Source organism: Mesoplodon densirostris, chromosome 8 (genome assembly GCF_025265405.1).
Source record: "Mesoplodon densirostris isolate mMesDen1 chromosome 8, mMesDen1 primary haplotype, whole genome shotgun sequence".
Lineage (NCBI taxonomy): Eukaryota > Metazoa > Chordata > Mammalia > Artiodactyla > Ziphiidae > Mesoplodon > Mesoplodon densirostris.
Genome location: NC_082668.1, coordinates 92,090,506 through 92,234,684, shown reverse-complemented (window position 1 = coordinate 92,234,684; position 144,179 = coordinate 92,090,506). Strand labels below are relative to the sequence as shown.

Genomic DNA, 144,179 nt, shown 5'->3' with positions numbered 1-144,179 from the left:
GCTTTCTCAAAGATTTTAGAAGCTCTCTAATGAGCTGGAATTAAAGTGTCCCTTTACTAATTTGGTTTTACAGGTCACTGGATAAAACCTACTTAGAGTGGTTTGGAAGAGGATTAGGACATTTGCATCTCTTCCAAGTTGACTTTCCAGGCAGGGTCAGTCAGCAGCTGGAGACTCCCTTGGCTAGGGGCCAGAGCTCTTTTGTAAGCTGCAAGTTTGCAAGGGCTTGTTGAGCACACTATAACTCTATTATCCAAGGAACAGAAAGTTTGCAAGGAAATAAAAATGTAAAAATGTAAACGTATAAAAGCACGACCTACGTTCCCAAGTTTGCCAGCCTAGAGAGAACGCCAGAAAGCCCAGCGCTGCAGTTACCCAGGGCAAAGGAAACAGCCAAGGCCCTTGAGTTACTCTTGTTCAACCCCTGTTGGGGCAGAGTGGACCTCAGTAGTTAGAGAATTGCCTTGAGCTCAGGAAGTCTCCTTAGACCAGCGCTGTAGCCACTAGCCATGTGTGGCCCTTAGAATTAAATAAAATTTAAAATTGTTTTTCACTCGCACCAGCCGCATTTCAAGGGCTCTGTAGCCACATGCAGCTTAGTAATTACAGTAAGGATAAAATGAACACTCACTCATTTACTCAACAAATATTTTCTTCACAGCAGTGAAGGAAGCATACAAAATCTCTGCCCTCGTGGAGTTTCTTTTCTGAAGGGCAGGATAAACAATAGACAATAAACATATCAGTTGTGGTCTCAGCAGGAAACAGATGATGCATTCAATTGAGTAACTGAGAAGAGTTTAATAAAGGGAGGACTTACCAAGATGTGGGCTGACTTCAAGGAAACCAGCAAGGAATGGTGCAGGACCCCAGAATTACCCACTGTGGGGAAGCACACCCACACCTAGCCTGGACGGGCCGAGAGGAGAGGCGATCACCAGAACCCAGTGAGAGCTGTGGGGAGGGGCTGTGACCTGGCCCAGAGAGGGCACAGGCGGGGAGTCCCCTGGGGCACAGAGCAGGGCGGAAAAGGGTGGAGAGGGAATCTGAAGGGGCAAACAGAGTATCTAGTAAAGGCAACAGGTGCAAGAGGAAGAGGAGCAGGTAAGAGGGATGAATTATGGGTCAGGGCAGCCACTAACACAGATCGCCTGAAGCACAGGGTGTCCTTCATTTGCTCTCCCACCAGCCCTCCATTTCCTGTTTTCTTATGACTAATTGTGTCCCCTCCTCCACGTCCATCTATCCTCTCTGTGATTCTTCTGCCACTTGTCCCATCCTCTCTGTGGCACCGTCACAAGTCCTTGGAGCCAAACCAGGGCAGCTCTGCTGAACCTTCGGTGAATCTCCATGCTCTGTTTATCTTAGGAGCACAGACAGGGCAATTTTTAAGTTTTCATTTTAAATAGGCTCTATTTTTTGAGAATAGTTTTCATTGTCCAGAAAAATTGAGAAAATAGCACAGAGAGTTCCCATATTATCCTCACCCGCCCCCCCAACAACTACCCCTATTATTACTCTCTTCTGTTAGCATGGCAATTTGTTACAATTAATGAACCAATAATGATTTTTTTTTTTTTTTTTTTTTGCGGTACGCGGGCCTCTCACTGTTGTGGCCTCTCCCGTTGCGGAGCACAGGCTCCGGACGCGCAGGCTCAGCGGCCCTGGCTCACGGGCCCAGCCGCTCCGCGGCACGTGGGATCCTCCCGGACCGGGGCACGAACCCGTGTCCCCTGCATCGGCAGGCGGACTCTCAACCCCTGTGCCACCAGGGAAGCCCATGATATATTATTAATTAAAGTCCATACTGTATTCTGATTTTCTTAGTTTTTGCCATCAACCCAAGATGTCTCCATGCCCACTCTGTACTCCCTAATCTGGCTACCTGTTTCCACACGTCTTCCTCCAAGTTTTCAAAAGCTAATAGAGAAAATCCTGAAACTGGGTGAGTTGTTCCAGTCTGAGGAGAGAACATCTGGAAGCACTAACAGTCACAAAGCAACCTACAGGTACAAGGGATTATCGACAGCCTCGACCCAGTCCTCAACCTCTGGGCACTCCCCTCCCTGAAGCCATCACATAGGGGTCCCTTCAGCCCTTCATCCAACTTCCCCTACTGTTAATAACTTACCTATCATGATACACTTATCAAAACTGAGAACCTAGCATTGACAGGGGACTATTAACTAGACTTTGTTCAGATTCCACCAGTTTTCCTGCTAATATAAGACTTTTTCTGTTCTAGAATCCAATCCAGGATACCACGTAGGATTTACTTGTCCTGTCTCCTTAATTTTCTCCAATCTGTGACAGCTTCTCAGGCTTCCCTTGTCTTTCACGACCTTGACACTTTGGAAGAGCATTGGTCAGGAGTTTTGTAGACTGTCTTTCAATTTGGGCTTGGGTTTGATGTTTTCTCATGACTAGACTGGGGTTATGAATATTTGGGAAGAAGACCCCAAAGGGGAAGTGCCTTTCTCATGACGTCGTATCAGGGGGCTCATGATATGAGCATGACATATTACAGACGATATGATCCTTGGTCACTTGGTTAAGGTGGTATCTGCCAGATTTTGCCACTATAAAGTTACTAATTTTCTTTTCCATAACCTTGTTACCAGTATGTCACTATATCCAGCCCACACTCAAGGGGAAAGAAATTAAGCTCCTTCTCTGGAGGAAGGAGTAGCAAACCTTTGTGGGTATATGTTAAACACACCACAGTAATTAATTAATATCTTTGGGTGCATGCGTTGAGGCTATACAAAGATCCTGTCTCTCCTTAAAGTTTCAACCACTACTTTTCACATTCCTCAGTGGATCCTGCCTACAGCAGTTACTACTATGGGGCTTTAAAGGTAATTTCTGATTTCCCTCGTTCCTTCCACAATTATAATTTGGAATCCTTCTGTAAGGACAGTTCGTCTCTTCTACTCATTTATTAATGAATTCAATCATTTATACCACTATGGACTCATGGGTCTTTATTTTTTCTTTGAGTTATAATCTAATAATATTATTATTAATTTTGTTGCTCAAATTGTTCCACTTTTGGACGTTAGGAGCTCTTTCAGATTTGCTCTTGTGTCCTTTTGGCATGCCCTCATCCTTTTTTGTGTTTTGCTTTGTTTTAAGTGGTACTTTACTTTCTGTGCCCCACAGTCTCTTTGTATTTTCAGCCCCAGCTACTCCAGCCATAGAATCTTCCATTTTTCCAGAGGGTGTTCCAGGGCATTTTAAATTTCCCTGCTGATATGCTAGTGGCTTTATTTAGGGCCTGCTGCTTTGCCGGGATCAGAATCCTTTCCTTACAGGCAACTCTCACAATGGTAAAGAGTCTGACAGAGTCATTGTCCCTACCCTGGCACGTAGTAGTTGGGCACACAGCTACGTAATCCTCAGTGTTCTCTTCCATAAAATGGGGAATAATCGCACTTCCTTATGGGGTTTGGGTGAGAATTAAACGAGAGGATGCATGTGAAGCTGTTCACTTGCCCGTCATAAGTATTCAATAAATATTTTTTATGATAATGAAGATGCTGCTGCTTCTGGTAGGGGCAGTCGGTTTTAAGGACGTGGACTCATGGCAGATGCCCAGCTATGTAACCTTAATAAAATTCTCTGTGCCTCAGTTTCTCATCTGTAAAATGGGGATAACAATAACCATCTCATAGAGTCTTTGTTGGATTAAATAATACACACAAAGCACTCAGAACTGGGCCTAGCCTATAGTAAGTACTTGTTAACTGTTAGCTATTATTGTTTTTGTAATTAGTATTATTAGAGAGTAAATCTCTGGCTCCTTTGGTGTTATCTTACCCATAGGTGGTAGGCCAAGAATTATGGTAGAAAAATTAAACTATGTACAAACTATGAAATGTAAAGGTAATAGGTGGTTAACATCATGCAGTTATAATCCTTAGAAGGAGTATAGCTGAATTCGAATTCATAACTATTTCAATCACAGTCATGCGCTGTTGACATTTTCTCCTCTGAGGTGTTCACAAATGGCTGAGACGGAATTACTCAATTCACACTCATCTCGCGATGATGCATTTGGCCCACATGGCCGGCGGCTTTGGGGAAACTCTTTGTGAATCCATCAGGGTTGAACATTAAAAAATGATAACTATGATCAGCCAATGCTGAGGGACCCATTTTGTGGAAAAAAGGAATGGAACCAACACAGTTAGTGACACAGTAATTAGGGCACACGGGAGACTGCTGACAATTTGGAGATATTTTCTTGGAGAAAATATCGAGTGACTTTTTTTTTGGGGGGGGAGGTCTTATTGATAAATAGGTTACAGTGAAATAGAGTGATAGTTTTTAGGGGACATTAGTAGATAATTAATTGGGCAATTTATTACTGCAGAGTGACAGGTGTGGCCCTCTCCTCTGAGCACATGAAGTCAAATATCCAAAGTTAATTCCTGCTCTGTCTGTGGGATACAGTGTCATGAAAACTCCTGCCCTCCTGCTGGAAACCCCAGTGAGTTTTCTTGTCAAGAACTGTTAGGATTTTCTCACTATTAGTGTTACAGTGCAGCTGAAGCTCTGCTCAAGGAAGAGTGTGGAGGTGTGATGCTGTGAGGGAAGGCCCACTGGCTCAGGCTGGACCCACAGGATTCCCTCCCCTTTCTCTCACCCGTCTCAGTCCCCCACTCCCAAGCCCAGCCTCCCTCATACCCTCGGGGCACTCCTTGATGCCAGGTGAGTTATTCACTGGATGAATGTTCCCTCAACTACAGCCATTTGTGAACAACCCTCATGATTTTGCTTTATCCACAAACCATATGGATTATGATTTAGTTAATATTTTTCTTTTAGAAAAACATAATGCCCAAGTTAGCCTCATCCTGACCAACAATATCTACGGAGCCACAAGTCTCTCATGACAATGAGGTCAGTGACCTCAGCCAATGGCTAGGTGGGGTCTCCCCTCTCAGTGAGGAAAAATCCACCGTGGCCTGGCTGGGAACAGGAGCGGAATGGACAAGGGCCTAGAGGAGAAACTGGGCTCTCTTCATGGAGGCAGTTTTCTCTAAATAAGAAGACACTGGCAGCAAGCCCTTCTAACACGAAGGGGCACATGTCTGTTCACCATTGACAAACATTAGGGTTCCTGAGGTCCAAGAGGGTGAAAGGCGAGGTGACTGAGAAGAGTGAGGGTGAAGGTTGTTGAATGCATCAGGGGTCTGCAGGGTGGAGGCAGGCACGTCGGGCCTATAAAGCCATCTCAGGGGCACTGTGGTAGGGGCTCACTATATGAGGTGGTGGCCCCTAGAGTCTGTTCCCGTGATTCTGCACTGCACGACTCTCTGCTTTGGTTATTGCCCAACTGTCAGGAAGATGGGGGTCTTTCTGGGTAAAGGCTTAAGGCTGACAAAGATGCCAAGCTGCAAACACTTGGATCCCATCAACATTAGCACAACTATTAGTAATAGTGTTTTTTTTTTTTTCTGGAGCATAACATACCAAAGGCTCTGAGGAATTCTGTAGTAAAACAACAAAGAAACAACGGGGTTTATTTGGCTTAACTGAATGTTTCCTAATCCTCAACTATATTTTCACTATCTTGACACCCAATCTTTGATTCATAACAAATCCCTCTTCTCAGATGGTAAGCTTTTAAAAAATGATGGTGAAATACAAGTATCCCAGTTAAAGACAATTTTGCAAGAATTTTGTGACAGTCCCACAGGTCCCTGGAGTCTCCTTCAGGGTATTGCTAAAACAGTGTTGGGAAATATAGCTTTCACTGTGGTCTTGCTGGAAGTTGGGGTTAAGCTATCCTGTTTTCTTTTCTCCTTAGATTGGGCCATAAATCTCAGAAGATATAATAGCTTACATTTGTATGGAATTTTATAGTTTACATCATCATGCATTACCTGTTTCTCCTCACAACAACCCTGAGGGTAGGGATTATTATTCCATTTTATAGATGAAGAAATGGTCTCAAAGAGCTTCAGTGACTCATTCAAGGCCTAAAACTAGCCTGAGGCAATGCCAGGGCTTAAGTCAATCTTTTTACTTCAGATCTGGCGAACTTCCTGTATTTCTAATTTTTTTTTCCCCCCTTGAGCACATCACTTTGTTTTTTGGTCACATCAGACTGTTGGCTCTAAACTCCTAGGGTTTGGGATTGTAATCCCCTCCCCCAATCTGAAATACTGTTTTCTAGTGAAGCCTTGAGGATCACCAGGGGAAGGTACTGACGATGGTTCTAGCACCTTGAGGGCCTGGAGGGCACCTGCAGGGGCGTCAAGGGGCTCAAATCCCCTTGAAGAGGCCCAGGACACAGGCGAGCTGGGCCTGACCTGGGCCTTTTGCTCCTTCACCTAAAATCTTTCCCACTCTCCACCATGCCTCAGGGCCGAGAGGGTCCAAACATTTTCTCTAAGGAGCTGCAATGTTGCCTCTTACTTCCCTGACCCTAAGGGAGGAGCCATTCGTGTGAAAACTTGATTAACCGAAAGAGCCTCCTCGAAACACCTTTGCTCGCCTTTAACCCGTTTGGCGGGTGTCACCGGCTCAGCGTTTGCCAATTCCGGGTCCAGAAGCGCCGAGACACAGGCGGCCAGCGCGGCCAGGGCCTCAAGTGTCACGGCTTCTAGCTCCCTGGGGAGGGAAGGGGGTCTTCACCTCCGCCGGGTGCCCCGTTCCCCGCAGGGCGCGGGGGAGGGAAGAAGGAAGCAGGGAAGAGAAGGAGGGGGAGGGGACATGGCAAAGAGAGAGGGAGGGGAGGGTAAGAAGGGAGAGGGAGGGAGGAAGAGTGGGAAGAGAGTGGGGGCTGGGAGAGAGGGAGAGCCGGAAGGGGAGGGGAGAGGTGGAGGCGGAGCGGAGGTGGGGGAGGGAACGCGAGCCACGGCGGGGCGGGACTCGGGGCTCGGGGCGGGGGTTTCTGGCCACGCCCCCCGTCTGCGCCCCCGGAATTCTGGCCGGGCCCAAGGAAGTCGTACAAGGAGGCTGGTGATCGCTTGGCTACGTCGAGGGGAGCGCCGACTCCTGTTTCCCGCACGTCCCCGGGCGGCTTGGGGGACAGCTGGGGCGTCGCGGCCCGGGGAAGGGAGCGGAAGTCAGCGTCGAAGCCGCGGAAGGAGGGGCGGCTGGCGGAGGCCCCGCAGCCCTTGAGGCCGGTTCAGCTGCACTAGTGCCCGAACGCGGGTGTGAGGCTGGAGTGTGGCCGCGCGGTGCTTTCTGTAGAAGGCATTGGCCAAGAGCGTACTTAGCTTCTGGTGCTCGTCTGAATGGCGGGAGTCTGATGGCCCGGGGTTCAGTGTGACTCCTCCGATTCCCCAACCAACCTCTCCAAGGGGCTCCCATATGTGAGAATGAGGTCTGCATCTCTGTGGTCCTCAAGTGGGAAACTGTCAGAAGAAGTGCGGGGGAAACTTCCAGGTTAAGGTGTGTGAATGCGAGCATGTACCGAGGTATGTGAGCCGGAGTGTGCATCCATGAAGAAGAATGTCTTTGTTCCAGGAACCCCTCTCCCCAAACTTACACCGAGTGGTGGGGTGAAAGCGAGGCAGTGTATCCGAAGTAAAAAAGCCAGGAGGTCCCCTGGCAAGCCCTGTCTTCCAGTAGGACCGAAGTGCTGAGCATCTTTGAAGAATGGTCCAGACACCTTGTCTTCCTTCCTGTCCTCCCCGTGGTGATCTCCTGGGAATCCTATCATTGAATAGTCATGTTTATTGCATTTGTTTTCCCCCCAGGTAACAAGGTCATACTTTAGTTTCTGCTAACACTTGATTGGATGTCTCCCCTTATTCTTTGACTCCCCTGGGCTTTTGGACACCTCATAGAAGGCAGTGCTGAGTCCAGCTCTAGAGAAAGACTTTGATTGAATCTCACCTCCACCACTAACTAGCTCTATGCTTTGAGGCAAATTACTTAATCTCCCTGCACTGCAGTTTCCACCACTGTGAAATGGAGATAATAATAATACCTTACAAGGTTGACTGGAGGATTCAATGAAATGATTCATGTAGAGTTTATCTAGTCTTATCTGTCAGAGCCATGAGCCCCCTTTCTCCTCAGCCACCCTGGGTATCCCCTCTTATGCACCCCATTATTTTGCCACCTAATCCATTAAGCAGGGGGTTGCTTGACATGTTTTCTTTGTGTACATATAGGTGGATTGTTTCCTCAACCTGCTTTTTAACTTCTTTAAACATACTGTCATTTCTATGTATACTCTGACACCAATTTGATACATTTCACATAGCTTGTGTTCAATAAATGTGGATTGAATAATTAATAAAATTTCTCTGATACCTAGAGAGAGATTTTTCTAGAAAATTTGAAGTTATGAAAAAGGAAAACTCTTCATGGGGCAGGGTAAATAGAAAAAACTTAATAGATGAAGTTATCTTGTTAGGTTAGGACCATAAAAAGGTATCATTATAGTAATTTAAATTATATAAAGAAAACTGTAAAAAAGACAATTGGAAGTGAACATGACAAAGTATAGAGTTGATGCCCTGCTGGAGTAGAATTATGAGTGGTTTTTTTCTCCTGCTTTATACTTTTTAGTCCTTTCCATACTTTTCAAAGTATGTATTACTGTGTTACTTAGGAAAAGTACTTTATATAATTTAGGTTATAAAAATGATCATATTTTGGATACTTAGAGATGGAGGGAAAAAAAATCCTGAGAATAAAGCAATAGTTTTCTTTTCTTCTTTTTCAGACTAGTGAATCTTTTCTGATTCATGCTAGAAAATCAACTTATTAGTTTGAAGTATAAAGACATCTCCTTTTCAGTGACCAGAATACTTGTCTTGCTTGTTTAGGAACTTCCCCTGAAGGATCAAGATCCAAGGCAGGGAATGAAAATCATAGAAGGGTTCATATTAAATCCAGAGTCAAGGCAAAATGGTCTTAATGGTTATTTCAACCAAGCTGTAGCAGTCTAGTGAATTTTGACCTTTCCAGTGATTTTCTTTTTTGGCTTAGAGATGCACCAGTGCCATTCTGCTTGTATTACTGTAACATTTTTTTTTAATTAAAAATGCTTTATTGCTAAAAAATGCTAACCATCATCTGAGCCTTCAGTGATCATAGTCTTTTGCGGTAGTAACATCAAAAATCACTGATCACAGGGCCTCCCTGGTGGCGCAGTGGTTAAGAGTCCGCCTGCCGATGCAGGGGATACGGGTTCGTGCCCCGGTCTGGGAGGATCCCATATGCCGCGGAGCGGCTGGGCCCGTGAGCCATGGCCGCTGGGCCTGCGCATCCGGAGCCTGTGCTCCGCAACGGGAGAGGCCACAACAGTGAGAGGCCCGCATACCGCAAAAAGAAAAAAAAAAAAAAATCACTGATCACAGATCACCATGACAAATATAATAAAAATGGAAAACTTTGAAATATTGCGAGAACTACCAAAATGGCACCCAAAGACATGAAGTGAGTGAGCAAATGCTGTTGGAAAACACTTTTTTTTTAAAATTTCAAATTTGCAATTTATTTCAAACAGAGTTACCTTCTGTTTTTATTGAAAATGAGGACAACAGCTTGATTTATTTGCACAGTTATTCTTTCATTCAACAAAAATTTACTAAGCACCTACCAAATGCCACACCCTGTGCTGATGCTGGGAATACCAGTCAAGACCTTGTCCTTATCTTCCAGGAGGTTAGGGTCTCATTGATGGACATGCATATATAAATAATGATGTTATAGAGAATTATCACAGGAGCTTTGATATGTCCATGAGTAGGCAAACTTACAGCAGCCAGTGGGACACGAAGGAGTAGCCCGTTGTAGTGAGGCAAGAGCACAGTGAGAAGGAGACAGGAAAAGCTTCATAGAAAACTAGTTATCTGGGCTGATTACAAATCTTTAGCTTATAAGTGGGTAGTCCTTCCTGATGTGAAACTATTATTTTTTGCATACTTTGCCCTAATTATATTATTATATTCTCTGATACATTAAGGGTATGCTTTGTGATTCCTTACTTGATAGGGGCAGTGAGTTTATAGTGGTCAAGTCCTATTCCACCATATTCCAAGGACTGGCCAAAATTTAAAAATATATAAGTCCTTTTATTAGATATGATTGAGGCTTAGAAAACACCTTAAACCTTAAACTTTTTATTTTTACTTAAAGTGTATACATTCTTTCCCCAGTCTTTAGGTGTTGGGCTCACTGTGGGTCCTCTGATTAAACTTACTCATAGTTTTTTCTTGCGTTAGTCCCACTTTTTAAAAAAATAAATAAATTTATTTATTTATTTATTTATTTATTTATTTTTGGCTGCATTGGGTCCTTGCTGCTGTGCGTGGGCTTTCTCTAGTTGTGGTGAGCGGGGGCTAATCTTTATTGCAGTGCGCAGGCTTTTCGTTGCAGTGGCTTCTCTTGTGGAACATGGGCTCTAGATGCACGGGCTTCAGTAGTTGTGACCCACGGGCTTAGTTGCTCTGCAGCATGTGGGATCTTTCCCGGCAAGGGCTCGAACCCATGTCCCCTGAATTGGCAGGCAGATTCTTAACCACTGTGCCACCAGGGAAGCCCTAGTCCCACTGTTGATTCATTGTGTTTAGGATTTCCAGCTTCTGTTTTTCTGTAGTGGAGAGAGAACATAAAGACACTTGTAAAACAATTACAAGTGGGGAGTTTTTTAGGCTTTACAATTTTTTTCCTCATCTTTTACCATTTTCTAGCTCACAACTAATTTGACATCAATTTTTATTATTTATTTTTTAGTGACCTGCCTTTATAGAGTCTTTACAGAAATCATTCAACTTCATTTTTATATCATTTTTCATGTCCGGTTTATTTATTTGTTTTGAGTTTTTTCTTTTGCACTCATTTCATTATTTTATGTAATAGACATCAACACATTTTAGAATGAATAACTGATTCTAAGGATGCAATTCAACTGTTCTGTAATGTTTCATTTTAAAAATGTTAGTCATGGGGCTTCCCTGGTGGCGCAGTGGTTGAGAGTCCGCCCGCCGATGCAGGGGACACGGGTTCATGCCCCTGTCTGGGAAGATCCCACGTGCCGCGGAGCGGCTGGGCCCGTGAGCCATGGCTGCTGAGCCTGCGCGTCCGTTCAGGCTGAGCCTGTGCTCCACAACGGAAGAAGCCGCAACAGTGAGAGGCCCGTGTACCGCAAAAAAAAAAAAAAAAAAAAAAATATTAGTCATGACCCAGTGAATTTATTTCAACCCAGTAAATTGATATGAAGACCTACAGTTTGAAAAATACTGTTTTAAAGAATAGTCACCTAGCATTCAGTGCACCTGGCATCAGTGGGGGTTAGAGAGGGATAGAGAGTGAAGGTTAATCCAGTTAGTTAAGCAGTGTTTCATTAAGAGGGCTTCTACTATATTAAAATTTTGTTGGATTAAATTTCTGGGTCAACCACCAGGGTTTGGAAATCTCCTTGCACTCAAGTTTTGGATGTGTGGCTTGAGTTTTAAAGAAACCTGGCCTTGATCTAAAACTCTCAAGCTTAGAGTTAGTGCTAATGGCCTACAGAGTTCATGTTATATAGTTAACCAACCATAACTGAGCCATTTTAAGGCCATTTTTATTATATCGTTTTCTACGGATAGAACAAGGAAGTTAATTGATAAAATGTCTAAGCTAATATAAGAAAACAGTTTTCCTAGTTTGTGACAATATCTGGGCTTCTAAGAACCTCCATTTAAGTCCTGTATTCTTTCCAGGGACACAGCACTTGAAAGATATTTGATGGTACCAGAAAAGGATATGGCAAGCAAGAATATTTAAGTTGAAGTCAAGACCTTCCTTCTTGGTGGAGCTTCCCAGATAAAAAAGGTATTGGGGGCTATCCTGCCAGAGAGCATAGTAAAGACAGATGGGTATTTTCCTGGGTTGATAAATGTATTTACCCTGATCTGCAGGACTAGCTCTCAGAAGTTTACTCCTTTTCAAAATGCCTGTTGTTCACGGAAGATGTGGCCAGGGAAAGATGGACCATCTTTGGCAAAATATCTGGGAATACCTGCCTGCAACTCAGGTACCTCTATCCCCTTTTAAATGAGGGCACACAGTGTGATGTTCTTCATTTTTGAGGTTGTTAGGCCTGGAACCTTAGGTTTGGTGTGGAGATTGCTTGGAAATAGGGCTTGTAAGGGATATTCATCTCCAGTGATCAGGAGACTCCTGTTTGTTCTCCAGGACCCTCACTGCTAAATCCTGTGTATCTGGGGAACCATGCTAGTAACCAGAAAGTTGTTTGGTGATCTCAGAATCACTTGAGAGAAGTGGATGGTCTTATGGGTTGAATTGTGTCCCCTCCAAATCCAGATGTTGAAGTTCTAGCTCCTTGTACCTTGGAATGTGATCTTATTTGGAAATAGAGTCATTCATTGCAGATGTAATTGATTAAGAGTAGGGTGGCCCATAATCCACTATAACTGGCATTCTTATAAATAGGGATGGCAGAAAACTTAAGTTGTTATCAACATAAAATATACTGTTATAGATGTAAGTTGTTATATGTAAGCCTCATGGTAACCACAAAACAAAAAACCTATAGTAAGTACACAAAAGAGAAAGAGAATGGAATATAAGCATACCACTAAAGCAAGTCATCAAACGACAAAGTAAGAGAGCAAGAGAAGAAAGGAACAGACAGGGACTACAAAAACAGCCAGAAAACAATTAACAAAATGGCAATAAGCACATACCTATCAGTAATTACTTTAAATATCTATATAACTGGACTATATTCTCCAATCAAAAGACATAGAGTGGCTGACAACCTATATGCTGTCTACAAAAGATTCACTTTAAATGTAAGGACACACAGACTGAAAGTGAAGGGATGGAATAGTCTGTGCAAATGGAAACCAAAAGAAAGCTGGAGTCGCTATACTTATATCAGACAAAATAGACTTTAAAACAAAGACTAAAAGACAAAGAAGGGCATTACATAATGATAAAGGAGTAAATCCAACAAGAATTTATAACACTTGTAAATGTTTATGCACCAGCATAGGAGAACCTAAATATATATAGCAAATATTAACAAATCTAAAAGGAGAAATAGATAGCAATACAATAATAGTAGGGGTCTTTAATAACCCACTTAAATCAATGGATAGATCATCCAGACAAAAAATCAATAAGGCAACATTGGTCTTAAATGACATGTTAGACCAAATGGACTTAACAGATATTTACAGAACATTCCATCCAAAAGCAACAGAATATATTCTTCTCATGTGCGTATACATTCTTCTCTATCTATTTTTCAAGATAGATAATATGTTAGGTCACAGAATAAGTCAATAAATTTAAGAGGATTGAAATCATATCAAGCATCTTTTCTGACCACAATGATATAAAACTAGAAATTGATTTTATGAAGAAAACTGGATAATTCACAAATATGTGGAGATTAAGCAACATGCTGCTGAACAACAAATGGAGCAAAGAAGAAATCTAAAGAATAATTTTAAAATCCCTGAGACAGATGAAAATTAGGAATGTAACATATCAAAATTTATAGGATGCAGCAAAAATAGTTCTAAGAGGGAAGTTCATAGCAATTAATACCTACCTCAAGAAAAAATAAAAGTCTTAAATAAACAACCTAATTTTACACCTCAAGGAACTAGAATAAGAAGAACAAATGAAGCCCAAAGCTAGTAGTAGGAAGAAAATAAGATTAGAGTGAAAATAAATAAGAGACTAAAAAAAAGGAAAAAAAAAGTAGAAAAAATCAATGAAACTAAGACCTGGTTCTTTAAAAAGATAAACAATGTTGACAAACCTTTAGCTAGACTCACCAAGAAAAAAAGAGAGAGGACTCAAATAAATAAATCATAAATGAAAGAGGAGATGTTAAACTGGTGCCACAGAAATGCAAAGGATCATAAGAGACTACTATGAACAATTATACACTAACAAATTGGACAGCCTAGAAGAAATGGGTAAATTCCCAGAAACATACAACCTACTAAGACTGAACCTTGATGAAATAAAAAGTCTGAACAGACCAATTACTGGTAAGGAGTAATCAAAATTCTCCCAACAAACAGAAGTCCAAGACTGGACAGCTTCATTGGTGAATTCTACCAAGGATTCAAAGAATTAATACCAATCCTTCTCAAATTCTTTCAAAAATAGAAGAGGAGGAACTCTTCCAAGCTCATTTTACGAGGCCAGCATTACCCTGATACCAAAACCAGGATTAAGGATGCCACAAGAAAGGAAAATTACAGGCCAATATACTTGATGAACATAGATGCAAAAATCCTCAACAAAATATTAGCAAACTGAATTCAATAATATGTTAAAAGGATCATATGCCATGATAAAGGGGGATTTATTCCAGGGATCCACAAATCAGTCAATGTGATACACCACATTAACACAATGAAGGATAGAAATCATATGATCATCCCATTGAAGGAAAGCATTTGACAAATTCAACATCCGTTTATGATAAAAACTCTCAACAAAGTGGGTATAGAGGGAATGTACCTCAACATAGTAAAGGCCATATATGACAGGCCCACAGCTAACATCATACTTCATGGTGAAAAGCTGAAAGCTTCTCCTCTAAGATCAGGAACAAGACAAGTGTGTCCACTCTTGCCACTTTTTAGTCAACATAATACTGGAAGTCCTAGCCAGAGCAATTAGGCAAACAAAACAAAACAAAACCCAAATTGGAAAGGAAGAAATAAAAATGTCACTATTTGCAGATGACATGATATTACATCTACCTTCTTCTGTTTATATGTTCTTTTTTCTGATAGGTCAATGCCATGTATCATATCTCAATTTTCTTTGCCATACTCCAGTTATGTCTTACAGTACACCTGGGTTGCTCCTGCCAAGCATTTACACGTACTACCCAGACTATTCGGTTTTAGTTAAGGGAAGAATCAGCTGCAGGCTGCTGATTAAAAGAGACAAATGAACACACCAAAAAAAAAAGCAGATTTGTGACCCCTGCCTCTCGAAATTTTGATTTGTAAGTTTATGGTGGGACCCAAGGATAATCATGTTAAATAAGCATCGTAGGTGCTGTTAACCTCACTGATTATCTGTTGATTTGTGCTAGATTCTTTCTTAGAGCATAATCTAAATTCCAGGTTCTGGAGACACCCAGCTTGGTCCAACCTTGGTAAGTTGTACTCTTAGCTTTAAGGACTTAGGCATTCCCCACCTAAGAGTTCAGAAGAAGAGTGGGTATCCAAGCCAGTCCAATTTGTTCATTCATTCATTCAACACATTTTTGAGCATCTGATATGAACTAAATACTGTTCTAGGGTCTGGAGATACATCAATAATACAAATAGACACAAATCCCTTACATGCTAGCTGGGAGTAAACAGTCAACAAATCAATAAATACACTAGGTGAGCACTGCTATAGACAAATACAAGCAGTGTAGAAGGATTGTGAATGCAGAGGGTCTGCGGGCATTACAATTTTCAAAGGGGTGTCCTGGGTAGGCCTCACTGACAACATGACTTAGGTGGGCCATGTGGTTCTCCAGAAGAAGACTGTCCCAAGCAGAGGGGACAGCCAGTACAAAGTCCCTGGTCAGAAGCTGAGCACACCTGTCCTGTTAACAGAAACAGGAGGCCAGTGTGGCTGGAGTGGAGTACGAAAGGGAGGGAGGTGGTAGAGGCTGAGGTCAGAGGTTACAGGGGAGTCAGATCATGTCCTTACAGGGCATTGCAAGGCCATCAGCTTTTACTCCAGTGAGATGGGAATCAATTGGAAGATTCTGAGCAGACATGATCTGACTTATATATACATATATATATATATATTTTTTTTTTTTTTTTTTTTTTTTTTTTTTGCGGTACGTGGGCCTCTCACTGTTGTGGTCTCTCCCGTTGCGGAGCACAGGTTCCGGATGCGCAGGCTCAGTGGCCATGGCTCACGGGCCCAGCCGCTCTGTGGCATGTGGGATCTTCCTGGACCGGGGCACGAACCCATGTCCCCTGCATTGGCAGGCGGACTCTCAACCACTGCGCCACCAGGGAAGCCCTGACTTATATTTTTAAAGTATCGTTCAGGCTGCGGTAGGAGGGACAGGAGCAGAAGCAGGGAGGACCAGTTAGGAGATGACTCCAGTAATGCAGATGAAATGTTGATGATTGGCAATAGGGTAGTAGCAGCAGAGACGCTGAGAGGTGTTAGATGTTGGATAAAATTTGAAGGTAGAGCCATTTTCTGACAGATTGGATGTGAACGTTGGAGAAGACAGATGTCAAGGAGGACTCTAATCAGGGTGAACCTTACAATTCTTGCTTGGAATGCTGAACAGAAGCATCTCCAAATGAGGAAGCACATGGCAGGCATCCTATGCCCATGAGGAGAGTCAAACTGTGGGTGGCAGGGCAGAGTGGCAGAAAGAAATGGTCCTGAGGGCAGTGCTGAGACTGAAGCCTGATCCACCTCTGCACTTCCAGTTACAAGAGCCAATGAGTCCTTTGTTACTTGCCTCCAAAATAGGCTTATTGCTACTCCCACCCAGACTCTAAGATGTCTCTGAGATGTGCTGTTTGCCTAAAGACACTTATCACAGTTCCACCAGAGCTAGTCTTCAGACCTCAGGGATGACTCCCAAAATATTCCTTCTCATGCCTCCCTATCTCATTGGTCTCTTGACAAATTGTAAGCCCCTTAGTGCACTGTGTCAGGAGCAGGGCCAGACAGACCCGGCACGGCAGAAAGTGTGAAATTATTCACACAAGATCCCTGTTGTTGGTAGTAGTGGTGGTGCTAGTATCACCTGTATTTTACAAAATTGAGAGCAGAGATTAAGGGATTTACCCAGGATCAGAAAGTCTTCTATTTCAAATCTAAGATGGGTTTGTCTGATTAACCAATTACAATCCATCTATCACACAGAAGAGAGAAGAGCTTTTCAGGAGGAGATCATCTGGCTGATTGCTTCACTGACTGGCAGTATACTGGTACAGAACAGATGTGATCCTCAGCCTTACATATCAAATAACTACCGGACCCCTTCACTCAGGGTGATTAGGCTGGAAAGGATTAATTCATATAGCCCAACTTATAAGAAATTGACGTATAGACCAGCTTGTCAGATTATTTAAAATAGGAAATATTTCTCAAACTTGAGAACTTGTAGACTCTTGAATATATCCCACTTTAAGAAACATTGTATTCGTACTTACATCATGAGACTTTATGTGATCACTTGATCAAAACAGTCAGAAACGCAAATCTAGTCTGAACATTGGCATTACTCTATGAAAAGGTGGCGATCCAGGTGATGCTTGTGTTAAAATTTTTATATTATCTTTAAAATGAAAACACAAAAATTTTAAATCATTCTAAAGAATTCCTGGACCTCTAAGAATATGATTGAAGACTCCAATATGAAAAATAATGCAATAGAAGAAAGGCTTTGTTTGAAAACGGGAGCTAGTTATGTATACAGGATGCTCTAAAGCAAGTCCACTCAGGAAACCAGATTGCAGATCAGAAGGCAGATTGGTGGGTGTAGAATAAGAACAGAGGGAGTTGGCTGTTCTCAGGGAACACAGTCCTCAGACAAGGGTAGCTGGTTATCCTAACCTGCATTTGCTCTACAAATGTTTTTGTTTAAGACTCTACCGGTCATGGAGAACAGAGCTCCATCTTTCTTGCCTTATGATAGAGGAGGCAAGAACAAATTACTGTTCACTAACTTTCCTTTTCCTAGACTTCTTCATGACTCCATGAACCCTCCCTACCAGTGCATCATTTCTAGGTAAATAGGAACTGTGTTCTTCTCCTGACAAGGGAGGGACTCGGACCAGATTAGGGAACTCCAGAGACCGCGCTCTTTCCAATTAGCACGTAGCTAGTTTTTGTCATTCAACTAAAATTATGAGGGTCGCTTATATTCTATAGGAGACGGTAAAAACGACTTTTAACTCTCTTCCAATTTTGTCTACAGCAGACTCTGAGAAATCCATCATTCTTCTCAAATGACTTCTCCCCGTGTTGTCTGCCTACTCCTATTTTAAATCTGCCTTTGACCAACCCTCCCCTTTCCCACCTCCGGCCTCAACTGAGTCAGTGCTAGGAAGTAGGGAGCACCCACCCCCCATTGCCACGTACTCTCTCCTGGCTCCCGCACTGGATTGGACTGGAGCCAGGTGCAGCGCTGGGCTGCCTCCAAGCAGGCTGAGAGAATGCATCCTGTTCCTGGGCAGCGATTCCAGGGGCAACATTGTATCGTCGGAGCCAGGCAAGGGCATGTAATCCCTTAGGCTACTTGGCAAACGCCTCTTTGTTCTCTAGTATTTTCAGAACGGGGAGAGGGGTGTGGAGGGAGCTCCTGACCAGTTTGGAAATGAAAGGGCCCTTAGGGAACACACGCTGACCCCCAGGGAGCCTTGATCCGAGCCTGTGGTCCTTGCTGAGCCCCCTTACCTGGTCTGCCACACCACTCGGAGCAGATGCCAACACAGGTGCCACCAGTGCTCTCCAGCGCCTTCCAGTCCAGCCAGGGCTGCCCTTCCCTGCCCTACCAGTTCTCGGGAGTGTGTGCCGTTCATCTTCTTCCCGCAGTCTGGAATGGTCCTCCCTTTTAGCTCCTCCTCGCCAAATCCTCCCCACCATTCATTCATTCATTCATTCATTCATTTCCTTTCCCTTCCAGTTTTATTGAGGTATAATTGACATACAGTGTAAGGTTAAGGTGTATAGCATACTGATTTGACTTACATACATCATGAAATGGTCGCCACAATAAGTTTAGTGAACATCCACCATCTCATATAGATACAAAATAAAGCAAAAATGTTTTTCCTTGTGCTGAGAACTCAGGATTTACTCTCTTGCCAACGTTCATGTATGTTAATTATATTTATCATGTTGTACGTTATATCCCTAGTACTTATAACTGGCAGTGTGTACCTTTTGACCACCTTCATCCAGTTCTCCCTCACTCTACCCCCTGCCTCTGGTAACCACAGATCTGATCTCTTTTTCTATGAGTTTGTTTGTTTGTTTTTGAAGTATATTGACCTACAGTGTTCGTTCCTGGTGCACAACATAGCGAGTTAATATTTCTATATATTACAAAAATGATCATCACTCCTCCCCACCCTTTAAAAGCCACAGCTGAAATGAGCCCTCCAGAAGGCCTTCTGTGATCTACAACCAGAAAGGATCTCTTCTTTTTTTGTCAACAGCCATACCCATTTTCCTGGACCTATCCTAAAACATAGACAAAGTTCTGGTTTCTACTGTAGCTACTGAGATACATTTCTTATCTATTCTACCAGGAAATAAGGTAGGACATGGGGGCATGTGTGACTGCCTTTGCTTTTCTCATAAGGTTCCTCACATTGTAGTTACTTAATATTTGTTGAATGAATAATAAATCGGAAGCATTGTGCACATGGTGCACAAATTACAGAAGACGGGGTCCTTTACAAGTTTCCCTTCAGAAGCTGGCCCTGAGCAGGGCTTTCCTGGAGTCCCCTCTAATCTCCCCCTACACCTTCAGCTACAGGGGCCTATTGCAGGGGGAGGGTAGCCTCCAGGTCCTTGATCCAGCAGTAAGCCAGCATCCCTTCTGACTGGTCAGTGCCTAGGCCATACCAGTTGTAAAATATTTTGAATATCAGTGCTGCATCTAAGACAGGCAGCACTCAACCAAATGACGTAGAAGAGAGAGTGTATTCATGTGCATGTTATAGCAGTAAGACATTCCCATTGTGTGTGAGGCGCAGGCTAGGTGTGTTGAGGGAGGTACTAGAGGGTAGGGGAGTTGGGTGTTGCTAGAAGCTGGAAAGCAGGGAATAATTGTACTTTTTGTTAATTACTTGTGTAACCTTGGGCAATAGAGCACCTCTGCAGTCTGGAGACCTGAGTTCTGGTGCTGACACCTGTGCTTGGATCTTGGGCAGATCACTTGACCTTGTCAGGGTCAATTCATCTACACAATAGGGGGATGGTTGAGGTTATAGTGAGATACAGGTTTGCTCGATGCATGTGGAAAGTCATGAATGGAGCCGCAAGAATGGATAGGTCAAGGGGATAGTGCTTGAGCTTTCCTGTTGAGCCTTCCTGTGGAAGAATCTGTTTCCTGCCTGTGCTTTAACAGGAAGTATTTATTGGTTCTAGACCAAGTCTTGGAATTGAGCATCTGGCAAAAGATGGAGAAAATAAACAGGGGTATTCAAACATCAGTCTGATAATGTGCCTAATAGTCTGAAGTTTTTTTGCTTGAAGCAGGAAGTGTTTCTCATCAGGTCAAATCACAATTAAACCATGCTTTCTTTTCTCTGCAAAGTTCTTTTAAGTTCTTTGTTATTTCTCCTCTGAAAGGGCTCACAACACATTGCCAGATGTGACCAGTGAGCATGGAGTAGGTTATGTAAATGTCTGGCATAGTTTAGTTTATTATCATTGTTTTTATTACTTGGTAAAAAAAAAAAGTCACTTGTTGGTTATATTTTCCTGTGCAAATAGAATTGCTTAACAGAAGAAAAGGAAATAGAGCAACTGTTACTAAATGACCCAAAAGCAGAAGTTGAGTTCCTTTCACATGAGTATTCAAAAATGTTTCAGCCACGCACTCTGGTCTTGGCAGCCCAGAATCGGGGAAGACCTGAGCTGTGTTGAGCAAGGTCAGAGTGAAGATTTATACACCAGCAGAGGAATGTGGGCAGGAGGCAGGCATGTGGAGGTATTGGGGGTGAATCTTTGAGCAGAACCACTTAGTAGCCGTGAACACCACTCACAAACCCAGTTATAATCATGTAACAGAAACACATGTTGTGAATTTGCTAATTCCTCGGACACACATTATGTTTCAGAATTCTTGAAAGTACCCCAGGGGAGCTCTCTCTAAACTTGGTTTCATTCAAGGTCAACGCCTTGGCTAGCTGACCAGTAAGATAATTTTCTAGACTTGGGAGCCATTTGAAATTTGAAAGTCTTGAAAAGAAGCATATTACAATAGCTTAGAATCTGGAAGAGAGATTACAAATTTAACAATATGCACTTAAACGTGAATTGTTATCATTGGTTAGACAGATATCAAATTTATTCAACCCATAATTCTTAACCTCTTTTTTCCCCCATAAAAGCCATAGATATAATACCAAGTGGGAAATAAAGGCTGCTGGGTGATTGGTAAGACAGCTGATTGTTTCTCTAGCAAAGGAAATTTTTGTAATTTGTTCATATGCTGCTGCATTAATGCTAAAACTTGCTGTCGGCTACTAATTATTCCCTACAAAAATTTGGTTTCTGTTTTTAATCTTGGTACGAGAGCAGTTGTTATTGTAGTCTTCAGAGGAAGACTGGTACCTGAGAGAGAGCGGCACTGACAGGTGGGGCCAGTGTTTTAACGAGGGGAGTTTTGTTACACAGAAAGATTTTGGAGATGGTATTTTAACACAGTTTCCCTTGGAAGATTAAGTTTTCTAATGGCGTTTGTTGTTAAAATGCAAGTGTATAAAATATGTGTCTGATTAGTTTCATAATAAAAGGCCAGTCCCCAATTCTCCTTATACCAGATATAAGCTGTTTTATTTTTACCTTAAGTTTGAAGAAAGAGTTTAAATTTAAGTATTATAACTAACGGGCAACACGGACAGTTATCACTTTCAGGTCGCTTATCAATATCACCTTCTCAGTGAAGCCGACTTTGACCACCTTATTTAAAATTGTGATACCACCCGTAACCATCATACTCTTTCTTTTCTCCATGGTACTTATCACTTTCCAATCTACTTATTTACTTTTTTATTATATTTATTGCTTATCATTTTTCTCCTTCTACTAGAAGGTAACCTTCAGGAAGACAGGATTACCCATGTTGTTTACTGATATATTTTTAGTGCCATAAACAGTGCCTGGCATATGTGTGTGTGTGTGTGTATATATGTGTGTGTGTGTGTGTGTGTGTGTATATATATAAATATATAGCATGCACACAGCAAATGTTTGTTGAATGATTGATGGACATCTATATATCTGTACTTTCAAAACATCTTCTGTTCAGAGAATACTACTAATATCTGAGAATCCTAAGGTGCATTTCTTAAAGGCACAACCCCTGTGGGTACATGTGATCAAAGTGTAGTCAGAGAACTGATGTATAATCAGAGAACTGATGTTGGACACAAGTATTTGATGCTCCAGTTGCTCTTTGAGCATTTACCAGAAGCAGCTGAGTGCCAAGTCTGTATAGGCCATAAGGACAAATCTCTCTCAGTGACTAGAAAGTCAAGACAGTATGTATTTGTGAAGTGTTCATTTCTATGTACCCAGTGCTGAATCCACTGTGAGGTTCTCCCGAAAGGAGAAGGCCCCATCCTTGTTCTCAACAAGCTGGCCATCTGGCTGGGGAATTTTCTGTGGAAATGGCCACCTATAGTTCCTAACTCTTATTAGCAAGAGGATCCACCTAATTTAAACCAAAGAACTGCTTCAATTTGAGGACTTAAAAACTCAAGTCAATGAAGATCATTAAAAGTACACGTAGGGCTTCCCTGGTGGCGCAGTGGTTGGGAGTCCGCCTGCCGATGCAGGGGGCGCGGGTTCGTGCCCCGGTCTGGGAAGATCTCATGCCGCGGAGCGGCTGGGCCCGTGAGCCATGGCCGCTGAGCCTGCGCGTCCGGAGCCTGTACTCCGCAGCGGGGGAGGCCACAACGGTGAGAGGCCCGCGTACTGCAAAAAAAAAAAAAAAAAAAAAAAGTATATGTAACCATTTGCTTAGACCAGTAGCCAATTCCTTTGACCTGGTATCCAAAGATTTTTAAAGGTAATTGTTTGTACAGTGAGGCTTAGCTGAATATTTTCCAAGTATCTCCATATCAGAGTGCCCTGGAGATGAAGAGAGATTGTATGTTTCCCTGCTGTCCTCTGCTTGCTGTAAACACCTCCGTCTCTTGTCTAACTAAGACACAAGTCTGTGCTTGCCTCTTACCCTAGCTCACCAATCAGAGCCCCCAGGTGCTCCTGAGTGAGTCCCCCAGTGTTCATCGTCTGCTGGTCTCACTGTCTCTGGTCCCTCCACCTCCAGTCCCTCCTGCTCACTAGAGCCAGATGAATCTTTCTAAATCATGGCTTTCACCTTATCGGGTCCCTCTTTAGGAATTAATTTTACAACATGCATAGGACTAAATCCAAACTCCTCACGCTACAGTTTTCTCCCATCAGATAGTTCCACCTGGCTTAGATGACCTCAGCTGCCTGCTACAGTGAATACTGTGCTCCAATCTGGTCTCTTTGCTCTTCTTTCCCCTTCCACTTTCTCAGTTTCCCTTTCCCAGCCCTTGCTCTCCATCCTTGGACCCGTCTCTTTGTCTTTATTTGTACTGTTTCTCATTCATTCATTCTTTAAATAGATATTGAGCATATACCATATATGAAGCAGTGTTTTGTGTCCTGGGGATACAAACTCAGCGATTTGGATTATGCCATCTTCCCTTCTTCCTTAATCCAAGGCAATCCAAACCATACACTGCCCTCAAGCGCCAATTCAAGCCTCACCTTCCTAAAGGTTTCCTGATTCACCCCTCTGGACAATGGTAGGCAGCTGAGTATAATGGTAAAGAGAAAGGGCTTGGGAATCAGATAAATCTGGACTGGAAGTTTTTGTCTGCCACCCAATATCTATTGACTATTAGGCAAGTTACTCAACCTTTCTAAGCCTCCTATTACCTCATCTATTAGTACCTCATGGGTTTGTTGTGAGAGTAAAGAGAGATAGTAGTCAATGGTGATGTTGCTGTTATCTTTCTCTCCTCTGAAACCTTATAGCAGATAAATGATGCTTGGTCAATTAAGAATGAGTGAATATTACTTGTAGTGTTTTTGTGTTTCATGAAACTCCTTCCTCATTCAGCAGCACTTAACAAGTGCACAGTGAATGGAGGTACAGTAAGAGGACACTTGGCTGTCTCATTGTCTCTCTCCTATTACGTCCCCAATTCCTCAGGGACACTGGCTTCTGGCTGTCCTTCCTATACCACCTCCTTGTCAAGATGAACCCTTTCTGTAGACTGAAAGCCATCGAGATAGAAATGGAGATGCCTCTATTCGATCTGGGGCTAATGGGAGAGGGAAACTTTTACAAACTGAAGGGTGCCTGAATTTCCAACTAGTGTTAAGTGACCATAGCAAAGTATAACCCATGGCTACAATTTGCTCTGTCAAAGATGGAATTAAAGGTAAATTTGAAGTTTCACCATATAGTTCTCTCTATTATGGGTTTCGCTGTGCATTAAAATTGTCTGTGTGAGGCTCATTGGGATGGGCAGAGATTCAATCACTGCTGGTGCCTTAAGGAAATGGGGTGGTGAGAATTAGGGTCATTCATCCCAATTGGGGCAAGAAAGAGAACCAGCAAATGTGTTTTTCAATCTTGACATCTTGCCAGCTGGAGCTAGAGGGAAATGTTTTTTGAACTCATTGAGCAGCCTACTCACAAATCACAGAGATAGCTGCGCTCAACGAGAATAGAGAGAATGTTTATGTGGTCTAGTTAAAGATGTGCACCACCCATTCAGAGTTGTGCGGAGCACCCCTTAAGGACCCTTGAAACCAGACCACATCACTGGTGGAAGCCCACTTTAGCAAATGCCATGATAACTGGTTTTACGCAATGAGGCTATTTACATATCCTCAGTAACAGTTTGGACTAGTATAAGAAAAATACAATATAGCAGATGTGCCCACCAAATTCTGCATATTTAGCCATCAACTGATAACTAAGATACTATCTACTAGGTATAATATTTAGGTGTGGTTAAGTAGTCTTAAAAAGAATAAATGTTCTAAACAGGTTACAAATCAACTCTGCAGTTTTCAAAATAACTTTCATATGATCTCAACTGGTTCTTATGACAGCTTTGGGACAAGGGCAGCGTAGATAATTATAACCATTTTACAGGTGAAGAAAGAGAGAGGTTAAATGATTGTCCAAGGTTACAAAGCCTCTTAAGTAGCAGAACTAGGATAAGACTCCTCATAGCCATTATTATTTTCGTTATTATTATCATGCTGGTTATTATATTGACTCCCTGATATACTTCTCTGTCTTTTCTTCTCTCTTTAGTATACACAGAGATTTCTGGAATGCACGTGCCCCTGAGCTGCTCTATCTCCTCTGGGCTGGGGAGTAGGGTGTCCCTGACTGGGTTCTTGGCTTTTACAGGGGCAGATGGGGCTGGAAGCCTGGCCTGGCCCGGCTGGCTGGGTTTCTCATTTTGCCTGGGGCCAGGCCAGAGTGGGATGGTTAGAACTGGAGCCCTTTTTACATTTCATGTTTTTCTGGTTTCTAAAAACAAAACAGGGTAAGAAACCCCTCCAGCAGGAGTGCTTGTTCCAGGCAGGGCGTTCCTGCCAGTCTCCTCCTGTAGGAGGACCTGCCTTTGGGCATTCCTATTCCCTTTCCTTGGTATGTGATCACTCTGATAAGTTTTAAAGATACATCACATTCAGTGTCCAGGGCTGACTGTTAGATAAGAATGCAAATACAGTAGTTTACGTGGTTTCATTTCATTAAAAAAAACCACTATTCTTGAAGTTGGGAGGTACACATGTTTACTAATATTATGCTGAAGCTCTAAGAAGGGACCATCCCCCAGCCCCAGAGGAGTCAGCTGGACGGCTTGAGTCTGGAAGGAGTGGTGGTGACCAGCACAGGCTGACACATGCTGGTTTGGTGAGGCACAGCTCAGCCTGGCCTCTGGAGGTTCATTATCTGAAAGAGAGATCATTGACTCTCAGTTGGTCATTGCTTGAACTTCTTTTGGAGGAAAAAAAAAAAAAGAAAGAAACACACCCAGAATTTGAAGTAATGGAACTTCATTAAGTTGGAAGCACCAAGCTCATGTGAATGGGGAGGGTTTTAATTGAACAAGAAAATGTAAACCCCTGCTCCTTCCTAGCTGGAACCCATCCGTGTTGCATTAGTCCTGCTGCCCGTGATTTTCACGATCGTTTCTGAGGGCAAGGACCTGAGTTTTGGATGCTCACTAATCAGAACCGTGCCAGGGGAAACCCAGAAACGTTTAGCAACTCTACCCAGAGAATGCAAATAGTCACCCGCTCCGGTTCAGTCCCCTTCACACAGCCTGGACACGGTTGACTCCAGAGGCTGCAGGGGAAGGCATGGCTTTGAAAGTCTCTTTCATGGGCGGTAAGCTCATGCTTTCCCACATAAACCCTGAGACAGCTGGGGACAGAGAGATTGGAAGAAAGACAGGGAGAGGCAGGGAGACCTTGTCTGTATAGAAGAAGCCAAGAGCACAACAGCAGCCGTCAACGTGCCAGAGGGAGGCTGGCAGAGAGCCAAGAATCTCTGAGTGAGAGCTGAGCAAGAGCTGAGCATCAGAGCAGGCCCCTCTCCCAGCCCTGGTCCCGCCCAGGAGAATCAGACGGTGCCCACTAGTTGCCTCAGCAACCGGGGTGGGGGTGGTGGTTGGAAGCCCCGGGGGTTTGTTAGAACTCTGGGCTCCAAGGAGGGGCCTTCTTATTCTTTCCAAACTGTGTGGTGAGCAGCTGGAGGGTCTGAAGTGGCCGTCATGTTTGGGGGCTTCTGGAGCCACTTTCCCCAGGCCAGCTGAGTCCTGTGACCAGGAGTGGACTGAGTCACGGCAGCAGCTGTGTGTCTCTCCAGCTATGATCTGCATGTAAAATCATACTCGTTATTGTATCCTAACCTTTTCAGCATAGATGTGACTTAATTTTTAAATTGCCCTTTTGCTGGCTGGGGACTGTATTCTTTTCCCAAGTCTCTGCCTCACAGTTCCTGAGCCTCCAGTGTCCTCCATAACTTAGTTTTCCCCCTCTCCTACCCAGGCAAGGAAGAGACTGAGAATTATGACTCCTAAAGTATCTCATCCTCCAAGCCCTAAGAGAATCAGACCCTGGGGAGAGGAGGTGGCCTCATGTACACCAGCTGTGTGCCGTCACATCCAGGGGGGCCCAGAGGACCACCAAGGCCAGCCTCCCCCATGCCCTGGCACCTCCTCTCTTTTCAACCCCTTTCCCTTCGAAAACTAAACTGCATTCCCTAGGCTGTGGTACTCTATTTCCTGGCTCCCAGAAATCTTTGGTGTGAGAACAGGCAGAGGAATCTCCTGGGGTGTATTTGGAAGGAAGGGAGTAAGCTCAGCGTTGGATCGCTTCCACGAGCTAAATCTTAACCCTGCTGCACAATGGAATCATCTGGGAGCTGTTAAAAAATTGAGACTCTCAGGCCCAGGCCCAGATTCAGTGCATCAGACTTGCACAACGTTTTTGTTTGTTTGTTTCCTGTTTTGTTTTTTGTTTGACAGAGGTACTTTTTGTAACCATTCCCAGGTGATTCTGAGATGCAACCAGGGTTGAGAACCACTGATGTAAAGGTGAATAGCCTGGGCACGAACACAGTCAAGGTTCCTGTGTGCTACATAATGGGTCCAAACCTTATTTGTCTGCAGGAAGTCCCTCAGTTTGGGCCAGTCAGGCAGCTGTACTTGCTGGTGAAGACCTCTTTCTTTCTCTCTTTATCTACCAGATACCTCCTCTAACTTGTTCTAAAGCTTGAGGGAGGTGGTCCTGGGTAAAAAGAACCCAGTTCTGTGGCACCATTATAGTAAGGGAGCTTTCGGAAAGTTAGCAGAGGAGGAATACAACTTCAGAGCACTGAGGGGAGAGGGAGTGGTTTGCTGATTTTTTCTTTACCTCTAAAATAAAACCCAGAGGAGGGGTGCGCAAAGACAGAGGGAGGGAAGAAGCAGAAGTGAAACAGCAGATAGAGTCATGAACGAAAATGAGAGAATCCAGGAAGATTACCACTCCTACCCCTCATCCCCACCCCCCATACCTGTTCTTAGAGAATCTGAGAAGGTGAGGAGGCTTTTGACTCTAATAATTAAAATTGCAAATGGCCTTCCTTGAAATCTGTCCTAAAATTCTGAATAGCTTTAGCTCTGACAGCTGCTTTGGGACAGTTATTTCAGTGTCCCAGAGGAAAGATATTTTGGGGTTTAGTGCTTGCCAGAAATAAGAAGCCAAGGGAAAAGGAGAAACATTACAGAATTTCCAAAAATATTTTGATAGCAATGCAAAACTTTGTGGAGGCTTAAAGAAAAGTTAGAGTACACTCATTTCAAGAATGCCTACTAGCTTTGTATTTTGGCTAGTAGATTAATTATGTTATCCTATGTTGTCATCTGGGGAAGGGCAAGTTCACAGATACACATGTGGGAGTGTGTGTGTAAACGTGTGTATGCCATATGCCTGTGTACACCTATTTTTACATTTTTACTGTTATGATTTGTGTCTATGAAATAGATAAGTTCTATTTAAGTTTTAAAATAACATATAAAAGAACTTTTCCTATTTGGAAAAGTGAGGGAGATGACATCAGGTTCTAAGTCTGGCAGGAAAATGAAATAGGGAAGGCTTCGGTTAGTGATGTAAAGTTGACTACACATCTCAAGAAACCAAATATGACCTACCTACCTATGGTCCTCAGGGCAGATGTGGGCCAGTGCTGCTTGGGCCGTATGTGGGGACCTTTGGTGGGCCTGCTGGGAAGTAATGTGCTCCAAATAAAGCTTGATGTTTTCCTCCTCCAGCCCTCTTCCCTCCACCTATTCCTGCTTCTCCTGCATTGCCTAAGCAAAGTCACTTCTTTCCAGTGCATCCCGGTGTTAGTGGTTAAAGGATTTTGTTCCTTCCCAGTGGCCCAGCAGTAAGGCTATTTTGTGGGTTCTTATTTTTAATGGGTTTAAGCTATTAGTTGTTCTGCAGTATTTTATTTCTTATAATGTGCTGATTTTCTCTACAAGTACCCAAGGGCTGTGTTGCACAGGGTGCAATTTTAAAAATAAAATAATTATGCCCTGGAGGTTGTCAGATTTGGGCTTAAGAATTATTGCATTGTAAGGGCATCCCTCAGTTATGTGCAGACTCATAAATATCTGCCCATCAGTCGGCTTGTCTGGGCAGCCAGATCTGTAGTATCAGTTTGCGATCAAAAGTACTAAAAATGGCAAAGCTTTGTTTATCTCAGCAAAGAAGGTCTTCATGCAATTTGGGACCAAGTAACAAATGTTTCTATGGTGTAAAATGAAAGTGGAGGATCTGATGAGACAAGATTTTCCTGCAGTCAGGAAAATCTTGTTTTTGTTTTTTAAAATATTTATTTATTTATTTATTTGGTTGCATGGGGTGTTAGTTGCAGCAGGCAGGCTCCTTAGTTGCGGCATGTGGGCTCCTTAGTTGCGGCAGGCGGGCTACTTAGTTGCAGCTCCAGGGCTCCTTAGTTGTGGCTCACTGGCTCCTTAGTTGCAAGCACATGGGCCCCTTAGTTGTGGCAGGTAGGCTCCTTACTTGCAGCATGCAAACTCTTAGTTGCGGCATGCATGTGGGATCTAGTTCCCCGACCAGGGATCGAACCTGGGCCCCCTGTGCTGGGAACGCAGAGTCTTATCCGCTGCGCCGCCAGGGAAGTCCCGTGTGAGCCCTTTTGAAGGATGGGCAGCTAATACTGATTCTCACTCTGCTCCAGCACTCAGCAATTGAGTAAATAATATCTTAGCTGCTCCATGAAGTGTATATTAGAAAATTCACCCCAGTGGCTCTTTTTTTAAAAAACTTTTCCTTGACAAGGGAAAGAAATTGTATTTTTCATTTAAAAAAGAAAGAAAAGTTATTTTTATTCGTATGATTATACCTGTAGGAATTTGTTTTGTTTCTTTGAATTTTAAAATTTTGACATTGGTAACATGCAACCATCGCCCCTGCCCCCACCCCCAAACAGAGTGTCAAGTTCATATTGTTGCTAAATTTAAGATTGAGTTTAATTAGGAAAATTTTCAAGTTGAACGTTAATTGACAATGATAATTAAAATCTTATAGTTCTTTACAGTTTATAAAAAGCATTCATATGCTTGCTCATTTAATTTTCACAACATAGGGAGGAAGATGAGGTAGGCTTTACTCTCTCTACTTTATGGCTGGAGAGGTCAAGTCTCAGGAAAGTTAAGGATCTTGTCATAAAGCTGGCACATGAGGAATGTAAGTCTTCTGATCCCAACCCCATGCTCTTCTTTAACTGCTAACTGATTAGTCTGGTAAGGACTGTTAAAAACAAATGAATTATGTATATGTGCCTTGAATCATATGGTTTCTTATTAAAGTTTTAAATTTTGTGAGAGTTCTTTAAAAGAAAATCTCAGCGGGTAGGCAAGCTCAAGCTTCCTATGGCTTCAGCTCCCTCTGTCCCATAGTCAGGTTTGTTGGCTCAAGCAAATGTTTTTCCTCATCCCAATATTGAATGAGATCTAGAAATATTCTCTTTCCTCTTAGCGGAGTCCAGCCCAGCTGTGACAACATTGGACCCTTTCAAAATTGGCTCACCCTAGTAAACTGAGAAAACAATTGTAAAAACACATACATGGATTAGTTTATGGAACACAGATTTTAAAATTCTAACTTAACTACAGTCTGGCCAATAGCTGCATTAGCTTTCAGGACAGACACCCAACTCCAGGTCCTAGGTCTTGCTTTCATCCTGTCTGGGGTGCTGGAGAGGATGTGATGCCAAGGTACTCAAACACATAAGCTAGGGTGGATTTCAGGTCTAACAAAATAGTCAGTCCTCCCTAGTATTATTCTTCAAGTGTGAGCTGTCTCTGAGTCTATCCTGATCCACCTCTGTTCTACAGTCACTTTTGGCTCTTTTGGCCTGTTTGATCCCAAGAATTATGTTATGTATCATATGATAGAAAAGCACTAGACTGGGAGGAAGGGGCCAAGGGATAAGACCAGGTCCCCGTGTGTGACACTGGCAAGTCACTTTGCCTTTCTGGGTCTCAGTTTCCACATCTGAGAAGTATGTGGGTTAGACTGGATATCTGTCGTATTTTCCCCAACCTTTGTCCTGGAAGTCTCTCTCAGTAATCACAGATTTCCACTGGTCAGGCTGAGGTGGTGAGGAAGATGGCATGTTTAAATGTGCATATGGGAGAGGGTCAAGTTGCACCTGGGACCCAGAAATGTAGAGACCCTGCTTCTGTAAAGACTTAGGGAGCTGAATACAAACTCATTTGGGGTCCAGAGATGCAAATGACAGAGACAAGTAAGATAATGACCCCTAAGAGTTTAGACCTAGAGAAGATGCGAAACTACCGCAAGGATTGACAGATGATGCCCAGATAGGACTCTCTGCCGCTGGGATGTAAACTTCACAAGGGCAGGGACTTTCATTCTGTTTAATGATGGATCTCATACCTAGGCACTCAATATATGCTATGGAATGACAAATGAATACTTTAAACTTGTGATAAGCTAAATAAGCAATGTGAGAGTATCTAATTTATCTAACTGCATTCACCCCAAAATGCCCCCTGTGCCCTAGGGCCAATCTCTGGATAATTCGGAATCACTAGCTAAGCTACTATTCATGTAGCCACTAATTGGCTTGGCCTTTCCTCCTACTTGCACTTTCTCTGGTGTTACCCTTGCCTGTGGAATGGTTGGTCTGACATTTATGGCTCTGCCCATCAGCAGTTAATAAACTTCCCCAGAGTAATCATACTGTATCAATTCAGTCATTAAGCTGAAATGGTTAGCAAGATCACACAATCCTCCAGACTTTGATTGTGGAGAACTAAGGGTATGGTAACGTGTGGGTGGATATGTAAGTAAGTAAATCTTTATATATATATATATATATTTTTATTAGTTTCTGCTTTATAACAAAGTGAATCAGTCATACATATACATCTGATCCCACATCCCTTCCCTCTTGCATCTCCCTCCCTCCCACCCCTCCAGGCGGTCACAAAGCACCGAGCTGATCTCCCTGTGCTATATGCGGCTGCTTCCCACTAGCTATCTCCCTTACGTTTGGTAGTGTATATATGTCCATGCCTCTCTTTCGCTTTGTCACAGCTTACCCTTCCCCCTCCCCATTTCCTCAAGTCCATTCTCAGTAGGTCTGTGTCTTTATTCCTGTTGTACCCCTAGGTTCTTCATGACATTTTTTTTTCTTAAATTCCATATATATGTGTTAGCATACGGTATTTGTCTTTCTCTTTCTGACTTGTAAGTCAGTAAATATTAAACTGAGACCAAGAGGAGAAAAAGAGGAGAGAGCTGCCCTGTCTTTGCACGTGCCTCTCTCTGATACTCAGGGATGTGCTCAGAGCAGTTGAAAAATTCTCTGCTTGGCTTGTGTTCCACTCTGAAAACAGATTTAACTTCGTCAAACAATTTCATTGACATCATTGCACATATAATAATGGCAGTCAGGGTTTTCTGAACCCAAGAAAAGCCTGACACAAATAGGGAACAATCCAAATAGGGCAACAGGGCTAGGAAAAACCTGGCAGCTCTTGCAAAACCTGCATGGAGCCAGGGCCAAAGCTCTGAACCGCTGTGCAGCCACACCTCCTCTGAGGCAGGTCTGTTTCTGGTTCACACTCTTCTTCCTCACGCAGGTTCAGGCTGTTCTCTTCGGTTTATCTCCTCTTTATAATTCAGTTCCACAACCTGATGATTTCGCTCTTCTGCTTAGTTCCTGTTAAGAGTTGCCTTTTTCTCTTTTACCAACCTCTGTTCCATCTGAGTCTGTGTCTTCTCATGAAAGATTTCCTCTTGGGTGTGTTGGCCAAGGCACTGAACTCATTGGTTAGCCCCGTGTGTTCCTCCCAAGAGGCATGTGGGTTTACCTAGTTTGAGTTATACATGATCCTTGCCCTCTAAGCAATTTACAGTCAAGTAAACAGATAAAGCAGGTAAATATTGGATAAGGTGTAAAGAAGTAAATCAATTAACTACGACAATATAAATGCCAAGGAATACATTCAAAATGCATAATTTACAAGAAAACAGGGTTAGTTGCTTTTAGTAGAGAGAGTAAAAAAGTCTGGCAGATAGGATGGATTTGTGATCTGTTCATTCCCTCATCCAGTAATAACTAAGTAAATATGCTCTGTTGGATGCGGTAACAGAAAGAAGACGGGTAAGACATGATACCTACTCTCAAAGGTTATAGTTCGTAGAAGAGACATGATGTGTGCACATGCCTATCTAAAATACAAGGGGGAAAGTGTTCAGTGTTTCGAGAGGTACACCAACAGGGCTCAGGCAAGGGAGCAATACTTTTTGGCTGGGGAGGAGGTGCGGGTATTTGAGGTGGGCTTGAAGCGTAGGTGGGATTTCATATTTTCAATGTTTCACCAGGTCACTGATGCCTCAAGGTAAAAATAAGTCACGGTAACAGAAAAAAACAGTATTTTTCTGGCTTTGGTCCAAAATCTACTATAGTGGCGTTCTAAACCTTACCCAGTTTGCCTGCCCCAGTATTTCTTTTGGTACTTGCCAGTTCTTAACCATTTGAGAATCATATCCTCTTTTCAGCATCTGAGAAACTTATAGAACCTATTTCCAGAGAAATAAACGTATATACGCAGTTAGTTGCATGCAGTTTTCAAGAGTTCATGGACCCTTGCAGCCTATTCTTGGACTCCCAGGAGTCCATGATCTCCAGTTTAAGAATTCCTGATGCAGACAGTCCCTGAAGTGTGGAAGCCATCAGTGTTCAGAGCTACACAGCAGGGTCCTGCTGTCAATGCATCAGGAGCTGTCACATATGGAAGCCATGCTGTATTCTCTGGGGTCCTCAGTGCTCCTGGTGCAGGCTGACCTGTGTAACTCCGAGGGCCAATTTTGGTTCCAAAGCAGTGCCCCTTGCTAGTGTGCACCCATGTGTACACACACACATGCACACACACACACTATCAGAATGGGGAATGCATTTGTGCAGGGTGTACTTTTTTTTTTTTTGCGGTACGCAGGCCTCTCACTGTTGTGGCCTCTCCCGTTGCGGAGCACAGGCTCCGGACGCGCAGGCTCAGCGGCCACGGCTCAGGGGCCCAGCCGCTCCGCGGCATGTGGGATCTTCCCAGACCGGGGCACGAACCCGTGTCCCCTGCATCGGCAGGCGGACTCTCAACCACTGCGCCACCAGGGAAGCCCAGGGTGTACATATTTTAAAAAGCTTCCCTGGTGATTCTGATACCTGTGATGTGTCCCTCCATGCTCACTGCCTTAGGATGCTGTTATCTGTGAGCCTCCTCCATCCCTTGTGCTGAGAAACTCCTGCCTGGCAAGTGCATCAGACATGACTAGACAGATCTGAATCCTGGCTCTGTGCCCAGCTTAGGCTCAAGCTGGGACATCCCTCCACTCCCTTTCCATGCTGAATTAATATTGCAGCTGGATGGCAAAATAAGGTCACCAACAAGGAAACTCTAGAAATCAGGCAGTTTACAAGTGTTAAAATATTTATCACAACTTCCTTGAGCAGGAGCTAGGCTGGAACCTTTTAGAATCAGGGATGTGACCTGGGGTTGTTGGCTGAATGTTGAGTTGTTCTGATCTGCAGCTTCAGAATTAGACTGGCTTCTGGGAGTAGTGAGTAGGTTGGGGTGAAAACCACATCCCCTTTCCTATTTTTAATACCACGGAACATTAGAGTGGTATCTCCCTCAGGACCAAGGCTGGATTACCTGATGGGCAGAGTAAGCATGTGCTTCAAGCACCAGCAGCGCCCTGTCCCAGTTCCTACTCCCACTTTAATCAAAGCTACATGGGCTGTTGTCCCCATCAGGATCCCCTTCTCAACTGGAAAGGGCAAAGCAAGCAGAACTTTACTCTGGGGGTATAACGGTACCTCTTTATTCTGGAGGGCAATCTGTATCTCTGAAGACTTGAGGACAAACACCTAGTTCATATACCCCAGTACTTCCCAGGAATTTCTACGTTTCTAACAGTTACCAACACCCACTCTATCTGGGTATTGGGTCAGGCACTTCAGAAAGGAACCATTTATGGTGAGTTTGTGGTAGGGAGATATTCTGGGGAATGTGCGAGGAGGAGGCCTTCCTGAGACCCCTTGATTCCCAACACGAAAGTGACTATGTCTACTGTCTTGTGAACCAGGCCTTCTTCTTGCCTTATGTTTTTCTTTTCTATTTGTTTTTTTCTTGGCTGAAATTTAATGTAAAACTTTTGCTGTCTTAAATGTTTTCATTAAAAAAAAAGGGAGGGGAAGAAGAAGACTTTTAAATCTTTCTGGTTCTTTCTAATAACTTTCAGTTCTGACATTTGCCTTGAAATTGCCATGACTTTAGGCAAGAGGAAGGGGAAGCAGGAGGAGAACTCCTGGCCTCCCTGAGCCTGACTTCGGAGCCCAGGCTCTCCTCCCTTTGCAGAAGGAGCCAGGAGCCCCAGGGAAGGACTTGAAGGCAGGGGTGCTCACAAACAGTGGGCTAGGGAGCCTTACCCTGCACAACACTAAAGCTTCTAAAACAGATGATTTTGAGGTTTGGGAGCTGATTAGTCTTAAGAGGTGGGCTTTTTTTGGTTGTTTTTAATTTTAACTGAGAGTTACTACTGTCTTTGGAATTTATTTCCTTGGAGGTTGGTGTCAGCCTGAATTTGGCAGTGTTCAGGGCAGTGTGCTTTTGAATTTGCTTTCATTTATTTTTTGTTTCTTTTTTTCCTCTCCTAAAGCTTGGGGTTGTGAGGACTCAGGGCATTGCTTCATTAGGAAAGGGAACATGTAAACCTGTGCCGAAACTGCTGTGCTACAGGATGCCTAGACTCGCATGATGTGCCCTGAATAGGGACAGGCAGGATTCAGGACTGAGCTCAATATTAAAAACAAACCAAAACCAAACCCAAAACCAAAAACAGCTATCAAAGGCAGAAAACAAATGAGAACATTTCACACCTCTGAGTTTCAAAATTAAAAGCCAAGTTAAAGACTGGGAAAAGTGTGTTTGAAACATATATAAGAGAAGTTTAATGTCATTTGAAAGTGCACCTTCAGGACTTCGCTGGTGGTCCAGTGGTTAGGACTCTGCCCTTCCACTGGAGGGGGCACGGATTTGATCCCTGGTCTGGGAGCTAAGATCCTGCATGCTGCATAGTGTGGCCCCCACCCCCCAAAAAGTGCACTTTCAAATCAAGAAGAAAATGGCGAATACCTCGATAAAGAGTATAATAATATAATAATGCACAGTATAAGAAATACAAATGGTACTAACTATATAAAAGTGCTCACGCTTGCTAGTAATCAAAGAATTTCAACTGAAACAAAAAGCCATGTTTTTGATTATCAAATTGGCGAAGATTAAAAATAAAAATAGAAACTGAGTTGGTGAGTATGTGAGAAATGGGTACTTTTATAAGTAGCTAGTGAGTGTATAAATTGGAGGGCAGTTTGGCAGTGCATATCAGAAACCTTAAAATTGTGTATACCCTTTGATACAGCAAGTCCAATTAAAGGAATTTAACTTTAGGGAACTCCCTGTCAGTCCAGTGATTAGGACTCCGTGCTTCCATGAGTTAGATCCCTGGTCAGGGAACTAAGATCCCACAAGCTGCACAGCGCAGCCAAAAAGGAAAAGGAATTTAACTTTAAGGAATTATCATGGATCTGTGTAACTATTTAGCTACAAGGATGTTAAATAATATACCTATACTATGAAATACGCAGGTATTAAAAATGATGTCATAGGTATTTAATTATATAAAGGATATTCATAATATGTCAAATTTTAAAAGTTAATTAAAATTAGCATATAACAGGACTTCCCTAATGGTGCAGTGGTTAAGAATCCACCTGCCAGTGCAGGGGACACGGGTTCGAGCCCTGGTCCAGGAAGATCCACATGCCGCAGAGCAACTAAGCCTGTGCACCACAACTACTGAGCCCACATGCCACAACTACTGAAGCACATGCGCCTAGAGCCTGTGCTACGCAACAAGAGAAGTCACTGCAATGACAAGTCCGTGCACCACAATGAAGAGTATAGCCCCCGCTCGCTGCAACTAGAGAGAGCCTGCGTGAAGCAACGAAGACCCACCCAACACAGCGAAAAATAAATAAATAAATAATTTTTAAACAGTTAGCATATAACAGTATAATCCAATTTTTACAGAAGAAAATCTGATGGATAGAGAAAATGACTAAAAGGATCTAAAAGAAAGTTAACAGTTATAACCAGTGGTTTTTCTAGGGAGTGGAATTGCATTTAATTTTTCTTCATTTTCATCATCTCTGTTTTATAAATTTTCTACAGAGAATATATTTTCTTTTCATAAATAGAAAAATAAACCTTCATAGCATTATATATTTAGCCAAATGGTGGTATATTTTTATCCCCTGAGGATGGTGCCAGTGGAAGAAGCCTTATGGCTTCAAAGGTAACTTGGGCAATGAGCTCTATCATTTTCAAATTTTAAATAAGAATTTTTTGAATTTGAAGCAATTTGATTTCGCTCTTTGTGGAATAGTAATGTGAGAACTCTCTCTAGAATTAAAAATTCACTCTGACTCTTAGACAAGTGATTTAATCCCCTTTTAAAATTAAAATGATGTTCTGAGGAAATTAAAGTCCACAAGGACTAACGTAACCATGAAAATAAGCACTGACATTTGCAGAGTTTAAAAATAAATTAGGGGGTTTACCTGGTGGCACAGTGGTTGAGAGTCCGCCTGCCGATGCAGGGGACACGGGTTCGTGCCCCGGTCCAGGAAGATCCCACATGCCGCGGAGCGGCTGGGCCCGTGAGCCATGGCCGCTGAGCCTGCGCGTCGCTCCGCAAGGGGAGAGGCCACAACAGTGAGAGGCCTGCGTACCGCAAAAATAAATAAATAAATAAATAAATAAATTAGGGCCCCAAAGCCCATTACACCAGTCTAAACATGAGAAAAACATCAGACAAACCCAAACTGAGAGTGGCATTCTACAAAATACAATTGCTCCTCAAAAGAGTCCAGGTTGTGAGAAGCAAGGAAAGACTGAGAAACTGTCACAGGTCAGAGGACATGAAGACAGGACAACTAAACACAATGTGGTATCCTGAGTTAGATCCAGGAACAGAAGAACATTAGTGGAAAAACAGGTGAAATCCAAATAAGTCTGGAGTTTAGTTGGTAGTAACTCACCAATGCTGGTTTCTTAGTTTTGACGAATGTACCAGGGTAATATAAGATGTTAACATTGTAGGGTGACTAACCATCCTGGTTTGCCTGGGAGAGGGCCTTTCTATATATGAAATATACGCTACTTATCTTTTTATTACCTTGCTGTTTGTGTTTTCAGAAATATTTGTTTGCAGGCGGCTTTTTAATGTATTCACTTTTAGTATACATTAAATAAACTTTAAAAAGTTTGTACTTCTTTCATTCCATTGCTTTATCCATGGATTTTACTTACTTTTGAAATATTCATTTCTAAGCCTTTGTTCATATGCTCTCATCTCCTCTCAAAAAAGTTTCCATGATTGGTTGAACCCCTTTATGCACAGGTCCCTATACTGTTCTTATAGAGTCTTTCACTCAAGTATTCTACTAGAGTTTTAAAAGTGAAGATTCTATTTACTTTTTTTCTTCCCATTTTAAAAATCAAGGTAAAATTTACATACAGTAAAACATCCTTTTCAGGCACAATTCTATGGATTTTGGACTATACTAGATTTTTTACAATTGTAATTCAAATATTCTCTTCTTGATTCTTAATAGATGTTTGAATTCATCAATCAAGATAAAGGTGACTTGAAATACTTACGGACTATGTCTATACCAGTTATAATAACTAAAAACATCATTAAATTATTGTTCATTTCCTAAATATTCCTTTTCTCCTGAGTACAAGATTCAGAATTATTAAGTTTAAATTTCATGGAGGACAAGACATTGGTCAATTCCGTAGGAAATCAATGATTGAAAGTATCAGAAAGTTATGATTTAATTTAAAAAGTCAGCATGAATTCACATCTTATCTGCCTCAGTTATGTGAAATAACCTCTGGGTCTAACAACAGATATCAGCTGAGGGAAGCCATGAACCAATTACTTGGGATAAAGCACCATGAAAAGAATACTATACAAACAACTAATCTGGAAGTTAGAGAAGTTAGAGCAGTAAGGTGTAAGGATGAACTACTTAAGTAGATTAAACATTGACTTTGATATCAAAGTGTGGAATAGTTTGGAATGGATGGATTACAAAGCTCTAGGGATCAACATTAGGACCAATTTTATTCATTTTATATGCCAATGACTTAGAAGAAGGAACCTGCAGTAAGCTTGTTATACAAAACGAGAGGGAGGGACAGTCAATACAAAGAAGGAATGAAAAGACTTGAGTAGACTAGGAACAGAAGCAGATAAGTGGCTTATTCAATTCAAGGTGGAGGAAATATAAAGTAGAAAGATTATCTCACAGTAATATGAAATCACAATGTTCAAAATAGAGTAAAAGAATGAAAACTCATTAGGTGAGTAAATAATGCTAGAAATAAAATAATTCAAATGCTGTGAGTAAGAAAGGAATATAGACTATAGAATTTAAATATTAATATTCTAAGTAAAAACATTAAGTGTATTTTTAATGTAGTAGACTAAAATAATAACTCACTGGAATATATATAATTAGAGCAAATAATCATGCTTTGGGAATTCCCTGGCGGTCCAGTGGTTAGGACTCTGAGCTTTCACTGCCTGCCAAGGACCCAGGTTCAATCCCTGGTCAGGGAACTAAGATCCTACAAGACATGTGGTGTGGCCCAAAAAAAGAAAAGGGTGACATTTGCTGTCAGGGATGAGAGAACACTAGTATTCTGGGTAGTCTGTCAATACCAGAAATATCTTATTAGGTGGTAGAGTCACCTAATTTATTATTTATTATGCTTTATAATTTACATATATATTGCACATATTTTATATATATCAAATGGTATATAATAAAGACATTTAAAGGTTTCCTTACAAGTTTGTGATGATTTGTTCAGCTAGTGAATGCTAGTTTTGTGGCCCCTTTACAATCAGCAGGTCATATCACTAGCAGTTTCTCCATGAAAATAAGATGTCTGAGACTTTCATCTTAACAGAATCCAAATTCGTGTTGTATTGAAATCAATGAATCATTTAATAGATGTTTGTTGATTATTTTCTCTTTGCTCAACAAATAGAATTGTTTCTTGAACTTATATCAAACATGTCTCTTTTGATAAAGCATAAAAATCTAACATTTTCTTTTAATATTTGAAATTCAAATAAGTTTATGTCATAGCTTAAAAAAAAAAAAAGTCCCAGTGGGACAAATGAAGAGTTGTTTCCTTTTCAAATCATACTCCTCTCCTTCCTTGAGAATCACTGCTTACAAGTCACAGAAAAAGGGTGAGACATCATGCTGGGGCACAAAACATGTAGGATTGAAACAGTGGTGACAAAGCGGTCATGAATTAAGCGTAATATTAAGGGTACATACTCAATGTGTCTTGGAAAATTAAAAACAAGGGAATTACTGATCGCTGGAAGTAATAGCTTTATGGAAGAGGTTCAGATTTGAACTGAGGCTTAAAATCTTGTTTGACTTTGCAAGAGCACAGGGGCGAGGGCAGGACAAACCTGGTGTAGAGTGAGTGAAGGTTCAGGGGTAGGAGTGATTACACACACAGGGCAGTGAGGGGTTTGTATGCGTTAGATCATGAGAATCACTAACATTTTTGAGGCAATGGAAGGTTAATTTGGTGGCAGATGCAGAAAAGAAGGGCGCAGGAAAGTCTGGAGTACCATCTAGAGCTACAGAAGTCCAGACAGGGCAAAGCACCCTTTGATCTCTTTCAGAAGGAGCTGTCTAACCCTCAATGATTTCTGAATTTGGAAGATACTCCTTTAGCAATGTATGTAGTGGACTTTAGACTTTGTTATTTCTCTTTGGTTTTATTTGGATTTGTGTATGTTTATCTTTTGTCTCTTAAATGGATTATCTGCTTCTTGGCAGTAGAGACCAAGCAGTATCGTATGGAATAGGGTTCAATAAATTTTGTGGTTTCAGAGGGTAGCTGAGAGAGATTCTGCAGGAAAACTTGTTAGCACCTCATAACTGGCTGCCGGTGAGAGAAGAAAGAGAGAAATGTGTCAAAGGCAATCTCATGTATGGGCATCTGAGAAAACGAGAACCTTGCTGTCAGAGATAGGAATGTCACAAGGGAGAGGGGAGCTGGTTCTGTAGAAAGTTATCGGTTTAGCTTTGAACATTCTGAGTCTGAGGTGAAAGTGAGACATTCCAGAGGAATTTACAGTGCTTGAGGTTATGGAACTGGAACTCAGGTGACAGGAGACAACTACAGAGATTTGGGATTGAATTTAGAGATGGCTAAAGTTGCAGGAATGGTTGAGCTTCCAGGGGATGAGCTTGTAAAGAAAAGCTCAGGGAATCAAAACCTGAGTCTGGAGTAATGTTCATCATTTAGGAGCTGGAAGGAGGGAAAGAAACCCTAAACCTGCACTGTCCAGTATGGTAGTCACTAGCCACATGTGGCCATCTAAATTTAAATTAATTAAAATTAAATACAATTAAAAACTCAGTTCCTGGGTCACAATAGCCACATTTCAAATGCTCACTAGCCACGTGTGATTAGTGGCTACTGTAATGGACAGTGCAAACAAAATGTTCCCCTCATCATAGTTTTATTGGACAGCATTGCAAAGATATAGAGAAATACTCATTTGAGAGAAAACCAGAAAGCCGATGACCTTTCAAGGGAGGAGAAAGTTTAAGGACGAAATGTTTACAGTGTCAAATGCCGAAAAAGAATGAAAATCTGGGTAGGGACAATCCATGGATTTGGCAATAAGGAAGTCATTGGAGACCTTTAAGAGCAATTTCAGGTAGCATGGTAGGGACAGAAACTGATGTAGCATTGCATTAGGAAAGCAGTAGGTAGAGAGCAAGTTATTGAGACCTTGGGCGAGGAAAGGAAAGAAAGAAGACAATAATTAAAGAAAACTGCAGAGTCACATGGAGGGATTTTAAAGATGGGAGACTTGTTCATGTTTGGAGAACGGACAGAGGCCTATGAAGATGTTAAGGGCTTTGTCTGGGAAAAACTCCTGGTTTCTCTTTTTACTGTCACAGTCATAATCCTCAGAACACTTCACTTCTAATCACCAAATGTGTGTTTTCTTAAAAAAATTTTATTTATTTATTTATTTATTGGCTGTGTCGGGTCTTAGTTGCAGCACGCAGGATCTTCGTTGAGGCACGCGGGATCTTTCATCGCAGTGCGTGGGCTCCTCGTTGCAGCACTTGGGCTTCTCTCTAGTTGTGGCCTGCGGGTTTTTCTCTTCTCTAGTTGTGGTGCACGGGCTCCAGGGTGCGTGGGCTCTGTAGTTGTGGCGCGTGGGTTCCAGAGCATGTGGGCTCTGTAGTTTGCGGCACACAGCCTCTCTAGCTGAGGCGCCTGAGCTCAGTAGTTGTGGCGCGCAGGCTTAGTTGCCCCTTGGCATGTGGGATCTTGGTTCCCTGACCAGGGATCGAACCTGCATCCCCTGCATTGGAAGGCAGATTCTTTGCCACTGGACCACCAGGGAAGTCCCCAGATGTGTGTTTTTAATCCCACACTAACCAGTTCTCCAACATCAGCTGGATGTCCTACAATTCAGTTCTGACACTGTCTGGAATTAGGGTCAGATCTCACAGGTTAAAGGCTCAGCCCCACAAGCCTGTCCCCACTTCAGACACCAGTTGCAAGTCTTAGATTGTTTCCAGTACTTCTGACCGACCAGCGATAAGTTGGGGTCCCTACAACATCATCCTTGGGTTTGATGATTTGCTTGAATGTCCCACAGAACTCAGTAAGACACATTTACCGTAAGGGATATAGATGAGCATCCAGATGCAAGATACGTATGTTGAGGTTTGGGGAAGGGGTTAGGAGCTTCCATGCCCTCTCCTGGTATGCCACCTTCCTAGCATCTAGCAATCTGGAAGCTCTCTGAACTCCATACTTTAGGGATTTTTATGGAGGCGTCATCACATAGGCACGACCTATTATTGACTCATTTTCCAGCCCCTCTCCAGAGGATAGGGGGTGGGGCTGAAAGTTCCAAGTTTCTAATCGTGGCTTGGTCTTTATAGTGATTGGCCCCCATCCAGGAGCCCACTTGAAGTCAGCTCATTAGAACAAAAGATACTCCTATCATCCAGGAAATTCCAAGGGATTTAGGAGCTCTGTGTCAAGATCCAGGGTCAAAGGCCAAATATTTGAACAAAAGATTCTCCTAGTGCTCCTATCACTTAGGAAATCACAAGAGTGATAGGAGCTCTGTGCCAGGAACAGGGCTGGGGGCGTGGGGTGGGGGCAGAGAGCAATACATGTATTTTCTGTTATTTCACGGGCACCCAAATCCGTGCCCAGCATTTGCTTCTCTTTTTAGCTATGAGTTCAAGTTTACAATAGTCTGTAAACTTGGATATCTCATGAATATCCTGCTAGCACCTCCAACTCAACACATCTAAAATCAAACTCATGGTTGTCTGTCCCATACCCATTCCATTTTTTATATTCCTTATTCCCAGCTCATCTTTCCAGTTACTAAAGCTGGAAAACTTAGTCATATGTGAATCATTCTCTCCCTCCCCTCCACTCCTTCAGTCAGTCAGCTGCCTGGGCATGCTTATTTTAATACCTCTGCCATAGACTCATGTATTAATTTATTCTTTTTGTTTGTTTGTTTAAAATAATGGTTATGAAATATTTCAGGCAAACAGGGTAGTAATAGAGAACTATATCATAATGATAGTATACTCAGCCTAGCTTAAGAAAAACTTGAAATATGAAATCCATTCAGATCCCATCCTTCTCTCCATACCAAGGGTAATCAACATTTAAAATTTAGTATTTATCATTCCCATGCAAGATTTATAGTTTTACTCCACATGTATCCATATATAGTATAGAATATAAGTCGGTATGTTTTTAAACTTTATATAAATGGTGGTATACTGTTTATCCTACTGTAACTTTTTTTTACTCACTATTATTTTTGAGATTTATCCATGATGAATCATCTTTCATTTATTTTAAATGTTATTTAATGAATATACCATAATTTATTAACCATTGTGCATTTTACTGTATATAATGTGTACATATATATACACACACATTTGTATATATAATAAACATATGTGTGTGTATAATTGCTTTTATTTTTTTACTCGACTCTAGAGTTGAAATGGAGTGATGACATGGTGCAGCATTTCAGCCATTTTTTGGGTAATTGGAAAAATTCTATTCCTCAAGGCAGGTAAAAACTGTTTTCAATATTTTCTACAGTTCTATCCAACTTGCTCTCTGCCACTTCATTCTTTATTTTTTCCTCTTTCTCTTACCTCCTCTAACTAGGCCTTGGGCATTGTTGGCTCTTTTTGAGAATAGTTGGTAGATCTGTCTGGCTTATAGGATTAAAGGATAGAAAAATGGAATTCCCTGGCAGTCCAGTGGTTAGGACTCAGCCGTGCCCTGGGGTTTGATCCCTGGTCAGGGAACTAAGATCCCACAAACCACACCGTGCGGCCAAAAACAAACAAACAAACAAAAAATTCCATTATAAGATAGAGATTTAATCATGAAATAAATTATGAGTACACTTCATGTTGAAGGTTATTGTTCATCATTGAGGGACACCACAACTTAATGGCATCAGTTATTTATTTTTAAGTATTATTAAAGTATATATATATACTTTTTATAATAATCTTAAAAAAATAAATTTATTTATTTATTTTTGGCTGCGTTGGGTCTTCGTTGCTGCGCACGGGCTTTCTCTAGTTGCGGTGAGCAGGGGCTACTCTTCATTGCGGTGCGCGGGCTTCTTATTGCGGTGGCTTCTCTTGTCGTAGAGCACGGGCTCTAGGCACGCGGGCTTCAGTAGTTGCCGCACATGGGCTCAGTAGTTGTGATTCACGGGCTCTAAAGCACAGGCTCAGTAGTTGTGGCGCACGGGCTTAGCTGCTCTGCGGCATGTGGAATCTTCCCAGACCAGGGATCAAACCCGGGTCTCTTGCATTGGCAGGCGGATTCTTAACCACTGCGCCACCAGGGAAGCCCTTAAGTATATTTTTAAGTGTTAATATTTTTAAGTAAAGCTACCTCATAAGTTTGCTAACTTACAACCAAGAGAATTTCTAGCATTTTTATATTATTCTAAGAAAGATAATTCACAAGATACTTTCTAGCACTTTATATTCTTCTAAGACAGATTATTAACAAGGTAGAAATGAATAATCCACCTTTTCTTAGAAAATTGCAACAACTCAGAAATATGGCAGTAGACTAAGCTTCCTGGACTGACATGAAGATGACTTCAGAAGTGTTATGGATACTTAGAAAATTTAGAATACCCAGGGATGTCAACAGCTTGAATGAAAAGAATGGGATTTATTGAATTGTAAAAATATCAGTCCTTTTGTACCATGGTGATATCATTGGTGTGGAGCTTGAATGAAAATGAGGGTCTAACTTACTTGGGAAAGTTGATCCTGAAAGAGATGAACTATTATAAGGTCAAAGAAATTGTATCATACAGTATGTATTGGTTAATTGTAATTTTTTAATTCATCATTCATTTTCCCACAAGATAATTGTCTTGACAGTCTTTCTGCTTAGTATTAATTAAACATCCACAACGTGTTCAGTATTGGTTAGAGCATTCAAAATATAAGAACCCTAACACAAGGAGTTCACATTCTAAGAAGACTTGCTTTAAAAATGATCTTCCTTATAAATATGTATGTTTGATCTACTTTATAGTGTTTCCTTTATCTTTTCTCTTTTCTTTATTTTTTACATAATGGGTAAGTGAGTCTTTTCAGTTGATCATTTAAGACTTGATATGTTGATTGGTGAGACTGACGCGTGGGTTTGAAGCCTGACTCTGCCATTTATTTGAAAATGACACTGAGCAAGTCTGAAAACCTTGCTAGCCTCAGTTTCCTTATCTATACAATGATGAACCTATGATACTTACCTTTTAGGGCTGTGAGGATTAAAGATGCAAAGGAGTTGGCACAAAGCAAAAGCTCAAAAAGCTCTCCTTTTTGGTAGACTAAGTAAAAATAAGACAGGAGACACGGCTTTTGAGGTATATTTTTGAGAAAGTAGGGAAGATATGAAATATGAAGGGGGTTAAGTACACCTAGTCAATGTCAACTAGAATGTTTCTGAAATATGATAGTGATTACATAAGTAGAACAAACTTGAAGATTCTTGAAATCCAGTGTACACAAGCTAAAGAGATTCAGAGGTGGGTAAAAGGAGGGTCACAATCATAGCAACAAATTTTATGTTAAATAGACATTGACTTAGGTGGAACTATACAAAATTGCCACCTTTTTAGACAAAAAATGGGCGAATATTGGCAATTTAATATTGTTCACTTAATAGATGTTCAGAAGGGAAGAAAGGCAGTAGGGGCTGTGAAGGAAAGGGCAGAGCCCTTTAGCTGTGGTGCAGTTAACCAGGGCTGTCGCTGTTTTTAATACAGAATGGCTAGGCTCCTGCAGATATGAATCAAGTATTATTTAGTGCCCTCTTCTCTTTTTTTTTTTGCAGTATGCGGGCCTCTCACTGTTGTGGCCTCTCCCGTCGTGGAGCACAGGCTCTGGACGAGCAGGTTCAGCGGCCATGGCTCACGGGCCAAGCCGCTCTGCAGCATGTGGGATCTTCCCGGACCCTGCAGCATGTGCATGTGGGATCTTCCCGGACCGGGGCACGAACCCGTGTCCCCTGCATCGGCAGGCGGACTCTCAGCCACTGCGCCACCAGGGAAGCCCCCCCACCCCCCTTCTCTTTGTAGAGAAAAAGGGGATTGAAGATGCGTGAAGATGTCATGCCAGTGGGTCTATAGAAGTCTTTGAGGCCCTTTGACATTCATCACGGTTTCCAAAGCATTTAACTTACAAAAACACAAATAAGATTTAAAAAAAATAAGTGAGGAAATTGAGAAAAAGGGAAAATAAAGTGACATTCAGATCTCCTGCTGTGATGTAAACAGTGACCAGCATAGAGCTTCCTCAAATCATCTTTGGAAAGGAGAAAGTATAAATAATATCCAGCACAGCGCTTCCCTTCTTGATAAGCAACTGCAATTTCTGAGTTCCTATGTAATGTAGCAGTAAGTGCCATTGAGAGGCCGTCTTCTACCGAAAAACAAATATCTTTTAATTAACACAAATTGTATTTCAAGATTTGACTACAGTACTGGAATAGCTAAGAAAAGATGTTCTTTCCAGAGACTACCTTCATTTCCAGTCTTCTTAAGATATTCCATGACAATAACTCTTTTCAGTGTGGTCTGAGCAGGTCCTCTGAATCTGATTATGTAGTAGTGATACTTTTGTTATATGTGTCTCTTAAAAGCATTGCATTAAAAGCAGAATAGTTAGCTCTGGTAGGTTATTATTTCTTCAGTTAGATGAAGTGCTTTTGCATCTTGTCAGAATGGTCTATGGACCAAAAATGTTTGAAAATGATTTTTTCATTTCCATTTGTCAATTGGTATCAGTGAGGAAATGAACTGAATTTCTGTGGCCAAGTACTTTGCTTTCTATTGGTGGCTAGACTAAGACTTTGTGAAAGGGGCATGGAGGTAGTATGCTTACACTCATAAAACACATCCCCACTCCTAGAAAAACACCTGAAAATGTCTGAAGTATCTCTTCTAGGGAAAGAGCTATTCTCTATCCACTAAATCCATGTAAATAGAAAGAGTGACAATACTGTGACTTCCCTCCCTCTCTCCCATTCCACTTGTTTTCACTTGTCCTCCCCTGAAGCCTCCCATCCTTTTTCTTCTTCAAAAATCAGCTTATTCTATAACACTTTAATTTTCCTTTAGAATTTAAGTGTAAAATGGTACAGGGAGGGTTTATACAATTTACTTTAAAAAGTGATTCTTCTACTTATGAGACGAAAGTTCTCACTGTTAGAAGACATCAACTTCATTCTTAGATTTAGAATTTCAAGTTTTGTTTTTGCATGTTTGTGGTTTTTAGGTCATTTCCCTGGAAATTCCATCTTTTGTACAATTAAGTGCCCATTAACCATGCAATGTTTCTGATCCTATGAGAAGATGAAAATATAAAAACTGAGATGCAAGCTGTCATAAAAGAATTCTTAAATTCTTTTCAGTTAGGGCACACAAAATCTAGTTCAAGTGCTTGGGCTTTACAACTCCAGCCCCCAGCAGAACTTTATTTACGAAACAAATATAATAATCACAGTTGGAACACTAATTCTTGGAGTCAGATTTCTAACAAAAAGCGTGTGGTGGACAGCATTTCTACCTCTTGAGCTTAACCTCTCTCTTGGCAATTAGATCTAAAGGTAATAGGCAGAGATGTCTCTTAGTTGGCACCTTAGCTGGCAACACACACACACACAAAACTTGAGTATTTCTCCCACCCAGGATGACATCAAGATGTCAAGGATGCCAAAGAGCAAAGGAGTGTTACCCTAATCCAGTAAGCGAAACGGGATTTTTAATAAAAGTGTAACTAAAATGTTCCAAGAAAAGAAAAATACTTCGCTGAGATTCACTGTTTTTAAAATGCTGGCAATTATTGATGGGCTTTTTCAGATTATTTCACTTGTTACCAAGACGATTAAGAAGCAAGGAATAATTTGTTTGTGCAACAAAATGATTATGTGGCCGAAAAAAAATTTTTTTAAAGGATTGTGTCCCTTTGAATATACGCACTACGTATTAAATGAAATATATGTCTGCTTTGGTGCCACTGGCCAGAATGAAAGCTCTCCTATCTGTGAGGTGAATTGAGATTTCTTTTCTGTTTAAAATGCCTGCTTCCAGGGTACGTAAAAGCGGGAGACTGGTTGGGAAGCCAGGGGCTAAGGGGGATGGGAACGAGATGGCTCAGACTGAATCTAAGAGCTGAACGTGTGTGAGAGAAAATCCTCCTCCAGCCTCGGAGGGGGTGTCTCCCCCAATACCAGCTCCCTCCTCCCGGGCTCGCGGGGCGGGCCCGGTTTGCTCAGTAGCAGCAGCGGTCGCAGCAGCAGCCCCGGGGCTGAGCGGCGGCGGCCTCCTGGCAGCGCAGGGAAGCAGAGGCTCCGAGAGCGCCCTGGGGAGATCCGGCTGCCGCCGGGATGGAGGAAGCGTCGAGTGGAGCCGGATCCTCCGGGGACGGATTTCCTCCCCAGCTCAGCCCCCCTACAGCTTGCTGGGGCCTGCTCCGAGCGCCTGCAAGGTGGAAGAGGCCTTCGCCTCGGCCTGGCAGCGGCAGCCGGCGAACTAGGCGGCCACAGCGGGGTAACAGGCGAGCCGTAGCCGCTCTCGGGAACCTTCGCCGCCACGACCGCTCATTGTCTCTCCCCTTCCTCCCGGGGGGCAAACAGGAAGCGCGCCGCCTGGCCGAGTGACGGACGGGCATCCGGGCCAATGAGCACTGCCTACGAAGAGCGTGGTGGCGAATGAGCGCGGAGAAGAGGGGCGGAACTTCCGGGCGGGCTGTCACCCTCTTCCCCCCTTTTCGGCTGGAGGCTCCACCTTTTGTGTTTCCCGCACAGTCAATCAAAATAGGAAAAAAAATCCCCGGACCGCTCCGGCCGTGTCCGCCGCCGCTTCCCGCATCCTCTCCCGCCGCCGCCGCCTTCGCTCCTCACCATGTGTAAGGCGGCGGGGAGCCCCGCCTGAGGTGCCCTAAACACACTATGACCGGTACGTAAAGCCGAGAGAGAGCAACCCTTGCTGCTGCCGCCGCCGCCGCTACCGCCGACCACAGCCAGCCGGGGGCCACCGCCGCCGGCTCCCGGCCCCCTGTGTGCGACCGAGTGTCTGTGAGAGGCAGAAAGCCGCAATGCCCTCCGGCTCCCTCCCCTCCCCGCCAGCTACCGTCCACCCCTCAAGCCCCAGCAACGCAGTGTCCCCGCCGGGCCTGGGGCTGGCGGCCCGGGCCGCCGGGAGCGCATCCCCCTGTGTGCGGGCGCGGGCAGCGGGCGAGCGTGTGAGTGACTGACGGTGCGAGAGGAGCGAGCGCGAGTGAGAGCGAGCGGCGCGAAGGGAAAGGGGAGGAGAGGAGAGGAGAGGGGGCAGGGGCAGCGCGGGGAGGAGGAGGAGGAGGGAAAGAGGAGGAGGAGGGTTACAGGCAGCGGCGGGCGGGGGCAGCAGCAGGAGGGGAGGAGGGAGCAGCCGCCGCCGCCGCCGGGGGGCGGGTGGGGGAGGGGAAGGGGACTCGGTCCGGGCTTTCGGAGTAATTTCGCCTCGGCCCGCGGGCCCCCTCCCTCTCCTCCACCCGCCTTCCTCCCCACCCCCACCCCCCCGCGCTGTGCCTGCAGCTCCCGAAAAGCCCGTGAAACAAGAGGAAATGGCTGCCTTGGACGTGGACAGCGGCGGCGGCGGCGGCGGCCACGGCGAGTATCTGCAGCAGCAGCAGCACGGAAACGGCGCGGTGGCGGCGGCGGCGGCCCAGGTGAGGAGCGGCTTAGCCCCGGCCCGGCTCCCCCCTCGCGCCGCTTTCTCCTCCCCTCGCCTCTCCCCTCCCTCCGCGCTTCTCTCCTCCCCTCCCCCCGCCCCGGGAGCTGCCCGCCCGAGGCGCCAACGCTCCGACCCCGCCCGCGCTCCCCCGCCCGCCGTCTTTTTGTGTGTGTGTGTGTGTGTGTGAGTGTGTGTGTGTGTGTGTGTGTGTGTGAGTGAGTGAGAGAGAGAGAGTGTGAGTGTGTGTGAGCTTGCGCCCTCCCGGGGGTGGGTTCCGGACGGAAGGTGGAGGCCCGGCGCGCGGCCCGCCGCCCGCCTTCCCGCGGACGGTGGAGCCCGTGTGCGTGCGAGCCGGAGGGCGCGAGCCGGAGGCGAGGAGGAGGAGGAGAGCGCGGGCTGGCGCTCGCCCGGGTGCAGCCTGCGAGGCCCGAGTCGCACTTCCTGTGCGAGCGCGGCCCGGCCCTAACCGCCACCCCCTCCCCCTGTCTCCTTCTCTGAACCCGCCCATCGGGGGTAGGACACTCAGCCGTCACCGCTTGCTCTGCTGGCCGCTACCTGCAGCAAGATAGGGCCACCATCGCCTGGCGACGACGAGGAGGAGGCGGCCGCCGCAGCCGGGGCCCCCGCCGCCGCCGGAGCGGTAAGTCTCGCGCGCGGCCCGCCCCCGCCGAGGCCCTGCGCCCGCCATCCCGGGCCCGCGGCGCGCCCGCCATCCCGCCCGAAAGGCCTCCCCGGCGCCCTCGCCTTCCCGGAGAGGGACGGTCGCGCGGCCGGGGCGCCCTTTCCTGCTCTTTCGCATGCTTGTTCGGATTAGAAGCCAGACTAGGCTTTCTCTACATTGTCACTGCGGCACCTCCATCCAAATTCACTACAAAATGAAGTCTGAGAGGGTGGGGGTGGAGGACTCCAAAATGGATGTTAGAGCAAATTCATAGCAGTGCTGAGAACTCCTCCGCCGAGCGCCGCAGAAATTTCAGGCACAGCCTATCGGCCATAGGTAGTATCAGCTACGGAGGCAGTGTCTTCAGTTTCTAGTAGTTTTTGAACTCGGGGATTTTCCTGCTGGAAGTTACTAGATCTTACTGATTTAAGTGTTAAATCGTTGTTTTAAAAAAAGGAACGAAGGTTTACTCTTTGAATTACTTTTTTGTTTACAAGAATGAACACTTGAATACTTTTTGAGTGCTTTTTTGATGGCCATTCTAAATTGTCGAATTTTCGTTTTTGCAGATTACTTACATTTACAGTAATTTTTCATAAATGGAGTTTAAGTGACCGTTGAAATCGGCGAAGTTACTTAGTACTTTGGCTCTTGAAATTGAATAGGTATACTAGTGTTAGAAACAAAAGTACGTGTATGGAATTATATCAATATTTACATGAATGCTAATGCATATCATACTTAGTTGAATTTGGTTGGCAAAGCTATATTTTCATTTTATTGTGATTGCCAGTCTGATAAGATGTGGGATTCTCTTTATAGGGTTTTTAGTTTGTCGGGGGCAGGGGGAGGAGCTGGCCAGTGTTACAGGAGGGCTTCATACCAATTAGCTAGAAACTGTTTCTAGGACTATTGTGAATTTTATATTCGTTTGAATCTTTGTTGTTGCGTTAGTTTAACATGTAGATGTGTTCACTTATTAAAATAATTGAAACTTCTCCCATCATTTTTGTGTGTGTGTTTTTTTTTAATGTGGATTATGGGAATCGGTTTGTGTCGTGATATTTTGAATTGTCACTGTGGACAAAAAAGTTTGATATATGGTATAGTCTTCAGGAAATTCTTAGTATTCCAAGGCATTAAAAGTGAAGCTAATGTTAAGCTATATTAAATATTGTATTTGTAATTTTCGTGTTTGAAATTATACTGTAGAGGGATGTAAGTAGATTTAATGACTTAAAAGTATGACTTTAGGTTTTGTCCTTTTGTAAGCAGATTAAAATGTAAAGGCTTAAAATCATGTATGTGGGAGGCATTGTTACTTTTTAAACAAATTTATGGACTGGTAAACCTCTTTTAAGAACTATATCCCGTTAGGCCCATAGTGCCACACACACAAAAAAATGTTTATCTTAAAAACCATTGTAAAATTGCAAAGCAGATTGCTTCTACTTATCTTTTTTAATCTTTCAAATAGAACAGAAAACTTTTTGTAACTGCAACTTACCAAGTTTTTAGATATCAGTTCAGTGATTGGGGGAGGAGAGAAGCGAAGGAGGAAGTTACAGGTAAAGAATATGTATATGTACGTGAGTCTCACCCAAAGAATAGAATACTGTCTCCAACCTTACCCTACTGTGGCCATATACTTGTAGGGAAGTTGTTTCCATGCCTCTTCAGCTCCTCTGAACTGCCAAATCTCTACTGACATCACATTCCCCACCAGATGAACATGAATCAGAATCAGTCTGAGCATTTTTTTCTTTGTATGTTTGGTACCTGTGCATAACATTTTTCACTGAGTAAAAATTAGTAAGACTGCTTGAGTATGTTTGCCTTAGCGAATGGGAAAATTATTTTTCCAGTTCAAAGATGAATTTTAGACATGGACATCTCAGGAAATGAAAGAATTTAAGTGATTTCATAGTAGTTTTCCCCACTTAAAAATGTGCTTGGATAATGTTACTTTATTCAAATTGCTGGGAATTATGAGAGGTTTAGGGAGAGATTTTTTGGAGTTGTGCTTTTTAAAAATTTTATTTTGGGTTTATTTCATATTTACACAAAAGTTGCAAAGATAGAACTGAGAGGTACCTTTTACCTTTCACCCAGCTTCCTCTAATGTTAATATAACCATGGTACATTTGTCAAAACTAGGAGATCAACAATGATACAGTGTTATTAGCTAAACTATAGACTTTATTCTGATATCACCATTTTTTCACTAATGCCCATTTTCTGTTCCAGGATCCAGTTCAGGATACCACATTGCATATAGTATTGTTGTGTTTAAAACGAAAGGGAAATATACACATAAAATGCAACTTTATACTAGTTTAGTTTGGCTTTTTTAAAAAAATTTATTATTGGCTGCGTTGGGTCTTTGTTGCTGTGCGCAGGCTTTCTCTAGTTGCAGTGAGCGGGGGCCAGTCTTCGTTGTGGTGCGAGGCCTTCTCATTGCGGTGGCTTCTCTTGTTGCGGAGCATGGGCTCTAGGCGCGCGGGCTTCAGTAGTTGTGGTGCGTGGGTTCAGTAGTTGTGGCTCGCGGGCTCCAGAGTGCAGGCTTAGTAGTTGTGGCGCACAGGCTTAGCTCCGTGGCATGTGGGATCTTCCCGGACCAGGGCTCGAACTCATGTCCCCTGCATTGGCAGGCGGATTCCCAACCACTGCACCACCAGGGAAGCCCTAGTTTGGCATTTTAAGATTAAAAGGGCATTGAAAAGCCAATAGCTGTACTGCAGATTTGCTTTACATATTTTCAATTTAGAATTTGTTGGAGTATGATATGTGTTCATCCTGGATCCTGGCCAAGAGTGTTTGGTTACCCTCAGTACAGAGCTGAATAGGTCTAATCACAAAGCAGTCTCACCTGTAATGTCCCACAGCGTGGACTCTCAAAATTGGTTTGATGGCAAGACTCTTTTATACTTATTATTAAGAGTTGTGTAGTTTTAGTAATAGATCAAGGTATAGAAAAAGTAGACCTTTATGAGACATTAACTTGTCCAATATACATTTGTGTGAACCTGTGAATTACTAATTTGTTTATTTCATTTGTAATTCAGGGTAATAAATTGAACAAGTAAATATTATGAAAGGCATTGCCTGAATTTCAGTTTAACTTGTAAATTCAGTGTTCATTTATTACGTAAATGTTGGTGAACTACAAAGTGAATAATAGCTTATTTCAAAAAAAGGTTATTTTGGCTGTTATTTCAAATAAAACTTACTCTGTCATTGTAAGGAATTCATTAGGTAATTGTTTTTGTATCTGCAGTCTGTGTTCTTTACTGTTCCTTTGAAGATTTTAAGAAACTTTAGTACTTGCCTAAGAGTGGTTCTTAAGTTTGTTTTCACCTTAGCTTCACACTTGTTTCCAGTTATATTCTTTCCTTGCCCATTTCTGGCTTTCATAAAGCCATTAACTGAGAGGTTAATAGTCCTTTCTAAATGTGATGTAATAAGTTGGTATGAAGTTTATTTTTTTCCTTTACACAGGTGTTATGGAGAAGATATCCTTGGGTGTTGTGTGTGTGTGTGTGTCCCCATTTTATGCCTGGTTGTAGTGGAGAATGCCCTTGTAATGAATTTGCCATAGCAGTGTCCCAGGGCTACTCTTGGATGTGGTCTTTTTTACCATGTGATTATGTGTTTGTATACAGAGGGAAACTCAGATTACCTTCAATTACAACCTTTTACAGTAATGCCAGTGTCCATGTTAATTGGTGTTTTGTTTGTCAATAAGAATATTAGAATTATTGAGAGAAACACTGGTGGATTTTTCTTTCAATGTCTAGGCTTAATGAAGAGGGTTATCTTGAATCCAAACCAAATACTAATTCTTGCCTGGGTTATGTGTTTTTATGTCTCCCTCCCTTTGTAGTGTTTCCAGTAGCCTAACATCACACATTTTAAAAAAATTAATTAATTTATGGCTGTGTTGGGTGTTCGTTGCTGTGTGTGGGCTTTCTCTCGTTGCGGTGAGCAGGGGCTACTGTTCGTTGTGGTGCGTGGGCTTCTCATTGCGGTGACTTCTCTTGTTTTGGAGCAAGGGCTCTAGGCACGCGGGCTTCAGTAGTTGTGGCTTATGGGCTCTAGAGCGCAGGCTCAGTAGTTGTGGCGCACGAGCTTAGTTGCTCCATGTCATGTGGGATCTTCCTGGACCAGGGCTTGAACCTGTGTCCCCTGCATTGGCAGGCGGCTTCTTAACCACTGCGCCACCGGGGAAGCCCCATCGCACATTCTTACAACTTTTTTTGGTCTCAGATTCTAATTTACCTATTTTTTTGGTATGCTGCTGATGAAATTTCTTACAAATGAATGGTTTTAGTAGGCTTTGTAGTTTTGAAATATTGGGGAGTTATTCACTGTGGAATTGGTTTAAAATTGGTGTAGAGTTTTTCATTGAAGACTGTAATATCTCAAGGTCGGTTTTATTCATTTTTCCTATCATTTCCTTTGCAATAATTTTAAAGTAAAATACTTTTATTCATTCAATAAGTATTTATTGATCATTGTGCTAGGTGCAGTTGGATGTTTTTCAAATCTGTCTTCATAATCTTAGTTATCATAAGGATACTTTAGGATTTTATAGTGCTTTACAGTTTATGAAGCTTAACACTTTCTTTAGGATCTTATGACCCTGCAAGGTAATATTTTTCCCGTAAGGTCCTGCTCTAAATCACACATAACTCCACGGTTCTAGCTAGGCTAGAACCCAGTTATGAATCTTTTCCTTTCTAGTGCAACGTACTCCCTTCTTCTAAGCATTTATAGTCTTAGCTTATATTATGAAAGTCTAGTATTCTTGTTTCAGTGTTCATAAATAGTTTTTATATATGCTTTTAACCTTAGGTTTACTCAAAAAAGTTCAAGTACATCATTTTGTCCTAGGTTTGGGGATTTCCCTTCAATTAATGGCCTGCATTGTTGGGAAAAGTGGTACTGTAGTTTATTTTTATTTAGCTTCTGGAGAAGGGGGTTCTTGGGTAGTGTTTATTCAGACTTGTCATTTGAGTAGTTGTATTTATTTTCAAGGAATTTCTTGAACTAGAAAGCTGTTCACTTATGGTTGGATATCTGCTCTTATTAAGATTTTGTTAAAAAAAATACTCAGATGCCATAGATTTGACTTTTTATTTTAAGGATGAAGAAGAGACAAAATGCCAGTACAGTTATCTCTCTATATCTGTGGGTTCTGCATCCTTGGAGGTCTGCCTGTAGTATACATTTTATGTAAGGGAATTGAGCGTGGGGGATTTTGGTATCGGCAGGGTCCTGGAACCAATCCCCTGGGGATATCTACGAATGACTGCATTGTAAAGTTAATTTGTATGTAAGATACTATATTCTTTGATATAAGTTGAAAAATTGTCTATTTAATGCTGGTGAGAACAAATTCAAGGTTGATTCTCCAAAGGTGAACAATAACCTTAAGAAGATAAGAATTGGATTTGAAGCACTATAGTGTAGATTTCAGTATAAAGGATAGATTTAAATATCTTTAGTTTATTTAAAATGCCAAGAGACTGAGGTGAAACATGAATTGTTACTCTAATATAGGGAAAGATGACTTAAGCTTGTAATTTTTTTTTTTTTTTTTCTTGCGGAACACGGGCCTCTCACTGTTGTGGCCTCTCCCGTTGCGGAGCACAGGCTCCGGCCGCGCAGGCTCAGCGGCCATGGCTCACAGGCCCAGCCGCTCCGCGGCATGTGGGATCCTCCCGGACCGGGGCACGAACCCGTGTCCCCTGCATCGACGGGCGGACTCTCAACCACTGCGCCACCAGGGAAGCCCGCTTGTAATTTTTATACCAGGTAGAATTTGAAGAATGTAGGTTACTTTTAAAGTCTGGTGCTTCATTTTAACAATTTAAGTTTGATAAGTTTAAATGTTTGTGTTTAAAAGATAGATCACTATTTTAGTTCAGGCCTGGACATTTGTACTGGGTCCTACGGTTTCTCTGCCTTTATTGTCTTCAGCCTTTCAGTCTCCTTCACTAGGTCTTAGTTTATCTTTATAAAGCACAGATCTGATTGTGCCACTCACTTGCCTCAAAACCTTTTATAGCTTTCATTCACTATCTGTAGGATAAAGTCCAAACTCCTTAGTAGAACCTGTGAAACCATTTACTACAGGCCCTGATAAAAATGTCTAGTCCTGTTCCCCATTACTCTTTTCTATGAATATGAATTTTCTGGATCCTCTCTTGAACTCCAAACTACACATTATTTTTTTAGAGTCTCTTAAAAGTCTGTGACTTTATTTCTATACCTTGTTAATGCCTGTATTTCTGCTTCCTAACCACCCACAGTGAAATCTTAAATTTTATCCACAATTACTTAAAAATCTCCTATGTGAAATCTTTTTTTTTTCATTTTTCTATGTTCCCCCAAAGTGTTCTGATAATATGCCTAGTGTACACCACTATTCACATAGTAGTAGCTTGTATGTGTATGTCTGCTTGGATAGATTGTGAACCACTTGAAGATGAGCTTGTATATCTCATGGGCTTATAGCATGGGTTATCTTTGCAATATAACAAAATTGGAAGTGATGTTTATTGTAGTTTATATAGTACGTCTGTATTTGAGCTGTGTTGTGTTACTAAGAGAACTTTTATTTTCAGGTGGTAGGGTTTATATCAGTTTTTAGAGTTTTTTGAGGATTGGATTAAATGTACCACAAATACATATCACATAACATTTTTTGTTTTCTTTATCCAGACAGGTGATTTGGCTTCTGCACAGTTAGGAGGAGCACCAAACCGATGGGAGGTTTTGTCAGCCACACCTACAACTATAAAAGATGAAGCTGGTAATCTAGTACAGATTCCAAGTGCTGCTACTTCCAGTGGGCAGTATGTGCTTCCCCTTCAGAATTTGCAGAATCAGCAAATATTTTCAGTTGCACCAGGATCAGATTCATCAAATGGTACAGTGTCCAATGTTCAGTATCAAGTAATACCACAGATTCAGTCATCAGATGGTCAGCAGGTTCAGATTGGTTTCACAGGCTCTTCAGATAATGGGGGTATAAGTCAAGAAAGTGGTCAAATTCAGATCATTCCTGGCTCTAATCAAACCTTGCTTGCCTCTGGAACACCTCCTGCTAATATCCAGAATCTCATACCACAGACTGGTCAAGTCCAGGTTCAGGGAGTTGCAATTGGTGGTTCATCCTTTCCTGGCCAAACCCAAGTAGTTGCTAATGTGCCTCTTGGTCTTCCAGGAAATATTACCTTTGTACCAATCAATAGTGTCGATCTAGATTCTTTGGGACTCTCGGGCAGTTCTCAGACAATGACCGCAGGCATTAATGCTGATGGACATTTGATAAACACAGGTCAAGCTATGGATAGTTCAGACAATTCAGAAAGGACTGGTGAGCGGGTTTCTCCTGATATTAATGAAACTAATACTGATACAGATTTATTTGTGCCAACATCCTCTTCATCACAGTTGCCTGTTACTATAGATAGTACAGGTATATTACAACAAAATACAAATAGCTTGACTACTACTAGTGGGCAAGTCCATTCTTCAGATCTTCAGGGAAATTATATCCAGTCGCCTGTTTCTGAAGAGACACAGGCTCAGAATATTCAGGTTTCTACAGCACAGCCTGTTGTACAACATCTACAACTTCAAGAGTCTCAGCAGCCAACCAGTCAAGCCCAAATTGTGCAAGGTATTACACCACAGACAATCCATGGTGTGCAAGCCAGTGGTCAGAATATATCACAACAGGCTTTGCAAAATCTTCAGTTGCAGCTGAATCCTGGAACCTTTTTAATTCAGGCACAGACAGTGACCCCTTCTGGACAGATAACTTGGCAAACATTTCAAGTACAAGGGGTTCAGAACTTGCAGAATTTGCAAATACAGAATACTGCTGCCCAACAAATAACTTTAACGCCTGTTCAGACACTCACGCTTGGTCAAGTTGCAGCAGGTGGAGCCTTGACTTCAACTCCAGTTAGTCTAAGCACTGGTCAGTTGCCAAATCTACAGACAGTTACAGTAAACTCTATAGACTCTACTGGTATACAACTACACCCCGGAGAGAATGCTGACAGTCCTGCAGGTGAGTTTTCGAAGTCATGTCATGCTATAGATAAGTTCAGTGAGGTGTTTATCAATATCTGGCTGTCTTTTAAGGTGATGATAATTTCCCTGTGTCTGTGTGAAAAGTCAACACCAAAATGTGTTCCAAATTGTTCTTCATTGAAAGATTGTAGTTTTTGAAGTCAAGGATTCATTTCTCTGTTATGCCAATTACATTTGTTGTTTTTCGTCACTTAGTTTTGTACATTTTTTCACATCTGATTGGTACTCTCAGGCATCAAAAAATTTTTATTTGTCATGTAGGATGTCTTGGCTGTCCTTGGTGTGATGTAAATTAAATGTTTTATGCATTTTATTTGGTTGGGCAATCAGGTTGGTATAGTGAAAACATGGTACTGGGAGTAGGTACTGTTAGGCTGTCTCACTCATTAGCTAGCCTGTGTGGTTTTGGCTAAGTTACTTTTTCTTTTGCAAACTCAGTTTTCTCAGCATGTAAAATGCAGCTGTTGGCCTAGGTAACTATATCTAGGCTACCTTCTAGACCTAAAATTCTTCGGTTCTGTGATAGTTTATTCTTACAAGTGTGAAGTAGGCCTTAAACCTAGCTGTGTTAGATATGTTATTATTGATAGTATGGGTAGAAATTTCGGAAGTCTACTCTTTGTTGTGTAAGAATTAAGTAATACATAATTATTTAGAAATAAAAAAATATAAATCTCTTTTAAAAGATAGTATCATCATTACCTTAGTGATGTTATTTATTTAGATGGTGTTTTATTGAATGCTTTGTTGTACACTAAATTCTTACTTTTACTCTTTTATTTCATTATTTGGGTTTTTATGAAGATTGTGCTGTTATAACCTTCCACTGAGTCAGTGATTCTAAACTCTTAAATTGGGACACTTGGGTTTAATTTTTTGAAGTAATGGTATTATCTTTTTTCTTTTGAGAAATTTGTGATATATACTTAGAAAATAGGAATTGTCTGTACTTAGAAAGCCTTTAATTGCATTTGAGCCTTCTGAAGCTATGGTTTAGAGCAGCATTCTCAAAGTGTGGTCCGTGGATCTCTGAGGATCTCTGAGACCCTGTCAGAGGTCCTTGATATCAAACTACTTTTCATAATAATAGTATAATTTATCTGCCTTTTTTCTCATATAGACATTTTCACTGATGGTGGCTAAAACTGCTGTCTTAGCACAAATCAAAGCTGTGATGCTAAACTGTACTAGTAGTTGTATTCTTTATGACCATCCACTTGCAGTTAAAGAAAAATGCTAGCTAGCTTCACTGAGCAATGGCCTTGATGAACAAGTCAAAAGAGGTATTTTTACTAAACCTTGACCCTTGAATGCTGCATGTTTTTTTTAAAGTAATAGCTTTATTGAAATATAATTCACATACTATAAAACTCGCCCTTTAAAGTATACAATTTAGTGGTTTTTAATATAGGCACAGACTGGTGCACCCGTCACTACTCTCTAATTTTAGAGCATTTTCAGCACCTCCCCCAAACCCCATACCCATCAGCAGTCACTCCACATTCCCTTCCCTGTCCCCTGAGCCCCCAGCAACCACTAATCTACTTTCTGTCTCTTTAGATTTGCCTATTATATCTTATCAGTGGAATCAAACAGTATGTGGCTCTCTGTGTCTGACTTTTCATTTACCATAATATTTTTAGGGTTCATCTGTCTTGTAGCCTTTAACCGTACTTTGTTCTTTTTTTGTGGTTGAATAATATTCCATTGTATGGATATACCACATTTTATTCATTTATCCATTGATGGACGGCATTTCCATTTTTTAGCTATTAAGAATAATGCTGCTATGAACGTTTGTGTACAGTTTTTTGGTGTGGACATGTTTTTGTTTCTTTTGGGTATATACTTAGCAGTGGAATTGCTGGGTTGTATGTTTAACATTTTGAGGAACTGCCAAACTGTTTTTCCAAAGTGACTGTACCATTTTACATTCTCACCAGCAAAAGGGTTCTGGTTTTTCTACATCCCCACCAACATTTATCATTTTCCTCCTTTTTGATTTTAGATATACTAAGAATGGGTGTGAAGTGGTATCTCGTGTTTCTGATTTGTAATTCCCGCTGCATGTCTTTGTAATATTCTTTGTGACAAAATGGGAAGTATACTTTAATAAAGCACTTCTGCTACATACCAAAATAAGATGATTATCTTTGAAAAAATATATATTGTTTTCAATTGAGCAATTGTATGAGTTGCAAGCTGAACTAGGTGCTATTTTTTGGAAACACGTTTTACTTGAAAGACTGACAAACTATGGTTATTGTGAGACTCATGTACTTAAGTGACAGATATTTTCTAAAAAAATATAATGAATTAAGTGAGCCTGTCCCTTAAAGGAAAAAAACTTGACTGTTTGCTACCAATGATAAAATTTGGGCTTTCCAGTGAAAATTAGAATTTTGGAAAACTTGAATCTACTACTGTGAACTTGGTAACTTGTTAATAATTACACACTTTTATGATGAAATGGACAGTGATATTAATATTAATAAATAGGATTTTTTGGGATACTGTATTATAATGAAATATGCCATCATTTGGAAGATCTTTATGATAACTCAGTGAACCACTAGTTTTCAGATGACCAACTCATGTTACAAAATCCTGCATGGGTAAAAGATCCATCCGTTCAGAGTTCAAGATAGACCAACAATAAGCATGTGGAAAGTTTACCAATATAGTTTCAGATTCTACATTACAACTGACCTTTAAGAAATTTAGCACTTGTCAGATTTGGTATAGTATCCAAGAAGAATAACCACAATTGGCTGAAAGACTATCGGGGCTTCCCTGGTGGCGCAGTGGTTGAGAGTCCACCTGCCGATGCAGGGGACGCTGGTTCGTGCCCTGGTCCAGGAAGATCCCACATGCCGTGGAGCGGCTGGGCCCGTGAGCCATGGCCGCTGGGCCTGCGCATCCGGAGCCTGTGCTCCGCAACGGGAGAGGCCACAACAGTGAGAGGCCCGCGTACTGCAAAAAAAAAAAAAAAAAGGAAAAAAAAAAAAAAAGACTACCAGATTACTTCTTTTTCCAGCCACATATCTTTGTGAAACTAGATATTCTTCATATGCTTCAGCCGAAACCATGTATTGCAACACACTGCAAAAGCAAATATGAAACTCCAGTTGTCTTCTTTTAACCTAGATGTTAAAGAGATTTGAAAAAATGTGAAACATGATCTCTCTCCTCATTAAACTTTTATGTATGTGTTTGGAAAATAGTTGTTTTTCATAAAATCTTAATTTGTGTTAACATTTAATGGATTTATTGTTTTCAAATGAATTAAAACATTAAAAATTTCTCTTCTAATTCCTAATACAGTAAATATCAAAATACCCTACAAAGGGCCTCCCTGGTGGCGCAAGTGGTTGAGAGTCCGCCTGCCGATGCAGGGGATACGGGTTCGTGCCCCGGTCTGGGAGGATCCCATATGCCGCGGAGCGGCTGGGCCCGTGAGCCATGGCCGCTGAGCCTGCGCGTCCGGAGCCTGCGCGTCCGGAGCCTGTGCTCTGCGACGGGGGAGGCCACAACAGTGAGAGGCCCGCATACCGCAAAAAAAAAAAAAAATACCCTACATTAACAAAAGCTTTTTGGGGACCTCAGTAATATTTAAGAGTTTAGGAGTCCTGAGACCAAAAAGTTTGAGAATACTGGTAGAATGACAGACTTCTGAAGACAGGAGATAGTTTATAGAAACCAGTTTTTTTTAAAAAAATTTATTTATTTATTTTTGGCTGCGTTGGGTCTTCGTTTCTGTGTGAGGGCTTTCTCTAATTGTGGCAAGCAGGGGCCGCTCTTCATTGCAGTGCGTGGGCCTCTCACTATCGCACCCTCTCTTGTTGCGGAGCACAGGCTCCAGACGCGCAGGCTCAGTAGTTGTGGCTCATGGGCCTAGTTGCTCCGCAGCATGTGGGATCTTCCCAGACCAGGTCTCGAACCCGTGTCCCCTGCATTAGCAGGCATAGTCTCAACCACTGCGCCACCAGGGAAGCCCTAGAAACCAGTTTTTAAAGCTTCCCCAAAGTTAAAGTTATGGAGATCTATACGTGTTAGAAAAACACCTCTAGAGAATTTATTTGTGATTTTGTGGATATATGTTGGTCACGAAATTCGATTGATATAAAGCACTAAGTGCTCAGTACAATAATTTATTTCCAAAATACTCTCAAAATAGCAACAGTGTTTGAATTAAATACAAAATCAAATTTTTAGGATGATAATTTAGTTTATTATATGTTGGCAAGGAAGGGTAAAATAAGCACTCCAGAAGGCCATTAAATTTGAATTTTTTTTCCAAATTTTATTTTTTTGCGGTATGCGGGCCTCCCACTGTCGTGGTCTCTCCCGTTGCAGAGCACAGGCTCAGGACGCGCAGGCTCAGTGGCCGTGGCTCACGCGCCCAGCCGCTCCACGGCATGTGGGATCTTCCTGGACCAGGGCACGAACCCGTGTCCCCTGCATCGGCAGGCGGACTCTCAACCACTGCGCCACCAGGGAAGCCCCCGAATTTTAAAGGAATGGGTAAAGAACTTGAGAAAATAAAAGTTAAAGAGAATCAGAATAAAAATGCTGCATAGTATGTAACGGCATATTTAGAAATAAAAACCAGGAAGTTGTAATTTGGAGATAATTTGGTAATAGGAAAACTATCCCTTGGTGTACTGTCTTTTTAATTGGCAAGAAGGAAGAAATTATTTTAGGATGTGTTTTCTTACATGAAAATTCAGTAAAAAAAACTTTCATCGGTGTTAGAGCATAGTATGCACAGATGAACTGCTTAAAATTTTGACATCATTGGTTTGCATTTTGCTTTTTGGTGAGTATGGAAACAATGTAACACATTTCCCAAATAAATGAGACCACACCGTTTTTTTAACCAGGACTCTGCAATTTCTTTGACCTTTTTTCTAAGCTCCCCTTTCACAAAAATGACCTCTATTCCAACCTGTTTTAAGAAGTGAATCTGACTCAGGGCCTCTCCTCATGAGGGGTATGTTTAGTGCCTCTTATCCTTTAGAAACCCCCATCTTCCTTGGAACATAGAGCTCATTGGGCTCCAAGCTGCAACCCCTGTCACTCCCTTTATTTCTTTTCCTTGCCCACTGAGAAATGCATGCTGTTTTTGAAATTTAATTTTTACTCTGTCTACCATTTGCTGTGTATTTGAAGCTAGGCGATCTTTCTAACATCTTTTCGAGTCAGAAAATTTCTCCCAAATTCAAGCCAAGACTTACCCAGTTTCTCAAATTTTAGTTCTCTACCCGATTTTGGCTTATCCTCTAAGATTGGGTATATTTAAAGCTTGGTGTCATGCACATTTTAAAATATTGTCATAACTATACTGTTTGTACAGTTTTTTTATCCTGCTTAATTTTTAGTTACTTTTTTTGGTAGGGTGACCATACCTGTTAAGTATTTAGGTCACGAATTATATTCTATTTAATTATCTATTAATATAGTTAAAAAGACCCCACATGAGAAAGAGCTAAGAGTGAAATTCACTGCCTAAAACTAGGGCCTGGAGTAGAATTCTTTTTTGTAGAGGCCAGCTTAAAAAAAAAAAAAAGTTTGTTGCTGTCTGTTACTCTAAGGTACAGCTTAAATGAGGCTGTACACTTACAGAAATGAGAAGAGGACATGGGGAAATAGGAGGACATCAACAATCTTGTGATCAGATTCTGAACCAATCTGAACCATTGAGCTATTAACTTGGTGTCTAGATTTGTGACATCTCCAGTATTAGCTCTGAAGCCAATAAAAGACCTAGGTCTACATTAGGGCCAGAGAGACTTGGTGGAAACACTTGGAAAAATGCCAGGCATGGAGGTATAATGCAGAGAGAAAAATTATACTCAGTATAAGCCTGAAAACCAAAATTGCAAAATACATGATGAAGGGAAAATCTATGAAAGATAGCCAGTAAAATCAACAATCAAGAGATGAATTCATGTCCAATTAAAGAAAGATAATTTAAAAATCTGTGAAAGACTTTAAAATCAGTATGTTTATACCTGTCAGTGAGATAAAAGGAAGCTGTAGCATCTTTAGAAAAGAAGTTGTGAAACAAAAAAGGTAGATGTGTAAAAGAAACAACCAGAAATCCTAGAAAGGAGAAGCATATTTCATTGATTCAAAGACACGCATTGTTTAACATTTTAACATTTCTTCTGAGATCTGAGTATATCTACCGTACCAACCATGGCATGTCAGTGTTTAATTTACAGTGCTTTTTCTTTTTTACTGGTAGTGGTATGTCTTGATAGCATTGTCTAGATGAAATAGAAAAATTTGGCGAGACAAACAGGAGAACCTTTAGGCTGGACATAGAAAAAAATGAGTGAATAGTAATATACTCAGAAATTCACCCAGAATATAATTCAGAGATAATGAGCAAGTAGAGACTTGAAAGATTGAGAGTCACCAACATAAGATTTTCAGAAAAAGAGAGTAGAGTGAATGGCAAGAGAAGCAGTATTGGATGAGATAATGGCTGAGAATTTTCTGGTGTTGGAGATATATAGTTTACAGATGAAAATTTTGCTTCAAGTATTAAGAAAGATAAACAAAAATAAGTCCACCCCTGTCTTAAACTAAAATTTTGTAGAAAGATAATCTTAAATTTTAACAGAAAAGTCAGATTGCTAAAAAAGAAATTACAGACCTGCAAACTTCTCATCAGCCACACACACATACCAGAAGATCATGTAGTAGTATCTTTATAGCACTGAGAGAAAATAACCAGCAGGCAAGAATTCTATATGCAATTAAAAATCCTACTTAAGAGTTAGAATATAATGAAGATATTTAAAATAATCAAGGACTGAAAGTTTATTATTCAAAGACCCTTATGAAACCAACTACTGAAGTGTTAAGTAGAAAAATGGATCCAGAGGAAATGAGGACATAGTAGTGATTACAGTGGGTAAAAAAATTAATAATTTAGCTGACTGTAAAACACTAGTAACTAAGTTACAGAAAATTTCAGGGATACACCAAAGCAGATAAATGTATGATGAACCTTAAAGTAACCACCTCGCAGCTTCAACAGTTATCAACATTCTGCCGTTCTTCTTTCCTCTATTCCCACTGTTTAAAATTTTACTCTTGCTGGAGTATTTTAAAGTAAATTCCAGAGAGTGTATAACTTTACCCAGTAATACTAATGGGGTGATTTGCACGGTATGGTCTAGGAGTCCCAGACCCTTTTCATAGGAGTCTATGAGGTCCAAGTTATTTTCATAATAATACCAAGATGCTATTTGCTTATTTTCATTTTTGCCTCACAAGTGGTGTACAGTGGAGCTTTTCAGAGGCTATATGATATGTGATAACACAGCAGATTGAACACAGAAGCAGATATAAAGATCTAGCTGTTTTTTGGGGTTTTTTTTAATTGAAGTATTGTTGATTTACAATGTTATGTTAGTTTCAGGTGTACAGCAAAGCAGTAAAGGTATATATATGTATATATCTATTCTTTTTCAGATTTTTTTCCATTATAGGTTATTATAAGATATTGAATATAGTTCCCTGTGCTATACAGTAGGTCCTTGTTATCTGTTTTATACAGAGTAGTGTGTATCTGTTAATTCCAAACTCCTAATTTATTCCTTCCCTCTCCTTTCCCATTTTGTAACCATAAGTTTGTTTTCTATGTCTGTGATTATATTTGTTTTGTAAATAAGTTCATTTGTATCAGTGATAGCATATATTTGTCTTTGTCTGACTTATTTTACTTAGTATGATTTAGCTATTTTCTAAGAAGCCAGATTTTTTTTTTTTTTTTTTTTCTTTTTGCGGTATGTGGGCCTCTCACTGTTGTGGCCTCTCCCGTTGCGGAGCACAGGCTCCGGATGCGCAGGCCCAGCGGCCATGGCTCACGGGCCCAGCCGCTCCGCGGCATATGGGATCCTCCCAGACCGGGGCACGAACCAGTATCCCCTGCATCGGCAGGCGGACTCTTAACCACTGCGCCACCAGGGAGGCCCTAAGAAGCCAGATATTAAAGATATTTGCAAAAATGTCAAACTATTCTAATTTTTAAAAATATATACTTTTCATAAGAAGATGTTACTTATGTTAGCATTTATGAGTTTGTTACTTTGAAATTAATAAATCAACCTTTAAAATGTTCCCAGTTTTGATTCCTAATATGGAAAATATTGATATATAAGCAGAGGACAATTGAAATCTTCAAATTCTTTAAAAATGGATTTTTTCCCGTTTTTTTAACAACATAATTTACATACAGTAAAATTCCTTCTAAAATTTTAGTGCACAATTCTGCACTTTCAGTAACTGAACACAGTTGTATAATCACCACCATAATTAAGATATAGTAACATTTTACCACTTCTCTCCATTCCCATATGCCACTTCATAGTCAGCCATTCTCCTTTACCCTTGTTCTCTGGCAAATAGGTGTTACTCATGAAAACTGCTGCGCTAATGAAAAAGGATTTTAAGAAACATAATCATAGTACCATAATTTACAATACCCTAAATTTATAGTTATCCTTTAATATTATTTAATAACCTTGTAATGTTTAGTTTTCCACAAATGATTAAAAAATACCTTTTTAGAATTGATCAAGTTAGGATTCAGACAAGCACTGTGTCTTATTGGTTCATGTGCCTCCAAGTCTCAGCTTTTCAAATAATGGTTTTAGCAGCTTTTCATTGTTGTCACTTGGATTCATTATTTCATTAAGATTTGCAAAATGGTGATTTTTCTAATTTTCTCAGTCCTTTTGTGTTAAGCTGTGATTTTTTTCTGAAAAGATCCTTACCTTGTTAGCTATTTGGTTACCCCCGAAGCACAGTTTGTACAATAAAGGCAGGATAAACTATTAAATGCATTCCTTTTATTTATCTGTTTTCAGAATAAGTTGGTATCTTAGCTGCCATCAGAGGTTCTCTCTCTCTCTTTTTTTTTTCCTTTGGTGTATCATTGTGAACTCATTTTTATCAGTTGTATTTTAATACATGGTATTCGTTATCCTTGGAAATTAATATTTATATTGTTAAGAAATGGAATACTAAGCCTAAAAAAGAAACAGCAGTGTGGGACTCATGGGGATTGGTTCCTGGGTAGACGTTCTTGTAATTTTTAGGAGGATCAGCTTTATAGAAAATAGTTTTAGCCATTTTACATCAATTTATAATTTGGATATAAGTAATTAAGAGAACAAAAGTACAATTTTATATATATATATTTTTAAATTAAGACCTTTTTTTAGAGCAGTTTTAGGTTCACAGCAACATTGAAGAGAAGGTACAGAGATTTTCCATCTACCGTCTGCCCCTACACATGCATAGTGTCCCCCATCATGACGTCTTTCACCATAGTGATACATTTGTTAAAACTGATGAACCTACGTTAATACATCATAATGACACAAAGTCCATAGTTTACATAATGGTTCACTCTTGGTGTTGTACATTCTTTGAGTTTGGACAAATGTATAATAACATATCCATCATTATGGTATTGTAAGAGTATTTTTACTGCCCTGGAGACGCTCTGTGTTCTGTCTATTCCAAAAATGCAATTTTTAACTTCTAAACTGGGGCAGGAGGTAGAAAATTATCAATCCAACAGAAAATAGGAAAGGAGAAGAAGTATAGCAAAGATATCAGATGTAGAAATTCAGGACAGTCCTGAAAAGAAAAAAAATTAGTAATCCTACAACCAGTAAAGTTGTTAAATTGCCTTTATAATCTTCTGGTCTTTTTTTGGTGCATATTGCATACTGTGTCTTTACACTTCGGGGTCACTTTAAAATTGGGGTCATATACACAACTTTATAACTTTTTTTTTCCAAATAATATATTGTGTGCATTTCCCAGATCATTAGTTTTCCACAACATGATTATTTAGTTTCATTAATAAGTATTTTGGTGCAGATATTTCATGATTTAACTAATCCTCTCTTGTTAGGTGTTTAGGTTATTTTTCATTTTTTCCTGTTACATAGAAATCTTTGCTCACACTTCTGATTATTTCCTTATGCAGAAGAATTTAAGGCTTTCATATATACTGCAGAAATGCTCTTTCACCCCCATTGTATGCGAGGATGGGGTTTTTTGTACTGGGATATCATTTTATTAAATGGCAGAGTTTTGGGGTGGTAAAAATAGACTAATACATTCATTTATTGTTGGGGAACTTGAACATTTTTGCATGTTTATTGTCTATTTGTGTTTGGTCATTACCTTTTCATGTTTTTTGCTTGTTTTTCCCTCACTACTGATTTGTAAGACATTTTTAAAAGACATCTTTATGTTAAGGACATTAGTCTTTTGTTACACACCACAGATATTTTCTCCATTTGTTTGCCATTCAGTTTGTTTAGTGGTGAGCTTTAGTACATGTAAGTTCTTACTAGACTTTTTTTTTGAGTAAAATAACTTAGAAACTTTGAACCATAGTTTTTGAACTCAGTTTGTATTGATTTACAAGTCATCTGATGCAATTCAGCAATTTGTGCAAGAAGTTGAGAATTTCAAATTATAATACCTATGCCTAGAAAATACCTAGAATACACTCTGTGCCTTTTAAAATAAATCATTTTAATGTATGTTTTTGGTCACACTTGTTATTTTCTTAGTATCCTATGGAAAATTAGTGTTCACAGATCCATGAGTAATCACTTGACAATGATACTTCTAGAGGTCTCAAATATCTTAGGTATAATATTCAGTAGTAGTATCATTATTATATGGTATATATATAAACATTGGAATATATAATAGAATTATGTATCTCTTATTTAAACCATGGAATCTTAGAGAGGTCAACTAGTTTAACTCATCAGATGCATCTTCAACAAATGGCTGCTTGGTGTCTGTTTTTAAATACATTTCTCTTTGTTTTCTGAAATAGTATATTTAATTTATGATTAAACAAATTTACCTCATAATTTAATAGTAATAATGCAAATTAGAATTCTTGATGGACACAACAGAATGGAAAGCACATAATTAATGTGTGGTTTTCATTAGTATGCCTTCTTTGATACATTGTTATGTAGTTCCATATTATTTTTAATTAGGAGAATAACTTTATTAAAGCTAGTCTTTAAACTACTTTGTCATTTTAGTGGTTCTTGGGGACAGATTTTGTACCCAACTTTATTTTATATGAGGGTACTTGACATGTGACACTTCATAAGTCTCATAAATTCTCCTCTGATGAACGGTACCATCATCTTGCTGGCAACTAAGATTAGGGAAGTCAGTCATCATTCATTCAGTCCACAAATATTTGAGTCTGTACTACAGTTTTCCAGGTAATGCTTTTTAGGTTCTTTGCAACAGTAAAAGAGAAAAAGTCCCCACTCTCATAAATTTTGTGTTTTAGTGGATGAAGACAAATAAGCAAACATGGTAATTTTACATGACTAGTGTTTGAAGAAAGTAAAGTTAGGGGTTATGGAATAGTAGGGAATATGGAAAACCATGGAGCTTGGTTGTTATTTTAGGTAGGGTGGTTAGGAAATAACCTTATAATGAGGTGAAAAAGAAGTTCAGATCTGAACATTGAGGAGCCTGTCTTATTGACATCTGGAGGAAAAGTAATGAGCAAAGGTGGCTGGGATTTAGTGAGTGGGTGGAGTCAGAATACGAGATTGGAAGTAGGCAGGGATAATAAAAGCCATGGTAAGGAACTTGGGTTTTTTTTTTTTTTTAAATACGAAAACATTGGAGGTTTTTATGTTTTAAGAAGATCAGTCTGGCAGATCCCTGTGGCAGGTGGTGATGGGGGTTGGGGGTTGGAATGACAAGAGTAAGGATAAGGCTAGTAGTGCAGTAATACAGGCAAAAGGAGATAGTGAGTCTGGCTAGGCCTAGTAGTAAGGAAAGCCTGGAGAAGGGAGGGGTGAAGGGAGAAGTAAGACTTCTGTTGTGGCCTTGTTAAATTTGAAATGTCTATTAGATAGCCAAGTGGATGGTTCAAGTAAACAGTTGTATATCAGAATCTGGAGCTCAGGTCGAGCAAGAGATAAAATTTTGGGAGGCTTTAATGTAGATACAAGTGACCAGATGAAAAAATTGGGGTCATAGCTTTTTTGGCTGTATGGTAGAATCTCTCAGGGAACTTTTTTGTTTCTTTTGATTTAATTTTTGAATTTTATTCAATTTTTTATATAGCAGGTTCTTATTAGTTATCTGTTTTATACGTATTAGTATATATATGTCAATCCCAGCCTCCCAATTCATATGACCACCACCACCAACAACAACCCCCATCACTTTCCCCCCTTGGTGTCCATACGTTTGTTCTCTACATCAGTATCTATTTTGCCTTGCAAACCAGTTCATCTGTACCATTTTTCTAGGTTCCACATGTATGTATTAATATATGATGTTCGTTTTTCTGATTTATTTCACTCTGTATGACAGTCTCTAGATCCATCCACGTCTCTACAAATGACCCAATTTCATCCTTTTTTATGGCTGAGTAATATTCCATTGTATATATGTACCACATTTTCTTCTTTTCTTTTTTTTTTCTTTTTCTGCGGTACGTGGGCCTCTCACTGTTGTGGCCTCTCCCATTGCGGAGCACAGGCTCAGCAGCCATGGCTCACAGGCCCAGCCGCTCCGCGGCATGTGGGATCTTCCCAGACCAGGGCACGAACCTGTGTCCCCTGCCTCGGCAGGTGGACTCTCAACCACTGCGCCACCACGGAAGCCCCCACATCTTCTTTATCCATTCGTCTGTCGATGGGCATTTAGGTTGCTTCCATGACCTGGCTGTTGTAAATAGTGCTGCAATGAACATTGGGGGTGCATGTGTCTTTTTGAATTATGGTTTTCTCTGGGTATATGCCCAGTAGTGGGATTGCTGGATCATATGGTAATTCTATTTTTAATTTTTTAAGGAACCTCCATGCTGTTCTCCATAGTGGTTGTATCAATTTACATTCCCACCAACAGTGCAAGAGGGTTCCCTTTTCTCCACACCCTCTCCAGCATTTGTTGTTTGTAGATTTTCTGATGATGCCCATTCTAACTGGTGTGAGGTGATACCTCATTGTAGTTTTGATTTGCATTTCTCTAATAATTAGTGATGTTGAGTAGCTTTTCATGTGCTTCTGGGCCATCTGTATGTCTTCTTTGGAGAAATGTCTATTTAGGTGTTCTTCCCATTTTTGGATTGGGTTTTTTTTTTTTTTAATATTGAGCTGCATGAGCTGTTTATGTATTTTGGAGATTAATCCTTTGTCCATTGATTCGTTTGCAAATATTTTCTCCCATTTTGAGGGTTGTCTTTTCGTCTTGTTTATGGTTTCCTTTGTTGTGTAAAGGCTTTGAAATTTCATTAGGTCCCCTTTGTTTATTTTTGTTTTTATTTCCATTACTCTAGAGGTGGATCAAAAAATATCTTGCTGTGATTTATGTCAAAGAGTGTTCTTCCTATGTTTTCCTCTAAGAGTTTTATAGTGTCCAGTTTTACATTTAGGTCTCGAATCCATTTTGAGTTTATTTTTGTGTATGGTGTTAGGGAGTGTTCTAATTTCATTCTTTTACATGTAGCTGTCCAGTTTTCCCAGCACTGCTTATTGAGGAGACTGTCTTTTCTCCATTGTATATCCTTGCCTCCTTTGTCATAGATTAGTTGACCATAGGTGCGTGGGTTTATCTCTGGGCTTTCTATCTTGTTCCATTGATCTGTGTTTCTGTTTTTGTGCCAGTACCATATTGTCTTGATTACTATAGCTTTGTAGTACAGTCTGAAGTCAGGGAGTGATTCCTCCAGCTCTGTTTTTTTCCCTCAAGACTGCTTTGGCTATTTGGGGTCTTTTGTGTCTCCATACAAATTTTAAGATTTTCTGTTCTACTTCTGTAAAAAATGCCATTGGTAATTTGATAGGGATTGCATTGAATCTGTAGATTGCTTTGGGTAGTATAGTCATTTTCACAATATTGATTCTTCCAATCCAAGAACATGGTATATCTCTCCATCTGTTGGTGTCATCTTTAATTTCTTTCATCGGTGTCTTATAGTTTTCTGCATACAGGTCTTTTGTCTCCCTAGGTAGGTTTATTCCTAGGTATTTTATTCTTTTCTTTGCAATGGTAAATGGGAGTGTTTCCTTAATTTCTCTTTCAGATTTTTCATCATTCGTGTATAAATGCAAGAGATTTCTGTGCATTAATTTTGTATCCTGCAACTTTACCAAATTCATTGATTAGCTCTAGTAGTTTTCTGGTGGTATCTTTAGGATTCTCTATGTATAGTATCATGTCGTCTGCAAACAGTGACAGTTTTTCTTCTTCTTTTCCAATTTGTATTCCTTTTCTTTTTCTTCTCCGATTGCCGTGGCTAGGACTTCCAAAACTGTGTTGAATAATAGTGGTGAGAGTGGACATCCTTGTCTTGTTCCTGATCTTAGAGGAAATGCTTTCAGTTTTTCACCATTGAGAATGATGTTTGCCGTGGGTTTGTCATATATGGCCTCTATTATGTTGAGGTAGGTTGCCTTTATGCCGACTTTCTGTAGAGTTTTTATCATAAATGGGTGTTGAATTTTGTCAAAAGCTTTTTCTGCATCTATTGAGATGATCATATGGTTTTTCTTCTTCAATTTGTTAATATGGTGTATCACATTGATTGATTTGCATATATTGAAGAATCCTTGCATCCCTGGGATAAATCCCACTTGATCATGGTGTATGATCCTTTTACTGTGTTGTTGGATTCTGTTTGCTAGTATTTTGTTGAGGATTTTTGCATCTATATTCATCAGTGATATTGGTCTGTAATTTTCTTTCTTTGTAGTATCTTCCTCTGGTTTTGGTATCAGGGTGATTTGATGGTGGCCTCATAGAATGAGTTTGAGAATGTTCCTTCCTCTGCAATTTTTTGGAAGAGTTTGAGAAGGATGGTGTTAGCTCTTCTTTAAATGTTTGATAGAATTCACCTGTGAAGCCATCTGGTCCTGGACTTTAGTTTGTTGGAAGATTTTTAATCACTGTTTCAATTTCATTACTTGTGATTGGTGTGTTTATATTTTCTATTTCTTCCTGGTTCAGTCTTGGAAGGTTATACCTTTCTACAAATTTGTCCATTTCTGCCAGGTTTTCCATTTTATTGGCATAGAGTTGCTTGTAGTAGTCTCTTAGGATGCTTTGTATTTCTGCTGTGTCTGTTGTAACTCCTCCTTTTTCACTTCTAATTTTATTGATTTGAGTCCTCTCTTTTTCTTGATAAGTCTGGCTTATGGTTTATCAATTTTGTTTATCTTCTCAAAGAACCAGATTTTAGTTTTAGTGATCTTTGTTATTTTCTTTGTTTCGAATTCATTTATTTGTGCTCTGATATTTATGATTTCTTTCCTTCTGCTAACTTTGGGGTTTTTTTGTTCTTCTTTCTCTAGTTCCTTTAGGTGTAAGGTTAGATTGTTTATCTGAGATTTTTCTTGTTCTTGAGGTAGGCTTGTATAGCTATAAACTTCCCTCTTAGAACTGCTTTTGCTGCATCCCATAGGTTTTGGATCATCGTATTTTCATTGTCATTTGTCTCTAGGTTTTTTGTTTGTTTGTTTGTTTTGTGCTGTGTGGGCCTCTCACTGTTGGGGCCTCTCCTGTTGCGGAGCACAGGCTCCGGATGCGCAGGCTCAGCGGCCATGGCTCACGGGCCCAGCCGCTCCATGGCATGTGGGATCTTCCCAGACCGGGGCACGAACCTGTGTCCCCTGCATCGGCAGGCAGACTCTCAACCACTGGGCCACCAGGGAAGCCCTGTCTCTAGGTATTTTTTGATCTCCTCTTTGATTTCTTCAGTGATTTCTTGGTTATTTAGTAACATATTGTTTAGCCTCCATGTGTTTGTGGTTTTTACATTTTTTTCCCTGTAATTCATTTCTAATCTCACAGAGTTGTGGTCAGAAAAGATGCTTGATATGATTTCAGTTTTCTTAAATTTACTGAGGCTTGATTTGTGACTCAAGATGTGATCTATCCTGGAGAATGTTCTGTGCACACTTGAGAAGTGTAATCTGCTGTTTTTGGATGTAATGTCCTATAAATGTCAATTAAATCTATCTGGTCTATTGTGTCATTTAAAGCTTGTGTTTCCTTATTTATTTTCATTTTGGATGATCTGTCCATTGGTGAAAGTGGGGTGTTAAAGTCCCCTACTTTGAATGTGTTACTGTCGATTTCCCCTTTTATAGCTGTTAGCAGTTGCCTTATGTATTGAGGTGCTCCTATGTTGGGTGTATATATATTTATAATTGTTATATCTTTTTCTTGGATTGATCCCTTGATCATTATGTAGTGTCCATCCTTGTCTCTTGTAACATTATTTATTTTAAAGTCTATTTTGTCTGATATGAGAATTGCTACTGCAGCTTTCTTTTGATTTCCATTTGCATGGAATATCTTTTTCCATCCCCTCACTTTCAGTTTGTATGTGTCCCTAGGTCTGAAGTGGGTCTCTTGTAGACAGCATATATATGGGTCTTGTTTTTGTATTCATTCAGTGAGCCTGTGTCTTTTGGTAGGAGCATTTAATCCATTCACGTTTAAGGTAATTATCAATATGTATGTTCCTATGACCATTTTCTTAATTGTTTTGGGTTTGTTTTTGTAGGTCCTTTTCTTCTCTTGTGTTTCACACTTAGAGAAGTTCCTTTAGCATTTGTTGTAGAGCTGGTTTGGTGGTGCTGAATTCTCTTAGCTTTTGCTTGTCTGTAAGTTTTGATTTCTCCATAGAATCTGAATGAGATCCTTGCCGGGTAGAGTAATTTTGGTTGTAGGTTCTTCCTTTTCATCACTTCAAATATGTCATGCCACTCCCTTCTGGCTTGTAGAGGTTTTGCTGAGAAATCAGCTGTTAACCTTATGGGAGTTCCCTTGTATGTTACTTGTCGTTTTTCCCTTGCTGCTTTCAATATTATTCTTTGTCTTTAATTTTTATTGATTTGATTACTATGTGTCTTGGCTTGTTTCTCCTTGGGTTTATCCTGCCTTGGACTCTCTGTGCTTCCTGGACTTGGGTGGGTTTTTCCTTTCCCATGTTAGGGAAGTTTTCGACTATAATCTCTTCAAATATTTTCTCTGGTCCTTTATCTCTCTCTTCTCCTTCTGGGACCCCTGTAATGCGAATGTTGTTGCACTTAATGTTGTCCCAGAGGTCTCTTAGGCTGTCTTTATTTCTTTTCATCCTTTTTCCTTTATTCTGTTCCTCAGCAGTGAATTCCACCATTCTATCTTCCAGGTCACTTATCCGTTCTTCTGCCTCAGGTATTCTGTTATTGATTCCTTCTAGTGTATTTTTCATTTCAGTTGTCGTATTGTTCATTGCTGTTTGTTTGTTCTTTAATTCTTGTAGGTCTTTGTTAAACATTTCTTGAGTCTTCTCAGTCTTTGCCTCCATTCTTTTTCCGAGGTCCTGGATCATCTTCACTATCATTCTAAATTCTTTTTCTGGAAGGTTGCTTATCTGCATTCATTTTTTCTGGGGTTTTATGTATTGTTCTTTCATCTGGTACATAGTCCTCTGCCTTTTCATTTTGTCTGTGTTTCTGTGAATGCGGTTTTCCTTCCACAGGCCGCAGAATTGTAGTTCTTGCTCTGCTGTCTGCTCTCTCTCACAGGGAACTTTGTAAAAATGCCAACAATTTGTGTTGAGCGTCTTCCCAATTCTAATTTAATTGCTGCATTAGGCCTAGGAAAGATGTATTTTATTTTATTTATTTTATTTTTTATTTTTTATTTTTTTGCGGTATACGGGCCTCTCACTGTTGTGGCCTCCCCCGTTGCGGAGCACAGGCTCCGGACGCGCAGGCTCCGGACGCGCAGGCTCCGGACGCGCAGGCTCAGCGGCCATGGCTCACGGGCCCAGCCGCTCCGCGGCATATGGGATCCTCCCAGACCGGGGCACGAACCCGTATCCCCTGCATCGGCAGGCGGACTCTCAACCACTTGCGCCACCAGGGAGGCCCGGAAAGATGTATTTTAAAAGCCCCCAAGAGATTTGTGTGTGTGTGTGTGGTACGCGGGCCTCTCACTGTTGTGGCCTCTCCTGTTGCGGAGCACAGGCTCTGGACGCACAGGCTCAGCGGCCATGGCTCATGGGCCCAGCCGCTCCGCGGCATGTGGGATCTTCCTGGACCGGGGCACAGACCCGTGTCCCCTGCATCGGCAGGCGGACTCTCAACCACTGCGCCACCAGGGAAGTCCCCCCAAGAGATTTTGAAGTGCAACTGGTTTGAAAATTAGTAACTTAATACAGAAAGAATATAGATAAAGAAGAGATTGGAAAATAGTATCTTGAGCCTCAGATTATTTTCCTTGATTTTTCTTGATTTTTCAAGTGCAGTGTCTAGTACAGAATCAGAGGTAGTTGGGCGTATGAGGAGATGACATGCCATGAGTGAGAACCAGCAGAAACATCAGGCAATAGAAGTAAGACTTGGGCCTCCCTGGTGGCGCAGTGGTTAAGAGTCCGCCTGCCGATGCAGGGGATACGGGTTCGTGCCCCGGTCTGGGAGGATCCCATATGCCGTGGAGCGGCTGGGCCCGTGAGCCATGGCCGCTGGGCCTGCGCATCCGGAGCCTGTGCTCTGCAACGGGAGAGGCCACAACAGTGAGAGGCCCGCATACCGCAAAAAAAAAAAAAAAAAACAAGAAGTAAGACTTAATGGGACTTTATGTACCACATATAGATTAAAACAATTGTTTTACTATGGTCTGGAAGGAAAAAGCCAAGGTTGAAAATTTTTAACAGAGATTTGGGGGTTGTTATGAAAATGACATGGCAGATTTGTAAAAGAACCCAATACAAATTCAGGAACTGAAACTTAAAATGACCAAAATTGAGGGAAATCCTTGGCTGAATCTGAGGACATTTTCAGCATTTAGAGGGCAAGAAGTAGAGGAGCAACCAGTAAGGGAAGCGGTAGGCGCTTCCAGCCGAGAGCAATATCCTGGAAGCCAAGTGAGTGAACCACTCACAGGGAGAGGTCTTAATGTTTCAGATATTGTGGAGGGTGCGCAAAATGGTGAAGAATGGGAATCCGGTGGTTGTGGTTTCAGTGGAGGGTTGGGCAGAAAAGCCTGGATAGAGTGATTTAAAAGGAGATGAAGGGAAGAGGGAGTAGCAACAGTAATTACAGACAAATATTTTAAGGGATTTTTTCTGTTAAGAGGAATGTTGAAATAAGACATGGTAGTTGGAGGTAAGCTTGAGGTCAGGGTCGGTTTTTCTGGGAATGTCTCAAAAAAAAGTAAGAAATTGATGCAGGAAGAAGGTATAATAGAGGAAAGTTATTAAGAAGGCAAGCAAGATGAAATACAGGACACAGGTATAGACGTTGGCCACAGAGAAGAGTGGGAATAATCATGTTTTAATGGGAAGGGCGTGGGATAGGGCTTTGCAGATACAGATATGTTGGTAGGAAGATAAGGTCATTCTTGTCAGATTGCTTCTAATTTCCTTTTGTTATAAGAAGCTGAGATGGGTGAGGAGGACAGGTTTTAGAAACTTAAGAAGGAAAAAGGCATAAAATGGTCATCTGAGACAATTGCAAAGTGAAATTATTGGTGAGACAATTGCAGGTGTTCCTGGGTGCTCAGTTGAATAATTAGTACAATTGTGTTTTTTCTCCAGTTACCTTTAGTTGCTTGCATGCAGGTGCAGGGTTAACTCTTTTCTGTTTCCTGGTGGAAAGTTCCAAGTCCTTTTGGTTTTATCTCTTGCATGTTTTTGTGATCTGTTCTTCCTGTCCATTCTCATTTTATTAGTCTGGCTTTTACTGTTCTCCTAGGCTGTTGTTATAATAATTTGTTTTCCATGCCTCTAATCTTTCCTCTTTATAGTGCATTTAAAATTCTTTTTAGAAAAATATTTTCTTGAATAATAAGTAATACCTGCACAAGGCATACATTCAGAAAATATATTAAAGGGTAATCATTAAAGAGTTAGTCTCTTTCCCTCCTTATCTTAACCCCCAAGTGTCTCTCCCTAGAGATGGCCATTGTTACCAGTTTTTGGGTTTTTTTTTAACTGTATGGAATATCTCTGGTGGAAGGATACATTTACAAACACTACCATACTTATGTATTCTCTACCATTTCCTGAAATTGTACCATTGTTCTGCATAAAAAATTTTTATGTTGGATCTCTTAATATTACAAGTAGAGAGCTATCTCATTCTTAGCAGTGACAGTAACAGTATTCTATTGAACAAGTATCTTGTCATTTAGTAAGATCCTTATTGGTGGGTATTTATTTTGTATCTTACTTCAAATTATACTGCAGTGAATATCCTTATACACATATTTTTTTTCACTTACGGAAAATGTGTGTATCTGAAGAATAGATATATATCTAGAGATTATATACATCTTTAATTTTGGAAGATACTGGAAGTTGTTGCAGTATATCCTTTACATCAGTAAACACAGGTCATGTTGTTGCCTTCTTTAAAATCTTCACTGGCTCTTCCGTTGCCTTTATTTATTTTTTATTTCATTTGTATTGAGGTATAATTGACATGTAAAATTGTATTCCATTGCCTTTAAATTGAGGTTTATTTACCAGTATGTATAGAGTTCCTGCTATGTCCAGTGCTGGGCATACAAAGATGAATAAGATACTTCTTGCACCAAAATTGTTCATAATCTAAAGATTAGACTGGGTATTCTCAGTCTCCACGTTATTGATTTTTTTGACCTGATAATTCTTTGTTGTGGGGGCGGTCCTTTCCATTGTAGGATGTTAGCAGCATCCCTCACTAGATGCCAGTCGCACTCCCTAACCCTTCATTCGTGACAATAAAAAATGGCTTTAGACATTGCCAAATGTCCACTGGAGGGCAAAATTTCCCCCCTTTTCTTTGAGAACCATTGGGTTAGGCAGTCAGGTAGAAGATTCTAATGTCATGTGGTACATGGTACACTAGCCTTGCACCACCATTGGGAACAGGGAGGGGTAGAGGAGCAGCCTTTGAGTTGACGTCTTCCAAGGCTTAGCTCAGACACTGCCTCATCCCGTAGCCGTTCCTGCCTCCTGCCTCCTTTATTTTTCATAGCATGTTTGTGTGTTACAGTTAACAGGTTTGTCTTCTTTTGAAATTCAGCCATTATTTCTTACTCATCTTTTGAGCTCTGCGTTTTTTGAGAGTGAATGAATGAAATATCAGTAATAGGTACAGGATAAACATAGGTTTGTGTGGTAACATATGATGTAAATTTTACCTGCTTGCTTCTGAAATGATTAACTTTGTTCAGTTGTGTGAGATGCCTGGTACTTGTTTATTTTATACTTGCTTCCAATTGTGTAATTGTGTTAAATATGTAGCTCTTTAAAGACTCAATAGCATTGAGAATTATGTTTCAGAAAGCAATCTATAAATCTGTGGGGGGAAAAAAACAAGAGAAGCAAAAGGAATTTAGATTTAGTCTTGTCTGCATATGAGGAAATTTAGAAGAATTAAAGTTCAGAGAAGTTTTAGTTAGATCAAAGAGAGTTCCAGCTGTCAGAGAAGATTTTATGGAAAAGAGAGAACTTCAGTAGAGGAATATAGATTTGTATAGGTAGAAAGATATGTTCTAACAAGGTAAAAAGCCATATAAGTGGGAATAGAGACAGTCTATCCAGAAGACAGTTTAATAGCCCAGCATTTCCCAAAAAATGGCTTGTAAGATATTAATGGGTATTATTAAATAGGTTATGAAAAATTCTCATTAGCTTATTAAAGTTTTAGAAATCTTGTGGAAAATAAACCTGACTGTTTAAGGAAAGGAAGCAGTATCCTTTTTCTTTTTTAGATTATACATCTCTGGAGATAAGTATTTCATTGGGTTAATTGTGAGAAACACTTTGGGAAATGCGGTAACAGCATAAATAGAAGGCTTTGATGTTGTCTGGGGACCAGAGACTGATAGGACATGTTTGGGTAGGAGTAGACAGAGCTAAGTACTATTGGTGAGGATTTTAATTTTTTTTTTTTTGCGGTACACGGGCCTCTCACTGCTGTGGCCTCTCCTGTCGTGGAGCACAGGCTCCGGACGTGCAGGCCCAGCAGCCATGGCTCACGGGCCCAGCCGCTCCGTGGCATGTGGGATCTTCCTGGGCCGGGACACGAACCCGTGTCCCCTGCATCGGCAGGCGGACTCTCAACCACTGCGCCACCAGGGAAGCCCAGGATTTTAATATTTTTAATGTAGGCCCTTGAAGGTTTTTGAACAAATGAATAGCATGAATAAGTCAACTCTTGGAAGATGTACTTTAAGAATATATTGGAATGGGAAGAAACTGGCACTGTAGATGATAGGAAGCTATTTCAGTTATACAGGGATAAAGTAAGGAAGTAAAAATGCTTGACATTTCAAAAGATAAATCTACAGGATTTAGTGATAAGCTATCTGGAATAAAAGATGAGTCCTTTATTATATCTTTTTCTTTTTTTTTTTTTTGCGGTACGCGGGCCTCTCACTGTTGTGGCCTCTCCCGTTGTGGAGCACAGGCTCCGGACGCGCAGGCTCAGCGGCCATGGCTCACAGGCCCAGCCGCTCCGCGGCATGCGGGACCTTCCCGGACCGGGGCACGAACCCGTGTCCCCTGCATCGGCAGGCAGACTCTCTACCACTGCGCCACCAGGGAAGCCCGAGTCCTTTATTTTAAAAAGATCATACCATGGGCAGAGTTCGGAAGGGAAACTGATCTGGGGGAAGCAAAGGGATACCAGTTTTAATGGATTGAATTTGTGGTGCTAGGTTGCAGTGACTATTGGTAGTAGAGATAGAGGACTGAGCTCAGGACAGAGGACTGGAATTCTGTAGAAGAGAGGTGATAACATGAAGTCATGAGTAGGTAAACTGAATGAGAAAGTTATAAAAAAGAAGATTTGGGGGAGATTTTTGGGGATGGGGACTATAAATTAATTAGGTACTCTGTTAGCATTAATAAAAATGCACGAAAATGTGTATATTTGGCACCATTTCTAAGATATTATTTTAGGATTATAAAGTTTTAGTGGGTAGTAGATTTCTTTGGGTAGCGGGAAAACAGGTATTTCTCTTCTGATGTCTGGCATCAGAAAGTTTAGTTTGGATTCAGTGTAGTTTTGGTTTTGTTTGGGGTTTGTCTTTGTCTTATTATTTTCTCTCAAAAAGTCGTCTACATTGATTGCTTATCAGTTGGAGATATTATCACTTATTCTTTATTTAAGAGTTTATTTTACCCTGATTCATAATTAAGTGAGAATACCCGGCTTCAAAACAAGGATTTTATAGGGAGGTATTAATGGTTATATGAAACCAATCCCCATATATACCAGCACACATGTATTCCCTAAGCAAAATTTGCTGTTTTATTTACATTAGTCCCTCATTGTGATGCTCTTTTTTTTTTTTTTTTTTAATTAATTTTGGCTGCGTTGGGTCTTCGTTGCTGTGCGCAGGCTTTCTCTAGTTGTGGCGAGCAGGGGCTACTCTTGTTGCGGAGCATGGGCTCTAGGCACGCAGGCTTCAGTAGTTGTGGCCCGTGGGCTCTAGAGCGCAGGCTCAGTAGTTGTGGCACACGGGCTTAGTTGCTCCGTGGCATGTGGGATCTTCCCGGACCAGGGCTTGAACCCATGTCCCCTGCATTGGCAGGTGGATTCTTAACCACTGTGCCGTCAGGAAAGTCCATGATGCTCTTTTATTGCCTACCACTTATACCTCACTGGGTTACCCTTTAATTCCTAAAACTTCATGTAATCCAGCCAGTATCTTGGGTCCTCTAATAGGCTAAAATTCTTTGGATGCTTAAGTGAAGGTGGAATAGAGTGTAAGAGTTTATTTTTTAGAAGAAAGGGGTTTCAGCCTTAGACCTGTGAAAGTAGAACTTTAGGCTTTGAAGTAATACCTTTATTTTGGATGAATAAATAGGCAATTTTTTTTTTTTTTTTTTGCGGTACACAGGCCTCTCACTGTTGTGGCCTCTCCCGTTGCGGAGCACAGGCTCCGGACGCGCAGGCTCAGCGGCCATGGCTCACGGGCCCAGCCGCTCCGCGGCATATGGGATCTTCCCAGACCGGGGCACAAACCCGTGTCCCTTGCATCAGCAGGCGGACTCTCAACCACTGCGCCACCAGGGAAGCCCAGGCAATTGGTTTTTTTTTTTTTTTTTTTTTTTTTTTTTTTTTTTTTGCGGTATGCGGGCCTCTCACTGTTGTGGCCTCCCCCGTTGCGGAGCACAGGCTCCGGACGCGCAGGCTCCGGACGCGCAGGCCCAGCGGCCATGGCTCACGGGCCCAGCCGCTCCGCGGCATATGGGATCCTCCCAGACCGGGGCACGAACCCGTATCCCCTGCATCGGCAGGCGGACTCTCAACCACTTGCGCCACCAGGGAGGCCCCAGGCAATTGGTTTTTATGTTACAGTGTTAAATGGCAGAATGTTAACTTCTAAAGGAGATAAGGAAATCTTTTCAAAAAAAGTAGTAGAAGTATCTTTAGTTTTGATTAATGTTATTTTCCTCTCTTTTGTCCACTTTTGAGGGATAAACGTGGCTTTTCCTCTGCCATTTAATTTTTCTTCAGCCTTGTCTCAGTGGTAGTAGTCCCTTGGAAAGGCTTGATAAGAGAAGTTAAAGAGGATTTGAAGTATTTGTTTGCCAAAATGAAGTAAAAGGAATAGTATTTGAGCTCTAGTCACACCTTTTCAATTGCTTTTACCGACTCTTCAGAAACTTTATTGAAAAAGTTATGTTTCATAGCAAAGAAACTGCATTTGTCCTAGAGTTCTAACTAGCTAGTAGTAGCTTACTATTTCATTGCTTTATTTGCTTTTTGAAGTAGGTGTCTATTGGGAAAAAAGGAAAATTTTAAAGGTACAGTTCTTTGAAGACATAATTTGGAAGTTTTTAATTGCAATTTAAAAATTGGATGTGATAGTCATTAGAGCTATCTACCTAATATTTCCGGATTTCTTTCTGGGCACAACCAAGTTGGATGCAGCTATGTAGCTTGCTTTGGCCAATGAACTATGTATGCTCTACTGACTGTTCTACCAGTCTGATCTGTAAGTGAGGAAAGCATGCAGAACATTCTTGGCTACTGTCGACATGAATAAAAAATAAGCTTTTGTTTTAAGCCACTGAGATTTCAGGGGCTGTTAGCTACTGCAGTTTTATTTTGCCCTGCATGGTCTAATATGGTAGCCACTAGCTCCATGATGCTGTTAATAAGCACTTGAAATGTGGCTAGACTGAATTGAGATGTGATTAAGTGTAAGAATATAAACTGGATTTTAAAGATTTGGAAAAAAAAGTAAAATAGCTCAATTTCTACATTGCTTGCAGGTTGAAATGTAATTATTTTGGGTATATTGGGTTAAATGAAATATATTAAAATTAATTTCACTGTTCCTTTTTACCTTTTACATGTGGCTACTAGAAACTTTACAATTGCATATGTGACTTGAATTATATTTCTATTGGGTAGCATTTATGTAACCTATCCTGACTAAAATCAAAGTTGGTACAAGCAGTAGGGTGCTCTAACAGAACCCCTCAAATGTTGCATTGGTCAAGGGTCAGGCAGCAAGGAAACCGACATTAGAGGCTGGGAAGATGCAATGCGGAGAAGCATTTGGTAAAACTTGCCTGCAATAACTTGGAAGGCCAGTAAGGTACCTAATGCATTTATAGCTTTAGGGGACGAGACTGGAAAACAAATTGTATTTTAGCTGCTGTTGGCTCCATTTGACAAGATGGAAGAAAAAAATGAGCTAGAACATGATTGGCTAGTTTGCAAGTGGGAATGAAGAGCAATAAAGAGAGTCCAGAAATTTGGGGAATTGTAGGATTGGAAGAAGCAATCGTTTCTCACTGTCAGTGAGAGATGAAACTAAGAAGCCTTTTGAGCAGATAATTAAAACTCTTCTGGCAATCAGGGTTATGACCATCACTCTCATTGTTAAAAAGTCTGAATGGATTAAGGTGATTCAGAGTAAAGGTCTACTTAAGGGGGTGGTGCCTTTCTATTGGGTTAGGGAAAAGAGACTTTTTAAAAAGGTATGGATTCCCTACTAAAGCCAGGTAGTTCCAAGGCACCCACAATTAAGTAGAAATAGATAGCACACAGTCTCATGGGGCAAGAAAGCAAAGAAATGTAGAAAGTCTAAAAGACATATCTAGAAGAAAAGCTATGGTTCTAGACATTGGCACTTGGAAATGGCTAGAACAGATGAGAAGCCTCTAAGTTTTTCAGGGAGTTGTACAGCCCAAGAAACCAGCACGGGAAGTGTGAAGAAAGTGTAATTGCATGAGTTGGTCACCACCCCCTAACCTTCTACCAGCAGGCTGAAAATTCCTCTTAGCTAAGGATGCACACTCCCTGTGTTCACTTCACTTGTGGTGGAGGAGGATAGCAGGCAAGAAAAAGACATCTCCTGGAAGGTAGAGCCAAAAGGCTCAGAGAATACTAGACTGAGAAACTCCTCCCAGTGATCAGTCAGAGAATTCTCTCCCCCGGAGCAGAGAGCACTTACACTGTCTTTTCAGCGGGGTATGTGAATTGCTATGAACTATTGACTATTTTATCTCCTGTTCCTCCTCTTGAACAGGAGTGTTTTTTATGGTTATACTTAGCTTTTTCTGTCATTGTGTATTGTGTCTGTGAAGGAAGGTAGGTAACTTGATTTAGTAAACAGGTCTTTGTGAACAAGGGCCATGTCTGGACCTGAGAGCTTTGAGCTTGGTGCTGTAACTAGGTGGGATTTTGGGGTTATCTTCTGCATGAAAGGGGACAGGTGTATCCAAATGTGGGAGGAAAAGTAAATTGAATATTTGATCAGCACAGGGACTTGGCAATCATGCTTCTTCATAAATAGACCACTTCTCTTCTAAGCACGTGATAGGATTGCCCTTTCATGTCATTATTGAAATCAGGCATGGCTGTCTGACTTACTGTGACCAATAAAATGTGAATGAAAGTTTAAGAGCAGGATGTGATTTACCACATTATCTTTTACCTTTCTTGGCAAAACAGTCTTGGAAGCATGTGTCAAGTGGAGGGACTGTGATAAGCAGATCTCTCCTGCCAACCAGAGTTGGACATGTAAAATTAATGAGAAATAAACTTCTGTTATGTCAAGCCACTGAGATTTTGGGATTGTCTGTTGCTGTACCACCACCTCACTAGTTCCGATTGATGTGGTGTTAGGTTATAATTTTAGTCACAGTAGGTGCTCAATAAATGTTTGAATTGAATACATTGAAATTTGAGGGCAGAAGAAAATGTACAAATTCTGAAACTGCCAAAATACAGCTTTTTGGCTTATATTCCTTATAAAAGCCAAGCCCACACATGGACTAAGTGCCCTCTTTTATGTATAGGTAATATGGCAGAGAGATTGTAGAAGACACAGGAAAAATTAGAGAACAATGAAACTTGTAACATTTTAACTAGAAATAATTGTTCAAAGCTATACGTAGCATCATTATGGTTTACTGGATCATTTAAAGCATTGTTTCCTATTTCTGGTGGTAGAAACTCAAATTAAGATTGTTGAATCTATAGAAAGTGTAGTGAATAATCCTTAGAAAAAGTAATATGCATTTTAAACACAGGATTGAGGAAATCAAAGGACTCTTTTGTTTAAAGGGAATATTTTTTTAAATGAGGTGGGTAGGGGAAAACCCCCAAACCATTATTTTTTTTCTAACCCTAGTGTCAGTGGCAGCAACATCAGTTTTAGTTCAGTGCTAGAGTAGAACCTAACCTCAAATGAAGCCTTAGGTAGAACTCCAGTGTATAACACTGATCTTATGGGGTTACTCTGATTTATATGAGGGTCTGAGACTTTATACATAAGTTATCTTTTCTGCTGACACCTGTAGTGTCTTTTAAGGAACTATAGTTTGAAAATCCCTGTGCTGGAGCAGGTATAGCCACTGTGGCCATCTCCTTTTTTTTTTTTAACATTAAAAAAAAATAAATTTATTTATTTATTTGTTTGTTTGGGCTGCGTTGGGTTGGGTCTTTGTTGCTGCACGGGCTTTCTCTAGTTGTGGTGAGCAGAGGCTACTCTTAATTGCGGTGCGCAGACTTCTCATTGTGGCGGCTTCTCGTTGCGGAGCACGGGCTCTAGGCGCACGGGCTTCAGTAGTTGTGGCTCGCAGGCTCTAGAGTGCAGGCTCAGTAGTTGTGGTGCACGGGCTTTGTTGCTCTGCGGCATGTGGGATCTTCCCGGACCAGGGCTCAAACCCGTGTCCCCTGCATTAGCAGGTTGATTCTCAACCACTGTGCCACCAGGGAAGTCCTTTTAAAGAGTTTTTAATAATTAAAACTTACAAAAGAAACCCAGGTTATATAAATTTGAGAAGATGAACATATAGCATACTATATGCTATATGCTATTGCCATTGTATTTCAACAAATTATGATAATATATAGTATTCAAACAACTATCTGTTCTTCCATAGCTATTTTTTAAGAGAGTGTTATAACAGATGACTGCAAACCAATTTTTTTTTTGACTGTGCTGCGAGGCTTGCAGGATCTTATTTCCCCAACCAGGGACTGAACTTGGGCCCCTGGCAGTGAAAGCGCCGAATCCTAACCACTGACCCTCCAGGGAATTCCTGACTGCAAACCAGTTTGGAAGAGAATTTTCTTGCAACATGAAATTAGCATGGATTAGTAGTAGAATTAATGTAGAGCTATATTTTGCACCCTTGGTGAGTAACATAAACATAGATTTGTGAACATGGGAGAAGATATGTTTATCTACAGGATGGATGATATGAAAACTGAGAATAGGATTGTGAGAGGTGAGGTTTAAAAAAAAAATCATGTATAACTTCCTACGTTTTTGTATATTTCCCCTCTTGGCCTTCCTAAGAAGACTTAAAAAAAAAAATTGGTCCTGAATTGCTTAGGCTAAGGAGGTGCTTTGCTTATTCCAATGATGATTAGGTGCTAGGGAGGTAAGCTACTGTAGGGATCCAATTTATATTGTGGTCACGGTTTGTTTTGAATGAAGAGCAAAATTATATCTTCCAGTTTAAATACTAGTATTATTCATAACATGTGACTTCTGGTTATCATCTTGTCTCTAAAAATTGAATCTACTCTTAGGATGAATGTTTGGTACTGTTAGGATTTGAATAGTGAGAGTTGTGAGAGCTGTAACAAATCACTTTCTTATTGTTTCTTAGAGGGCAATCAGGGCTTTTTGAGAACTATCTTTTTGGTATTATTTTAACCTGGGGGAGTGTTGGAGGAAAACAGCTTTTACTTTTTAAAAAACTTTGGAATAGTTTTAAAGTAGTCTTTATAAACCTGAAATTAGAGAGGAAAACTAGTCTCTGCAGCTAATGGAGGAAGGGATGAATCTTAGCAAAGAAGAGTACTGTTTGCAGTAATATCTTATATTGATGTGTATCCTTCATAGTTAATTTGAACTTCTTATCTGTGACACTGAAGATTTTATCTGTAAGATTCCTAACAGAAGTCATCTCTGGGAGTGGGAAGTAACGGGAGATTTTCCCAGATTTTTAAAAATTATAGTAAAAAACATAACATTAAATTTACCATTTTAACCATTTTAAGTGTATAGTTCAGTAGTGTTAAATATATTCACACTGTTGTGCAACAGGCTGTAGAACTTTACATATTGAAAAACTGAAAATCTGTATCCATTCCCCTTCTTTCCTCTTTCTAGCCCTTGGCAACCACCATTCTACATTCTGTTTTATGATTTTGTCTACTTTAGATACTTCATATTAGTAGACTCATACAGCATTTGTCCTTTTGTGATTGGCTTATTTCACTTAGTGTAATGTTCTCAAAGTTCATCCATGTTGTAGCACATGACAAGATTTCCTTTTTAAGGCTGCACAATATTTCATTGTATGTATATACATTTTCTTTATTGTCCCCAGATTTTTTAGGTCGCACTGATTTGAACAAACTACAATTAAAACCACATATTCAGGGGCCTCCCTGGTGGCGCAAGTGGTTGAGAGTCCGCCTGCCGATGCAGGGGATACGGGTTCGTGCCCCGGTCTGGGAGGATCCCATATGCCGCGGAGCGGCTGGGCCCGTGAGCCATGGCCGCTGAGCCTGCGCGTCCGGAGCCTGTGCTCCGCAACGGGAGAGGCCACAGCAGCGAGAGGCCCGCATACCGCAAAAAAAAAAAAAAAAACACATATTCATATGTAAGGAGGCTAGACTGCTATTCCTGGGAACTAGGCCTGGGAGGGAACTGATTTTTTTTTGTTTTGTTTTGTTTTGTTTTTTTATTGAAGTATAGTTGATTCACAGTGTTGTGTTAATTTCTGCTGTACAGCAAAGTGATTCATTTATATATATATATATATATATATACATTCTTTTAAAAATTATTTTCCATTATGGTGTATTACAGGATATTGAATACCGTTCCCTGTGCTATACAGTAGGACCTTGTTGTTTATCCATTCTGTATATAATGGTTTGCATCTGCTAACCCCAGACTCCCAATCCATCCCTCCCCCATACCCCCTCCCTCTTGGCAACCACAAGTCTGTTCTCTAAGGACATGGATTCTTTGAATAAGATGTTGTCGGGCCCTTGACATCTGCCCTACATTGTGCTCTACCTCAGAGGTCTCAGACTTTGCAAAGTTACACACACGTAATGTTTCCCATCCCAGTTTTCCCCAAATTATTATAGTGACCACCGTAGGGTTGCCAGTATTTGGATGGAGGGGTGGTGCTAGGTACGGACATTTTCAAAAGCGAGGGAACTGATTTTTAGCAATGTTTATAATACAGTTTTGCATAATTCTCTGTCTTATGTCCTGGCTCCACCACTTTTTAGTTGTGTGACTTCAGGCAAATGACTTAACCTCTTTGTTTTCTCATCTAGAAAGTTGGGAGAAAAGTATGACTAAAACCTTAGGGTAGTTGGGAGTATGAAGTAAGTCAGTGTATGTTACGTGCTTGTAATGGTGTCCAACAAGTAGTAGATCTTACGTTATCGTCATCATAGAGTAGAACACTGTTCCTTTTTTTTTTCACATCTTTATTGGAGTATAAATGCTTTACAATGCTGTGTTAGTTGCTGCTGTACAACAAAGGGAATCAGCTATATGTATACATATATCCCCATATCCCCTCCCTCTTAAGCCTCCCTATCCCATCCCTCTAGGTTGTCACAAAGCATCAAGTTGACCTCCTTGTGCTGTGAAGCATCTTCCCACTAACCATCCATTTTACATTTGGTAGCGTATATATGTCAGTGCTGCTCTCTCAGTTCATCCCAGCTTCCTCCCCCACCCCACCCCCACGGTGCCCTCAAGTCCGTTCTCTATGTCTGCGTCTTTATTCCTGCCTTGCCACTAGGTTCATGCGTACAGCTTTTAAAAATTCCATATATATGCGTTAGCATACGGTATTGAACACTGTTTCTTTAACAGTAACTTATTTAGTACTTCAGATTAAAGTGACGTTAGTATTTCACTGTTCACAGTGTATTAATTGCAGGTCATAGTCTTTCTTATATATTTGTGGTATGTCTATAAAATGAGGTCTTCTGTAAGGCATATTAGAAAATCAGTCATTTCCAGTTATGTTTATATCTGTGTGTATCTTACAAAAGCTTGTATTGTTTAGATTTACTAGGAAGAATACTCCTATTAATGTATAATCTCCAGTTGGGTAGAAAAGGTTTGAAAATAATTTGGGAAACTGCTGTAAAAAAAAAAATAGAAGGGGGTTGGATTTGAAAAAGATAAGTAGAGATGAAATAAAAGATTAAATTTAAGTGGGGGAGGGGGAAGGAAGCAGTGATAGAAGAGTAATGATCCAAATCTAAGGAGATAGGGTTTATGGGAAAGAGATTGCTTCATGTTAGAGCAGAGATTTTATATATATAAAGTTTGTATTTGTTAAAGAAATAAAATTTGGTTTTAAAACCTTCCCCTAAAGTGTTAACCTCTTTTGATCAGATTAGTGAACTTATATTTTTAGGATTCCATGTCTATAGTTTAGAACTATCCCATTGAAAGAAAAACTAGAAAAAAAGACTTGGTAGCTCTGAAATGTCCATAGGAATCTAAATAGTTATGAACGTGAAAATGTAATTAAATAATATACGAGATCTTGTAATTCTGTTTAGGTGATTTTTATAGCAGGTGAAACTGATTAAAGAAAAGTAAGTAAAATTAACTTTCAGAATCAAATGAAGTAATTTCATCAGTACTTTAAAAATTGAAAGCAGAGAACATGAAAGCCTTTGATAAGAACAACAAAATCCTAATGATACGCTATTGATAAAGGAGAATGTCTCATTTTATCAATAGTACTGTAATTCATATTTATCTAGTGTTATTTAAATTAAATATGCATGTTTCAGACTTGATAAACCAGTAAATAATTTATCTTAAATATTCAATAAGCTCTATTGACAAATAAGTAGCAAATAGTCTCAGGAGGAAGCATTTAACATTTTCTTGTGGTAATATTTTTAATAGAAAATCTAAACATGCCCAGAGTTATTAATGCTTAACTAATATTGATTATACAGATCGCCATTGGTGCCTTCACTAATTCCATGTCATTTGTGTTTGTGTTACATATCATAAGCCTGCTCACTTGCCCACTTCTTGTTGCTTTTAGCATGCTGCTGCATATTGCTGTTTATATGTACTTGGATATGCTTGGATTAAATGGAATTGTATTTTTGGTTTTAACTGAATGTTCTTCAGAGTGGACAAGTGGCTTTAATATTCATGTAAAGAAACCATGGATTGAATAGAAAAGAAATGCAAGTATCACTGAAAATGGTAGAGTTTCCATCTGCTATTGATAACACTGAATCTTACCTAAATATTGTTGTGACATTATCTAATATTGAGCTATAGCAGTTAACAATACATTTGTTTATCTTCTATAACTATTTGTGTTTTATAATGTTTAATAATCAGTTAGAATAGTATTACTTATGTATACTTAATAAACACATTTACGGGGTGCATGTTCACAACTTTACTAATAGTGTCGAGCAATCAAGAAGATTTGGAGACCACTGGCTTCATCCTCTTCCTCATCCACAAAAACAGCCAAACTCTTTGAAGTCATCAGTGCTGTATAGTGGTGTCTGTGGGAAGTTGGATCCATCTACACCCGCACCACCACACTTCCGTACGCCAGTCTCTACTTTTTTGGTATTCCTCTACTTAAAGTGTATTAATGACATGTTAAAATAATACCTTTCTATTATTTTGTGTTTGTCCATTGGCTATACAAGAAAATTAGTCTTATCTTTGTAACCATACTGTGTGTGTATTTTTTCAGCATTTAAAGTCTCTGTTTCTCTCTCTTTTCCTTTAGCTCTTACCGAGGTGTGCAGGAAATTGGGAAAAAAATTTTCATTTATGTATCCCTTTCACAAACTTGTTTTATTGGGGTAGGCCTTGAAAACAACTATAACTATGGCACAAAGATACTGTCAGTCATATACCAGGCCAGATGAAGTGGACATTTAAGCATTTTGAGGTAGAGAATAGATATAATCAAAAACCAGTGCTGTTAGTTTATAAAGTTCTTAAATGTATACTCAAATGTCCTTGAGAATTTGTTTCCATTGCTTACATTTTTTTCTTGCGTTTAAAACTTGTTATTCCTTAAGTACCAAAAGTCAAGTTTAATTAAGCATATTCATTTTTATATTACTAGTGTATATCATACAGGTAGTGTTACTGAAAATAAAAGTTAGTTTATACTATTTCAGGTAGTGTATGTGTTAAATCTACCCTTGTGGGCTAGTTTAGGACCTTCAGTGCCCTTTTTATAATGCTTGCTTTCCCTGCAGAACTCTTGGAAAGACTTGTATATACTTGTTTCTTGTTCATTTCCTTCCATTTTCTTGAATGTACTCTGGGCAGGGTTGTATTCTCACTTCTCTATTGGAACAGCTCTTGTCAAGATATTACCACATTGTTACATCCAAAAGTCATTTCTCAATCCTCATTTTACTTGACTGACAAGCATTTGACATCTTTGATTATTTTCTTCTTGCAATGATTTCTTCACTTGGCTTTTGGATACCAGCTTCCTCCTGTCTCACTGGCTTGCTTTTTTTTTTTTTTTTTTTAAATCTCTGCTTGTCAGCTTTGAAGTGCCTAGGGTTTCTCTCTCTCTCTCTCTCTCTCTCTCTCTCTCTCTCTCTCTCTCTCTCTCTATATATATATATATATATATATACTCCACTCCAGGTGTGACTCTCAGTAACCAACTATAAATGTTGACGATGCCCAAATTTATATCTGTGGGCCATACTTCTGTTTGAACTCCAGATCCGTCAGCTGCCTAATCAACATGATCATTTGGGTATTTCATAGGTACTTAAAAACTTTCATATCCAAAAATGGACCCCTGAATGGCACCCCTCTCCCATAATTTTTTCTAACCCCACTCTGTTTCAGTTAATGGCAACTCCATCTTTTTAGTTGCTCAGGACTAAAACCTTGGAGTTATATTTAACTCCTTGTTCTCACACCTCACATAAAACCCTGTTATCAAATCTGTTAGCAAATGTCTTTGACTCTACGTACAAAGTATTTCCTGATTCTGACCATTCCTTACCACTTCCTCATTAACAACTAGTTTTATGCCACTATATCACCCCTCTACTCTCAGTGGCTTCACTCACTGAATAAAATGGAAACTTTTAGTGGCCTACAAGGTAGTACACAATGTATAACATCATATATAATCTTATCCCACCTTTATATTTTTATCTCTGTTATCTTGTCACTTACTGTTCTTCTTTCACATTCATTTCTTTCTAGCCACACAGGCCTTCTTGCATTTCTCTGAACACACCAAGCATACATCCACCTTGCTCTTCCTTCTACCTGGAATACTTTCCCCCACCTTCTTGCTCCTTTGCCTCCTTCAGGGTCAAATGTCACCGTATTAGCAAAGCTTTTTCTGGCCACTTATTTAAAACAGCAAGTACTTCTCTCCTTTCACTTTCTGTCTATCCTTACCTCACTTTATTCCCATAACAGTTCACCACCACACAAAATGCTGTGTACAGTTGACCCTTGAACATGGGTTTGAACTGCTCAAATCCATTTACACACAGAGTTTTTTCAATAGTAAATACAACAGTATTACACGATCTGCAGTTGGTTGAATCAGCAGATGTATACGGAGGGAGAACTGCAAGTTACACAGTGGCACTCCTAACTCTGCACTGTTCAAGGGTCAGCCATATTTACTCGATTATTTGTTCTGTCTTTGCCCACTAAAAAGGAGACTTGATAAAGACATGAGCTTAACTGTTGTTAACTTTTATCCTTAGAACCTAGAACAGTGACTGGCATATTGTAATCACTCACATATTTGTAGAGAATAACATTATGTCCCAAACTTCAAATTGACTTAATTTTTGGAGCACAGTCATCTTTTTTTTTCTTTTGATTATGACTTTATTCTTTTACAGTAAAATCCCTTAGACATTTTTTTTCCTTTTCTCTTTTTTTTCCCTTTAATTCTTTGTCCCATAGCACAGTGCCTGATATCCAGTAGATTCTTAATAATTACTTACTGAATATGGAAGTGTATTGTCATGCGTTTAAGACACTGGAAATTCAAATGAGAAATAAAATGTGATTAATTTATTAGTCTTGCTACTGTGTTATCTTAACGAGGGGTTTATTAATTTTGTATGGACTAGTGCTTTAAGAGTGCAGGCTCCGAAATCCAAATGCCTGGGTTCAGATCCAGTGCAATACTTTGCTGGGAGCCCAGTCATCTTAAGGTTTTGTTTGTTTGTTTATTTATGTTTTTGTTTTTAATTCCAGTGGTGGGAGAAGGGGCTAGTTGGTTATACAGGAACTAGAGATGAAACCACAACAAACAGTGATTGACTGTCTTTAACAAATTCCCTAAGTAATCTCCTATAGATTACTTTAAAATTTTTTATTTAGAATGATCTTTCAAAGTACAATATACACTCAGAAAAATGTACAAATCATAGGTGTGTAACTTGATGAATTTTTATAAAACGAACACGTAGGAAAAATTACCACCTGGATCAAGAAATAAGATATTGCCAGCAGTTCCTCAATCTCCCTGTACCCAGTCATTACGCCTCGTAAAGGTAGGCAGTCACTGTATAGTAGTGTTTCCTGTTGCTTTGAGCTTTGTTTAAATGGTATATCTGTCTCTCTATAGATATAGGCATTATATGTAAGAGAGAGTGTGTGTGCCTTCTTTTGTTTAAAATTATGTCTGTGATGTTCCTGTTGCATGTAAGTTGTTAATTTTCATTGTTTTAACATATTCCACCGTATGAATGAATATATTATGATTTTTCTATTCCAACACTAGTTGACATATGAGTTACTTCCAGTTTAGGATGAATTTCTGTACTTTTGATGTCATGTGTATATGCCTTTCCGCTGGAGTGAAATTGCTTCTGTTATAGGGTATACCTAGGTTCATCTTTAAAAGATACGGTCAAAAGATTTCCAAAGTTGTTATACTGATTTACACACCCACCAGAAGTGTGGGAGAGTTTCAGTTGCTCTATTACTTTGCTAACAGGTGGCCTGTTAAAAAGTTTTAGCCATCTTGGTGGATGTGTAGGATATTTCACTATGATTTTAATTTTAATTTTCCTGATATCTAATAATATTAAGTACCTTTTCATACTTCTGTGGGCCATTTTGATGGGTATTACTTCCCCTTCTCCTGAGCTTTATAAGCAGTAGATTTCTAAGAATAACTAGGTACCATGTAGGACACTAATACAGCATGGTAAAAAATATTTTGCTATTATCTACACTAAGATATAGAGGAAGATACAAACTTGACTGCCTAGTACTGAAGACCTGTTTTTAAGGTGTCTGTATTAAATTGATAATGCAAGTTGGCAAAGAGGAATTATTTAAGATTTACTAGATGGGTGAAATTTATGATTAAGATTCTAAAATACCCCAGATGTGTATGAGCAAGAAAAATGATTGAAAATTGGGTATAACACTTTTTGGGCAAATAATTTATTGTCTTTAATGAGCACTTTGTGGTCCTGCCCATATGAACTGACTTTTTTTGTTTTCAGTAAGTGATGCTGGAAAATTAAGTATCCATTTGAGATAAAATTAGATTTTAAAAATCTTCTCTATACGTATTATTTGCAGATAGAAGGAGCATAGAGAAGTAGAGGGCAGAGTTTTCCAGGTAGATTATTACCTAGACTGGAAGTTCCTCCTTAAGGAAGGGTTTGTTCGTTTAGTCAGATTGTATTTTCTGAGCACTTCTGAGTGAAGCATTTATTATCTAAAGGGATGTATGAGCCAGTAAGTAGAATTAATTCTACCATGAGCATGTATAAGGGAGATGACATTTGAACTTAACTTGAAGGATAAGTAGAGGTTAGTTACATGAAAAAGGAGAAGAGCTAGAAAACAGTCCAGGCAAGAGAGGTACATACTTACGGGTGTGACATTGAGAAAGGACATGGGTTTTGCCAATGATGAGAATTTCAGTATTTTAATAGTGAAGTTGGAAGAGCAGTTGCGACCAGATTGAGAAGGTTCTTGAGTACCAAGTTAGCAAGTTAGTACTTAATACTGTAGAAAACAGAGAATTAGTGCAGGTAATGAATCAGGAAAGTGATGCTATTAGATTTTGTATTTAGGAAGAAGATTCTGGAAGCTCTGTAGAAGTTGGATTGGCAGAAGAGAGACATGAGAGGCTGGGAATGGACTGACAGGACTCACCTGAAATTGATGGTTTGAGCAATTAGGTGGCTTGTAATTATCAATAAAGGGGGAAGCAGGAGAAGGTTTGGTGAGTGGACAAGATGTGTTAGTTTGGACATGTTATGTTCTATGTGCCTTTGTTTTATTGGAATTCAGTAAGAAAGAGAACTAAGTTAAGTATCCATGGCCATGACACACTCTTTAAAGATATTTTGTAGGTTACAGTAAGAGAATTAGCAATAGGAATAGGAATGACCTGTAACATCGTTATCCCCTCAGTCAGGTTGTATTTCATTCTTGCCCTCTCTCATCAGTTGCTTTATTTGTTCTCTACGATTTCTTTAAATCTCTCTCTCTAGACTCCTTTATATGCTCTTAATATTATTCTCTCCTTTTTCCTTGCTGTCTTGTCACAAATAATGTAAGATGAAGTAGCTTTAAAAACATCTGACAAAACTCCTCATTTTATGGACTTAAAATTTATCCAACTCTGGATATGTGATATCCATATGCTGTCTTTTATTTAACTTGTAAAAAAGCTAATACTATGCAGTATTTGTGCGTATATTTAAATGTCTTGTCATAATGATGCAGGTGGACACCTGATTATAAAGGAACAGAGGTCAATACTCATTTATGTTGTGTGTTTCGATGAATTTTATACATATCTAATTCTTCATCCTTTCACTGAGGAAATAGAAACCATTTCCCCTTAATTTCTAGGCATCAAATTCTCTCTGCCTCTGGGGTCTAGCACAGTTCATGGCACATAGTAGCTAATCACTTATTGAATGAATGAATGTGCCTGTATCTTTTCTTCCCTCATGTAATAGAGGAAGAGGTGGCTGTGCTCCAGCAGTTAAGCCTGTAAGTGCTATGGATCATCATCCCCTCCTGACTTCTTAGGGACTTTATTCTTGTGTTTTCAGTCTCTCCCTCTATAGTGGATCTTTCTCATGAACATTTACACATGTTCAAGTCTTTCCTGTCTTCAAACATAGAACAAAACACTTCCTCCCCCAGACTCTCTTTTTTGGTCCCCTTTAGCCTGTAGTGTCATGTTTCTGACTCCCTCTCAAGCCAGACATTTTAAAAAACAAATCTGTACTTGTTATTAAACACTTTTTCACTTCTTGCCCATTTTCTTAGTTTCTTTCTTGATTTTTCTGCAGTATTTGATGTTGACCACTTTTCCTTTCTTTAATGTAGCACGTTTTTCTGGGTACGCCTTTCCTTCACAGGTTCATCCTCTTCTGCCTGTTCCTTAAATGTCTGCATTCCTCATAGGCTACTTTCTCTTCTCATTCTACTCATAGTCCTTGAATGATCTAACCTACTACTTTGGATGCACTCCATCTGTGTAGATCCAGCCTTTTTACTGTTTTTTCTCACAAGCTGTTCAGACTCCGTGACCAACAACCTTGAATTCATTAACTGTCCTTCTTTACCGCCACCTGAACCTTCTCCAGTGTTTCCTAATTGCAGTGAATGGTACCACCATCTACCCTGTTGCCCAGGCCAGAGTGCCCTCTCTTCCCATTTCCCCCCTTGATTCTTAGTTGTAGTTTTTCTGATAAAATAAATTAATTTTAAACTGTTAGAGGCATTTTTCTTGGTTGTACATTCTACTTTTCATTAGTATAAATTCAGGAGCTGTTAGGGCACATTTGATTTTTTTAGGCTATTTTTGGCTCCAATTATTAGTGACTGGTATAAATCTAAAATAAATGTCCATTAAGATTTTTAGTTTACATAAATCAAAATAAAAATGTGTAGGAATTTAGGTTTTATCAAAGACGATTATATTCAGTGTTCTAAATCATGTATTGTGGGTTTTTTTGTTTTCATTTTTATTTTTTTTTTAATTGGGGAATAGTTGCTTTACAATGTTGTGTTAGTTTCTGCTGTACAATGAAGTGAATCAGCTATATGTATACATATATCCCCTCCCTCTTGGACCTCCCTCCCCTTGCCCCCAATCCCACCCATCTAGGTCACCACAGAGCACCAAGCTGAGCTCCCTGTGCTATACAGCGGTTCCCACCAGCTGTCTGTTTTACACATGGTAGTGTGTATGTATATGTCAGTTCCGATCGCCCAGTTCATCCCACCCTCCCTTACCACTTACCCACCGTGTCCACACGTTTGTTCTCTATGTCTGCATCTCTATTCCTGACCTGCAGAAAAAATCCATTTTTCTAGATTCCACATATATGTGTTAATATACAGTATTTGTTTTTCTCTTTCTGACTTACTTCATTCTGTATGACAGACTCTAGGTCCATCCACGCCTCTACAAATGACCCAGTTTTGTTCCTTTTTATGGCTAAGTAATATTCCATTGTATATATGTGCCGCATCTTCTTTATCCATTTGTCTGTCGATGGGCATTTAGGTTGCTTCCATGTCCTGACTATTGTAAATAGTGCTGCAGTGAACACTGGGGTGCATGTGTCTTTTTGAATTATGGTTTTCTCTGGGTATATGCCCAGTAGTGGGATTGCTGGGTCATATGGTAGTTCTATTTTTAGTTTTTTAAGGAACCTCCATACTGTTCTCCATAGTGGCTGTATCAGTTTACATTCCCACCAAACAGTGCAAGAGAGTTCCCTTTTCTCCACACCCCCTCCAGCATTTATTGTTTGTAGATTTTTTGATGATGGCCATTCTGACCAGTTTTGATCTGCATTTCTCTAATAATTAGTGATGTTGAGCATCTTTCTTGTGTCTCTTGGCCATCTGCATGTCTTCTTTGGAGAAATGTCTATTTAGGTTTTCTGCCCATTTTTTGATTAGGCTGTTTGTTTTTTTGATATTGAGTGCATGAGCTGTTTGTATATTGTGGAGACTAATCCCTTGTTGGTTGCTTCATTTGCAAAACATTTTCTCCCATTCTGAAGGGTGTCTTTTCATCTTGTTTATGGTTTTCTTTGCTGTGCAAAAGCTTTTAAGTTTCATTAGGTCCCATTTGTTTATTTCTGTTTTTATTTTCAGTACTGTAGGAGGTGGGCCAAAGAAGATCTTGCTGTGATTTGTGTCAAAGAGTGTTTTTCCTATGTTTTCCTCTAAGAGTTTTATAGTGTCTGGTCTTATATTTAGGTCTTTAATCCATTTTGAGTTTATTTTTGTCTGTGGTGTTAGGGCGTGTTCTAATTTCATTCTTTTACAGGTAGCTGTCCAGTTTTCCCAGTGCCACTTATTGAAGAGACTGTCTTTTCTCCATTGTATATTCTTGCCTTCTTTGTCATAGATTAGTTGACCACAGGTGTGTGGGTTTATCTCTGGGCTTTCTGTCTTGTTCCATTGATCTATATTTCTGTTTTTGTGCCAATACCATACTGTCTTGATTACTGTACCTTTGTAGTATAGTCTGAAGTCAGGGAGCCTGATTCCTCCAGCTCCGTTTTTGTTTCTCAAGATTGTTTTGGCTCTTCGGGGTCTTTTGTGTTGCCATATAAATTGTAAAAATGTGGAATGCTTCATGAATTTGTCATCTTTGCACAGGGGCCATGCTAATTTTCTCTCTATCCTTCCAATTTTAGTATATGTGCTGCCAAAGCTAGCACTCATGTATTGTTTTCTTTCTTTTTTTTTTTAATTAGTTTTCTTAGTTGAAAAAACCTCTTAGTTTCACATAGGAAATGATGTTATATCATTATTGATATAAAGAAAGATGATTGGCTATGCTGACAGAACGATGTAACTTCCTGCCATATCCACTCTTCCTCACCATTCCATGCTCATTTTGTTTCCCAGTCTGGTTTATAATAAAACTCAGTGAAAATATTGTTGTTGTGGCCATTATAGATTTTTAGTAAGGATTGACTTTAAAACTTAAGTTTATGAGTAATAATTTCATTGTACCTACAGATAGGCATAATTTCATTCCCATAGGACCTACATTTTCCACTCCCATAGTACCTACAAATATGCATAATTGATACAGGCTGTAAAAAAGAGGTTTAAGGCATTAGAATTTGTTCTATTCTGAGTTGACCATTGATTTATTGACCATTTGAACAATTATAACTGAAGTTTCAGATTGTTTTATGACTCAGCTTGCTCAAAAGAAATTGGCTTTCTTAATGAATTTTAAAAAGCAAGCTCTCATGGTGGCTTTATTCTCTTTTTGGCTTAATCTCTGACATTTAGAATAAAATAGATTGTTTTAAAAGAATAATCCACAACAAGGAGCGATGATTGTGCTCCACAAAGAGATGATTTTTTACTTTTACATAGTATTTATTCATTTTACCTTAGAGAGGCTCAGATTTCATGCTATCTTTTTGGGCCAGTGGGCTGCTTCTCATCTGTATTTGTTTTCTTCTTTAGATATTAGAATCAAGGAAGAAGAACCTGATCCTGAAGAGTGGCAGCTCAGTGGTGATTCTACATTGAATACCAATGATCTAACACATTTAAGAGTACAGGTGGTAGATGAAGAAGGGGACCAACAACATCAAGAAGGAAAAAGACTTCGAAGGGTAGCTTGCACCTGTCCCAACTGTAAAGAAGGTGGTGGGAGGTATGCACACATGAAACATACTTTTCTTTTTAGACTGTTAATATCATCACCCTAATTTTTGAAATGCTGCATGCCATGTCACTTAACTAAGGGAAATTATTCATTACATGATCATCTTGTGTGTTTGTCTATATGAGTGTGGCAGAAAAAGAGAACAAAATGTGTGAAATCAAATTTTCAGTTCTAAATGCCTTTTTTAAAAAAAAAAAAACTAAAATTACTTAGTTTACTTAAAAAAACAAAAAAGTATAGTAAGGTGCCATTTAACAGGCCCATATTGGATATTAGTCTGTTTGCAAACCAGCAATGGATTTGCCTAAATACTGATTAAAAAGTTGATTCTTCTGTACAGTAGAAACTAACACAACATTGTAAAGCAACTGTACTCCAATAAAAATAAATATAAAAACAAGTTGATTCTTAGCTTGAGAATAGCAGTTATATAATATAAAACAAGTTCAGAAATTGTTAATAAAGCATAAGTATTTTCCATTTTCAATAGAAATGAATAATAAGCCTTAATGATGGAATTTTTTAAAAAGTGGAACTATAATATTTCCATTCAGTGTTTTCAGAAATAAACATTAAGAAATAATAACATGACAGGAATAAACTCAAAACAGATCAGTAATTATATTAAATGTAGATGGATTAAGCTTAATAATCAAGAGATTGACTCTCAGATCATATTTAAAAGACATAAAGTCCAGCCTTATATTGATTATAAGGAACATCTCAGATTGGTGCAGGAATGTTGAAAATAAAGGGATGGAAACGATTTATTAGGCAAATGTTAACAAAAAGGAAACTTGGACATGGTAAGATTAAGATGAAAATATCAAATGGATAGATAGGGATATATTTCTTAATAATATGAAGTTTTCACCAAGAAGATTTAATAGCCATGGTATCTTTTCACCACAACTTTGAAATATATAGAGCAAAAACTGATAGAACTCTGAAGACATTATAACCATATCCTCTAGTCATAGTGAAAGACCTTAATATAATAACTCTCTCAGAAATGAACTATTTAAGTAGACCAGAAAAAAAAAACAAAAAACCCTGTTAATGCAGTTAATGAACTTGATCTAATAGAGCCTCTCTGCCTTTAAGTTGATTTGTACATTGGCCAGCCCATTCACAATGATAGTAATGACTAGTAACTGTTAATACTGAGAGCTTACTGTGTTCGAGATGGTCTTATAAGTGAGGCATGGAGAGGTTGAATGATTCTTTACAGCATACACAGCTGGGATTTGGACCCAGTATCTTACCAAGGCCTTAACCACTGCACTGTACTGCCTCCCAGGTGAATTTGCTTCTTCTCCATCTGATCCTTAGGCATTTGTATTTCCTACTGGTAATTATTCACTTGTTTGAAGTTTTACTTACCCTTTGAAATGTTTTGGTCAATTTAAATAAGTTAGTGTGGAATTCTGGTTAGACAACTTTTCTGAAATTTACTCTCATTTTTACGGGAACTTTCAAGATAAATTGTTCATGAAAGTCAAATCTAACTGAGGGTCAAGGCCTTGCCTGTGTTTTGCTTATTCTTTTCTTTAAATTGAAAATCTTTTAAAATTATTTTTATTAAATTAATACATGCTCATAAAAATTCAGAAATATAGAGGAGTTTTAAAAAAATACCAAACTTCTACCCTACTTCAAGATGACTGTTGTAACATTTTTGTATATATCCTTCCAGACTTTACTCTCACCGTTTTTACGTGTCTGTTTTTCTTTTGAAAATTTTTGTGATCATATTTCCAAGTGTACATAGAGTTTGTATCAATTTTTTATGACTGTATAGTATTCTATTGTATGGATGTGTAAGAATTTAACAACTTTTTTGGGAGTTTATTGTTGAAATTCTAATTCTTACACATATATCTTTGCACATCTGATTATTTCATCATTATAAGTTGGCAGTGGTGGAATTGTTTTATCAAAGGGAATTGTCTGCTAGAAAGGTTGTATCAATTTATACTCCATCAGTGGTGTATGAGAGTATCTGTTTTCCCACACCCTTGCCAACAATGGATTTTATAATTTTTAAAAACCTTTTAAAGTCTGAGAGATGTAAAGTAATACCACACTATTGTTTTATTCAGTATATTTTTGTTACTTTATTAGATTGAACATTTTTGGTTGTGTTATTTTACCATTTCAGAATTTCTTTTGTGAATTATTTCTTTGTCTTTTGTGAATCTGTTAATTTGTCTGTCATATGTGCACATATTTTTTTCCAGTTTTACATTGTCTTTCAACTTTGTCAGTGGTTTGCAAAATGCATTTATTTACACAAGTAAAGAAAGTTCTCACTTAAAGCTTGCAAACCTTTTTTTAAGTACAACATTTTTAGTTGAGATGCATTATTATCATGCTATTAAAAGTCTTCCTTAAACTGAGGATTATAAAAATACTCATATTTTTCCAGAACTTTTGTGAGTTCATTTTTTAATAACTTATTCTAACAATTAAAATTGAAGTTCTTAAGAAAAACAACTGTTGTTTCTTAGAGCTCATTTGAACAAAATTCAACTAATATACTCATGATAGGCACAACTGTATCATTGACAGTTGCTGCATCTAATTAATAGAAGCATAACATACAGTAAATCCTGTTCTGCAAAGGTGAGGGAGGTGGCACTTTATACATTTTAGAATATTAGCCTTTCTTTCCACAACAGTATTCTTTTTAAAAAAATAATAGTATGTATAAAGTGGCATCTTTAGAGAACTAAATTTTATTTTTTTACCTTTTAGAGCAAGGTGTAAAATATAATTAAATATTTAAAAACTGTATTCATTTGGACATTTAGCCAATATTTATTAAGCAGAACCAGACTTCAGAAATTTTATACTCTAGTGGAAGAGACAATTTTATAAAGTAAAATAAATTCTCAAGGCGTTATTTTTATATAGGTTTTGTGTGGTTTAGACAACCTCAATCCATTTTTTAAAAAATTAAGTTAATTTGTAAAATCTGTTTTCTTCCCTGTTAGCCTTTCAGTTTGTGTTCCGTTTCTCCTGTCCCAAACAAAAGACTCAATTTACTTAACTTTTCTTAATCCCTCTACTCAGAATTTAGCTTTATTTATTGTATCACTCTGTCTTTGCATTATTAAAATTTTGGGAGCAAGTTTAAGCAGTCAAGAAAATGAACTTAAAATTGTTAGTTTTTTAAGATCATGTAATAGGTATTAGTAGTGTACCTATATAAATCAAGAGGAAAACTTACAGTAATCTTTTACTACTTGAAGTTTGTTGATAAATTTCACTTCAGTTCTCTTCCTTCACATCACATGCCATAAATCCATATCTGGCATATCTAGATCTTATCTTGAGTAAAAAAAATTTTTTTAAATAAAAAGTTGGACCTCAGTATTGGACTTTTTCCCTTATATTGTATATTTTTGTGTGCCCCGTCTCCATTTTTTTTTTCTTAGTTGCCTGTCCCATTTTCAGACAACGAGTATGTCTTGTTTCCTTATAATTCAATTGATGAAAACAACTTTCCCTGGATTTTTGGTTCTTTGGGAACTCATATTTGTTGCTGTAATTTGTTACAGTCTTGTGCTTTGTTCGTGCTCTCAAAGCTAAATTTTGCTAAGTTAGTAAAATAGCACTTTTGAATTTATAAAAGCACATTGATTCACCTGAGTGTTAGGATTAGAAGAGAGGCAAGAAGTTACGAGTGTAGAGTGAACTGAATTGGGTTCTCTGTGAAATTGCTATGGTGAACACAATATGTAAAATCGGTTTGTACACCAATAGCCACAGACATTGCTCTTTTTCTTAGGGCCATTTAAGAATAAAACAAATTTAAAAAGCTAAATTAAATGGAAATATTATTGGCTTTGGTTAAGACTTTGGCATTGCAGGTGAGCCAGCAAAACCTGTTTCACTCAACTCAGCTCTTGGAAGAGAGTTGTAGAAATTGGGGGTGGACTGGAGCAGAAGCTAGAATTGTGTTAGATTATGACATCCTTGCCCTTGAGACAACAGCATGACTCCTCCTTGTCTTTACTTATGCTATTCCTCTGCCTGGAATGCCTTCCCTCCTTTCTATCTAAATCCTACCCACCTCCTCCACGAAGCCTTCTCTAACTACTGGAGCCCACATTGATGTCTCCCTGTTCAGAACACCTATGGCATCTAACAGCCAGCACTGCACCGTTTAGCACTGTTTGTCCTATGGCAATTTCACATGCTACTGAGTGTGAGTACATTAAAATATAAATGTGGGGAAATATGCATTTTTCCAGTAAAATTTGAAAAACGATAGGTATATTATATACAGGAGGATTTGCAGGCTTATGGAGGTTTACAGGCTGTACCTAGACTGTGAGATTGTGGGAGGAGGGGAAGTTGGGGGGGTCTTAAATGTACCTTTTTGTAATCTCAGAGAAACTGCAAAGTTTATATAATATGATTTTGACAGTTGATGAGTCTAAAATGTCATGTTTTTTTATAAACTCATTTGTTTTTATTCAGTAACTAGCCTTTTTCTTTTTTTTTTTGAGGTTGAGTAATAACATCTTCTATAGTGTTTAATATGATTTGAATATCAGTTCTGGAATCAAAAAAGTTTTCTTCTTGCTTAGGCTAAGATACCTGTGTTCACCCATCTAATAAGCACATATCTTCTAAACCCTGTTCTTGGTATCAAATACTGAAATATAACAGATGTCAAATTTTGCAATGTGGAGAAACTGCATTTTATTATCTCTCTGATTTATAATTTTGAGTATCTTTGCATGGTTAATAGGGAATTTTAACTGTAAAGATAATTTTAATTTATTTCATGTAGTTCTAGGGATCTAAGACAATAGCTTTGTCTAGATTTTTTTTCTCTGATTTTCTCCAAGTCAGTGTATATTCAGGGTGCGGCCATACAAATATGTGAATAAGTAACGCTTATATCATCTTAATTTAAAGTCTTCTTAAGGTGCCTTAATTGTACCTATGATTAGTTATGCATTTATTGTTGGTTTGTTTACTTTTTAAATTAGCTGACATCATGACTGAATAGGCCATTTAGTTTCCCGTACAACTAATTTAATTGGTTGGGCCTATGCATAGAATTTGGGAACGGTTCTGACCGAATAATAAATAACTTTACTATATACTCTTTATGTATGAAATGTTCTTTTAAATTATATATTTCTTGAGCATATTTACATTTGGACAACACTCACATTAGTTGTGGAGTAAAATGAATATGTAAAACTTATTAATTTTTCTTTAATTTGATTTTAAATGGTCTTGGTTTCTGATTGACCTCACGGTGATAATGTCTTCTATTTGAAATTCAACATGGGGAGTATGATATGAGTGTTAATGTCCATTTGAATATTTTCATATAAGTATATATTATTCTGTGTGTGTTTTTTAGAGGTACCAATCTTGGGAAAAAGAAGCAACACATTTGTCATATACCAGGATGTGGTAAAGTCTATGGGAAGACCTCACATCTGAGAGCTCATCTGCGTTGGCATTCTGGGGAGCGCCCTTTTATTTGTAACTGGATGTTCTGTGGTAAAAGATTTACTCGAAGTGATGAATTACAGAGGCACAGAAGAACACATACAGGTTACTAATATTTACTTTTAACAGACAAAAATTAATTGTGAGGCTACATACTACCTTGAAATTTTTTTAAGCATACCTTACTGAACTGAATCTTTTAAAATATGACCAATTACATCAAATTTCTATCTTCAGTAACACCAATTTAAAAACACTAATTCCAAACAAGCCAGTATGGCTTATCTTATAAATTAATGTTTTATTTTATGCAGACTTTGGTTAGCTTTTGTTTTCACATTATTCAGTGTCTTAAGCCACATTTATCTCATCATTGTTAATTACGTTAATGTTTTAAATTAGTTGTGTGCTTTTACTCTTGATCATTATCTTCTTCCTCCTTAACACTGTAATAAAGAATAATTCCTTTTCCTCTGATAAATTCAGGCATTTCACCCTTTCTCTTGTTTTAATATGTGTGAGGTAAGCAAAAGATATTTCACTGAGGAATAACCAAGGCATTGTTGATGTGAAGACTCTTTGATTTAATTGTTTTCAACACATAGCGTTGTGTGGTTGTTACATGAAATGGACCTAGGAATGACCCAGATTGAATTCTAACTTAATATAACATATACAGATATTTTTCTTCTACTGCCATGTAATGATCAAGGTGTTCATCAGTCTATGCTCAATACTGAAGAATTGAAAAATATATAATGCATTTACAAAGTTTAGAGAGCTTAGAAGAAAACTATGGTGAAACGGTGGACGATACGGATTTTGAAGTCTCTTAGATCTAAATATATAAAATAACCCATGAAATATGTAGTATTATGTTACATGCTCTACTCGTTTTTCTGTCTCATCAGGTAGGTAGACAGATGAGCTTAACCTGTTTGAAACTGCAATGGATAATATAAGAAAGTAGATAAAGTGTGCTTGGAGGCAGAGATCATTATTGCTGGGATAGTAAGGCATTTTTGAGCATTAGGCTGGGGTAGACCTTAAGATGGCCCTGTAATAGAATTTTCCTCAGTGGAATTTGATCAGCAGGATATAAAAAGAAATAATGTAAAAGGGAAAAAAGGTCTGTGATCAAATAAGTGTAGGTAACACTGTGTTAAAGAGGGTTACTATACAAGTACCTTCAAGGAATGCCCCTTAGGACCTTCAATAGAATGTTAATGAGCACTGTACATCTCCAAGTTGGGGGAGGTAGTGGCACCCTCTCATTGTCCCATTTTGCCATGGAGTATGTCGACTAATGTTCCAAGAGAAGCTTTGGGAAATACCTTCCCAGAAGAACAGAATAGTGTATATGAATAGAAGAAGTGAGAGATCATTTGTCATGAGTGAGGGTGAGATTTTATTTAACACATTTCTGTTACATAGGATTGAACCATGTTATAGAAGTCATTGGAAGTTAGGTAATGGAGAGTCTAAACTGTTTAGTTATCTGCAGGTTACTCTTGCATTCCCATACCACTTAGTACAGTGGTGAAGTTTTGTACTGTAATAAAATTTGGTATTTAAGGAAGATTTATCTGGCATTGATTTGTTGGATTGGAAAGGGAGAGACTAGTGTGCCACTGTAATATAGTTCAGGCATGAGGTCTGATGAGGACCTACTGAGAGGAGAGGTGCTGGAACAAGAGCTAGGTAAGAAAGACATTTTGAAGAAAATAAATTAAGAAAATACTGGATTTGTTTATTGATTGAGTTCTCCTTAGATTCCTTGTAGGTTGGCCTTTTGCCTTATCTTCTACTAATTGTCTTACATAGTAGGTCTTCAACATAATAGAAGTTCTGTCTGTCTTTTGTGTTTAAAAAAGGTATTTTATTTATGCTGGGAAATAAATTTAGGCATCGTAGAGTCTTATTAACTTTTAACATCATGATTTATTAGGCTTGCTCCTGATTATTCCAGCTGAAATCAGGTCAGCTGGCCATCTCCATTATTCTTGGGACTACTCAGTCTTTATTAGACTTCAAGCTTGTGTCTTGGCTTTAATCTAGAAGTACTCTGTGTAGTTACTTGCATTTGCATTTAAGAGTTGAAGGTTGAGTATCAGGGATCTGACATGTTAATAATACCTTAAATATAGCTTAAAACTGTATTTTTCTTTAGAGAAGTATGCTACAGATAGTCGTTTTTAAGCTGGTATTTTGTAACATGTTTCAAAACTATTAGCATAGTTGAGGTATTAAATTCTTATCTGAATATCAGTGTATAATAAGTTTGAAGATTGCTTTTCATCCAGAAATGTGACAGATTTATTTTGAGGAAAAATATTCTATGAGAGAAATCTTGCAGGCACAGCTCATGAAACTAATATAGTTCTAATTGAATTCTGCTCCCTGTCCCTGTCAGTGTTGGCTTATTTTCTTTCTCAGGGAATGATGAGTCTATTAATGTTAAATTTAAAAGACTAAGTAACTTAATTTCTTCAACAGGTGAGAAGAAATTTGTTTGTCCAGAATGTTCAAAACGCTTTATGAGAAGTGATCACCTTGCCAAACATATTAAAACACATCAGAATAAAAAAGGTATTCACTCTAGCAGTACAGTGCTGGCATCTGTGGAAGCTGCACGAGATGATACTTTGATTACTGCAGGAGGAACAACACTTATCCTTGCAAATATTCAACAAGGTTCTGTTTCAGGGATAGGAACTGTTAATACTTCCACCACCAGCAATCAAGATATCCTTACCAACACTGAAATACCTTTACAGCTTGTCACAGTTTCTGGAAATGAGACAATGGAGTAAATATTACACAAATACTTATTCATCGTGGTTATTTTTATACAGTAGTGAGAAGAACATTGTTCCTAAGTTCTTAGATATCTTTTTATTGATGTGCAAAAATTTTTGGATTGACAGTAACTTGGTTATACATGACACTGAAATGCCTTACTTTGTATGATATTCCATAGTATATTAAAAATGGTAAAATTGCATGGGTTTTGTAGGTACTTTTGGAATCTAGAAGAAATGAAATTTTACCAAGTTATATAAAGAGAAAATTGAATTTAACAATGCGAATGGTAGTCTAACCAAATGCATCAATCCTGTGTGGTTTAGTGTAAAAATGAGAACATGTTGGTATTTATCTATTGTAAGATAAAAAAAAAAGTTGGTGGGTGAAAGAAATCATGTTATGATAAAAAAATTTTTGTAATTTTCTTGATGACTGGAATTTTTATTATGCATAACTGACAAATCAAGTTTCCAAGCAAATGTTACATAGTGTAGGCTTTACTTAGCTTATCAATTTGTCATTTTGAAGCTAATTATTTTAATTAGGTTAACTATGTACAATATTTTAAGCATTACTCTTGTAAGATTTTGAAAACTACATTTTAACATGGAACTCTAGGGATAGTCACCTTTTAAATCCTGTTGAAAAGCCATGTTTAAGATTTAATTTGCCAAAATAATGTCTTGTTAATATTCTTTCAGTAATGAAGTTGGGCAATATAACCAATGTTTAAAAAAAGTTTAAAATGTATAGGTTGAGGCATTTGGGTGGTAAGAAAATGTTATAGTGAATTATCCCTTTTCTTGAGTATTGGAGGACCAAAAAAATAAGGTGTTATTGCGTCTTAGCAGTGATTTTTTTTTTTTTTTTTTTTTGAATCCAATCTTGTTTCCAAAAACCACATGTCTGCCAGGGCCTTAAAAGCCATCATGTAAATTACCAGTAAAGTATAACATATGCAAACATAACAAAATCACTTCCATAGTGACGATACTCCAACCATATGGATATTAGTCATAGAGAACTAGAGGTTTTATGATATTTTTTTAAGTCTTTTTTGTTTGTTTGTTTTGTTTTTGGTCTAGGTAGTCAGTCTGCACTTAAGTATCAACCATTTTCCTTTTTTGCTTTTTCCCTTAAAATTTATATGTATCCAGTACATTTAATTGAGAAATGTATGTTTTTTATTATGCTGTATTTTCTTTTTATTTTTTAATTATTGTTTATATTTTCAATTATTAAAAAATGTACAAAATAAAGTTTCATTGCTGGTCTTGTAAGAGCTATACAATTTTCCAAAATGTATGCCTATAACTGCAGCAGTTCACTTATTTCAGAAATTTGGGATTCTGTTCATTTGTTATTCCTAAGACCACCTCAAATTTAAAGGCTACCTTATTGTACGTTTAAAGTGTATTATAACAGTGTGGTAGTTAATAAAACACTATTTTTTTTTCTTTTGAGTTTGTTGTATTCCTATGCATTTAAAATAATTGCAGTGGTATGGGGTAAGAAAATCAGTGTGGTTTATTTTTCTTAGCATTTTATTTGCAGATTCTTGATTTCAGATGCTGAGATTATTGTAAACAGGTATATTTACTTAAAAAGGGAAGAGTAGAGGCTCTAGCAGATTACTATTTTTTTTGCCTAAAAATGAACTTGTTAAATAGAACTTTTGAAAAAAATCTTTTAGCCCACATTGATTCATTAGAATTTTATCAATCCATTTTGCAAACCTTGTTTTTCCTTTGTTTGTTTCCCCTGTTAAAGCAATGCAGGATATTTTGATTTATCAAAAACTTGAGTTTACATGAAGATTCTTGAAAATGATAGCATAAGACAAGCTTTGGTAACCATGGCAAGAGTTATTTGAAAGGGTTATGTTTTTGAATTTATATATGTCTAATCATAAAGGCAGGGTAAGAGGGAAGGAAAAATTTAACAGGATATTAATATAACTATTTTAGATATTTTAAAATAAAAAATCCAATTACTTTCTACATGTATACAGTGGGGTTAAAGGTCTCCATTGTCTGTTTTCCAGGCCCAATCTGATACTGTCAGTAATATCTTTGAATACATAGGACACCGCTAGATACACATATAAACACGAAGTTTTTCTCATGTGAGACTTAAGCTTGTGACGTGAAATAGGAAGTATTACTTGGAATCATAGAAATTAATGGTTAGAATTTGAATCTTCAAACTCCTGTAAATAATTTCTAGAATTTAAAAAATTATTTAGGTTGTGTGAAGAGGATTGCAAAAACACCTGTTAAGTCAGGAGATTAAAATTTTAGAGTGCGATAGTAGAGCTGTTTTTAATATTGAAAATTTATAGTAAGCTTATAGAGAGTTTTTGATCCATGAGTTTCCAAGCAAATTTTATCAGTTCTTAGAACATGAATGCAATGAAGCTAGTAAGTAGTCTTAAATATTATTTAAATAAGTTTTTAGATTTTTTTGAGTGCCCACCTGGAATATACCTGTGAATTTTGGATCTTTACCTAACAAAGAAATGAAAGTTAGCGTTCATCCTTAACCAAGGTGATTTTAAATACTTCTTGATTTTTATTGAAAAAATGTTGAATATACTCTAGAAACTTAATATTTGAAGAATTACCCTGAAGTAATTTTTTTCTAGTTATAAAATCTATTAGTATTGTGTATGGGTATAATATTTCTTAGTGTAAGTATATTCTTCAATAAGGTGTTTTTGGCAATTGCTTTATTTTTGTAAAGGCTAGAGTTAGTGCATATTCAGTATATTTACATACAAATAATTCCTGATTATCAGAACATACTCATCTAGTGGACTAGGTGTCTATACTCCATACCTCAATTTAAAGAAAATAAACACTTAAGAAAATTTTATTTTCTGTTGATTGAGACTTAATGCCTTTGAAAAGTAATTAAATTACTTCATTAAATTAAAAGTAATTATTAAATTACTTTAATAAAGTTTTAAAGACATACACCTGTTGCAAAAGGTCAGGTGCCCTGTAAGTAACTTTGGGCAAAATAATGACGATGCTTATTTCAGAATAGTGAAAATGCTTAAATAGTAAAAATACATGTACATATAATTTGAAGGCATGTCAAACATATTTCATAGAAAATAGTTCTTAGCCAGTATTGTTCATCAGAAAACGCTGGGGCCATTTAAAAATGTCCACAGGCCTAGCTTCATTCTTGACCTAAATCTGCATTTCTGGAGATGGAGAATATACACATGTGACCCCTGAATGGCAGTGGGTTTGAACTGTGGGGTGTCTGCTTAAACGCGGCTGTTTTTTTAGGGGTAAATACTTCAGTGCTGTACAGTCTGGTTGGTTGAGTTCACAGATGTGGATGAATCAGGCATAGTGAGGGCCCTGGTTATATGTGGATTAACCCCCATGTTGTTCAGGGGTCAACTGTATGTATTTTTAACAGCTCCTCAAGTGGCTCTGATAAACATTCCTCAGTTAGAATCACTAAATAGAGCAAGCATCCCCTTAGTATCTTAATTGTAGTAAGGATCCTATTACTGACTTAACTCATGATTTCGAAGTTTTTGTTCTATTAAAATTTTTATTGTATTCAATATTGTTTGAAATGTGGGGTTATTAATAATAACATTTGGTTTTAAAATATTGTCGGTCATGCTCCCCTAGTAGACGATTTGGTTTTCAGTTTTAATTATGTTAGGTGGACAAGAATTGTTTTCAGTGTAAGAGAACAATTTGTTTTACTAAACAGTATTTTTCAAACTTTTTGCCATGAGTGAGCAGTAAGTCTTTTGTAGTCTGATAATCAGCACAGAACAAAATTGGTCGATATCTTGGGAACAAGATTTGATACTTTAGTGAAATCATGTTTTTTATTTAGTGTTGGAGACACAAAGATAATACTGACTTGGCCCCTTGTTCAGGCAGATTTGTGTATAATCAAACATATTGTGGTAAATACATGCTAGTGGCAGATAAAAAGCGCTCTAGAAACTTATAAGAGGGAGAATTCTGCATGGAGAAGTTGGGAAATTGAGGCAGAGGAGATGGCTCTAGCAAAGGAACTGCGATTTTGCTATGGATGATAGGGGAAATTGTGAGATGGAGTGGGGACGTTTTGGAGGAGGGGCTGTCAAATTGAGAAGGGGATCAGATTTTAATCTTTACCAGTGGTTCCTAATCTTTTTGGGATCATAGGTCTTCATTGTAGTCTAATGTTAAAACTGTTCAGACACTACATGGGGATTCATTTGAGCAAAGGCCTGAACCTTGGAAAATAGCCACGTTAAAGGAACTGGTGGAGAAGGAGTCCTCAAGGAGACTGACATAGAAACTGAGTGTCAAGATGGTGATGAACATCAAATGCAGTAGAGAGGTCAAGTTAGATGAAAAGAGAAAAGATTTTGGCAATAAGGAGTTGCCAACTGATCTTTGTTAGCAGTCGATGGGTCAAAAACTGAGGACACAGGAAAAGAGGCTATGGAGACAGGAAGCATAGGATATTCTAAAGTGAAGAGAAGAAAGATGGGCCAGATGTGTGGCTCAGTCAGGATTAAGAAAATTGTTGGAAATTTTTCTGATTATATAAGTGATACTTACATTGATACATATTAAGAAAATAAGGGTATGAAGGAATTTAACCTCTGAGCTACTCAGAGATAACTATTATTTCCTTTGAAAATGCATATCAAAGTTGGAGTTGAAATTTAGAAAAAGCTGCATGATTTGCTTTCATGTAACATGATTTATATCGGTTTTTAAAATTATGTATTTAAGATATATGATGGTTGAAAAAGGAGTCTATTGCCTTTAGCCTTCCTCTCCCCACCCCCCAGCTTTTTAACAGCCTTGCTTCTCTCCTAAATCCATATTAAGCTACATACTATATGGTGTGATATTGGGTAGGTTTCCTATCTTCTTAAAACCTAATTTTCATCATCCATAAAAAGGGGATAACTAACAATAGTATCCCTCATAGGATTGTTGCGAGGATTAAAATGTAAGCATTTAGCATAGTACCTGGCTTACAGTAGGGACTCAATAAATGATATCTTCCCCTGTCCCCTACACGTTTATTAACTCTGGAGATTTCACTTTTCCGTAGTGAAGGGACCAGTGTTTGGGGTGTCTATTGTTTAAATACGGTTCATGCATTGATTTTCACCTTCAGAATGAGGGGGAGTTTTCAAAGCAGAAATCTGAAAAGAGAGCTATAGAATCTAAATTGATAGTGGACAATGTGTCTGAAGTGACTGCCTCATCAGAAAGGATGGAATAAGAAAAAAAGAAGGAAACAAATTACACACTGATAGAGAGTTCTAGTTTAACATTTCTAGGAACCAGCCAAAGAGTCTTTAGGTTCATTTTGATTGAAAGGTAACATTTACAGTTTAGTAGTCCCAACCTTAAAATTGGAAGAGGTCATCAAAGAAATGCAGCTTATTTCTCCAAAAAAATGTCTAAGCCTCCAATTAATAGGCAACAGTGAAATAACAGGAAATGTTAGGGTAGATACTTTTTAGGATATCTGCCCAACGTATGTCCCATTTTCTGAATATTACTTCCTGCCACCTTCAGGGGCGAGCTGTTTAGATGATTGGACAAGGAGTGGACATCTGGTCAAATTTGAGCCAATTAGATGATTTCTCCCAGGAGTTCGGAGTCAGAAAACTGATGTCTTGGGAAGTTGCATTTGGAACCTGCGTGTGAAGCAGAAAGAATAAATCAAAGATGAGAGACCATACAATCCCAGAAGAAAAAGATGAAGAGAACGGCTGCCTTGATTCCTGATAACTTTGGGTTTTGTTCCAATGTTTCGTGCCTGTGCATTTCCTGTTCCTGGGTTCCATGAGATACCCTCAAAACCTTCCAGAGACTCCCCCATTTCTATCTTCAGGTTTTTATTAAGTTTGAGAGGCTGTCACTTGCTACCAAATAGTGCCAACTAAAACATCTTTGAGATACAATTCCTTCTTGAATAAAATACACTGGTTGAAATGGTTGATGACTTGGTGCTGTAGAAAATACCAACGAAAAGTCATGGTTAGTGCCAGATCAGTTAGGTTTAGATGAAGGATAACTCAGCGTAGAGCCTGAATGAGTCAGAAAGGGTGAGCTTTGAAGGGCCAATAAGATGTGCCCAGGAGAACTGATTAAAAGGCCTAGAAGTCCATCTACAGTCTGAGGATACTTATCAGAGTGCTGTCTATGTTTGTGTCTGTTTGGTCTTAACGGAGCACTGACTTTTTGCCAGCATTAGCTTTATGGTTAGTATCTCCCACCACATGGTCTTTATATTTTCATGATGTCTTCAGACTCGGGTGCAGTTTGGTTCACTTTTAAGCCTTAGTTTTTTGTTTTTTGTTTTTTTTGCGGTACGCGGGCCTCTCACTGTTGTGGCCTCTCCCGTTGCGGAGCACAGGCTCCGGACACGCAGGCTCAGCGGCCATGGCTCACGGGCCCAGCCACTCCGCGGCATGTGGGATCCTCCCAGACCGGGGCACGAACTCGTGTCCCCTGCATCGGCAGGCGGACTCTCAACCACTGCACCACCAGGGAAGCCCTGGTTCACTTTTAATTGTGTGTACCCAATTACTTAGCTTCCTCCCATCCAGATCCTTTAAAAATTCTTAGTTAATTGTATCTTTCCCATTTTTACTGTTGGTAACTTTGTGTGGCTTTTTCATCTTGAATCATTTAGTAAAGGTGAAAACTTTCACAGTATAACATAGTGCATAGATTTTGGACTTGGGCATACGTGGGTTTATGTCCTGGCTCTGCTGCTTACTAGCTGTGTGACCATGGACTCTACCTTTCCACCCTGGGCCTCAGTTTTTAAAACTGTAAAATGGGGGTAATAGCATCATCTTCATAAGGGTGATGGAGGAGATTGAATAGGTTAGTGCATGTAAACCACTTCCCACAGTGCCTGGCACAGAGAAGTATTAGTAAATGTTAGCCTTAGAGAAATCAATAATCTGCCTACACTTGGAAATAATTATCCCCATCTTGTATTAATGTGTTCATTCACTTAGATCCACCTAGTTTTCTGTCAGCAGACATTAACAAAATTGCTAGTGTTTGTATTGTGCCTTTTTGATGAAGCATTTCAAATATATAGAAAAAATATAGAAAACAATATAACAAATACCTGTGTATCCACCATCCAGCTTTTACAGTCGTAATCATTTTACACATATTTGCTTGTTTCTTTTAAACAGAAACGATTATAGCTATAGTTGAAATCTACATAGTCCTGTCTCATTCCATTTCTCTCCTTTCACACGAAGGGGTAACTGCTGGTCTGAATTTGATGTTTATCAGAATGATACCATGAATGGTTTTAAATGCTTACTATATGTGTGCATATATAGGGTTGTTTTCATGTTTTTGAAACTTTATATAAATGGTATCATACTGTACATAATCTTTGGGCACTTGTTTCTGCACTCATGTTTTTGAGATGTATCCATGTTAACACATGTTCCTCTAAACTATTCATTTTAAATGCTGTAGTTCTTTGAGTATATCACAGTTTATCCATTTTCTTGTTGATGCACATTTCAGTTATTTCCAATTTTTGTCTATTATAAACAATGCTGCAATGAAATACTTGACATGTTTCCTTGTGCATGTGTGTGAGTGTTTCTCTGAGGTATGTATCTAGAACTTCAGTCACTGGTCAATAAGATACTCTTATCTTCAAATTTACCAGATATTGCCAAATTGATCTCCACAGTGTATGTGCCAAATTCCACTGCTAGTAACAGTACATAGGAGTTCACATTTTCCCACACTCTCCCCAAATCCTTGGACTTGGCAGATACTTCTTTCCAATGAAAAAACCAATGCAATTTTATTTTGGAGTCTGACAAAGTGCTTTAAAATCCATCTGGGAGAAAACAAGCAGGTGTAAAAAGTTAAAAAGGAATCAGAAAAACAAAGCCATGTATATATACATGTAGGCATAACCAAACATAATGTTGACTATAGCAGAAACAATGCATGTTTTTCTTACTGGTTCCACCGTTTAACTCATTCAACCCATGCCTTGGTATAGTACTCCTCACAGCCTCTCATAGGGGTTTCTTCACACAGTATACAACCCTCTTGGATTGAATATTGGAAAGAAGGCTCAGGCCTAGCTAGCTGTTTTCCATGATGTTCACTTTTCCCAGGGGCTGGGAGTATAGTCTGCACTGTGGCCTCTTGCCCTGTTTTCTCCCAATTCTTCCCCCCCCATCTCCACCCATATTCCAGCTCAAGTAGTCATAGATCAACCCATCAGCTGCAGAAACCCACTTCAAACTGGGTAAATCCTTTCTTGCAGAGACTCCAGTGTTGCCACTTAAATATATATTTTATATATATAATATCATATATATATATTATATATATATATATCTCCATCCCTACATGAATGGTATAAAATAATTCATGATTTTGATTCTGATTTCTCTCTATTCTGGTGAGGTCGAGCATATTTTTGTTACGTTGGTAACGCATGTTTCCTCTAAAAGGAATTATCTATTTGAATTCTTTGCCCATTTACTTTTATGGTTATTTTTATTTTGCATTGCTTTTTAAGCATTCTTAATAATAGTAATATTCCAGATACATATTATTTTAGATATATGTGGGCAGATAATATCTTTTCCCAGTCTGGCTTATCTTTTAACTTTTTTTTTTTTTTTAATTTTTTTTTATTTTACAAATTTAATCAGTTATACATATACATATGTTCCCATATCCCCTCCCTTTTGCGTCTCCCTCCCACCCTCCCTATCCCACCCCTCCAGGCGGTTACAAAGAACCGAGCTGATCTCCCTGTGCTATGCAGCTGCTTCCCACTAGCTATCTACCTTACGTTTGGTAGTGTATATATGTCCATGCCGCTCTTTCACTTTGTCACAGCTTACCCTTCCCCCTCCCCATATCCTCAAGTCCATGCTCTAGTAGGTCTGTGTCTTTATTCCTGTCTTACCCCTATGTTCTTCATGACATTTTTTTCTTAAATTCCATATATATGTGTCAGCATACAGTATTTGTCTTTCTCTTTCTGACTTACTTCACTCTGTATGACAGACTATCTTTTAACTTTGCTTATGGTATTTTGTATGTGTGGTAGTATTCTACAAGTTTTATTGAATCTATGCATTGTAGCTTTTCTGTCTCAAATTCTCTGGTGTCATAAAAGTATTTTTCTCAAAATTTTCTTACTTTGTCTTTCAGTTTGGCTTATTAATCCACTTTGAAATGATTTTTGTTCATGGTGTGAAGTTCCTAACACTTTCCATGTGGATTACCAGTTGTCTCAGCACAGCTTATTGAATGGCCCAAGTTTTCCCCACTAATTGTAATGCTACCTCTCATTTATCAAGTTTCCATTTGCGTGTGGGTCTATTCCTTGATGTCTTTCTGCCTTTCCTGTGCTGAGACCATACAGTCAATACCATGGGTTTCACTTTTTTTTTTTAATTGGAGTATAATCGCTTTACAATGTTGTGTTTCTGCTGTAGAACAAAGTGAATCAGCTCTATGTATACATATATCCCCCCATCTTGAGCTTCCCTCCCACCCTACACCCTGCCCAATCCCAGCCCTCTAGGTCATCACAGAGCAGAGAGCTGAGCTCCCTGTGCTATACAGCAGCTTCCCACTAGCTAGCTGTTTTATACATAGTAGTGTATATATGTCAGTGCTACTCTCAACTCGTCCCACCCTCCCCTTCCCCCTGTGTCCACAGCATGGCTTTCACATCTTGATGTCTGTTAGGGCAGGCCTCTGCCCCCCACCTTACCTGTCCTTCAAAATAGTTCTGACTGCTCCTATCCACGGACCTTTTTTATCTCCACTTATTCAAGTCTACTTTAATGTCCTTTTATAAGTTATTGTTTTCTCTTTGAAAGGTCTTAACACATCTTATTTTTACATTTATTCCTATGTAATTTTTTTTCTGGGGAATAGGCTTTTTTTAAGTTAAGGTGTAAATTGATCAGTGTTGGTCTTTATAAATGCTATTGATTTTTATATATCGATTTTGTCTATTCTACTTAATTCTTTTGCTAGTTCTAATAGTTTGCCTATAGATTCTGTAAGATTTTCTATGCAGACAGTCAAAGGGGCCTCAAATAAGAAAAGGGTTGTCTCTTCATTTCCAATTCTGATACCTTTATTTTTTAAAAAAGTATCTTACTGCATTGGCAGCTTAATATTAACTAGAAGTGGTGGTAACAGACATCTCTGTCCTGTTTCTGACTACCATTTACCTTTCTTTCCCACACGTAACCCTGTTTGAGTCTTCTGATACATACTCGGCACTTGGGATAAAAAAACGATCAATTCATAGTTCCTGTCCTGAAGGATATAGTTAGAGAGGCTGATGACATTCTGACTATAATTACCTTTCTGACTTAAATAAAAAAATTCTACCTGGTTTCTCTAGTTTCATGTACTCTTTCCATTATAGCAACATATTCCTTCTACTTCAAAGTTAGGGGAAGGTTAGCTTTTTTTTTTTTTCTTTTTTTTTATACACATGATCCTCTAAGAGCTACAGCATAAACCTGCTAACTGTCCACAGATGTGACATCTGGAACATCATACACCAAGCATGCAAGAGCCTGCTGTGGGCCCTCTGTCTGCTTGGCATGAGGTTATATACGTGAGGGCACCTAATAAAGCTTCTATGACATTCAGAGAAAGAACATAGCGGCTGACTTGCTCAGGCTCTACTGTTGAGCTCAAGGCTTACTTGATAGGCCGAATTTCAGGGTAGGAAAAAAACAAAGTAAGAAAAGTTGCTAATGGGGTCTGTCTTTCTGGCCAAAGTCTTTTCAAATCTATTCTACTACTGGAGACAGTCAGCCCTGAAGTGGAAACTGGAGACTACAAGGCAGCAACATATGCGCACAACCAACTTCCTCATCACAGTGGGTGAAGAAGGAAACAAATAATAATCCCGCCCTGTAAAATCATTGCTCTGATGACAAGGTGGAAGGAGCAGTAGGTGTAAACACCACCCAAAAAGCCCAGGGGCTTGTCGTATCTGGCTCCTCTCTGCTGGCCTGCTTCCTTCTTCAACTGGTAAAAAGATAAAGGGACAACTTTTGAGATACTTTTTGTGCCCCCAAATTTAAGATTGGGACACAGGGAGGAGAGGCTTGGAGAAAGGAAGTGAGCAGTTAAGAGCCGATGCTGTGGAGGAATGTGCAGGAGAATCATGGGGCAGGGCTCAGCCTTCAGCCCTGGTGCTGGGCATGCTCTTAACCATCTATACGGAAAGAACCTCTGAATTTATTCACGGGAGCCAACTTCTTGCTGCTGGTACAGAGTTTTAACATTATTTGAAGATGGCTCTTGGGATTCTGCCCCAGAGTCCTTGTTCTTGAGGCTCTCCCTCACAACTTGAAAGCTGCTGGGGAGCAAGCTGCAAACTTTTATTCCTCTGGTTTTGCTTTGCAAGGGCAGAGAAAACTGTCCCTTTGCAAACAGTCGTAAAACTAGCAGGATCCCAGGGTGGCTACTATCAAGTTGCCAGACAGGCCTCCAGCTGCAGAAGGGCCTTGTTCATGCTTATCACGGATCTCTAAGAATCAGCAGCACCAGGTTGCTAGCTCCTTTATTTTTGGCCAAGTTTCTTCTGCCTTCATTTCTCTCTTGCCAGATGGACAGGCAGCGAAGGTGAGTGAAGTCAGCTTCTTGAAAGAGTGGTCCACACTCTCTACCTACCTTCCTTTCCCTCTTCTCAGTTTCCTCTCAGTTTCTTCTGCCCCATCACTCCACTGACAATGCTCTTGAAAAGTCTCTAATGACCTCCATGTCACTAAACCCTGTGACACAAACATTCACATCCTGCTTGACCTCAAGAGTGTTCGGGTCAGTTGGCTATTCTCCCCTTCTTGATACTGTTGCTTTCCTTGACATCCACGGTCCTCCTGGGTTTCCTTCTACTTCTTTCCACGTCTCCTCTTCTTTGCTGGCTTTTCTTCTTTTTCTACCTGACACTTAAATGTTGGGTTTTCTCCAGGCTTGATCCTGAGCTGATTTCTCTTCTCACATTACACTCTTACTGGATGACCTCATCCATTCTGGGGATTTCCTTTTACTTCAGACATGGAAAACTCCCGAGAGTTCTCTCTCTACTCCTCACTTGAGTTGCAGCTAAGATATTGGACTATCTGTTAGGCTCCTCTGTTGGCAGTTGTGAAGGTACCTCAAACTTTATGTGTTCAAAATTCAGTTTCTGCATGTCTTCCCCTAAACTTGGACCTTCAGGATTAATCTGAATGACTAGCATCATCATATGCATCTAGATGCTCATGCCAGAAAAGTGAAAGTTAACCTGGACAGCCCCCTCCTCACCCCCCATATCGGTCCTGTTGATATTCCAGGTGTCTCAAAGGCATGGATCGCTCTATATCTCCTCCGTCAGTATCCTGGCCAACAGCCATCATTTTTGCCTGGATTATGGCAATATCCCCTAATTTGGGCTCCCCATAACCGCTCTTCTTGAACCCCTACTAATCTACTCTCCAAGTAGCAGCCCAGAATGATTTTTTAAAAAATATATCAGTCTCATTAAAACTCCTTATTGGCACTTCAAATAGCATCCTGAGTCTTTGCCGTGGCCTGGTTGGTCCTCCTCAGATGAGTCTGTACCTCACTTGCTGTGCTCCAGCCACAATCCATCCCTCACTTCCTCGGATACCTCACGTTCCTTCTGGCTTGCCTCTGGGGTCGTGTATTCTGTCAGGGATGCATTATGACGTCTGTGGGTTCTAGGCGCTTTTGCCTTTAAGGGCTCCTTCATAAATAATAATAAAAAACCATATATTTTGTGACTATATTGGTACCAAGATGAATATAATCCAGGTTGGATTTTTTTTCTTTTTCTTTTTTCTATCGAGATTAAAATCACATAACATAACCATTTAAAAATGTCCAATTCGGTGGCATTTAATATAGTCCAATGTTGTGCAACCACCCCTTCTGTCTAGTTCCAAAACATTACTGCAAAGAGAAACTCTGTACCCATTAAGCAGTTACTCTCCTTCCAGTCTCTGAGAGCCACTATTCTGCTTTCTGTCTCCATGGATTTACTTATTCTGGATATTTCATATAAGTGAAATCATACAATACGCGGCCACTTGTATCTGGCTTCTTTCACTTGGCATAATGTCTTGGAGGTTCATCTATGTTGTAGCATGTATCAGTACTTGATTCTTTTTCACAGCTGAATAATATTCCATTGTATGGATTTACCACGTTTTGTTTATCCTTTCATCCACTGATGGGCATTTGGGTTGTTAACCTTTTGGCTATTGTGAATAGTGCTGCTGTGAACTTTTGTGTGCAAGTATTTATTTGAATGCCTGTTTCAACTTTTGGGGGGTGGTATATACCTAGGAGCATAATTGCTGGGTTCATTATTCTCCTGATTTTAAAAGAAATTGAAAACATTTTCGTGGACCCCTAAACATATTGTGAGGCTAGGCACTACTGTGCCTACTGTGCCTGACATTAATTGCACCCTGAATTCTTTTCCTTCTGTCTGAGATGCTTCTATTGCATTTTTGCTGCACCAGGAGAGGGGCAGCTCCAGCTTGTGAAATGTCCACTGGGAAGACCTCCTGTGCCTTGTAGAGCAGATGGGGCTCACTGAGTAGGGTAGAGAGTGGATTTATTCTCAGCTTCCATTCCAGTGAGAAATGTGAATTGATGGCAATGGTCAGTCTGAGCTCAAAGCAGAGAACTGCTCTGCATATTTGTATCATCAGCTCACCTTCTGGCTCCCTCAGCTGGAGCCTATCCAGGTCCCCAGCTCCTGGCACCAGGGTCCTCTGGGTTCTCATGCTTTCACCCTATTTCACTACTTCCCCTTGGGGAACCTGACCTTAACAAAAGAAAAATGACCAATCTCTCTAGTCCTGAGGATGGCACTGACGGTGTTAGATAGTAAAATATAACCATGTTATGCTGCCCTAAATATTTTTTTCAAGACCTTGTGCTTTTTGGAAAGTCGCAGGTAAAATTGGAACTTTATGAAGAAAGAAATTCCAAGTATCAATAGAATAATGTATAACAGAGAGCGTGGTGATTTCCCTAGCATTATATCATATATCTCCTCTGGCATTTTTGCAGCAACCTGCTGGCAGCAGAAGGGGGTGGGCAGGGATAGCCATGTTTTGTTGAAATACGTCTTTCTCTTTTTATGTTAACCTCCAGGTTCTTTGTTTTCCTTCCCTTGACTTCTTTTTCTTACATGTTAGTTCAGCAGAAGACTGAAAGGGGGCTGGTACAGGGTTTTTATCGGAAGGGATGAAGTATCTGAATTTACCAGCTTTACCATTTAGAGTTATCTCTGTCTTTCTCACTATATGTCTGCATACCAGGTGGTTAAGAGGAAGAGCCTGGACAGATCTACCATCGTTTCATGTTCTTTGCATCCATACTTCCTTATGCTGACATTTGTAACAAGAGACAATTATAGTCAGGAAAAGTCCCTACCCAGTTTTTTTAAGTCAGATGCACAGTATTTTCCATTCCCCCTTTTAATTACATTTGCTCTGTGGTTTGGGAAAGCAGACCACATTGCTTGCTGCCTAAATTATTTTCTAACTACCAAATTGCTCCGTCCCTGAACACATGCCCAAATCATCTCCTACATGTTTTCAGGCAAGCTGTCTTTTAGGACATTGAATTATATATATCCTTTATTATGATATATAATTACAGCATCCGTGTCTGTACACCTTTGGTACAAATATATGTTAATGACTTTTTTCCTGTTTCAAAAATCTTAAAGCAGTTCTTAGGCATTAAGAGGTATTGTCAACGGAGTAAATATTGAACAGAAGATTGTGGGCAGGGGGACTCCAGAGAAACCAAAGTTTCTGTAGATTAACCTAATAACTTTACTCTTGCCATGATACCTCTTAATATATTTTGACAGTTAGTAACTGGTGCATTTCCCTTCCTCCCTTTGAATTATTTTTGTGAAATCAAATGGGTCATCATGAATAATAAGATTATTATGACTAAAGATTACTCTGTAATCTTATTTTATTTTATCACATCAAACGTAGCTCCTCTTGGAGATGTTTAAATAGTATTTGTCAGTACTTAGCAAATGTTTCACCATGACGGAGAATTGCCTCTGCTTTTGTCAAGAGCTCGAGATGATGATAAACACCATGGTAATACAGAATGGCTAGGGGGTCTGGGAAACCTCAGAACATAGGCCAAGGTTATTATGGATTAAAAAGAAAAATGCAAAGAGGAGAAAGAGTAAAAAAGGACTTTCTGAATCCAAGATACTATGAATTTTCCCAAGACTCCATATTTTATGCGAGAAACTCGATGTAAAAGGACTTTTCTTAGTCTGTTTGGTAATTTTCTTCCCCTCTACTTTACTTTCACATCCTGCACTATGATTTATAGGTCTGGGTTTTTTTGGGTTTTTTTGCGGTACGCGGGCCTCTCACTGTTGTGGCCTTTCCCGTTGCAGAGCACAGTCTCCGGACGTGCAGGCTCAGCGGCCATGGCTCACGGGCGCAGCCGCTCCGCGGCATGTGGGATCTTCCCGGACCGGGGCACGAACCCGTGTCCCCTGCATCGGCAGGCGGACTCTCAACCACTGTGCCACCAGGGAAGCCCTATAGGTCTGGTTTTAATTTCAATTTTTGAACATGGGCCCTTAACAGTCTTAATTCTCAATTACAGGATCTATTCTATCTGGTGACCCAGGAATGTGCAGGAAGACATACGAAGGTACATTGTGAAGCTCACAAATAAAATCTGGGCTATAAGTCTGGTGGCAGAAAGAGCTCTAGTCCTTTTGCCCATCAGTACTGGAACCCTGGGTGATGGAGGCACGTGTCGATGGTGCAGTGTTCGTGATGCACCTAATTAAGATAATAAAGTCAAGCCTCTCAAGGCTTTGCCTGAGTTAATTAGCATTTCCCATTGTCTGATGTTTCATTACCTCCTAAAGTTTGTCATGGAAAGTCTCGCAGGAGGTGTTTTACGAACACGTTGTAATTATTTTTTTACGGATTTTAGTGATTTAGACCAGATTCATGACTCACAACCACCTTTGCCATTTTGAGCAATATGGACTCTATATTTTCCAGATTTTGTGCAATGAGTATCAATTGTTCCCTCCTTTGAGGAGCGCTTAAGAATTTTACCTGGTCCTTGACAACTGAAGGGAAAATGAAAGGAGATTTTGAGATGTACACTCACCTTTGCCCCTATTTGAAATCCTGGGAACCGGGAGTTTCCTTTTGGTGCTGGGGGCCGTAGGCGGATGCACAGGCTGCTATGGGAGGACAGAAAAGGGACATGTAAACCAGAGTTGAGGCTCACGGAAGGCTTCCTGCAGCAGGGACAAAAGCTGAAGAGGAAAAGGTTGGATAGATGAGAATGGCAACTTAGGCAGGCAGCTCCATGTAGCTATGTGGTTAGCACTGTCTCCTCAGGGCTTAGCATACGACCTCATTGGGCACAGTAGGTCATCAATAAGTACCTGTTGCATGATTGTAGGAAGGGGCTGCTAATGTACTGTCCCTCCAGAATAGCAAGCTTGCATTTAACAGGACCATTGGGAGACACGAGCCCTTAACCCTGTGCAAACATTTTGGGCAGCAGCAGACAACTGGGAGGAAGAGCTGAAGCGCAGTCGGTGCCTCAACTTAAGATCTCCTAGGTGGCCGCCTCCTCTGTATTCAGCGTCTGCATTATGTCATGAACTGGGAATACTGAAAGACAAACCAAGGGAGTAAATGCAATGGTGATTGCCTAAGCGTCCTTCATGACTGGGATTTGGGCTCCCATCTGGGCTCACCAAGGACGCCTGCTGCTCTCCGGAGGTGACAGCAATCCTGGGGGACCCCAGATGACCACGGGTCCAAAGGGAGCCTCAGCTTCTGCTACTGGCCAGAGAAAAAGCTGTAGAAAAGAGTTTGGGCAGAACTAGAATGAATATTTGCTGGTTATCTTCATCAGGTAAGATACTCTAAGGCCAGACAGGATTTTTCTCTGAGCCTGTTGGCACTGCTCAAAAGAAATAATGAGCTAATTGGCCACTTCTTCCTTGTCAAAATATGATAGAAGCAACCCTGCAAACTAACGTCCTGAAAGTGTTGGGAGAGATAACTTACAGGGCACAGGGATCTCCCTAACGTCGATTCTTGTTGTTGTTGTTGTTTCCAGTAAATAACGTAGCAGAAAAGAGAGAAGATAAAAATGTTTCATTTTTGATTTCCATTGAATAGGATTCTTATAAAATGGAAGCTTCCTCCGCTGTCCTTCTCTGACCACCCTGATGATAGATCAGTGTCCACACTGTTTCCTGTGCAGACTTGGCTCCAGCAGCTCTGTCATTGAAAATAATTTGATAACAGCCGCAATGTTCTTTCCTGGGCTACAGTCCTCTGCCTTCTGTCACCTCCCAAACAAGCCTCTGAATGTCAGGAGAGTGACTGGGGGACATTGCCCTGGGTGTACCATTGACGTGGAAGGCGATGAGGTCCCTTGTCACTTTCCCCAAAGGGGGAGAAGATTGTGCCGCCAGGAAGTGTCAACATGCTCTTGTCCCTCCATGGGTGAAAAAAGGCTTGAAAATGATTTTGATGCAGGGCTCCCACTGCCAAGTATTTGCACCAACCAGAGAAAGGCACTCGGGGTGGATGCAGCCCCTCTAGGACTCAGGGCTTGGCAAGGGGACTTGGCTAGATTTCAGTCCCTACTTCACTCTTGTCCAGGTTCTGTCCTGCATAACGGCGCGTGGTGGCTCTGATCCAATACGCCCCTTAACCAAGGCTGATATGATTCCTGCAAATGGCAGCTGCAGACAGGAAACTTAGGCGGATTGTTCTTGGCACTGTGCCCCTCTTCTTTCTCTATTCCTCTTCTCTCTGCATCTCTCTCTTCTCTCCACCTGGGTCCTGCTACCTGGCCCCCCAAAGTCAGCACACAATACAGGTCTCTCCTCTTAGACTTCTAATCTGGTTAGTAAATTGATGCTAAGTTGCTAATGGTTAATAATATACTACTCTTCCAGATACAACTTGGATGAATATTTATAGATTGGGCCACAGCATTTACATTTTAGTAGAGACCTGCCAGACCTCAACCCAAAAGGAGAAACTCTATGAAATGGCTTCTAGACTCTGTTGATTTCCAACAGGTCACTTACCCAAGATTTGGGCAGCTGCCACCTTGTGGCCAGGACTGCTCCATGAGGTTGGAGGGGCCAGTAGGCCTTCTGGAGTGGCTGCCCTCAGATTTCAAGATCACTGTTTTATGTTACTAATCAAATGGCTATAGCTTTAAGCTTCTACACGGTGGGAAAACTTTGAGATTCAATCTGTTTTTGTAAGATTGGAAAGCCACAGAAAACTTAAGTAAGATGTAGAGTCTTGGGAGTTTCTTTTAAAAGATGTAGAGTGATCCATTGCTATTTAGTCTTGGGCTGTGAATTTATTCTAAATCTTTCCTTCAGGCCAGACTTCTTTGGGGTTTTACTTGCTCTGGTCTTCAGCCCTAAAACGAAACCAGCCCCTGTCATAAGTTTGAGAGAGAGTTTCAGGGACAGGCTCCGTTAGCCTCATGCAGGGAGGAGTAATATTTTCCTTGGCATGCTCGGTAACCATGCTGCTAACTATCACTCCCTCTTTCACTGCCTTCTGTCTAATTAATACCTCATTTACATAGAAAAAAACTTCTTTAATTAAACATTGCATTTCACTAATCCAGCCTTCTGCTAAAAATCACATTTTAACAAAACTTTGTATTTCCCAGACTCTTTTAAAAGTCATCTGTATCTTTTTTTGTGTGTGTAATTAGTAAAAATTTATTGTGCACACACTGAAAAGAGAGTTTGAAAACCAGGAGAACTCCAACCAAAACACAAAAGGGGAGGAGGGATAGATTGGGAGATTGGGATTGACACATACACACTACCATACACAAAACAGATTAATAAGACCTACTGCATAGCACAGGGAACTCTACTCAATACTCTGTAATGACACATGTGGGAAAAGAACCCAAAAAAGAGTGGACATATGTATATGTATAACTGATCCGCTCTGCTGCACACCCAAAACCAACACAACACTGCAAATCAACCACACTCCAATAAAAATTCAAAAACAAACAAACAAAGCTTGGCCCCTTTTCTCTTCTGAGTTGTTAGAGTGTATCTACCATAGAATACAACAGTTTTTGTGCAGCTACTCGGTGTTTTAATCACAATGCAAAAACAACATGGCTAATCTGAACAATCTACATGGATGACAACTCGCTGAAATAGCTATCAATTAACAACATAATTGTCACTTATACGTTGCCAACATTAAAGTAGGCAATTGTTACTTCTGTGAGGCTTTTGTGCTTTCTTTTTCTTCTCTTCTCAGGGTGTGGATATAGGGCAGAGGCCTGGGTTGAAAAGTTTAAACTGATGACCAAGTTAATTGTTGTTTTAATCACTGTGTGTGGTTTTTTAATTAATTAATTAATTTTATTTATTTACTTTTGGCTGCGTTGGGTCTTTGTTGCTGTGCGCGGGCTTTCTCTAGTTGCAGCAAGCGGGGGCTACTCTTGGCTGCGGTGCCCGGGGTTCTCACTGCGGTGGCTTCTCTTGTTGCGGAGCACGGGCTCTAGGCAAGCGGGCTTCAGTAATTGTGGCACGCGGCTCAGTAGTTGTGGCTTGTGGGCTCTAGAGCACAGGCTCAGTAGTTGTGGCTCATGGGCTTAGTTGCTCCGCGGCATGTGGGATCTTCCCGGACCAGGGCTTGGACCCGTGTCCCCTGCATTGGCAGGAGGATTCTTAACCACTGCGCCACCTGGGAAGTCCTAATCACTGTGTTTTAATCACGACCTTTCTTATAGGTCATTGTAAAGTGAAATCAGTGGTGCTAGTCATAAAATTTCACTCCAGGCTTGGTGGGTGAAGCTTGCTTTGGTTCTGAAATCTCTACATCATCAAATGCTTTGCCAGGTCTATGGTCTCTTTAATCAGGAGCTATTGCAAACAGAGCATGACATGTGCTATTTTGTTCGATCAAGATCATGGCAAAGAAAATGCATCCTCTGTGTGAAGGCAGAGTCCACTTTTGCTAAAGCAGCTGGAAAGAATTTAGCCAGTGTGGTCAGGACAATGGGCCTGGTGTCTTCCTGTCTATGCTGCGTCAACAAGAGCACCTGGCCACCACAGCCTCTGTGAGTGAGTGGGCACTAATAGAAGGAGGAAGGGCACCAAGAAGATCTAAAGTGCCAGGCCCTCCTTATGTGTTGTGTATATCTCTCACTTGGCAGAAGACAGTCATCCGGGTGGAACCAGGTTCCTGGTCCTTCAGGAAGAGCTGCTTCAACGTAAGACTCCAGCCTGTGCTTGGGCGCAAATAACTTCATGGTGCAAAATCATGTTCTACTAGCCAAGACCTGGAGCTAGCTAAAATAGGAATTAGAACATAAAGAAACTGGTTGTTTTGCATTGGGTCAATTCATCTGCACATCAACAGGTGGCATTTCTCCATCTGAAGGCAAAAGTCTGACTTAGAACTTGCAGGAAGCAGCCACTCCCTCTTTGAGGGCGTTGCAGTGGTGTGGAGAGAAAACAGCCTTCCAGCTAGACCCCGGGGTTTGGAATATCAGTGCTTTGAGTTATTGCTGCTGCGTCCAGGTTCCTTTCTTGGATCTTTAATTTATTACCTCTAAAATGATGAGAATTTTTCCATTTTGTAGGGCTGTTTAGAGGGTTAAAGTGTAAAGCGTCAAAGTTGTGTACTCTTGGTGCTTACTAGTGGCTTGGTCACTATTAATTTAAAGAAATAGCGACAAAGTCACTTGTACTGACCTAAAAATATTTCAGTTAATGAAGTAGGTTTGCTTCTTTGATTTTAATGAAAGCGAATTTAAATTCTTAAAAAGAAATTTAAAAGTCATAAATTAGTGTTTACATTTTTTAACTCACTTTTAAAATCCAATGAGCTATTACTGTTATTACTATTCATAATAACTTCACTGATCACCAACTCTGAATCAAGCTTTTCTGTGCAGCTGGGTAGGTGCTGTTTCTAAGTGAGCCAGTTTTGCAAACAGACTGTGACATGTACAGGCGGCATTTAATAATAGTATAACACATGTTCTTTGTCTTCCCCTTGTGGTTACATCATTCAAGTGTTTATAGTATAGTCAGCATTCCAAAGAGAGCAAGAACTATTATCCGAACTTAGCAATCATGTCTTACTTGGAGAAGATGTGATTCTGCTTTTTTATGCCCATCGGCTTAGGGTTGGGGGCGCACATTTTAGGTGCCAAAAACCAAGGTTTCCGGTTATTTAATATTTTGCATATTTTCCTTCTGTAAATGCTTCCCCTTAAGCCAGCCCATTGTTGTGCTGGTCACTGACTACTCTGGTGATTCTGGACGTGTGCAGGCTTCTCCAGCTGTGTGGAGATGCACTTCAACTTGGGGCTCCTCCCTTTGAAGGTTACGTTTGCTGCACGGAAGAACAGTTGCCTCTGCTGATAGGGAACGTCTCATTGCACCTCTTTTCCACACCATCTGTCAGACCTGGACCCATTCCAAACACTACGGCTTTGTTGGCAGAATGGTCTTCCTGCTACAGAAGTTTTGTAATCTGCTAATTGATGGGGTAAGGAAAATTTATATTTGGGTTACAGCTGAAAAGTTGGATGTTTCTTTGATGGGGCTTTAAATACTGACATATGCTGCACTGGTTTTTGATTTTAGGCAACCTCGTTTGTGCATGAGCACACACTCTCCCCTGTGTTCTCTGCCTCATTGAGAATATGGCATCCTTTGGAGAAGAACACCAGTATGATCTACCAGGGAATTAGCCTCTACTTAGTTTACTCATTAAGCAATGATTTTAGTATTATTATCCCTTTGTAGTATGAGACAGATGGCAAAGAAGGAGTTTGCTTTACTGCACAAGATGCAGTGTTGGACATGGGAAATCTCCCTGAATGGTTAATATCTGCAGTATTCATTCTTTCTAATAAGCATCTTGGCTTTTGCACAGGGCCTGGTTCTACACTCAGCTCTTTTTTTTTTTTTTTAAGTTTTCTTTAAAATTAGAATTTAAGTGTCTCTCTTTTTTTTTTTTAACATTTTTATTGTAGTATAAATGCTTTACAATGGTGTGTTAGTTTCTGCTGTATAGCAAAGTGAATCAGCTATATGTATACATATATCCCCATATCCCCTCCCTCTTGTGTTTCCCTCCCACACTCTCTATCCCACCCCTCTAGGTGGTCACAAAGCACCACGCTGATCTCCCTGTGCTATGTAGCTGCTTCCCACTAGCTATCTATTTCACATTTGGTAGTGTATATATGTCCATGCCACTCTCTCACTTCGTCCCAGCTTACCCTTCCCCCTCCCCATGTCCTCAAGTCCATTCTCTACATCTGCGTCTTTATTCCTGTCCTGCCCCTAGGTTCTCCAGAACCTTTTTTTTTTTTTTTAGGTTCCATATATATGTGTTAGCATACAGTATTTGTTTTCTTCTTTCTGACTTACTTCACTCTGTATGACAGACTCTAGGTCCATCCACCTCACTACAACTAACTCAATTTCGTTTCTTTTTATGGCTGAGTAACATTCCACTGTATATGTGTGCCACATCTTCTATATCCATTCATCTGTCAATGGACACTTAGGTTGCTTCCATGTCCTGGCTATTGTAAATAGTGCTGCAATGAACATTGTGGTACATGTCTCTTTTTGGATTATGGTTTTCTCAGGGTATATGTTCAGTACTGGGATTGCGGGTCATTTGGTAGTTCTATTTTTAGTTTTTTAAGGAACTTCCATACTGTTCTCCATAGTGGCTGTATCAATCCGCATTCCCACCAACAGTGCAAGAGGGTTGCCTTTTCTCCACACCCTCTCCAGCATTTATTGTTTGTAGATTTTTTGATGATGGCCATTCGGACTGGTGTGAGGTGATACCTCGCTGCAGATTTGACCTGCATTTCTCTAATAATTAGTGATGTTGAGCATCCTTTCATGTGTTTGTTGGCAATCTGTATATCTTCTTTGGAGAAATGTCTATTTAGGTCTTCTGCCCAGTTTTGGATTTTTTTTTTTTTTTTTTTTTTTTGCGGTACGCGGGCCTCTCACTGCTGTGACCTCTCCCGTTGCGGAGCACAGGCTCTGGATGCGCAGGCTCAGCGGCCATGGCTCATGGGCCCAGCCGCTCCGTGGCATGTGGGATCTTCCCAGACCGGGGCACGAACCCGTGTCCCCTGCATCGGCAGGCGGACTCTCAACCACTGCGCCACCAGGGAAGCCCTGTTTGTTTTTTTTGACATTGAGCTGCATGAGCTGCTTGTATATTTTGGAGATTAATCCTTTGTCAGTTGCTTCATTTGCAAATATTTTCCCCATTCTGAGGGTTGTCTTTTTGTCTTGCTTATGGTGTCCTTTGGTGTGCAAAACCTTTTAATTTTCATTAGGTTCCATTTGTTTATTTTTGTTTTTATTTCCATTTCTCTCGGAGGTGAGTCAAAAAGGATCTTGCTGTGATTTATGTCATACAGTGTTCTGCCTATGTTTTCCTCTAAGAGTTTTATAGTGTCTGGCCTTACATTTAGGTCTTTAATCCATTTTGAGTTTATTTTTGTGTATGATGTTAGGAAGTGTTCTAATTTCATTCTTTTACATGTAGTTGTCCAGTTTTCCCAGCACCACTTATTGAAGAGGCTGTCCTTCTTTGTGTCTTGTAATAGTCTTTATTTTAAAATCTATTTTGTCTGATATGAGAATTGCTACTCCAGCTTTCCTTTGATTTCCATTTGCATGGAATATCTTTTTCCGTCCCTTCACTTTCAGTCTGTATGTGACCCTAGGTCTGAAGTTGGTCTCTTGTAGACAGCGTATATACGGGTCTTGTTTTTGTATCCATTCAGCCAGTCTATGTCTTTTGGTTGGAGCATTTAATCCATTTACATTTAAGGTAATTATCAATATGTATGTCCCTATTACCATTTTCTTAATTGTTTCGGGTTTGTTTTTGTAGGTCTTTTCCTTCTCTTATATTTCCTGCCTAGAGAAGTTATTTAGCATTTGTTGTAAAGCTGGTTTGGTAGTGCTGAATTCTGTTAAAGTTTGCTTGTCTGTAAACGTTTTAATTTCTCCGTCGAATCTGAATGAGATCCTTGCTGGGTAGAATAATCTTGGTTGTTGCTTTTTCCCTTTCATCACTTTAAATATGTCCTGCCACTCCCTTCTGGCTTGCAGAGTTTCTGCTGAAAGATCAGCTGTTAACCTTATGGGGATTCCCTTGTACGTTATTTGTTGCTTTTCCTTTGCTGCTTTTAATATTTTTTCTTTGTATTTGATTTTTGATAGTTTGATTAATATGTGTCTTGGCGTGTTTCTCCTTGTATTTATCCTGTATGGGACTCTCTGCACTTCCTGGACTTGACTATTTCCTTTCCCATGTTAGGGAAGTTTTCAACTATAATCTCTTCAAATATTTTCTCAGAACCCTTCTTTTTCTCTTCTTCTTCTGGGACCCCGATAATTCGAATGTTGGTGTGTTTAATGTTGTCCAGAGGTCTCTGAGACTGTCCTCAATTCTTTTCATTCTTTTTTCTTTATTCTGGTCTGTGGTAGCTATTTCCATTATTTTATCTTCCAGGTCACTTATCCATTCTTCTGCCTCAGCTATTCTGCTATTGATTCCTTCTAGAGAATTTTTAATTTCATTTATTGTGTTGTTCATCATTGTTTGTTTGCTCTTTAGTTCTTCTAGGTCCTTGTTAAAAATTTCTTGTATTTTCTCCATTCCTTTTCCAAGATTTTGGATCATCTTTACTATCATTACTCTGAATTCTTTTTCAGGTAGACTGCCTTTTTCCTCTTCATTTGTTTGGTCTAGTGGGTTTTTACCTTGCTCTTTCATCTGCTGCATATTTCTCTGTCTTCTCATTTTGTTTAACTTACAAACAAGTTTGGGGTCTCCTTTTCGCAGGCTGCCGGTTCATAGTTCCCGTTGTTTTTGGTGTCTGCCCCCAGTGGGTAAGGTTGGTTCAGTGGGTTGTGTAGGGTTCCTGGTAGAGGGGACTAGTGCCTGTGCTCTGGTGGATGAGGCTGGATCTTGTCTTGCTGGTGGGCAGGACTGTGTCTGGTGGTGTGTTTTGGCGTGTCTGTGAACTTAGTCTGATTTTAGGCCGCCTCTCTGTTAATGGGTAGGGTTGTGTTCCTGTCTTGCTAGTTGTTTGATGTGGGGCATCCAGCACTGGAGCTTGCTGGCCATTGGGTGGAGCTGGGTCTTAGTGTTGAGATGGAGATCTCTGGGAGAGCTCTTGCCGATCGATATTATGTGGGGCTGGGAGGTGTCTGGTGGTCCAATGTCCTGAACTCGGCTCTCCTACCTCAGAGGCTCAGGCCTGACACCAGGCCGGAGCACCAAGACCCTGTCAGCCACAGGGCTGCTGGTCTTGAAGAGTCCCCTGGAGAGGCGGGGCAGCTGTCCCTCACCCTGGGGCCATTGATCCATGTGAACCTACACTCAGCTCCTCATTTAAATGCAAAGTTGTTCTCAATCCTTTTCCCCTACACAAGGCTGAGGACAGGAGAATCCTAGGGAAGGAAGTAGCATTAAAATCATGCTGTTCAAGTTGACCTTTGTGGTTGTCCTCATCCTGAAATTGTGCATTAAAGCTCAGCGTGAGCAAGCCCCACATCTTTGAGCATGGTCGTGCTTACTGAGCCAGACCCACATCCCTAAAGCGCAGGAGCACATGCACGTGTTGGGGGCAGTGCACGAGTGTGGTGTGACATTGTGCCTCTGGACCCCTGGGCTCCTCTCTCAGTGGCAGCCCTCTCAACCTGCACTGAACAGTGCCTGGCACAAAGAAAAATGAGGATGAAAGAGGATTTCTTCCCTACCTTTGAAAACTTCAAAAAAATTGTTCCCAGTCTGGTTCTGATGATCCATGTCTTAAGCAAAGTGCACACAAAGATTAGAAATCTGCACACTGATCGGAAATAGTTTTTGGAAAGTCAGATTTAATCCCATGAGCCAAACGATCACTACCAACAGCGTTCAGGGAAAACCAAAGTCCACAGCAAATTTTAATTTGGCAAGTGCATAAAATGTTCAAAAGAGCAGAGGTCTCATTTACATTCCTCCCTCTTATATGGGATTTTCTTCTATATTAGTAGTTGATGGGTGAAGCCTATAGAGTGCAACTATATCCCATAATAGCCATCGGGGACACACTAACAACTTCCTTGAAGTAACGCACACTAGGGTGTTTATGGTTCAGTGTCACATAGGCTCTCTTTGATCTAAATTAGGATTCATTGGCAAACTCACAATAGGCTCCACATGTACCCCTCTCAACCTCTTTCTTTTAATCATGGAAATTAGAGATGGAAAATACCCATTAAGTCACTTAGTCCACTTCCCTGCCAGGGTAAAATTGTTGCCTGTGATACAGGGGTAGTACTTGGTCCAGCTTAAATTTAAATGTCTCAGGGGATAGGCAGTCTCCTGATTTTATAATTTTCCTCTTTCCCTTAAAATTCAGAGGAGGAAAAATACAAAATGGAGGAAGAGATTTCCTCCCCTCCTGTGGGTTGGAAGTAATGTTGATGGGTCAGTGAATGTGCTCACATGGTGGCAGCTTTCTGGGAACCACACCTCTTGAGATGGCCGTTTCATTACTGGTGACAGACACAGTTAAATTCAACCCCTGTCCCCCAGCGTGTTTTACTCTTCAGCTTAATGGAGCTCTCCAGATTCCTGGACTTCTCCTGTAAACTCGAGCGAGCAAGCATTCCAGCTTTGGTGAGGGGGCATGAGGCCCAGCAAAGGAGAACCTTTGTGTATCTTAGGCTTGATGGTTGATTAGTTATAAACTGCACAGGCCCTCCTGGTTAGAGTGGGATGTCACCCATGAGGTGTGAGCTCATGAATGAAACACCGCCTGTCTTATTCCACTCAGTGACCAGTTGAGGTATTTTTCTACTTGGAACATTTGGCATCTGAAAGATGACAGGTGCGCGTGGTCGCACAATGAATCCTCTGTTGACTCATGTTCAGCAACAGAAGCAAGACCGCCACTCAGCGTCTGCCCACATCTCCCACTGTGGAAGTCAAGTCTATGGGAAAGTAGCAAAATCCACTGACTGCCTTCCCAGTGGGGTCTTTACTGGAGAACACACGGCAATGGCTGAGATGAGACTTAAAAAGGGAAATGATGACCCATGATGAGATTCACATTTGGGCTTTATTTCAGAGGCTTTCTTTTAGTTTGCTAAAATCATCTGTGAGATTGTATTAATTTAGGAAAATCTGATAAGTGAACATTTCAGATTCTGATACAGATGTTTTAGAGTGTGATTATTCACATTATAAGATGGAAGTCTCCCCCACCCCCAAATCCCTGCCTCACATTCACTGTGGGTTCCATGAAGTAGCTGACTCTCCTAATGCATTTGAAGGAGGATCAGGTTTGCAAAACCTGATGCAAAACAATGTCTTATGAAGATACTTACTGTGGTTTCTATTAGGCAGAAAAAGTTTGTCTTTCACTATGTCTGTATTAGTTGTGCATTCACAGAGACATGTTTCAGGGCTTCTACGATGTACAATGTATTCCTGGGATGACTCTTGTTTTAAATACCCTTGGGTAGCAATGGATAATGGGTCTTCGAATAGAAAAAAAAAAAGAAAAGAAAAGGTTGGAATCAGTTATAAGTTGATGGCCTAGAATTAGAATTCTGTTGAATGCAATTCTAGTACTGGATCTTGTACTAGGCTAATGAAAAGCTCAAATTTTAAAGCGGTTGTGGCCAAGACTGCTTGCTGTTCTCCCAATATCCATTCTCCCTGATTTTAGTGCCTCCGTTTCCCGCCCACCTGCCGTCTCACTGTGTCCTGGCTGAGAAGATGTGAGGGAAGTGGTGTGGAGCCCCCTGCGGTATGTCCCTAGGGACACACACTCTGCCCCTCTTCCTCTTGCTGTTAGCCTGGAAAGCGGACGAGGTGGCTGGAGTCCCAGCTGCCGTCTTAGAGCACAGGGATGAAGACCACATCCTGGGAGTGACTGAAGGTGGCTGCGTCCCAGATAATTTCATGGAGCTGCCAGACTAACCCTAGAGAAACCTTCTCTGGACTTCTTTTACATGAAAGGCTAAAACCTAGTGGGATAAAGTCACTGTTTTCTCAGGGTTTCCTAGTCAAACCTAATCCTGATTAGGTAGATACTTAACATCTCGTTAAAGCCGAAATATTTCCATTTCAGCTGATAATCAATGCCAGCTCACATTTACTCCTTTGAACATGGCCTTGAGATGTTCAGAGACATAGGTGTATGGAATAACCCCAAACTTACAGATTCTCAAATATATGATCAGCTAAAATAACAATAAGGACTTTGAGGAAAAGCGTTTTCATTCACTTTCTCGTATCTGTTCTGTTCACAACATGCAGGAATGTACACACACTCTCATTCCATAGAGGATTTAACAAGAACGCAGGCCAAAATAATGGGTAGTGTAAATAAAAATAGAGGGAGGGCGAGGAAAAGCATAAGTAGGGGGTCAGGACCAGGAAAAGATAAAAACGGACAGAGGTACAGGTAGGTTCCAGAGAGGTGTGTGTATATGAGAACATTTGTGGTACGGGAAGAAAATACATTAGAATGTTTAGTTAGAGACATTTATCATCTAGAATGAGAGGTGTTAAGATTTAGTGCCATCTAACATGTGTTTGTCATGTGCTTCCCTCAGCCGGCCCCTGACACTTCTGGAAGGCATTTGAGGAACCTTGGGCAGACGCCGTACAGCCAGAGAACCCCAGAGCCTCCTTGTTTGCTTGGCTGCTTGCAGCAGGCTGGGGCATCTTGCAGCACACGTGAGTCCAGTTAAGTGGATTTCTGGTTTGTATTGCCCATGTTTAAGTATTTCCTCACAAAAGGAGGATAGTAGCTTAAAAATATTTCTGCAAAGAAACTGCCGGTTTTGCTTGTCATACTGGTATTATCTTCAAGCAAAGAAGGTACTGGTGTTGCTTGAGCAAGCTCTTTGTCAGACTCATTAAAAGTAAATATAATCTAGTTGGGGCTGAAAGAAGAGGCTAAAATAATTTTGAAATTATTAGAAGACCCTTTGAAATATGCATTTATATCCCCATTCATTAACAATGAACTTCAACCTCTGTGTATATTATGATTTATAGTATCTTTTATTTAAAGATAAATCCCTGTACCTAATAGGGATTTATCTTTAAATTTTTCCCTTATGGAGATGGTGAGATTAAAAAAAAAAAGGTTTTGGGGCCCCTGGTATAGGCTATAAAGGCCCACAACTTCAAGTTTGATTCTGAGCTTCCTAGAAGCTTAAAAAAATGAGACAGACAGAAAGAGTGATGGACAGTTAGGACATAATTTTCATGCTCAGAACTGACAAAACATATTATTTTCTCAAGATAAGTAAAGCTTTTCTCAGTTTAAAAAAAAAAAGGAAGTTTTTTATGCGGTCTTTTCCTTTGGGGACTGGGTGATACAGTGGCCAATATCCTCAAAAATTTTCCCATGGTAGATGCTGTAAAGAGTTTCATCTGACTGCTTCACAGAGGATTTTTGGTAAATGTTGACAGCAGAATATCCAAATGCAACTCTAGGAAAGACATTCTATGAGGGACGAGGGTGACATAGTGCAGGGATTCAGCTTTCTGCTGGTGCATCTAAATGCAAGGCTGGGACCTAGAGTAAGTCTACCTCTCCATAAACGTCACTTCCTCCCGCGGGTTTGGGTTGGAGCAGGCTGCAGCAGTCTGAGCTTAGGTTCCCTGACACGGCTGGAGTGTTGGTCACTCAACGTGCTAGCTGGGCAGATTCACATGCTTGGGAAACTAAAGAGAGGGACCATCTTTATGAGAAAAATAAAGGAGTTCAGGGATGCCCTGACCTGGATGGAGACCCATCCCACCTGTGCCGAGACGGTGGTACCCAGGCTAAGCTATGCATGTTAAACTGGGACCCAGGCTCACATGGCAGCAACACCAAGGGGTGAGCACATCACCTGCTCCCATGATTCCCTCGGCCTTAATGCGGGCAGTCGGGTGGAGGTTTTCCCCATCCATGACCATGATTAGATTTCAGGAAGCAGAAATTTTTCCTGCTTTCACACTTTCAATGAAAGCTTTTCCTCAACACTGATGTGTGTGTTTCTTAGGCAGTTACTGGCTGGTGAGGAGCATGAGACCCAGAATCAGGCTGTCTAATTTTGAACCCTGGCTCCACTGCGTACTAACTATGAAATCTGGGAAAATTTACATCTCTTTTCTGTGCCTCAGTTTTCTCATTTGTCAAAAAAAAAAAAAAAAAAAAGAAAGAAAAAGAAAAAAAGAAAGAATGAAAGAAAAGAAAAGAAAAGTGTGTGAATAGTATCTCATAACAATGAGAGTTAAATGAATTAATACCTGTAAACTGCTTAGGACAGTGCCTGGAAATGTCACTGATTTATAGCATAAGCAAAGAGCACATAACTATAAAGAAATGTTGGGCTTGGAATCAGCTGCCTGAGGTCACTCCTTGGCTCTTCCTTGTGCCACTCGTGTGGCCTCCCTTGTAACTTGGGGACAGGTTGCCACGTTGGTTACTCGAGATAGCATCTAGAACATAGTAAGGACGTGCTTGCACGACGTAAACTTTCCACACGTGCTGTTTGCTACTATTCTAAGTGCTGTGTCGATAATGGGGATCTTCGGAGTGGTGACATTTAGCTTTAAGGTGACTTTTACATCCAAGTAGTTCAGTTTTCACCGTCACCCTGTAACTATTGACAGACGGTTTGACGCTTGGCTTAAAATTCAAATCAGGGTCACTGGCACTGGATGCCCCTTTTTCTATGCTCTGATTTTCTTAAATCTGTGCAAAACGATTGCCAGAGCATTGCAGAAACAATACGTTTCAGTGCACATTTTTCTTGAGGAATTTTTGTGCCATCATTTGGTTAACATCTCTGAAGTGGCAAACTTGTGATTTGTGTCCACTGAAATCTCCCGAGGCTCCCAGCTCTGTCATAATCCTCTGACCTTCCTGTGGGCCTCGCCCCACCCCCCTCCTCCCACTCACCCTCCCTCCCAGCTGGATGACATGTTCTCTGAAGATGACAAAACTGTGATACCCGTGCCTAGCAGACTGGAAACTTGCAACACTGAAGCAATGAGCTGCGCCTATTATGTTTTGGGTGTGTTTTCCGAGCTCAAATGTGAAAGTTGAGATAAATCTGGGTAATGTTTCATGAATCTCTCCCCCTCTCTCACTACCACTCTACCTACTAGTTCTTCACGTGCAATGACTATTCACCTCAGGTTCCAATCACAGCCCCCAGGATGGCCTTCCGTTGGAGGGAGGGGAGCCGTGTTCTCTTGGATGCAGTTGGATGTGCTTGTGCTCGAGGCCCAATTGAGACATCTGGGACCTCATTAAAGATGGGTTAAGGAGGATGCCAAAGGGCTTTTGCAAAAGTTAAATCTCCTAAACCACAAAAAATCTTATGCTCTGTGTCCGCACTGGGTTAAACCGGGATTCATCTTTTGCTGGCACACACTCATGTGTGTATTGGCTGCTTGAATGTGGACATCTATCTGTGCCCATTGGTAGATGCCCCTGCCCCAAGCCCCTGTGCCAAGCCCTCTCCCTCACCCCAGCTGCTCTGGACCCCACGGGAAGCCTCCCTTCGCTCCCCCATGATCCAGAATGTCATGCCTAGACTAAACCGGATGGTAAGGTTAATTTGTTAAGTGTCACTGTGTCACAGATCTGGCCCCAGCGAGCCTCAAGCATCCTCCGACTGCCCTCTCCGAGTCTCTTTCCTGTCCCTTGGCATCCTTGATCCCTCAGCAGCCTTCACATCTTGACTGGTGAGAGCTTCTGCTACGCACAGGTGTGACCAGGGGCAAGTTCGTACCCTGCCCTGGCTTCAGATCGCCCTCTGCAAAAGGGAGATAAGAAAGTGACTGGGGCCTGGAGCTTGGCACATGGGAACCTCTCAAGAACATTAGTTCTCTTCCTCCTGCCGCCCTCTCCCTTCCCTCCCCCTCCTCTTCTTCACCATCATTCTGCACCCAGGGACCCAGTCTTTTTTTTTTTTTTTTTTTTTGCGGTACGCGGGCCTCTCACTGTTGTGGTCTCTCCCGTTGTGGAGCACAGGCTCCGGATGCGCAGGCTCAGCGGCCATGGTTCACAGGCCCAGCCGCTCCACGACATGTGGGATCTTCCCAGACCGGGGCACGAACCCGTGTCCCCTGCATCGGCAGGCGGACTCTCAACCACTGCGCCAGCAGGGAAGCCCCCCAGTCTTGCTCAGTAGCTATTTACCAAGCCCTACTAGGGAGTCAGATGTTAATGAAAATGCTAATAGTGCTCACATGTGTTCAGAAAAGGGTCAAAGGTGGGGGAAGGGGAGGGGGAGGGGAAGGGGAAGCTTCATCCTTCTTGTTCTGACCTGTCCACTTTTCACTGACTCTGGATGAACATTCAAGAGGATGAGAGTGTGTTCCCAATTCTCCAATGACCCCTGGGAAGCAGCTTCTAGTCATTTTATTCCATAAAGGATAGTCTCCCTGCTGGGCCTGCCCTATTTTATCCAGCCTCTCGTCTGCATTTTGTTATCTTTTCTGGCAAGTCTGATCCCAGGCGCTTTGCTTAGCGCTTTGCCAGTGGTTCTTAAACTTCTCTGCACGCTGGAATCACCTGAGTATCTGAAACCAATACTGGTGCTTGGCTCCCACCCCAGTGTTGTGATTTGATCCATATGGGGAGCCATGTGGGCAGCGGGAGCTTTCAAATCTCCCCAGGAAATTCGAACATACAGCAAGGTCTGGGGACCATCGTCACAGCAACCTCATGCCGTGTCGGACACAGGGAGACAAGGTGAATTCTTGCTGGGTTCTTGGGTGTGGGTGGGGTGTGGGTCCATGAGTGGCATTTAGTTGTAATAAACTTTCGTCATTCCCTGTTCATCCTTTCCTGATGGCAATTGTTCTCAAACTTTAGTGTGCATCAGAATCATCTGGGGAGCTTGGTAAAATCCGGATCACTGGGCCCTACGCCCAGACCTTCTGACTCAGTGGATGTGTGTGTGTTGGGGGTGGAGGAGAATTTGCATTTGTAACAAGTTCCAAAGGGACACTGTTGCTGCTGGTCCGGTGACCACACTTTGAGAACCAGTGTTTGCCCTCCTTCCCTGGGCACCTGTTAAGGAACAAAGGATCTTGGGTCCTGCCCCAACTTGCCGTACCTGACTGTCCAGGGAGGGGTTTGGGCTTAGTTTTGTTAATAGGCATCTAATGGCTCCTATCTTTGGGGAGGTTTGGAAATGCAGCCTTAAAGCAACATGAAGTGCAGAAGGAGACCCACAAGCCTATGTTAGAAAAATAAATATTTGAGTTTGGAGCTTTGGAGTTGCTGGTGGTTTTGATGATAATTTTTAAAAAAATGTTGAAATAAATATATTTATAAAAAAACGCTAAAAGTGTTTTAGGACTTCCCCCTCTTTTCATCCCAAACTCAGCCTTGGGCATTAGTACTGTATCTCCTAATGGATGGTACAGAATGGCTCAGCTAAAGCAGCGGGTCTATTGTGGAACATTGGTCAGCATTGTAGGGCTTTCCTGTATAGAATATAACTTACCTCAACTTATTTTATTTTATTTTATTTTTGTGGTACGCGGGCCTCTCACTGTTGTGGCCTCTTCCATTGCGGAGCACAGGCTCCGGACGTGCAGGCTCAGTGGCCATGGCTCACGGGCCTAGCCGCTCCGCGGCATGTGGGATCTTCCCGGACCGGGGCATGAACCCGCGTCCTCTGCATCGGCAGGTGGACTCTCAACCACTGCGCCACCAGGGAAGCCAACCTCAACTTATTTTTGAACCCCATCTCACAGATGATTTAGGGGATGGGGAAAATTTTTTAATTGAAAACTGAAGACTGATATCTCTATTTTCTGCTTTAAAACAGTTAATTCAGGGTCTTACTGGTAAATGCTCAAACGTTGGGAGTTTCTCCCCCTTCCTCCTCTTCTAGCCAGTCTGGTTTCTGGTGTAGGGGGATGCTCAGGAGTCCAGTGTGTCAAGGGAGAGGGGATAGCTGATCCTTAAATATGAGGGTCACCTGTCAGTGATCTTGATGGCCTGCCCTCATTGTCATGTTTATCCCAGCAGCCCTCAGACCTGCATATGATTTTCTCCTGGGGTAGCAAGTCTCCTGCCAGGTTGACAGTGGGTCCATGACTTAGATTTTCAAATGGATGCTGGAATTTGTTCTGCCAATGAAGAGAAGGAATTTATATACACATTGGTAGATATCTATGAATTTTCTTGGGCTCAGGAAGATTCAGTGACTTGCCCTAGATCACAGAACCTGCTTTTTAGTGATTGACCAGGGGCAGAATGCAGGTCACGTGGTTCTTGGACAAGGATTTGGGATGTTTGCCCCATCCTGTGTCACCATCCCCACATCTGTGCCTGCCCACAGCTCATCCCTCATGGCCCCCTGTTTTATTCTATCTCCATATGCTGATCTTAGCTTCTCCAGATC

General features: G+C 40.3%; 1 protein-coding gene, 1 long non-coding RNA gene and 1 other non-coding gene across 4 annotated transcripts; 2 read left to right on the top strand and 1 right to left on the bottom strand.

The window, feature by feature from the left end:
* The first annotated feature begins 6,941 nt into the window (after nt 1–6,941).
* Nucleotides 6,942–44,094, top strand: LOC132495070 (uncharacterized). The gene is made up of 4 exons (XR_009533202.1): nt 6,942–7,433; nt 11,679–11,790; nt 11,877–11,992; nt 44,022–44,094. It is a non-coding gene; the product is annotated as an uncharacterized LOC132495070 (long non-coding RNA).
* Nucleotides 44,095–49,407: 5,313 nt separating this feature from the next.
* On the top strand, nt 49,408–111,249 carry SP3 (Sp3 transcription factor). Of its 2 annotated transcripts, none has more exons than XM_060106269.1 (7): nt 49,408–49,530; nt 50,148–50,281; nt 50,813–50,926; nt 57,674–59,033; nt 101,099–101,291; nt 106,693–106,889; nt 109,281–111,249. In XM_060106269.1, the coding sequence occupies exons 1-7, from the start codon at nt 49,524–49,526 to the stop codon at nt 109,595–109,597; spliced, it is 2,322 nt and encodes a 773-aa protein (XP_059962252.1). In that variant the 5' UTR covers nt 49,408–49,523; the 3' UTR covers nt 109,598–111,249. The 2 variants fall into 2 exon arrangements, with proteins under 2 accessions (XP_059962252.1, XP_059962251.1); XM_060106268.1 differs by having other exon boundaries at nt 49,409–49,530; nt 50,804–50,926; nt 109,281–111,248.
* LOC132495578 (U6 spliceosomal RNA) lies at nt 100,230–100,332 on the bottom strand. Its single transcript, XR_009533306.1, has one exon. It is a non-coding gene; the product is annotated as a U6 spliceosomal RNA (small nuclear RNA).
* Nucleotides 111,250–144,179: the final 32,930 nt, after the last annotated feature.

What these genes read in the sequence shown, in the direction of transcription:
- SP3 (XM_060106268.1), top strand. An exon ending in GAATGCTGACAGTCCTGCAG is followed by an intron (nt 59,034 to 101,098) that starts GTGAGTTTTCGA and finishes TTTCTTCTTTAG; the next exon opens with ATATTAGAATCAAGGAAGAA. An exon ending in GCACAGAAGAACACATACAG is followed by an intron (nt 106,890 to 109,280) that starts GTTACTAATATT and finishes TTTCTTCAACAG; the next exon opens with GTGAGAAGAAATTTGTTTGT.